This window comes from Sturnira hondurensis, unplaced genomic scaffold (assembly GCF_014824575.4).
Source record: "Sturnira hondurensis isolate 20B ecotype Veracruz unplaced genomic scaffold, ASM1482457v3 Scaffold0023357, whole genome shotgun sequence".
Classification (NCBI taxonomy): Eukaryota; Metazoa; Chordata; class Mammalia; order Chiroptera; family Phyllostomidae; genus Sturnira; species Sturnira hondurensis.
The window spans coordinates 803,566-947,744 of NW_028095988.1; the positions used below are offsets into that span (position 1 = coordinate 803,566).

Here is a 144,179-nt window from a genome sequence, read left to right on the forward strand (position 1 = left end):
CTGATTCTGCGTAAGAGCTGCCACCATGAGCCTTCTGCAAAAGAGATCGGATCATGTGACCTGCTGCTTCTCTTTATATAACACCCAAACTTGTTAATATTCCCTAAATGTTGGGCCTCTTCTCTGCAATCCTCCCCCATCCCCACTGCCTCTAACACTCTGTTCTCTAGACCTATCAGAACTCCATGGGCTCTGCTTCCTTTGACTTTAAAACCTCTATCTAGTTAACACCAACTCATTTTTTTCTGTATCCCAGTATAGGAACATCTCCTCCAGGAAGCCTTTCCTGATTTACCCAGGCTGAATTTGAAGCCCCTGTCTCTGTGTGCCCAAGTTCACTGTGAATACCCCAGTTTCATACCTAACACCTTCTCTTTTACTGCAGTGGCCCAAAGCTGTCTTCTCCACTAGATGGCAGTATAATTGAGGGGCTAAGGATAGAGGTCGAGGCCAAAACTCTCTAGGCTAAAATCCCAGCTCTGCCATGTCCTGGCTGAGGGAGTTTTGGAACTTGACCTAGTCCCTCCGTGATTGGCTTTCCCCATACTGTAAAATTATGGTGGTTGTGATGATAACGATGTTAACAAGAACAGCTGTTCGAGGATTCAGTGAGTGATGTGCTGCAGTCCTCAATGACAGTGTGAGTGCTGTCTCTGTGTTTGGTGATTCAGTCAGTCCTCAGACTAGTTACTCCAGGACAGCAGACCCTGGATTGATCTGATCCACTGCTATGTCTCCAGCCCCTGCCCAACGTCCTGGTCATGAGTGTGACCCGAATGAGCCTTTGGTCTAAGAGAATGTTGATGCATATAGAAAAGAAAGTGCACATTTGAGCCATGCTTTGGAGGCGGATTGCTGGGGGCTCCATGCTGACTGAGTCTGGGTGGTACGGGAGGAGGAAGAACGTGGCCAAAGCAAACCTTGTGACTTTTCCTCCCAAACCTTCTGCTGTTTCAGTTCACCCTCCATCGTGCACCCTCATTGTTCACTGACACCTCCGTCCATGCAAGGACTCCAACTAGCATAAGAGTCATTGTTCATTCCTCTCTTCACTCTTTCTTCCCCTCCCCTTCTCCACTGAGTCCTTCCAAATTCTGTCTGTGCTATTTGTGCCCTAGGCCCCGTGCCCTCCCTCCTTTCTGCACCCACTTCTGCCATAGTTGTTCCCATTGTGATCGCTGTGTAACAAGTGACCCCAGAGCATAGTGGCACAAAACAACTATTTCACCAGGCTCACAAATTATGGGGCTCGGGAATTTGGAGAGGACACATGGGGGGGGATGACTACAGAAGCCACTGTCTCCAGTGCCTCAGCTGGGGAGACTCAAAGGCAGGGATGACTCCATGGAGGCCTCTTCACCCACCGTCTGGCACCAGGGCTGGGCTGGCTCCAGTGCTGAACTCGACTGGGACTGTGGACTGGACATTTACGGGTGGCTTCTAAATACGCTGGGACTTTCTCATGGCATGGCATTTTCCAGATTCTTCTGTGGTGGCTGAGGGCTCAAACAGGAGTGCTCCAGCTGAGTCAGAGGTTGCATTGCTTCTTATGACACCACCATGCAAGTCTTGCGGCATCACTTTGGCCACAGAAACCTTTGGAAGCCCTCAGAAACCTTTGAAGCCCTCAGAAACCTTTCCAGATTCACGCAGGGAGAGCACAGACGACCCTCCTCTCATTGGGAGCTGTGTCAAATACTTCCGTACCTATGTTTTAAAACCACCACCCAAACCAAAACCACCCATGTTTCATATGTGGAGTGTTGGGTCGTCTGCTCTCTGGTCTGCTTGGCTCCATTTTGTCCAGCAGCACACCACGTTGTCTCTCCTATAATTCTGTCTTCTTACCTCCATTTGCCCCTGGGATACCTGAAATTATTTGTTTGTTTACTTTTGGTCTGTCTCCCTCACAAGCTCTAAGAGAGAAAGACCCTCGTCTTTCTTGTTCCTTGTTATACTCACGGTTTCCCACCATGGCGCCTGGCTCAGGCATTTGCGGATTGTGAATGAAGGCTTGACCAGTAATTTTCAAGGAATGGGTGTGCGGTTTGAAAAAGCAATTCTAGAGGACGGGCCGGCCTGGCCTAGGTGGGTAGAGATGGGGTACGGGAGTGAGGCACTGGCACTCATTAGCTGGAGACTTTGGGAAAACGCCCTCGCGCCCCTGAGCCTCGACTCCTTCAGCTGAAACTTGAGTCCCACAGGCTCATTGAACTGGGGGCTGTATCGCAGGATCGGTTGAGCACCTTCGGTCAGCCAGGACGCGGTTCCGGCGAGTGAGGCCAAGCTGCACTGCCTGTTATGCCCGCCAGGTGTCGCCCCGACAGTGCGCTGAGCAGCCGGCTGAACCCTGCGCTCTCAGGTGGTTCCATCGCCCCACTTCTCGATTCAGTGCGCGGCATCCAGGCCTCAACCCCACTCCGACTGTGGGCCGGGAGCGGGATTCTAAAGGAGGCTTCTCGACCTGGGCACCCGCCTGCTGTCCCAATAGAATAGACAGGGGTAGGGGTGGAATATGCTGAGCCGGTTATCCTCGCTCCGCCAAAAGCCCTAAGGAAGGGGGTGCCCTGCCCCGAAGCGGGCCTCGAAAGCTCGGGGGAAGGCGGAACCCGGGTGCGACCTAACACCGCACAGCCTGCTCCACGCTCTTACCTCGGCGAGGAGGACAGGCAGACGGGCCAGGGCGGAGGGTTTCCAGCCGAGGTCGGATCCCCCTTCCCCGCACACACCCAGTCCGAGCACAGTCCCTGGGCGCCCACTCGCCCCGCACCTTGGGAGTTAGAGACCTCTGGGGAGCCAGTGGACTCCCACCTCCCCCCACCCGGCTCAGCGTCCCGGAGCCGGGAGAGGGCGCCGCGGGAGCGCGAGGGGCAAGCCGCGAGCGCGCGCCGGGAGCAAGCTGCAGGGTCCCTCGGGCACGGGGGCGCGGGGCGGGCGCTCCGGGAAGGCGGGCCGGGGAGGGACAGGAGAAAAGAGGGAGGGAGAGGCAGGGGCGTGTGGGTGCTGAACCCTCGCACTCCCCGCGCCTCGCACTTTCGCACCGGCAGCTCGCGCCCAGCCAGCCCGGCGTCGCTCCGCGAGGCGTTCGCTCCTCCCACTCTCCTCGGGCTCCGCGGATCCCGCGCTCCCCGCGAGGCTCGGAGCTGAGTCTGCGGACGAGCGCACGGACTGACGGCCCCGGGGACGCCTCGGCCCGCGCCTCCCGGGCGGGCTATGTTGATTGTCCTACCGGGGTTGGCTGGCGGGATCAGCACAGCTCGGCCCGCGGCCCCGGCGGCCGGCGGGGACTATGAACCGGAAAGCACGGCGCTGCCTGGGCCACCTCTTTCTCAGCCTGGGTATGGTCTACCTCCGGATCGGGTAAGGGCCGCTCGCAGCCCCTGCACGCGTGTCCCGGCAAAGTTGGCGTGGCCCGGGGAAAGACTGTGCAGCCAGAGAGCCACCGTCGGCCACCTATTCCCGTGGCTCTCAGAGAGGCCGGGTGGGCACGGTGCGGGAGCGAGGGGCGCACAAAGGTCCCTCGCAGGCGGGCGCCCCAGGGGTACGCGTAGCCCAGGAGACACAAGCAGGGAGACAGGCCGTCCTGAGGACATCTGAGTCTGGAAGCCCCCAGAAGCTGAGACAGCCGGTAGGGACGCCCCAGCTTGGGAGTCTCAGAAGAGGGCTAACCGCTGCAAAGGGCTAGCCAGTTCCCACGGGCCAGCAGGTCCAGCAGGAATACGGAGCCCAGGTCCAGGACCACAACCGCCCCCGGGAGCTCAGCCCCCGAAAGGCCCGCGGCACAGCCTCTCCTAGAGACGGGGCAGTCCCTGGTGGCAGGCGGGGCCGGTCCGTGCCACGGGGAACAGGTACCCAGAGGGAGGGATGTTCGCTGGCAAAAAACACAAACCCTGCTCAGAACCCCGGCACTACACGATTTCCAAAGACCCTCAGACTCCCGGAGCCCCTTCTAGGCCAAGGGGACAACGCCTACCAGCTGAAACAAACACACACAAAGGTAGAACGAGAGCTACCCGGACAGACCGAGGGAGACGAGCTCGCAGAGCCAGCGCCCCGAAGAGGCCGGACACGCGGCCCCCTAAAACTGGGCGCCGGAGTCTGTCCCCGCGAGGTTGGAGTAGCCCTCGCCGCTTCGCCGCTGCGTTTCTCCGGACCTGGGGCCTCAGGGCAGCGCCCTGGTTGGAAGGTTGGGGGCGTCTCGGGACAGATCTCGGAGCCGCATTTGCATGGCTGGTCGCCCTTTGTACGTAGGAGATTAAGCGTGTGAAAGCCGGGTGGCGTGAGGGGGGCTTCAGGGATTGATAGGGGTCCTGGCGCTAATGGGCCGCCTGGGCAGGTCGCACCCAACCCGCTCCCCCACCCCCGGGAGGGAACCTGCCCGCGTTCCGCTGGGGGAGGGGGCAGGCTAGGGGGGGCGTTCGGCAGATCCTTTGTGTTTGGTCGCTATCTCCTCCCCTCCGCCCACCCCGCGGCTCAGGAGCGGGGATTTCTCAAGTTGAGCCGCAGTGGAAACCGGCAGGTGCGCGAGAGCGACCGAGGCGGCCCGCCAGCCGCAGCCGCGGGCGGAGAGGCGGTGGGGCCCGCGCGCTGCCTGCCTGCCGGTGCGTTTTAAGTGTTATCGATTCGCCCGCGGCGGAGTGGCTTCTCTTTCCCCCTCTACTTTAATCTTCATCTTGGCTGCTGCACCCGCCGCCACGCGCGCACCCAGCATCCAGGAAGCCGGGCCGGCGGATTCGCGCTGGCCGCTCGCGGCTTTATCTCCTTTTTTAATTAGAAACGGGGCGGAGGGACAAGGGAGGGAAGAGAGAAAGGGAAAAACAACAGAAAATAACCTCCCTTGGCTGCACCGCCCGCCCGACCTCCCGCCGGCGCCGAGACCTCGTTGACTCCTGGGGGGGCCCGGCTGTCCCGGAAGGAGGGACCCGGGGAAGGAGCCGACCTGCGGCCCAGCAGCCGCCCTTTGGGGCGGAGAGAGGTCTAGGCGGGGAGAAGGAGTTGCAGGGTGACTCGGAACCAGGCTCTGCTGCTCCGTGGGCCTCAGGTTATCCATCTGTAAAATGGGCATGAGGGGTAAAGTCCCTAACAGGCCTTCTAGTTCCCCATTTGTGACTGGTTCCTTCCTGCTCAGGCCTGATGGCAGGGCATCTGTGGTTTTCTTATTTGATCTGGAGAGTTTATGTGACTGAAGCACTAGCCCCTTGTGACAGCCAGATCCAATAATAATAATAATAACTTTAACAACAAGATCTTCTAAGCACTTTCCGTGTTTTAACACGTTTAATTTGTACAACAGTCCTATGAGGTAAAATAATGATCAGGCCCAATAATGATCAGTATTCTCGCTGTAGCCATGGAAGTACAGAGAGGGGATGTGATTTGCCCAATATCACACAGCTAGTAGGTGAAGGAAAGGTAGATGGCACCCTAGCTTTGACCTTTTGGTCAATTTAGCTGCTACATTATTGTTCCTCTGAATTTTTGACCCTAATATAGCATTACACTTCCCTGCTGGTGTAGGGCTCTCCTTGTGATCAGCTAGGTGTTCAAAGATTCTTTCTGACTTGTGGACAGAAGATGCACAATCTTTCTATAGAAAGATTAATCTTTCTATACCATCTCTTCCTCAAACATTTCAAACATTCTGGCTCTGTGTTAGACTCTGTTTTAATGGCTGAGACGAATGGCCAGTAGCCCTCACTGGGCTCCTGTTTCAAATCCATCACCTGCTAGCCTCCATGTCTCAGGCTCTGTAAGCCTCTGTTTTCAGATATGTGAAATGCGTAGGGTGAGTCCTGCCCAGCAGGGCTGTTTAGAAAGTCCACATGGGCCAGTGTTTGTGTCAGCACCCACCATATTGCCTTGACACGTATTAGGGAGGCTGCAGAAGTTTATGCGTTGATGTGTCCAATGCATATTTGGGCAGCAGGTGGTCACCCGAAGTGACATTTTTTGAAGCTCCACAGTCCATTCATTCAGTAGCCATTTAGTGAACTGGCAGACAGCCTTCCTGCCTTCAGAGGCCTCATAGTCTAATGAGAAAGACAATAAATAAATGAATAGGAAAATTAAAAACAAATCTATTAAGACATTTCAGAAGACCAGACCGTGAGTAGCAAGAGTATTAAGTAAACAAAACAGAGGTTGTGATGGAAAATTAGGAGGGGTGGGGAGGGGAGACAGGTTCCCTTAGCTGGGTTGGTCAGGGTGGTGACTCTTGAGGTCCCATAAATGATGACGAGAAGCCAAGCATGTGCAGCTCAGGGGGTGAGAGCTTCTAGGGAGAGGTACCAGGAACGACAAAGGGCCTAAGACGGGTAGAAGGCTGGCATGAGGCAGGAGCAAGGGAAAGAGGACAGGAGTGGTCAGTTGTGCACCTGGAAAGGCATGGGACCTCAGGTGCTGTGGGTAGAGGGTAGCTATGCTTTAAGAAATCTCAGCTCCAGAACAGCTTTCCACTCCTGAGCTTCAGGATGGAGAGCCCAGTGGGTGGTCATGGCCCTCATTAAGTGGAAGCTCTTATCATTTATAGCCATACTGAGGCATCTGGGGTTAAATCTTCTCTTTCAAAGTAGTCTTGGGGATTGTACAAAAGGAAGCTACAGATGAGTAACCCATGTTTATATAAAGGAAGGGCTACCTGCATCATCACGGTTATTATTGGAGCCTGTTTGGGGTTATCTTGATATTAGGAAATGGCCCCACCCTCAGGCTCATAACCACGAGTCACACTGATTTCTATCTTCCCCCTGTACCTTTGCCATTTCTCCCCTCAGCTCTACCCTATCTATCAGTCCATCAGCCCATCAGTCCACAGCAAGTTTGGTCAGCTCTGTCTGCAGCCACCCCGTCACTACCACCAATGCCATGCCACTACCACCACCTCTTGCCTGTTATCCCATAGTCCTATGGGGCTGGAGAGATGGGATCCTGTCAGTATTATGCCTGCAGACCTTCGGTGCTTCCTGAGCATGTGAGAAAACTTCAGCCCTGGGCCATCTCTTGTTTCCAGTGTGTCTTCCTTCCCAAGCTCTGGTTTGCACCAGCTTCTAGGGGTCCTTCCTGTTACTTGTCAACAGTTCCCCTCCCACGACTTGGCATTTTCTGTTCCCTTTGCCCAGAATGCTCTTCCCTAGACCTTCCAACGGCTGGCCAATCAGATCTGCTTCACTGTTACTTCCTCAGGGAGGTCTCTCTCCTTGACCACCCCAGCTCCAGTGGTCCCTGTCCCTTCCCTCCCAAATCCACTCCTAATTGCCATCACAGCGTCTTTACTGACTGTTTTCATAGTGTGCGTCACGGTCTGAAGTGACCTGTTGGATTCCTTTATGATGTGAGTAACCAGAGTGAGGCATTCGGGGTAAGATCTGCAGCTCTACAGCTCCTTGAGGACAGGGCCTTTGCCTGTCTCCCAGCATAGGGCCTGACACCTGGTAGGCGTTTAATATGTATTTGTTCAGTGAATGACTCTCACCAGAATACTCATAAGCTTCTTTTAGGTCAGTTGTGTTCAGAAAGGGAGAGAGATACATGTACTTCATTGGCTTGTGGGGAGAAAATACTTAGAGCTTCTATTGACAATTTATCTTTAAATATATTTTGGTAATAAAAAGATACATACAGAGATTATATAAGCCATGTATGAACAGTTTTTTTTAAATGAACATCTGTGTACCCACCACCCTTTTAGAGGCAACTGCTACGTTAAACTCTATCTTGAGTTGGCCAAAAAGTTCGTTCAGTTTTGCTGTACGATGGCTCTAGTAGTGTTTGGTTGTCTTTAACTTCATTCAAAATTGTTTTGTTAGATTGTATTATGACAACTGTCACATCAGCATACATTTTTAAAAATTTGTCAAAATGAGTGAATTTTGTGCAGACACTTTAATACTGAAGATGGAAGAAAATACACAATATTTTCAGCATACTATGCTTTATTATTTCAAGAAAGGTAAAAGTGCAACTAAAATGCACAGAAAGATTCGCGTATGGAGAAGGTGCCGGCTCTGATTGAATGTGTCAAAAGTGGTTTGCAATGTTTTGTGCTGGAGACTTCTCAGATGACGCTCTACAGTCAGGCAGACCCGTTGAGGTTGATAGCGATCAAATCGAGACATTAATTGAGGACAATCAATGTTAAACCACATGGGAGACGGCCGACATACTCAGAATATCCAAATCAGTAAAGTTATTTGTGAAAATGAAAAGTGTGTCTTTTATTTCATGGAAAAAAACCATATGGACATTTTGGCCAACCCGGTCGTTTCCCTTTGTAGTTTTCCACATAGAGATGATTCCTAAACAGTATTAAGATTCATTTTGCATGATTTTAAACTTCATCTCAATTGAATCCTACCATAACTACAAAGGGAACTTGCTTGGTTCGCTCAACATTTATGTTTGACGTACATCACCTTATTATTTGGTATCGAAAGGGAAATCACGCCTCACTAATACTGTATATATACACTGCACAGATACCAGTGTGAGATCACAAATGAATAAACATGGTATCAATAAATCTGGGAGACTCCTGCTGGAAGCTGCAGGGTGAGGTGACCAGGGCCAGTACCCAGGGAGGACCTGTAGGCCATGCTCCCACCCTGCGGGCCTAATGCTCCCTTTCTCTGTTCCAGTGGCTTCTCCTCGGTGGTAGCTCTGGGCGCCAGCATCATCTGTAACAAGATCCCAGGCCTGGCTCCCAGACAGCGGGCAATCTGCCAGAGTAGGCCGGACGCCATCATCGTCATAGGAGAAGGCTCACAAATGGGCCTCGACGAGTGTCAGTTTCAGTTCCGCAATGGCCGCTGGAACTGCTCGGCGCTGGGGGAGCGCACCGTCTTTGGGAAGGAGCTCAAAGTGGGTAAGTGCTCCCCAGACACTGCAAACAGGGTCTTCTTACAGGCTGAGCGGGAACCAGAATACTCTCTCCAGAGCTCTCAGGGACTCCCTTAGTGCCCCATGCTGGGACGACCCCAATATGGGATCCTCAAGGTGCTACAACTGGAATTCAGATCTGATGAAGGCCAGTCCCTGGTTTGAATCTAGACCATGTCAGCGGTGTATGGCCCAAATGCTAACTGGCTGAGATAGCACTTATGTTGTTTTTTTAATTGAAGCCCAAGATTTAAAATTGGCTGTTTTACCTAAAAATACAAATTTCTGGCTTATTTTGAAAAATAAGTTTACACATGTATCACCATAGTTATAATGGGGTAGAGTTGAGAACACAACTTCCTTTAGGCCCATTCACTGCCACAGTCCCCACCACTCCCTATATTCATCTTATAGCCAGCCTTATAAGACTTGCCTGGCCACGGTGGGCATTTCTATTTGCAACCCTTGTTTTATAGAACAAGGGTTGCTTGGACATGCACACATAGGCATGCACAAAGTGTCAGGACACACATTTGGGTTTCCAAAACAATTGTGAGAAAAATCTAGTGGAAAGGATTTGGCCACCAGGAGGCCCTGATCAGTGAGGGGAAGGCTGTGTTATGTGTCTTGCTTATGTGTGCCTGGACTGGCAGGCCAGGACCTCTGAAGGCTTGCTTTGAACTGTGGAGTCTCCTGGAAGTCCACTCAACCTTGGGTTTCTTTGGAATGGAGTGGTTCACCTGGCCTGCTCAACTGCTCACTGGGCATTCTTGGGTCCTGTCTCTCCATCAGCCCCAACATCAACAAGTCCCTTGGTTCCTGAAACAGTTCACACAAAACCCAGCCACTGTTCTGCGTCCTCATTTCTTCCCTCTTGGATCACACAGGTGGTGTATGTGTCTGGGCTGCCAGGCCTCCACCCCCACCCCCATCATGCTGCTGCTCTCTGATCCTCCTGCAGACCCTTCTGCGGGCAGGGTCATCCTTTGTAAATGGAAATCAGATCATCTCATTTCCCTGCTTATAACCCTAGAATCAGAATGGAATCCCAACTGCTGACCTCTGCTCCTGTCTGCCCCCATCTTCTCCCTCCCCGCTGCCCACCCAGCCTCATCCTGTTTCCCAAACACATCACACTGGGTCCTGCTTTGGGAATACAGATGCAGGAGTTCCTTCTGCCTCAGATCTTTTCCCACAACCCCATACTCCTGAGCCTCATCCTCTGTGGACATGGCTCCATTTCAGCAAACTGATCTCACAGAACCTCCCCTAGACCCCTGCACGAAGTCCCCTATAGCCATGAAGCCCTATCTCATCATCCAAGCACTTGGCATTGCCTTCATCTTTTCCTCAGCTGTTGGGAATGCTGGCTCAGTGGGTATCGGGACCCCCTGTTACCAGTGAATGTTTTCTTCCCTTTTCTTCTTGCAAGGAAGAACGACATAATCTCAGTCCTGCCGAGGGTCTCAGTTTGTCATCACCTTCTGTGGCTGCCTCTTACTCACACCTGATGGGACTGCAGGACAGGATCCCAGGTTCAGGATGAGGTTGGCAGGGATGTGGCGGCCTCTTGCTGCAGGCCCTCTTCACACACCCCCCCTTTTCAACATCTTTGCGAGATAGGATGTTGCCTTGCACCGCTTGCCCTGTTCCCCTTCTCCCCAGTGCCAGGGCTCACCTTTCAGGGGGAGAACCAAGGCTCAGAGAAAGGAGGGGCTGCCCCAGAGCGTGGCATCAGCACTGAGACTCCGGTTCAGGTTGCTGAAATCCCCACCTCGTGTTCCTTCCGTTGTCATCACCTGTGGCTTTTCCACTTTCACTTGCTCATACTCCTTTATGATAGCGCCACCTGGGCCTGGAAGAGAATAGGAGCCAGGGCCAGGAGGCCTGTGGCCAATCTGGGCAGTTTGAGTTTCTAGGTGGTGGGAGCAATTGGAAATTTTTGAGCATGGTGTGACTGCCACAAGTAACTCACGTTATATAAAATAGCCACTCTCCAATGATTTTTGGCCCCTAAAATGACAACATCATATGCTTCAGTCCAATGGGAATTCTGAATTGAAGGGTGGGTGCAGAATTCATTCATTCATTGTGATCCATTGATTCACTCATGCATTCACCCGCTGCGGCTGGAAGCTTTTCTTCTACCTGTCTGGTCAGGGAAGGCCTCTGCATTCATGAGGTAGGTGAACCTCAGGCATGTTGAGGAGATGAGCCTGCCAGGCTGAAGGAATGGCATGTGCCAAGGCTCTGAGGCAGACACATGTTTGAGGAACAGCAAGGAGGCTGGAGTAGCTGGAGTACGGCAAAAAGGGGGAGAAAGAAAGGCTCAAAGGTCAGAGGAGCCGGGAGCTGGACAACACTACGTCTGTTGGGCATAGGCAAGATTCTGGATTTCCCTCCATTGAATGGAGAGCAAGACAGTGACAGGGGCTGACTTCAGACTTAGCAGCACTGCTCTGGGCCCTGGAAATGGAATGAACCCTGGAGGGACAAAGGTGGGAGTTGGGAGTCTGGCCCAGTTTTCCAGGCAGGAGGTGACTGGAGGCTGTGGAGCCAGTGAATGATAGCAGTGGAGATTGGCTTTGGAAGGGAGCTGCCAGGATGGAGGGATACTGGCAACCTAACACTTAGGAAGGAGTTGTCCTTCTAAGGTGGTGGTAGTGGGAGCAGAGGAGATGAGATCAGGATTGGACACCTTCCTGCAAGTCTGAGCACTCACTTTCCTTCTGAGCCTTGGTTTCCTCATGTATAAACAGCTATCCTGCCTGAGGAGACCATGAACAAGTCTCAAATTTAGGCTTTCTGGGCTCTTCATCAGCATTCTTGCCCCCATGGGGTTGCCTCTTTCTGGGAATGAGCAGTCAACAAGCGCTGTCTTGTGGGGTGAGAGATCGGGAGCGTAGTGTTTGACTTTGGGAGCACTGGACATCAAATTACCACTCCAAGCAGCAGGACACATCTGCCATTGAAGAAACTTCCCAGAGTCTCCAACCCATGTTTTGCTTACATATCATTGGCTAGAATGTAGTCACATGATCATACCTCACTGCAAAGGAAGGTGGGAAATAGTCTTTCATTCAGAACAGCTGCGACCAGCTAAGAATCCGTGACTGAGGAGAAAGGGGAACATTGACACTGGGGTGGGAAGCCAGTCCCCGACAGGTTTTCCATCCCATGCTGAGACCTAAGGGCTCTTCTTCCACCACTCCCTCCACTTCCACTCCGGTCTCGAACTCTGCTTGTGTTTCATGGCTGTGTTTTGCCTTCTGAGTGTTCCAGATTTTACTGCATAGATCTGAGGATGGCCATGCACAAGGCCCTCTTGGATGCTAGAAACTGAAACCCAATGTAGGCCACCTCAGAAGAAAAGGGGAATTCATGTTTTTGCATAAGAAGTAACTGGAAAGTCAGGGATGGTGCTGACTTTCAGAATGTCTTGGACCAAAGGTAGTATTGGCTTCTACCAACCCCAGAGCCACCTCTTTGAACAGAGAGATGGCTTTTCATTGCTAGCACCGCAACTTTCAAGTTCAAGTCCTGCAGAAAGCCCTCAACCTTTCTCTGACAGCACCTGCAGGATTCCTATGGTTTACTCTGATTGGATCAGATAACAGGGCTTGATTTTTGGTTGTGTGTCCATCAATAACAATCACAATGGCCAAGCGCAACAATGCTTTTGTTGGCCAGGCATGGAAGCCCCACCCAGAACATTTCTCACGGGAGTGGTATTGCTCATGAGTCTATTAGTCAGCTCAGGCTGCCTGGAGAAAGGACCACAGGCTGGACAGTTTAAACATGGAGATTTATTTTGTCCCAGTTCTGGAGGCTGGAAGTCCAACATCAAGGTGCTGGCAGGTTTGGTTTCTTCTGAGGCCTCTCTCCTTGGCTTGCAGATGGCGACCTTCTTACTGTGTCTTCACAAAGTATGTTCTCTATGTGCATGCCCTTGATGTCTCTGTGTCCTAATCTCTTCTTATAAGGACACTAGTCAGACTGGATTTGGGTAACCCTAATGGTCTCATTTTAACTTAATCACCTCTTTAAATGTCATGCTTCTTGATACAGTCACATTCTGAAATACTGGGGGTTATGAATTTGGGGGAGGGGGATACAACTTGATCCAAAACAATGAGTAACCACAGAGCAGCATTGGTCTGTGCTTTAAGGGAAGGACATAAGGGGTATAGTGGTGCTCAGAGGAGAGACTCCAAGGTGCGAGGTGTGGGCTGGACAGTGGCCTTGACCTGGGTCTCTAAGGGTGTGAAGAGTTTCATTGGTTAGTGAATGGGACCCCAGGCTGAGGGAACGGTGGTCTCAATATATGGACATTTGATTGCTAAGGGGATGGTGAACAGGGAGGGGTCTGCAGCCTCAGGAGGCAAGGTGCTGCTAGCCTCAGGGGAGATGACAGGCTGTCTATTCAAGGGTCTTAAGATGACAGGGATAATTTGGGTGTTTGTGTGGCCTCCATCAACTTTATCAACTGCTACCCAGTGTAGCCCTTGGGGATTTAAGAAGACATTCACCTATGTCCAGGCTTTTAAAAAAATAATACAATCACCCCCCTACCTCCACCTTCAATCTGTACCACCCAACACAGCAGCTAGAATAAGGGCAGGCAATTTACATCCATTTCTGTGAACATCCCTCAGGCACTCCCTGCCTCTCCCTCCCAAGCCATACTTTCTCTGTCCTGAATCTTGGGTTTTCTGTTCCTTGCTTGCTTGTGTCTGATTTAACCTATTGATATTTTCCCCAGAAGTCAGTTAGTTGGTTTTATGTGTAGGGGGTTGGCCAAAAGGTTTGTTTTGGTTTATTTTTCCATAAGATAGCTCTAGTAGTGCTTACTTGTCTTTAAATTCATTCAAAATCATTTTGTTATATTGTATTGTGACAGCTATCATATCATTTAAAAAAGCTTATAAAAGTTGGTGAATTCTTGTGTAGTCATTTTCATTATGAAGACGGAAGAAAATTTTAAGCGTATTATGCTTTATTATTTCGAGAAAGGAAAAAATGCAACTGAAATGCAAAAAAGATTTGTGCAGTGTGTGGAGAAGGTGCAGTGGTTGACCGAATGTGCCAGAAGTGGCTTGCAAATTTCTATATTGGAGATTTGTTGCTGGATGACGCTTCACGGTCTGTTGGGCAGACCAGCTGACGTTGACAGTGATCCAACTGAGACATTAATTGAGAACAATCAACATACACCACATGAGAAATAGCTGCTATACTCAGAATATTCCAATTAATAAATTTATTGGTGAAAATGAAAAATGGGTCTCTTATTTTACAGAAAAAACCATACGAATGTTTTTTACCAACCCAATATTTAATTTTATAAAGAAAAGTGTCACACTATATGCAATCTTTTGGAATTTTTCACTCATTTATCTTCCTGGTAGCTGCTGTTGATTCTATTGTTTTTTTTTTACCCTCACCCAAAGACATGCTTATTGACTTCAGAGAGAGGGAAAAGGAGAGAGGTACTTTAAAGAAAAAGGGAAAGAAACATCAATATGAGAGAACATCGATCAGTTGCCTCTTGTACGTACCCCAACTGCAGCCAAAGCTAAGAATGTGCCCTGACTGAGAACTGAACCCGGTTTGCAGGACAATGTTCTAACCAACCGAGCCACACCACTCTGGGCTGTTGATTCACTTTAGCTGTGGTACATAGACCCCAGCGTGCACCCATGCTCTGGGTTGTGGGGCATGTGGGCTGTGTTAAATATTTGCTGTCACTAAAAGTGCTACCACAGGTCTCCTGGCATCCATGTGCATGCGTTTCTCTTGGGAACATACAAAGGAATAGAATTGCTGGTCACGGGGTAAGAATATCAACCTGATTTCCACAGTGATTGTGTCAAGTACCACTCCCCATGGGCAAACAGTGTTGATCTATAGCCTCTCCAACATCTGGGATCATCCAGACTTCATTTTTGCCTAAGGAATGGGGGTCAGATGCTTTCTCACTATCATCTTGGTTTGCACCCCACTGAGAAGGGATACTGTTGAAATCTCTTCCTATATTTACCAGCTGTGTGTGTTTACTCTTCTGGAAGTTGCCTATTCATGCTTTTTGCCCATTTTTCCTTGGAGTTGTGTGTTCTCCCCTCAGTTTGGGCCATCATGATTATATCATGGTACAAGTAGCAGAGTATGAACTAGCTCAGCAACACCTCAGGGAGGCTGGGTTAAAAGGGGCTTCAATCTCTTGCCTTTTACATTTTCACTGAGGACAAGTAGGGGCCTGTAGCTGACATAGCCCTTCCCCTACATGTGATTTTCATATGCCACCTCATCTGCTCTCATCCATTCCAGAAAGGGTGCCTTCATCTCAGGCTTGGAGCAAGGTGGAGACTGACTAAAGGCACAGGACTATTTTGTGGCAGGACTGAGACTGATAGTGGTTCACTGTTCCTGAGAGATTCTTCTGTTGGTGTGCATCTGCCAGATTTGAGATTGCTGAGTGTGCCATGACCCTGAGAGCCTTGTCTTGTGGCTGGATTGTGGGACTGCCAAACGAGTACCAGGATCCAAGTCACACAGCCAGGTCGCCATCCCTGCCCCACCACTCCCTTGCTGGTGCCTCTGAGCAAGTACATCACCTTTCTCATCTCGGTCTGGCCATCTGCAGAACAGGAGAGTCATGTGGGCCACCTTGCCAAGTGGCACAAGTGTTATACAGGATGTAAGGCCCTGGCATCTGCTGGGTTAGGGCCATCAGAGGATATCCCTTGGTCCCTCCCATGAGGCCTGCACGTCCATCTCAGATGAAGATGAGCATGAGGAACTGGGGATGCCTTTCTAGATTTAATTTTTGTTGCAACAGAATGGGAAGATGTAGAATGAAATGGGGAGAAGCTATTGGTTCAATTGCTAATCTAAGTTCACTGTCTTGATCCTACCAGCCTGTCCACTCTCACCACCTCCACAACCACCTCCTGGTTCAGACCTCCATCTTTAGAAAGTTGTTGCCCAGACAACTCCATCAGCCTCCTAATATACTCTCGCCTCCTCCGTCCACATGGCCATTCAGTGTGGCATCTTTCCCACATTGCTCTGATCATGACACCCCTGTGTAAAACCCTCCCGTGGTTTCTTATTGCTCTGGGAATAAAATACTGACAAGCCCCCCCGGCCCTTTACCCTTACAGACTTCTGTGACTTTCATGCCAACCCTATCTCCACCCCAGTCCTGCTGGCCTTCTTCTGAACCTTAAGCATGTGAAACTGCTTTCAACCTCAGGGCCTTTGCCCTGGCTGTTTCCTCTGCCTGGGTACCCTTCTGTTCTTCCATTCTGGGATCACATGTCACCCACCCCAAGAGAAGCTTCATGACTCTCCTGTGGAGGGGAGATGCCCATCCCTATCCATCCTTTACTTCCCTATTTCTTCCTATCACTTCACTACTTTAGGGTATAATCTTGATCTATTCATTCATTCTGCAGTGCTTTGTGGAATGATTCAGCCCTGAAGCCACCTGCTTGGTTCTTTTCCCAGCCAAAGACCTTGACCAAATGGCCATGATAACAGTGCCTATCTCCTAGGTGTGAGAGGAGGAGATTACTTATTCCCTGTGAGGCACTCAGAACTGTGCCTGGCACACTGCACATGCACCGTAAAACATAGTTCTTATCATCTGTCTCTTGGGCAGAAGGTATGTCTTTGAGGGAGCAAAACCCTCTGATACAGTGCCTGCCACCTAGGGCATATTCACCACAGGCTCAGTGGGTGTGGGGACAGACCCTTACCCTAGTTCCTTCTGGAGTATAAGGAGGAGCAGAAGAATGGCAGGGAGAAGCTACTGAGTGATGGTAGGGAGCCTGCCCACCCAGCATTATGCAGGTCTCCACTCAAATGTTGCTTCCTCCAGAAGGCCTTCCTTGACCATCTGGCCTGAGAACACCCCTACCCCCACGCCAGCAGCTCCCCCAGTGTGCTGCTTTTACAGTACTTACCTCTTTCAGGGTGACTTTTCTTACTTTGTAATAATGCATCCAGCATCAGTCTTCATACCCGACATGGGGAAGTTCATGGAGCCAGGGACTGTCAGTCATATTCTCCTGGCACACAGTAGGTGCTCAGGAAACACATGAGGAAGTCCACGACTGCCAGGCAGTGCAGCTCCTCTCTGCCCAACGTGTTAACAGTTGTTCTGAGCCCTGGGTGGCACTTCACACACAGGTAACACACTGTTCACTCTGTTCTCTCTGTTGTGTGATTGAAGACTTCATTCTTGACCCAAATACAAGATTGAACATTCAATCCTGCACATTTTTATGTTCATCCACTTTAGCCCAGCGTTGTGTTAGCTCAACCTTCCATTCTAGATTGCCTTCCAGTGGGATAAAAATGTTGACTAAGTTGAGGCCTAGGGAAGACCCCTCCCGGTGGCATGACTCAAGAGACTCTGTTCTCAGGATCTGTTCGGCAGAACACTAGTCTCCACTCCCTCAACCCCCACCAGCTTCTCTGGGAAAATAGAGGGGAGGGCTCCTGGAATGATAAATTTGTGAACTCAGAGCACTGCACTTCCTGCTAAGAGCCAGAGTTTCCACCAGCAAATTAAAGGTTCTGAAAAGGCCTGCAGACAAGAGCAGCTTCCCCTGGAGGGTCCACTCCTCTCTGACCTTGGACTCAGTGACACTGGTGGAGCTGCTCTTCAGAGGCACCCGCATCAGGAAGCACTGTGCTGGAGACCTTCACAGGGTGACCATGCTTATCGTGTGGGTTTTGCACTAATCAGAATCCACCAGCGTATATTCACTCACCCTCAAGCCCGACATCTTTCCCCAAGTCTACAACAGAGGCGCCTGCTGGCTTCTGGCATTGCTGTGGATGACGAAATGTAATTCTAGTCAGCATTACCCTTGAAAGTCCTTTCAATACGCCACAACATTCAGAATACCTGGTTTTGTATACAAGTATAGTAAAACATTCATGTGGTTGTATAAGGTTTGTGCAGTGATGTAGAGAATGAAGAGCACACATCCAAAATATACATATAGTATTTTTTTTTTTAGTTTTTTAGATTCTACATATAGTGAGATCATATGGTATTTGTCTTTCTCTGACTTATCTCACTTAACATGATGTCCTCAAAGTCCACCTATGTTGCCAAATGGCAAGATTTCATTCTTTTTTTTATGGCTGAATAACATCCCATTGTTTACACGCACCACCTCTTCTTTATCTGTTCCTTCAACTTCGGTTGTTTCCATGTCTTGGCTGGTGTGAATAATGCGACCGGCAACATGGGAGTGTAGACTTCTCTTCAAGACAGTGATTTCATTGTCTCCAGATATATGCCCAGAGCGGGAGCTTTTGGACATAGGGTGATTCTACTTTTAATTTTTTGAGAAACCTCCATACTCTTTTCCATAGCGGGTGCACCAATTTATATTCCCACACATACAGTATTTTAATTTATCTTTCCCTACGTGCATTTTCCTGAATTTGTATAAATTAATGTTCGTGGGATCACACACCATGTCCCCCTCCCCTGTGTGCCCACCCATTTATTTATTTATCTGTCTGTCCCACAGATATTAACTAGAGTCTTCTGAGTGGTAAACAGCGGATGAATCCCCCGGGGCCGACGGACTAGTGGGGCAGACCACCCAGTCAGGGCTGCGGTATGCTCTGGGATCTGGTAGAAGAGAAGAGGGCGCTGGGTGGATGAGCAGGTGGACTGGAGCATGGAAGGCTGCCTGCAGGGCTCAACTGGAAGGGGCTGGCCCACAACCCAGGAGAGGAAGTGGGCGACCTGGGACGAGCTGCCAAGGAAAGTTCCTAGGTGTGACTCAGCCAGGAGCCAGGGGTCCAGAGTCACTGGGCCCCTGCACTGCAGGGTGTGGTGTCGGAAAGGCAGAAGGAGGCTGGTGATAGAGGAGGGGACAGTCAAGCTGTAGGGTTTTATGTTCAAGACTCGGGGGTTGCCCGAGAGGTGAAATGTTGGAAGAGTTTCTCTCCTCTATCTCAGGCAAGGACAGGAAGTGGGAAGATAATAAAATTCTTAGCGCATATAGAGATTTGCTCTATCTCTGGCATTATTGTCAACAAAGAAATGGTGATTTCCTGATGTGTGCTCCTGGGGACAGCTGCGTTCTTTCCCAAATACTCATGACCTCCTGTTTGGTGCTTCCCTGTCAGAATTTTTCCAGGGATGGGCACAGATGACCCAGGATTCAGCTCTGGGGGCCCCCCTCCTCTACAGACTGGGTAACTGTGGTACATTTCTGGGTTTCTTCTGCTGTCACGTTTGTCACCATTTCTCCTCTGGAGCAGTCACTTCAGCAGTTCCCCTCTCTCTGCCTTGGGTGGGTGGCTGGCCTAGGATCCGTAGTCTGGGAATCTACATGCCGTGCATGAATCTGTCTTTTTACCTCTCTGGGGCTCTGAAAGTGGATGGAGTACACGTCTGGTGAGCTAAGGACTGCTCAGAGGGATGGATTGGAAGACCTTTCCCGTGAGAGAGACAGAAGCGAGGGACAAGGCCAGCCCCACAGTCTTTCTGCCACTAACAATGTGCTATCCTGCCTGAGCAAAGACCTTTCCTTTTCCTATTCTTGTCTCGCACACTGCCAACAAAGGACATTTTCTCTCATTTGCATTTTTGCAAGCCTGATACTATCCTGGGTTTTATTTTTGTCCTGATGCTATTTTTGAGATAAGTCCAGTTTTCATGTGGTGGACAGACAGATAGACAGACACACACACATAGACACTTTTACATCCACAGACATTCATTCATTCAACTCTTGAGGCTTTGCAGATAAATAATCCAGGTAACCACAGCCTAGTGGGAAGAGACTGATCATTTAACTCAACACAAAATAAGAATGGCTAATGTGCTGGGCCACGAGCAGAGGGAGGGAACTCAGGAAGGTCTCTTAGAAAAGGGACACTGGATCTTCATCTTGATGGGTATGGCTAACCAATAATGCACCTAATAAGAGCTACTGCTGACCTGGCTGGTGTAGCTCAGTGGATTCAGCACAGGCCTGCAAACCAAAGGGTCACTGGTTCGATTCCCAGTCAGGGCACATGCCTGGGTTGCAGGCCAGTAGGGGAGGCATGAGAGGCAACCACAAATTGATGTTTCTCTCCCTTTCTTTCTCCCTCCCTTCCCTTCTCTCTAAAAATAAATAAATAAAATCTTTTTTAAAAAAGAGCTACTGCTTATTAATCCTGTATCAGGTATTGTATGGGCATGTCTTATGCCTTGGTTTATTTACTCCCTTTAGGAGGCAGATATTATTCCCATTTTACAAATGAGGAAACTGAGGCCTTGAGAAGTCATTTAATTTACTCAAGATGCAGCCACTGGAAAGTGGAGCCAGGATGTGAACCCAGGTCTATCAGCCTACGGGGCTCTGCTTTGAAACCACTGGGCTAAATTTTTGCTTTCAAGTAGATGGGAGAGGAAGGGCATTTCTAGGCTGAAGGAACAAAATGTGCAAAGGCACGGAGGCAGGAAGAAGCAGGTGTTGATCCTTGATGGGAGGTCAGCAGAGCTCTCTGCCTTGCCTGGTGGGAAGAGAGACCCTTGGATGGGTCCCAGGTAGGAGGGAAGGTTAAAGAGTGGGGGCCCGCATGTGCCCCTCCCCTAGGTCCCATCTCTGGTGGCCTGTTGCCTTAACCAGGCTCAGTCCAAACACATATTCCCTGCACCCCCAATTTTCCTGATTGTTCTTTGAGAGGCTCTCTAGTTCCTTTAGATGGAGACAGCCAGATGTGGCATTCTGAGCCCAGGAGGGCTGTGAGTTGTCCTGCCACTGGGTTGGCAAAAGCAACCTTTTTCCATCTGTATATTTTCCAAATGATCATATATTTCAGCTTGTGTCACTGCAGATTGCTCACTCTCTGACCCATTGGCTTTAAATAGAAAAAGAAAAAAAATACAATGCACTTTGTGGTTTCCAGTAAGATACCGTAAATACACCCAGATAATATTCCGGTGCAAACCACTTACAGTGGCTGCACAGGGTGGTGCAGTGGAATCTTTCGGGCAGGCCTGGACATCAGTTTATTTCCTCTGTACCCGCCAGGATTGTTATGGAGCTGGAATGTGTGGAGGGCGTCAGTTGGGTTCCTCATTTTCATCTCGGAGATAATGTGGATCTAGAGGCCTGCGCTTTTTACACAGGAGTTTTGTTAAATCTTCAGGGCAATCTGGAAGTGCCCCTTCGGTGGTTCCCATTTCAAAGACGGGGAAGCTAAGACTCAAGCGAGGCAGAATCCTTGCTCAGGGGCATCCAGATTAATAAGGAGCAGAGAGGAGGGACTGACAAGTTCCATTTTATCGGAGTTATGAGCTGAAGCCGCCTGAGTTTCTGGGTGGAAATTTTACTCGGAGATAGGGGTGAGTTGAGAGTTAAGAAGGATGTGGTGGAGATGAGGGTGGGGGTTCCAATGCCCCTGGTCTCACTGAGTCACTGGAGACTTTGGGCAAGTCTCCTGACCTCCTTGAACCTGTTGTCCCAGGAGGAATCATGGGCCTTGTGTCTGTGGCTCTGGGAGTCTACTCTCTGACTCTAGGGACACGGGGGCTTCTCCCAAGGGCAGGATGGTAGGAGCCATCAGGACCTGCCACTGCCTTCTCTATAGCTTCAGCTACCCCCACAGCCCCTAGCTCACGTGCTCCCATCACAGGCTACACCACATCAGTGGCCATCGTCAAACAGTTTGCCCTGAGCCCAGAGCCCTCTCTCCCTGCACAGAGAGCCTTATCGCTGGCTCCTCTGTGGTCAGAAGTTACCACACCAGATACCCACTACTCAGACACTGTCCTATTCTGCATTCTTCAGAGCCCTCAGCTGCTGCTGAGTGATTTGATCTCTCTGTCTGGCCCCCATGAAGTCAAGGCATGTCTAAATCCCTCCAAAGGTGGGGGCTGGCTTTGCTGCAGGTTCTTCCTCTGCTCATGGGCATGAGGTAAGAGGTGGATGATCAGGGCAGAGGAGGCGTGGGTCTGCTCCTAGAGGGCATGTGATCAGTGATGGCCAAGTGCAGTGTCTGCTGCTCACTGGCCCCCTGGGGTAGATCCAGGGAAGAGTCGGGGCTGGGGTCGGTAAGACTGGAGTGGATATCATGTTCTTGAGGGAGAGAGTAGCTCAAAGGCTGAAGTTGGGCTGACCAAGTTAGAGTCCTTGCAGGTTACATCACCTCTCTGGGCCTCAATTTCTGCATCTGTGAAATGTAGACAATAATGGCCCATACCTCATAGCTCTGCTGCAGGTTGAAGTGAGTTGATCTACACTGAATGCTTAGAACAGAGTCTGGTAAATAGTAAACAATTTTATGACTTTGCTATGCTTATTATGAACTGCGTGCCATTGGGTGTATTGTCTCACTGCGTTTCTGCAACAATAAAACCTATGTCTTTGAACCGTCCTTGCAGATTTATTGTAAAAGACAAATGAGATAGCATTCAGGAAATCACCCAACTTAGGGGGGAGGGGCATGCACAGGCTGAGGGATTGGTCCTTCTCCAAACACTGAGCATGGTCAGGGTCTGGGGGAGTCTTCTGGATTTGTTAGAGACTGTGTGTGACCTCTTATCTGCATCTCAACTCTTCCTGGGCAAGCCACCTCTCTGAGCCTCAGTTTCCCCACTAATGAAATAAGGAGCTGTTAGTCATCTTGCAGGGGGATGCAGTGAAGAAGGTGTAGATGACTGGAGGTCAATGTGGCTTCACACCCTGAGAGTCTGAGATTTTAAGATTCTGGGATCTATTGCTGCCTTTTTTCACTACCATCAAACCCTGTTCCTGGCTTAGCAAGCTTAGCTCATCAGAGTTGATGGGGTCTTCAAAATTATTAATTGATAAGTCTTAACTACTAGTGACTAAGTGGCATCTCTTGACAAAAATAAAGGCGTTTTAATAAGAGTCAGTACCTTAAGCCAAAGGAATGGTAAGCAGCAAGGAGCCAGGAAGGGAGGTAGGCTAGGATTGAGGAAAGACGCTGTCAACTTGGGCCTAGAATCCCAATTCTGGCTGGTTTCTAGGTGGGTGGCCTCAGTGAAACACATTTCTTCTCAGAGCCTCAGTTTCCTCACCTATAAAATTGTGGAGACATGGTGTCTCTCCAAAGGGGCTGTTGCATGGTACCATACAGAGAGCCAAGTGTGTGATTCTGGCACACAGAGCTGTTCAACAAATGTTACTTTCTTTCCGCCCTTCTTTTTGGGGGGTGGGGATCCCCCCAAAACCAAACCCCAAGCCTCTGGCACACTCTGTGCTGACACCCCGGGGGCGGCCGTGCTAGATGGGCTGGAGCTCGTCACTACCCTGTGCCCTTGCAGAGCTGCTCTGAGCTTCAGTCGGGTTGCTCTCTTCGGGAACTCGTGAGCATGCTCTCCAAAGCACCTACACGGAAGGACTAAACAAAGGTCATATGATTCCGGTCAGTGTTTGGAGCTTTCTTTCATTTGTTCATTTATTCATTTGACAAATATTTACTGTATGCACAACAGGGAACATGACAAAGTGCTTGCCTTCAAGGAAATTCTATTCTAGAGGGGCAATGGAGGTGGCAGGTATGGTGGGAGAAACAGACAGCAAACAAATAAGTCTAAAATAGAAGGAAGGTTATGGAGAAGCCTCTCTCTGTACCTTCTAAGAGTGCTTGTAATTCATCAAATGTGTGTTCTATGTCTCTGAAATGTGCCATTGGTACTTTAATAGGGATTGTGTTGGATCTATAAATTGCTTTGGGTACTATGGACATTTTGATGATGTTAGTTCTTCCAATCCATGAACACGGTATATGTTTCCATTTGTTTGTGTTCTTCCTTGATTTCTTTCTTCAGTGTTGCGTACTTTTCTGGGTACAGGCCTTTTACCTCCTTGGTAAGGTTTATTCCTAGGTACTTTATTTTTCTTGTTGCCATAGCAAATGGGATTTTTTCCCTTGATTTCTGAATCTGATCTTTCTTTCTTGGAGAGAAAGATGTCTTTGATTTCTGAATATTGACTTTGAACCCTGCTGTTTTACCAAATTCAGTTATTAGGTTGAGTAATTTTTTGGTGGAGTCTATAGGATTTTCTCTGTATACTGTGATATCATCTGCAAACAGTGACAGTTTTAGTTCCTCCTTTCCAATCTGGATGCCTTTTATATCTCTTTTCTGTCTTATCGCTGTGGTTAGGACTTCCAATACTGTGTTGAGTAGAAGTGCTGAAAGCAGACATCCTTGTCTTGTTCCTGATCTTAGTGGAAAAGCTTTTAGTTTTTGCCTATTGAATGTGATGTTGGCTATAGGTGTCTCATATATGGCCTTTATCATGTTGAGGAATGATCCCTCTATTCCAACTTTGCTGAGTGTTTTAATCATAAATGGGTGCTGTACCTTACCAAATGCTTTTTCCGAATCTATTAATAGATATGATCATGTGGTTTTTGTCTTTCCTTTTCTTCATGTGATGTATTACATTTACTGATTTGGAAATGTTGTGCCATCCTTGCATCCCTGGGATGAATCCCACTTGGTCATGGTGTATGATCTTTTTAATGTGCATACTCCACTCTTGGTCTGATTAAGGGACCCATTCTCCTTTCTTGGAGTCATTTAATCCCTGGGGACAGTTTTTGTGTCTGTGTGGGTGTTAGAGGCAAAGTCTGCAGCTCAGCTCTACAGCCCACCGGTTGGGCGACCAAAGCAAGACAGACCCTTCTCTTGGCCTCAGTTTCCTCAACTGTAATTGAAGATAAATGATGATTTCTAGTTTTTACCTCACAGCTCTCTTAGAAGGAATTGTTACTGCTGTCATCAGTAGACATTGCAATAAATGTGGCCACTTTCTCATGCCAGGCTCTGTGCTAAATGCTTTACCTTGGTTAATTTTATTCTAGCCCTAAATAAGTGGGTGGCTAGTCTTTCTATTTTACAGTGGAGAAACTGGAACACAGAGAGGGTAGCAACTTGGCCAAAGTCACACAGATAGGAAGTAATGGAACAGAGAGACCCCAGCACCCATCCTGCTCTTTTTATATTTTCCATCTGACTATTCTTTTTTTCTGATATCCTTGGGGGTCGAATCTCACTGCTCACTGTCCTCTCTGGTACATTTTTACCTGTCTATTTGACACTCTGTAGCAGCCCAGTACCCTTATCTTTGTTCTCCTTCAGGGAATCACTGGCCTGGGACCAGTCTTCCCTCTTGGCTTGGGAGCCCTTGGGACATGCAGGGGAATAAATTTAAGCCTTAAATCTGCACAGAGGCAGGGATGAAGTTACAGATCCCAGGAGATTCTGGTTGCCCACACTCACTCTCTCACCTCCTCTTCTGGCCAAGTCAGCCTCATCTGCTTGTTGCCCAACTTTGTTGGGGTGGGGAGCGTATTTTTGCAGTCTACTCTCTCCCTCTCCCTCTCCCTCTCCCTGGATGTCTGTCCACTAAGTGCTCTTTTCCAATGTCCTGCTTGGTGGGTCTTGAGGCCTAGTCTCCTGACCTCATGACCTTAAATTTCAAAGCTCTCTCCTTTGCAAAGCCCAGCAATGGGAGCTCCTGGACACTCTGTTTCTGTCTGGTTAGCTCTGTCTTTACCTCATGGCCCCAGCAGGTTCCCTTGCCTTCCTGTGAGACCGGATAAGCATCGGTAGGTCTCGTGCCCCATTTCTTAAATTGGCACAACAAGCATATTTTCAGGTGTCCAGCCTGCTGAACTGTCAGACCTGTGTGCATGTCCACCCAGTGGCTTACCCCTCCAACGTGGCTCTGTTCCAGCCCTCTGTCAGGCGTGTATCACACACATATAGTTTGTAATACCAATATGGGAATGTGTGCAGAGTCAGGACACTGGTAGGTGTATGGTGGGGCTGGCATTTGAGCCCCTATTTTAACAGGGGTGCTGTGGCTAGGTGGCATGGAAGGTGGAGCAAAGTGGTCCTGGCACAGTGAAACCATCCAGTCCACAAGTGAACAGGCTTACGTGTCTGCAAGGTGGGGTGCAGGGGGATAGGGTGTGGCAAGGGGCATGCAGGTTGTTTGTGTCTTAGCAGCCCAGGTGAGGGAGGCCATGAAGTAGATGATGGGTGGGTGGGAAAGGGGTGTGTCTGAGTGTGGGTCAGAGTAACTTGAGGCTCAAAGCCACTTGGAGGTTGCCTTATGCACCTCCTCCCCCACTACTTAAGACACCTTCATCCCAAAATCTTTAAACACTTCTCCCCACCCATCATACCTGGTCAGTGCTGCTTCATTCACTTGCTCTGGGCTAAGGAGCCTTTTCAAACAGGCTGCCTGCCCTCAGTCTTATCCACCCTGGCTCTCAGAGCCAACTTGCTCACTGCTCATTGGGGTTCACATTGCACATAGGGCTTCTTGCAGACTGCCTTGGTTCATCTTCATTCTGTACAGCAGATGCTGCTGTGAACCCATTTTGCATGTATAGAGACACAGGCCCAAAGAGGCAGAGAGTGTGGGTGGCAGCAGTCCTGCATCCTGGCTAACTCAGGGCTCTTCTCCCACCCCCCCTCTTCTTCAGCACCCTCAAGCAGGGTCACGTTCAAATAGCTGGGAAGACCTGTGAGACAGCGAGTTCTCAGCATCTCCTCAGACTCCTTACTAAACCTTCCTGTTGATGTACCTGCCCTTTTCCACCCTGATTGTGAGCAGTCCTCTCCCCCCTCCCCCAGCCCCTGACTTCTGGGTTCGATCAAGGCCTGAGGATGCAGATGTGAAGGAGCCACATCCCAGCCTTCTCCAGAGATGCTCCCAGTCTAATGAGGAAGGATGGATGGACCTCTAAGTGGCAGGTGGCACGCCGCAGTAGTAATAGGGCTGGCAGAGAATACGAGCTGCTGTGTCAGGCATGTGCCAGGAGCCAGGCACAGAACTGGGAGGGGTAAAATATCTTTAACTTCTCGTTTTTATTTTTTGAATATTTAACAAGAAAAGCATTCAACCAAATTTTATGAGTTAGGATGGAATCATTTACAATAAAATAATCAACTTAAAATGTCAGTTCTTTCATGTAGGGTCAAGAAGACCAATAGTTTCCATTTATTTTTATTTTTTTTTAATTTTATTTATCCTATTACAGTTGTCCTACAGTTGTCCCACTTTCCCCCCATTGTCCTCCTCCACCCAGAGTCAATTTCCATCCATTGTCCATATCCATGGGTCCTTCATATATGTTCTTTGACTAATCCTTCATCTTCTTCTTTTTTTAAGATTTTATTTGTTTATTTTTTAGAGAAGGGAAGAGAGGGAGGAAGAGAAGTAGAGAAACATCAATGTGTGGTTGCCTCTCGCACGCCCCCTACTGTGGACTTGGCTGAAACCTAGGCATGTGCCCTTGACTGGGAATGGACGTGGTGACCCTTTGATTTCCAGGCAGGCACTCAACCAGTGAGCCGCACCAGCCAGGGCCCTGCATCTTCTTTCAGTCAGCCCCCACCTCCTTCCTGTTCTCTTACTGCTGTCAGACTGTTCCATGATTCTGTGCCTCTAGATCTATTTTGCTCATTAGATTCCACTTATAAGTGAGGTCACATGGTATTAATCCTTCACCAACTGACTTATTGTACGTAGTATAATAGTCTCCAAGTCCATCCATGCTGTTGCAAAAGGTAGGAATTCCTTCTTTTTTATTGCTGTGTAGTATTCCATCGTGCAAATATGCCACAGTTGTTTTTACCCACTCATCTACTGATGGGCACTTAAGCTAATTCCAAATCTTGGATATTGCAAATAGTACTGCTATGCACATTGGGAACCATAAATTCTTTTGAACTGGCGTTTGGGGATTCTTAGAGTATACTCCCAGCAGTGGAATTTCTGGGTTAAAAGGCAGTTCCATTTTTAGTTTTCTGAGGAAATTCCATGCTGTTTTCCACAGTGGCTGCACCAGTCTGCATCCCCACCAACAGGGCACTAGGGTTCCCTTTTCTCCAAAACCTCTCCAACCCTTGTCGTTTATTGATTTATTAATGATAGCCATTTTGTTAAGTGTGAGGTGATATCTCATTGTTGTTTTAATTTGCATCTCTCTGATGCCTAGTGATTTTGAGCATTTTTTCCTATGTCTCTGGGCCCTCTGTATGTCCTCCTTGGAGAAGTGCCTATTCAGGTCCTTTGGCCATTTTTTAATTAGATTTTTTGTTTTCCTGATGTTGGGTTGTGTATGTTCTTTATGTATTTGGGAATTTATTTTGGAGAATTAACACTTGTCTGATGTATTGTTGGCAAATATGTTCTCCCAGATTGTCGGTTCCCTTTTCATTTTAATGATGGTCCCTTTAGCTGTGCAGAAACTTTTAATTTGATGTAGTCCCATTTTTAATTTTTCCCTTTATTTTCCCTGCTCTAAGATGTGCATCAGCAAAAATATTGCTATACAAGATACCTGAAATTTTACTGCCTATGTTTTTCCATAGGATTTTTATGGTATCATGACTTATATGTAAGCCTTTTATCCGTTTTGAGTTGATTCAAGTGTATGGTGTAAGTTGGTGGTCTAGTTTCATTTTTTTGCATGTACCAGTCCAGTCCTCCCAACACTATTGAAGAGACTCCTTTGTATGCTCTTGTCTCCTTCATCAAATATTAATTGGCCATAAAGACATGGGTTTATTTCCGGGCTTTCTATCCTGTTCCATTGATCTATATGTTTGTTCTTGTGCCAGGACCAGACTGTTTTGATTACAGTGGCCTTGTAGTATAGTTTGATATCAGGTATTGTGATCCCTCCAACTTTGTTCTTCTTTCTCAAGATTGCCCAGGCTATTTGATGTCTTCTTTGGTTTCATACAAATTTGGGGGATATTTGTTCTAGACCTGTGGAATATGCCATTGGTATTTTAATAGGAATTGTACTGAATCTATAGGTTGCTTTGAGTAGTATAGATATTTTAATGAAGTTAATTCTTCCAATCCATGAACATGGGATATGCTTCCACTTATGCGTATCTTTCTCAATTTCTTTCTTCAGTGTTCTATAATTTTCTCAGTATAGGTCTTCTACTTCCTTGGTTAAATATATTCCTATGTACTTTATTATTATTTTTTGTTGCAATAGTAAATGAGACTGTTTTCTTAGTTTCTCTTTCTGATAGTTTATTATTGATATATAAAAATACAGTTTTGAATATTGATTTTTTATCTTACTACTTTGCTGAATTCATTTATTAGGTCAAGTAGTTTTTTTTGTGTGGAGCCTATAGGGTTTTCTATATACAATACCATGTTGTCTGGGAATAATGACTATTTTACTTCCTTCTTTCCAATTCGAATGCCTTTTATTTCTTCTTCTTGTCTGATTGCTATGGCTAGGACTTTCAGTGCTATGTTGAATAAGAGTGGTGAAAAGGGACACCACTGTCTTTTTTCTGATCTTAAGGGAAACACTTATTTTTTTGCCCATTGAGTATAATGTTGGCTGTAGTTTTTTCATATATGGCCTTTATTGTGTTGAGGTATGCTCCCTCTGTTCCCACTTTGCTGAGTGTTTTTTTAAAAATCATAAACAGGTGCTGGATTTTATCAAATGCTTTTTCTACATCTATTGATATGATCATGTGATTTTTGTCTGTCATTTTATGTGATGTATCACATTTATTGATTTGCAAATATTGTACTATCTTTGCATTTGTGGAATAAATCCCACTTGATTATGGTATATGACCTTTTTAAGGTATCGTTGGGTCCAGTTTGCTAATATTTTATTGAGGATTTTAGCATCTATGTTCATCAAAGATATCAGCCTGTAATTTTCTTTCTTTGTTGTGTCTTTACCTGGTTTCAAGAGTTTCCATTTAAGGCCCTGGCTGGTGTAGCTCAGTGGATTGCGCGCGGGCCTGCGAACCAGAGGATCGCGGTTCGATTCCCAGTCGGGGCACATGCCTGGGTTGTAGTCCAGTTCCCTGCTGGCCAACTCCCAGCAGGGGACACGCAAAAGGCAACCATACATTGATGTTTCTCTCCCTCTCTCCTTCCCCTCTAAAGATAAATAAATAAATAAAAGGAAAGAGTTTCCATTTAAAGAGAGAATTACAAAATTGATATTTTAGCCTAGATTTGATGGCATGGAAATACAAAAGTCATACAAGTCTCACTGAGACCTTTTCTTCCCTCCAGTGTGTAAGTTATACAATTGCTCCTTCATTCAGTACTCAGACTTTATAGAAATCACCAGTTCTACTTTGAAATATACCTACAACTTTCCTGATGACAAGAACTCTCTTAAAACCATTCTTATAGGACAAACTCTTACTGTTCTCTGTCATCTCCATGAAAAGTACTGTTGTAGAGTTTCCATTATACATCTGAGCACTGCACAGTGAGGGCTCATCACGGGCTGAAAGACCAAAGACTGAGGCTTCTGAGATTTAAGTCCCAGTCTCTGGCTCAAAGACTGTATGCAGTCTGCAGGTGGGGAAGTAATACTGCCTTGCAGTTTGTTGCCAGGTGTTGTGAACGTTGTGGCATGTAGTTTGTGCCGCTAATCTGAGTGTGGTGTGGAGTGGATGAGGATCCACAGAGAGGCCTTCGTGTGCCCTGCCCCGGAGCCTAGCAATGAGCCCACTGTCTTTCTCCTTTCCTGCCCTGTCAGCTCCCTAAGGGCATGCAGTGAGTGTGTGCAGGACATGGGCGCTCAGGCATTATCCAAGATGGAGCTTTCCTGGAGGTGAGGAATGGGTACCTGGTCGATCATTGTGGAGGCTTTGCAGTGAGCTCAGCCACCCTCTTATGGAGGCCTGTCTTCTCTCAGGATGCCCTGGACCTGACCCCAGTCTCTCCACTCTTCTCCTGCAGGGAGCCGGGAGGCTGCCTTCACATACGCCATCATAGCTGCCGGTGTGGCCCACGCCATCACAGCTGCCTGCACGCAGGGCAACCTGAGTGACTGTGGCTGTGACAAGGAGAAGCAAGGCCAGTACCACCGGGACGAGGGCTGGAAGTGGGGTGGCTGCTCTGCCGACATCCGCTACGGCATCGGTTTCGCCAAGGTCTTTGTGGATGCCCGGGAGATCAAGCAGAATGCCAGGACTCTCATGAACTTACACAATAACGAGGCAGGCCGCAAGGTAGGCAGCCAGGGAGGGGCGCTGGCAGCTCCAGCAGAGATGCTTCGAAACAGTTTATTCCTAAGGTTGGTGTCGGGTCTCCGTTAATGAGCCACAGAGCTTTGCCCTCAGCTCGGTTCTGTCGTCAGTTTGCTGCTAGTCAGGATCAGGGTATGGCATGACGCTTGTCAGTTGGAAGAGAGGTTGAATAACCGAGTCTGTTAAAGCAAATTGGATGTTACTCGGCAAGCCGGAAGTGGGGATGCATGTGAACTCTTACCTTTGGGTCCACCAGTCGGCTGCACAAGACCCTGACTGTGGGGAGGGGTTGAGATCAGTTCAGTAGGAGTCATCCCTGTGGAGCAGGGGCTGCTAACCTGGCATTGATTACCTCAGCCAAAACCTGGAGCTCAAAATAAAGGAGGTGACCATACCCTTCTTACTGCCTCCTCAGATCCTTGGAGATCTGAGCTCTTGGATTCTGAGCTCAGATTGGAGGAGAGCTAGGGGTGTTCTAGGATATTTGTAGTGGGTGTGACTGGGATAGAAAGGGGGCTGAGTGATGAATGGGAATCCGACTGTCCTAAGGCAAGGGAGCAGATGGGTTTGTAGGCCCCCAGCACAGAGTGAGGGCCCATAGGGTGAGGGGGATCCCAGAGAGGCAGGTCCAGCCAGTGTGGGGACAAGCCACAGCCATGAGATACAGTGAGTTACCAAGAAAGAAGTGAGCTCTTTATCCCAGGAAGTGTTTGGGCAGAGGCAGCTTTGCCAGGCATCTCAGAGTACCTAAGTCCATGCTTCCAAACTCCAGGAGTGCCCTGAGCTGCGGCCTGAGGTTGAGTGTGGGCTCTTAGCTGCCTTTGAAGGCTGAGGTGCTCAGAACCCATTCTGGAATCCCCAGGCCCAGAGGTGGGTTTGGTGAGGAAAAGCTCAGATGTCAGGGGAGAGCTCTGTAGAGAAGTGTCTGTGAGCCAGGTCAGACAGAGAGGGAGGGCTTATTACTGTCTGGGTACGGGGCAGTCAACTGTAGTGACAGGACTTGTTCTGACACCACTGGGGACCACAAATACAGGTGCCCAGCGGGGCTGAGCAGGAGCAAGAGTGACAAAGGCCTAGGAAACCATGCAGAAAGCTATGTTGAACCAAGGCACGCAGACAACCCACTTGACTGCAGCCATTGTTGCTGTGCAAGAATGCCAACCCCCTGTAGCCAAACATTCTGATTTTAGACTCAGGTGTTTCTGTACAATCACTTCATTTTTTAAAAAGTGTTGGTATTTCAAACTGATGGTCACCAGTAGAAAAGGCAAAAAAAAAAAAAATTCCAGAGGCTCAAACATATAAATCTACTGGCAAAGTGTGGGCTGTGAGCTCCGCCACTTGGGTGACAGATGTATTACGTGGTACAGATCTTGTCTGGTTAGAGCACGTCTGTGGGCCAAACAGCCTTCTAGCTCTGGATATTTCAGATCACTTAATTCTCAAGGCCTCTCAAAGAACAAGAGTATCATTATCCCCATTTTACAGGCAAAGAAACTGAGACACCGAGTGGTTAAGTAATGTGCTGAGGGTCCCCACAGCTAATAAGCAATGCTGGGATCAGAACCAAGCACGTCTGGTTCTCAAGCTGGCTTTCTTTGCTCACCACATGCTGTTGTGGCGTGGTGGGCAGAGGTCTGCCTGTGGGCTGGCACTGGCTGCCTGGGTGCAGATCTCAGCTTGGTCACTCATTCCTACCCTGGAAGGAAGTAGAGCTGGCAAGAGTGTCCTCAGGGCTGAGGTGAGGACTTAAGGAGACAAGGCAGGAAGGCACTTACCTCAGGGGTGGCACACGATTAGTTCGCATCACAGGGTGGCTATAATTCCGAGTGCTGAGAATGTGTCATGCAGGAAGGAGCCTGTCTGGTAAGTGGTATTGGGGAGTAGCCTGTATACCTTGGAGGGGAGCAAGGTCCCCAAACTCCAGCTGAATGGGAAGGAGTAAGCCGGCCCTTCCTCCAGTCCTCAGGTAGCCCACCTCCCACCTATTCTCTAGCCTCTGGCTGCGTTCTGTGTGTATGAGCCTCCCGGGAGTGCACGGTGAGTCAATACCTGCAGAACCACTCGTCTGGCTTGCCTCAGGGTGATGACTTGGGGTAAATTGCTGGGCCCTCCCTAGCCCTGCCTATTGAGTCCTGTGGCTGGGAGCTCCTGCCCACAGTCAGCAGGCCCTCCTCCCTTCGGGCTGTTCAGCTATTCATTTCCTCCAGGTTTCTGTAGTCAGATCACTCCTTAGGGTCACAGGCTCCCTCCTGCCCTTGAAGCTCTCAGTCCCTGGGGACAGAAAAACAGCAAGACAAGTGGCTTCTCTCTTTCAGCCTCAGTTTTCTCATCTGTGGCTACCTGGCAGGGCCACTGTGAGAATTAAAGAAGAGAATTCCTAGCCCCGGGTGAGAAAGATTCAGGTGTACATCAAGCAGGGTGGGGTTTCACAAGCCACGCAGCCCCAGGGGTGTGATGGCTGTGGCTGCCGTTCAAGGCAGCGCTAGGGTGGTGCAGATGCTGGAAGCTGTCAGATGTCGTAAGACCAACCTCAGGGGCTTCCTGCCAGAGGGGTACCCCCAAAGACAAGTGAGGTTTAGTTGGGCAGGGAAGAGAGGCGAATGCAGCCCAGGTTCGTGCGGAGAGGTAGGGTCCAAAATCCCAGAGATGGGGGCTTGGGGCAAGTTCAGGGGCCCAAACTGGCTGGTCTGTGGGTCCCCGATAAGGTAACAGCAGCTGTAGAGCCTGCAAGGTCACCTGCCAGGGCGACCACGGCAAGGGAGAGCCGTGGTCCACACATGCCCCACCCCACCCCCAAGATCTTCCTGTGGCTGCTCTTCAGGTTGCAGCTCAGATGCCCCCTCCTCAGACAAGCTTCCTTTTCCATCTTTCCTAGCATTTTCTTGGATGTCATCTTGTTCCTGGGCTTGCCACCTTCCTGCCCCACCCCACCACAGATCGTAAGCCTGAAGGGCACAGGGGACCGCACGTGTCTCATTCACAGCTGCACCCCCAAGGCTGGCATGCAGAGTTGCTCTGTATATGTAAAGAGTGAATGGTTTTGTACCTTACGGTCACTGGGGAACCACTGATGGTTCAGGAACAGGGAAGGCATAGAGAGGCCCTGGGTGGGGGAGGGGGTGAAGACTGAGTGCGGGCCAGGCTCTCCCGGCCTGGGGAAACCAGCTGAGTGCCTCACCCTGACCTGCCCAACTCCATTCTGGTTTGTGCGGATGCTTGTGGGTGGCTTCCTAGACAGCAGTTCAACCAGAGCCAAGAGCTGGAATCTGGGACTCCCCGACATGCAGAAGACAAGGCCTGGCCGGCTGTACTGCTGGCCTTTTTGTGGTGTGGGGTCCCCACTGGCCCTCAGACACCCAGGGTAGTGGCCATACTGCTCAGCCAGATCACAGCAGGAAGGTGGTCTCCCAGCCTGGCCCTCTCTGCTACAGAGCACCCTGAAGACCCAGACGCCTATCCAAGTGGCCAGGAGCAAGGAAAGCCACTTAGCCTGGGGTATATAAGGCTTAGAGTGTATCAGTTCAGAGTCCCATCTCTACTTGGAGCCTCAGTCTCCCCATCTGTCAAATGAGGACTATAGCCCTCAGTTTGCTCTGGATCCCAGGTGCTGGTCAGGGCAAGGTGAGGGCATACACAGAAGCCCCCCCTGGGCTCATGCTGTGTGCCATTTATTTGAAGGCATGGGCCACCACCCCAGAACGTCCCCCACAGTAGGCTTCCATGGGCCCCACGCACTCCCACAGTAGAGGTGGGGAACCGGCAGGAGAAAAGAGGCCAGCCCGCAGCCACTCCTAGCTGAGCGTCTTGGAAAGGATCACAGATGTGTTTATCACTGGCTCCCTCACTCCGGCTGTGCGGAGACAAGACTCAACCTGACCACAGGCTCTGGGGCTTGTTGGCAGCTGGTGTGAGAAAAGGAGGAGGCAGGAGGAGTCGGGTGGGGGGCGGCGGTGCCGCATGTGTGCGGAGGGACAGAGGTGGTGGCAGGCCCAGTGGGGGGAAACCTGAAGCAGCCCACCAACTTGTCTCCCAGATGGGGGAGAATAAATGCTGTGGGCACATCCTGCCATCACAGGTCTCCAGTTTCCTCGGGCAGAACCAGGTGCCGGTCTGTGGAAGCAGGCCACAGGGCTGGGGAGGTGGGACACCTCTGTGGGCCCACCAGCCTTTCCTCCCCTCATTGTCTCATGTGATTGTGAGGTCCGTGGGGTCAAATCAGAATGACTAGGTGAGAAGATAGAAATTATAGTCTTTCCCTATTGAAAGTTTAGGGCCATAATGTTTTTGGATTGAGATCACAGAGATCACAGACTGTTCAGGTTGGGAAAGTGGAATATTAGGTTCACATTCCCACATGTGGGATTTGGAATCCTAGGGTCTTTGGTAGGGAGGGAGAGAGACCTCAGAAGTGTCGAGTCAAAAACATTGGATGGTAGAATCACTGTGGCTTTGAATGACTTCTTTCCAGGCTTTTTGGCAGTGGGGAGATGAGCAAACCATGATTCTTGCCCTCAGGGTACTCATCTAGTGAAAGAGTCAGATAAGAGGAGCAAAAATTATGATTCAGGCTCACACCACAGGGGAAATGCCACACAGAAGGCTCAGAAGAGCCTAGAGGACAGAGTGCTTTCCTCGAGGAGAAGTCCAGAGACATCCAGGGGAAGAAGAAGGGCCCACTAGAAGGGCTTTGAGGGATGAATAGGAGTCCTCCAGGTGGGCAAGAGAGGTGGAAAAGAAAAGGGCAGTTCAGGCAGAGGTGACATGAAGTCCTAAAAACACATGGTTGGCCAGTGGGTTGGGGGTGCTCCATGTGTCATAGTCCCATTTGACAGATGGGGAAACTGAGGCCCCAAGTAGGGATGGAACTCAGAACTGATATACCCTAAGCCTTAGTATTCCCAGACTAGGTGGCTGTTCTTGCTCCTGACCACTTGGGTATGTGTCTGCGCCCTCAGGTTGCCCTGTAGCAGAAGGTGAGGGTCTGACCTCCCCAGAGCTAGACTAAGAGACCACCTTCCTGCTGTGATCTGGCTGAGCAGTGTGGTCATTGCCCAGGGTGCCCTGGCTGCCCTGTGGGGACTGTGTGCTGTGGAAACCTTGCTGTGCACTGAGAGTAAAGTGAGCGGGGAGCTCCGAGGGCCTCAGGGGAGGGAAGGGCCCTTAGCAATCCCTTCCTGGGAGTGTGGAGACTGTGCTCAAGAGAGGCAGCCCTGGGGATGGGGGCCCAGCTGGGATAGGGCTGGCCCCTGCTGGAATGTGCTGCCTGCTCCCAGGGAGGTGAGCTCAGGGGGATGGAATTCCACCTGAGTGAGAAGTCACCTCCCAGTCCCTGCCCAGCCCCTTGCTCATAGAGGGTGCCGGTCTTGTCCTTTCCTGCCCTGCCCTGTCTGGTCTGGGTGCTGCTGGGAGCTGGATTCCCACCTTGCCTTGGCCGCAGGCAGGCCTGTGAGTCAGGGGACACCAGGGACCTGGCCAGGTTGCCGGGGCGGGGCCCTGATAAGGCTTGCTCAGCTATGTTTCTTTCCGATGTCCTGAGGGCCACTTGCATATTTGATCAGATAGAGTGGTCAGAGGTGGTACCTTGAGGGCCTGGGGAGCCAGGCTCTGCCTGACCTGAAGCTGGCTGACCAGGCCAGGCTGTGAAGAGGCCTCTTCAGGCCACCATAATCTCTATTTCTGCCCCAGATCCAGGAACAGTTGTGTGTTTTCAACTTCCCAGTTGGAAAGGCCTCTAGCCGGAACGGAAGGGACTTGCACCAGGGGCAGCTTGGGACAAATCTCACCCTTCCATGGCCTTGAACATGGTAGGACCTTACGGGGTCTCAGAAGGGTCTTCCAGGTCTGACATGTGTGTTGGGGGAAGACACAGGGTACTTAGAACACACAGATGCCAACCTTGTCTGTAGCCACACACTCCTAGAGTCCACCAAACTTTTTCCTGCCTCAGGGCCTTTGCACATCCCATTTTCTCTGTAAAGCATGTTCTTCCCACAAATCTTTGCATAACAAATGCCCTTCCTGACTTTCTTCCCCTATGTCCGTATCATCTCTCTCTGTATATACCTTGCTTCCTTTTCTATGTGACCCTTACCACATTATGAAATTATCTTATTTAACATAGCTTTTTATAATTTTATTGCCTGTTTTCCCACTACAATGTCAGCACCGTAAGGGATGTCATGCATCTACCCCTGCACTTAGAACAGTGCCTTGCACGTAGTAAGTCTTCAAGAAATATTTGTTGAGTGCGTGAGTGAGATGACAAATGTCTGCTCTAACCTTGGGGAATTCCCCAGGAATACCGTTGCCAGATTAAAAAACAAACAGAAGCAGCAGTCCCAGTTAAATCAAAGTGCTAAACTCTTTTCCAGAGTGGCTGTGCCATTTACTTTCCCATCAGCAATGTATGAATTCTCCGGTGTCCCCACATCCTCACCAGTGTTCAGTATTGTCCCTGTTTTCCTTTCTGCCATTTTGATAGGTATGTGTGGTATCTCACTGTGGTTCCAAGTAGCATCTCCCTGAGGGCTAACGATGCCAAACATCTTCCATGTGCTTATCTGCCATCTGTGTATGTATGTCTGTTAGCCTCTTGTGCCCGTTTTCTAATTAGGCTGTTTGTGTTGTTACTGTTGAGTTTGGAGATTTCTTTCTGCGTTCCGGTTGGTAGTCCTTTGTCAGACATATGGTTTGCAAATTTCCCCCCAGTCTAGGGCTTGTCTTTTTGTCCTCTTCAAGGGGTTTTTGCAGAACAAGTCCTTAACTTTGATAAGGTCCAGTTTATCAACTTTTCCTTTTATGGATAGTGGTTTTGGTGTTGTCTAAGAACTCTTTGCTCAGCCCTAGGTCCCAAAGATTTTCTCCTACACCTTTTTCTAAAAGGTTTGTAGTTTTACATTTTGTATTTAAGCTTGTTATCTGTTTTTTAAAATTAATTAACTATAAAATCAATGATGGTTTATAGCTTTGAAATTTTTATTTATTGAAATATACACAAGATAAATCTTTTTTAAACAATTTAAATTTTATTTTTATTTAGAGAGAGAAGAAGGGAAGGAGAGAAACATCAATGTATGGTTGCCTCTTGTGTGCCCCCAAGTGGGGACTTGGCCTGCAACCCAGGCATGTGCCCTGACTGGGAATCAAACTAGCAAAACCTTGGTTTGCAGCCTGCGCTCAATCCACTGAGCTACTCCAGACAGGGCTACACAAGATAAATCTTAACATCCTGTCCCTGGCCAGACTGTTCAGTTGGTTGGAGCATCACTCTGTCAGCTAGAAGGATGTGGGTTCAATTCTTGGTCAGGGCACATACCTGGGTGCACATTCCCGGTTCGCGGCACATATGGGAGGCAACTGATTGATGTTTCTTTCTCACAGTGATGTTTCTCTCTCTCTCTCCCTTTTTCTCTCTCTAAAATCAATAAACGTATCCTCCGGTGAGGACTGAAAAAAAATCATAGCATTCTAATATTTCAGTGGCATTACATACACTCACATCACGCAGCCATCACCGCCATCCGTCTCCAGAGCTCTTTCCATCTTCCCCGAACTGAGACTCTGTCCCCACCAAACACTAACCCCCCGTTCCTCACTCCTGCCCCTGGCAACTACCCTTCTAGTTTTTGTCTCTATGACTTAGACTACTGTAAGGACCTCCTGGGAGTTGACTCCTACAATATTTGTCCTTTTGTGACTGCCTTATTTCACTTCACATGATGTTCTCAAGGTTGCTTTTTGAGATAACTTTTGTAAAAGGTATGCATTTGAGGGGTTTTTTTTGTGTGTTTTTTTTTCTTTGTCTGTGTGCTTAGTCTGGCAACTCTCTGCTGCCCCTACAGCCCTGCGGAGGAGAGCAGCCTCCGGACAGTGCCAAGGGGAACTATAGAATCATTTTAGAACCAGAGACTCTGCCTTCCTGGAGCCCACTGAGTGGATGAGAGGCAGACACCAGACTCGGAGGGCCCTTGGCAAGGCCACGTGCACCTAGAGAGTAGAGCATCAGGATTCACACCCAGGGCCCAGCTTCTATCTTGGCCTCTTTCCTGCTCCCTGTGGCTGTAGTGCCAGTGTGGGGCCTGAGTAGGATTGGACCCCTGGGATAAGCAGAGCGGGGTGTGTGTGATTAGAGGAAAAATCCAGGACAGGTCCAGAACAGAAGCTGCTGAGGAGGGATCAGGGGAACCAGCCTAGGCCCAGATGGGAGACACCCACGGCCCTTGCCCGTGTGACTCAGTTGCTTGGAATGTCATCCTGTAACCTGAAGGTCCCTGTTTGATTCCCTGTTGGGGCACATGCCTGGGTTGCAGGCTTGATTCCCCACTGGGGTGTGTGCAGGAGGCAGCCGATCAGTGTTTCTCACATGAATGTTTTTTTTCTCTCTTTCTTTCTCTTTTCCCCCTCTCTCAAATGAGAATAAAATAAACCTAAAAAAAAAGACACCCACGAGACCTAAGGTTTTATCAGTTTTCTCTGATGACACAGCAAGGGCAGGGTCCAGCCCAGCTGATCTTTGATGCCACAGTAATAGCCGTGGACGGTGCCTGGGAAGGAAGGTACCAGGTAGGAAGGCCATGTGGTGAGGAACAGAGATAGGGCAGGAGCAGCACCTCCCAAGGAGAAGAGGAAAGAGAAGCATCACGCAGCATCTTGCAGCCTAGTCCTCAGTGTCTCACTTTGCTTTGGATGGCTGCCAAGACTACTTCCCTCCCCACTGCCACACGGGATGGATGTGGGCAGCCTGGGGCAGGCGCAGAGGAGGCTCAGCCTGGAATGTGGTAGCTTCAGTCCCTGGAGGGCAAGAGCGGGGAAGCAGACAGGACCAGGACCCAAGGAACAGAGGTGTGTTGGGAAGATGTAAGTTTCAGGTCCAGTGAGAAAGAACTTGCTGCCAGAAAGTGAGATCAGCTAGAAGCTGCTAGGCATGCGTTTGCTTGGAGAATGAAGACATGACTCTAATAGTAGCATTTGAAATGCATGTACTAATTTAATCCCCACAACAGTCCTACATGGCTGGTATTCTCTGTTGTTCTCTCCTTTTATGAATGAAAAAATGAGGAGACAGAGAGGTTAAGCAACTCACCCAAGGGCCACACAGCTGACAGGTGCTGCCCTGGGATTTGAACCTACGCAGTCAGCTCCAGACTCAGTTCTTAACCACTGAAATGGTTTACCAGCTCCAGCAATTCTTGGGCTTGGATGTGTTTGTCTCCACCCATAGCGCTGCCATACTATGATTCTAAGGTGTTATCCTAAGATTCTGAGATCCCCTGTTTTGGAAAACTTGGATATTGCAGTCCCCAGCCTCCATAAGGCCATGATATCTGGCAAATTGGGGATTGTGGATTACTCAGGCACTGTGAGTTCTCTCCTGCTCTGGTCACTGTGGCTCTGGGAGAGTCCTCAGGCACTGCCCTCAGCCTGGGAGAGGACACTTCTGGGCCAGGAGGGAACTTGTCTGTGTGAAGAGGAGGGTTCTCCCAACAGGGAGGGGCCTGGGCTGTTACGCAGGGGGAGTCTAGTGTGAGACTGGGTGAGGAATTTCCCTGATTGGGGCGTGCCTAGGAGTGTCCACACCTGTGTAGAGACCTAGGCCACCTCCTATTTTAGTGGAGTTTCTGGGCTTGCTCAGCCTGGTGAGGGCAGCCTAGGGAGCCACATCCTCGCCCTTTGCAAAATCCTCTTTGTCCTGCCAGGCAGCGGTGAGTTACCTCACTTTCTTCCAGAGCTCAGCCTGAAGCCCGGCATTCAGTAGGCGCTCTCAGTGAAGTAGGGTGCTTATAGCTGTCCAATATAGTCGCAACAGGCCACATGTGGCTATTCAAATTTAAATTAAAAACACATAAATAAAATTAAGCATTCAGGTCATCAGTCCCTGATCTGAGGGGCTCGTGGCTAGCGTGTTAAACAGTCCCATTGTCTTGGGTGGGTTTGTTGGACAGCACCTATCAGCTTTCAGCGCAGTAGATGCAGATACTGGCGTTATTATTGCATTAAGGGGACATGGGGAGGACTCCGTAGTAGTTGCAGCAAATCCTTTCAACTCCTTGACCCCCTGGCCTGCCCAAGGTGGGGGTCCCAAATAGTGACCATCTGATTTCTGTTGGAAGGCGTTCCCTGTGTGGCTGCTGGCGCTGTAGCCAGAGGCTCATTTGAAACCAACCTGAGGTGGGGAGGGGCAGTCTGGGGAGCCCTGAGAGGCCAAGTCAAAAGGCAGCCACGGGGACAATTGCTGCCTTTGTCCTCAGGAGGGGGACTGGGACTCCTGGGTGTTATCAAATCTGCTGGGATGGGGTGGGGTGGTGGGAGAGCCAAGTGGTGATGGGGAAGGCAGGGGAGGGGATCAGCAGGAACGGTCCTGGAGGGAGGGGCATGGCCTGGTGCTGTGGCCAGGAAGTGGGCAGGAGTCGGCTGCTGTCATCTCCCCTAATCCGAACACTTGCCTGTCCTGTGAGGAGAAATCCAGGTGCTGTTATGTCCTGGAAAAGGAGTCCTTACCTGACAAAGGGGCTTTAAATTGTCCCCTTGCAGTGTGCATTTGAGCTGGCACATAATAGTCATTGCTCAGGACTGGTGAGCACCTGCTCTGTGCCCACACTTCTTCTATCTGAGTGAATCCATCCCATCTCGGGTCCTTGTGAACTGGTTTGCAGATGAGCAGCTGAGGTCTGGACAGTGACTGAAGCAGAGTCCCAGACTCCTGAGCAGTCACAGCTGCATCAGAATAAGGGCACACCTGATTTTAGGGCCTCCCCAGGACACTGGGGGGTAGGGACAAACCCTGGCCAGTGGGGTGTGGGCAGTGTGCGAGCTGCACTCAGCCGCTCCCTGTGCCCCTCTCCGGGCCCAAGACAACATGTGCTCTCCATAAACGATCTGCCGGAAGGCCCTGTTGTCATCTCTCCCATTCTACGGGTGAGGAGAATAGAGGCACAGGGCAGTTAAGTAGTGTGCTGAGGCTGCCCAGGTAGAAGGCATTGAGCCAGGATGCCCTCCCAGCCATCCTGCCTCTGTAGCCCACCCTCTACGTGGCCTCATTTAACCCTCAAGAGTGTGTGTGTCTGTCTGTGTGTGTGCACATATATGGGGTGGGTGGGCCTGGAAGGATTGGTAGTATTTTAAAATTTTTTTAGAAGATTGTATTTATTTAATTTTAGACAGAGGGGAAGGGAGGGAGAAAGAGAGGGAGAGAAACATCACTCTGCCGTTGCCTCTCGTGTCCACAACCCGGGACCTGGCCTGCAACCCAAGCCTGTACCCTTGACTGGAAATCGAACTGGCGTCACTTTGGTTCACAGGCCAGCACTCAGTCCACTGAGCTACACCAGCCAGGGTGGATTGTTAGTATTTTGAAACAATAATAGCTCTGACAACAACATTTGTAGAACACTTTGTAATTTGCCAAACCTCTCTTTTATACTTTGATGGCCAAGCTTCACACTCTCCTCCAAGTGAATGGAATAATTGGTCCATTTTGCAAGAGAGGCACCCGATGCTCTGGGTGGGTGCCGCTCAGTCTGCCGGGAGCGTGGCTCTGCAGGGAGTTGTTCTCCCCTGGCCTTGAGAGCCTTGGGTGGGGAGGCAGTTTGGAGAGCTCCTAGGCACATTGTGCTCTTGACTCATGAAAGGGTGTTCAGCTTTGGTTCCATGCTGGGGGATGGGGATGCCATGGCTGGGGAAAGAGTTGCAGTGCAAAACCCAACTTCGCAAGTTGTTTGCTGCATGATGTTGGTTAGTCTTCTTACTTCAATCCTCAGTTTCCTCCTTGGGAAGAAGGCAGTGATAATGTGTGCTTCTCAGAGCCGTTGTGCAGATTGAATGACGTCATACCCATAAAGTGCTGGGTCCCATGCTGTCTTGCATGATGTGTGCTCAGAAAATAGTAGCTACTACTGTGAATATTGTTATTGGAAGTAATAGTAATTTTAAGGCCACATTAGGTTCTCAGCCCTGTATTCTGTGCCTACCGGTCTTTCTGCATCTTAGATTCCATTTTTGTCATGTACCAGCTGCATCACCTGCTGGAAGGACTTGGGGAAAAGGAGATATCTGAGAGGCCATTGACATGTTCATCTTCCTGAATAGAGAGGGTCGCAAGGAGACTAAGCCATTGTGACCCCACATTGGTCCTCCCCTCTATGAGACAGGTGAGGTCCATCTGGGTTTCTCGGTTGTGTCTGAGCAGCCCCCCCAGAAAGGGCCCTGCCTTTGTCTTTCTCAGCTCCTTGTCATCAGTACCCAACTATATGCCCCATTTTGGGACTGCAAAGTTTTCTGTGAAGTCTAGTCTTTAGCCTAGAACTCCCACCCAAACTTAAGTGTGGTATATCCAGCTGCCAGCCTTCCCCCTCCTGTGGTCTCCATCCTCAGTCCTGACCTGTTTCTCATGGATGTGCTCCTGCCTTCTTCTCCCTGCCAAGTTCAGGAAATAGTGGCACTGTCTAGATCAAATACCTTAGCTTTCTTCTTGACCCCTTCTCCCACACCCCACATCCAACATGTTGGTTCTCCCTATAGCATCTATCCAGAATCTCCTCCTTCTAACAACCTGCCTTCCCGACCACATGGTCCAAGCCATGATCATCTTCTGCCTGGAGGAGTGCAGCCTTCTAACTCGTCTCCCTGCTTTCACACTGGCAAACATAAGTTAAATCATCTCTCCTCTATCCGTAATCTCACAAATGCTCCCAGCTTACTGGGAGTAGAACTGAAGTCTTCACAGTGTACCAGGCCCTTCACGACTTACGACCTTCTGACCTTGTTTTCTTCTACTTCCCCTTTGCTTATTCTGTTCCACTGGCGCTGTTCCTCCAACACACTGGGTTCATCCCTGCCTCAGGGCCTTTTTACTTGCAGCTCCCTTTGCACGGAGCATTCGCCCTCCAGACATTCACCTTCCCACCTCCTCAAGTCTTTGTTCACCTATTATTTTCTTAAGGAGAACTTTCTTACCCACCCTATTTGAAATTGCGCTCCTGTCTGCTCCATCACGTCCTGTCCCCTACCATGTCTTTTTTCCTACACAGCACTAATGACCACCTGACTAATATTGCTAGTTGGCCAAATGATCCACTGTGACTGGGAGAGTTAAAGTATTGGCTGTAGAAGGCTTCCTGGGGGAACACTGCAGGCTCAGTCAGAAGTTTTCTTCTTGCCTTCAAAACTCTAGAGTCTGTGCTGTCTATATTTGTTCCTGTGGACCAGCCTTAAATGGGGGTTTTGTTTTTAAACAGCTATCTAGCCCTTGTCTTACTCCCTACATTGCTCTAAGTACTCCTTGCATATTAAGTCATGAAAACCCCAGTTAGTTAAGTACTATTATCATTGCCCTTTTGCAAATGAGGACACTGAAGCACAGGAAGGTTCACTGACTCCCCCAAGGTTACACAAGTGGAGAGCAAGGATCTGAAGCTGGGCTCTAGAGCCTATACTCTTGCTGCATATAGTTCCTCTATTTGGGCGTTTATTCACTCATTCATTACATATTTTTTAAAATTTTATTTATTTATTTATTTATCTTTAGAAGGAAAGGGAAGGAGAGAAGGTGAGAAATATCAGTGTATGGTTGCCTCTCGTGTATCCCCTGCTTGGAACTGGCCTGCAACCTAGTCATGTGCCCTAACTGGGAATTGACCCTTGATCCTTCGGTTCACAGGCCTGTGCTCAATCCACTGAGCTACACCAGCCAGGGCTCATTCATTAAATATTTATAGCATGTCTCCTTTGTGTCAGGTGCAGGATTCTAGAGTCCCAAAAATGACTAAAACATGGTCCCTGCCATCAGGAAGCTCACAGTCTAGCAAGAAATGCAGACAAAGTAAATGAGGGGAAAGCAAAAAATAAATTTATTCAGAAAACATTCACTGACACCTATTAAGTGTCGGTCCTGTTTTGGGGGCACTGGAAGTCAGACAGAAATAAGACAATTTCTGCTTTTGAGGTGTTTATATTGTAATAAGAGGGAAAGGGTGAATTACTGCAGGTATGCATGATGGCATAAACTGGATCTGGTGAAGGGAAGTGTGGGGGACTGTGGGGCCCCAGGATAGGAGGTCTAACCACTCGGGGGTTGGTTTAGGTGGGTGGATGGTCAATGGACGGACAGACAGAGGGATGGATGGATAGATATTTGGAAGGATAACTGGTTGAATGGATGGGTGAAAAGCTGAGCTCACTGCTGGATGCTTTCCCAGTGAGCTCGCCAGATCAGCTGAGAAAGAAAGGATGGAAATCCCTGCATTCATTCGTTCAACAATATTTATTAAGCACCTATTTATGTGTCTGGGATTGTTTGAGGCTCTGGGATTAGATATTACATGCCTTTAGGGAGCTGACATTCCAGAGGGAAAGCAGAGGACAAACAAATAATCAATTATATCTACTGTCAGAGAGTCATACATGCTGTGGTGAAAAAGGAAGCAGGGTGAGTGAGCAGAGATGACAGGAGCCGGGGAATTTATATTAGGTCGGTTGGAGAGGCCTCTCAGGAAAGGTGAGTTCCGAACAGGAAGCGAGGCAGTGAGCCATCTGGGGAATCGCGTTTGAGAGAGCAGGAATAACAACTACACGCGTCTGGGGCAAAGTGACTCAATGCGCAGAGGGAGAAGGGAGATGAGGTAACAGACGGGTGTGTTTGGGACTGGGGACTCCGCGGCAGTGGAGATGGGCAGTTCACCTCCCCTCCTGGGGGGACTGTGGGTCTGCTTGTGTCCTGGGAAGCCAAAGGTGAACTCTGAAGTTGGGTTGATTTAGGTTGGGGAAGGCGCCACCCTTCTTGTTCCCCAGTTACGGTTTCCCGCCTTGCTCCCTCCCGGCGTGTTCACAGTTAGACTGTCAGCATTTTAATTACAGCTCCCAGCGATCAGTGGTTTACAGCTCAACCATAAAACAGGCCTTGGGCAACATGTGGCCCCTCTGAGTGATTTACTTCTCGCCATTTCCATATTTAGTGCCATCGAATGCCTGTGGGCCAAGTTTTCAGAGAGAAAAAAGAAGGAGGAATTTAGAGGGAGTTGGTTGAGTTTTTTTTTTTTTTAACACATAGATCTATGTTTCACTTGTTTCCTGAGATGATTTCCCAGCCTTTAAAAAGTTACAGTATGCCAACCAATGTCGTGTTCCATATTGTTTATTTCCAAGAGAGCCTGGTCCTTTGCTACGTTGCCCTTTTCTCTTGAGAGTATCTGTGTGCTTCCCAGCAAGAGAAAGCAGGGTTTAAAAACATTGTGCACCCAGTTTGTGACTGCGGGACCAAGGCGTGGTTGCATAATTTTCTCGTACTCCGGGCTGGACTTCGGGTTTTCCCTCCTGAAGCAGGGGTCCCCAGACCTCCAGCCAAGTCATCTGCAGAGTGTCTCCAATGTGAATGTGCACACACACACCTGGGAGTGTGGGGAAATTCAACGTCGGATTCTGTGGGTCTAGGGTGGGACCTGAGAATCCACGTTTCCAGCGAGCTCCCAGGTGATGACGCCCTGGGACTGTGCTTTGAGCACTGAGAATTTTTTTTTTTTTTTTTAGAATATGAGCACCGAGAATTTTGACTAGCACTCTCAGATAGAAATGAATATGAGCCACACTTGTAAATTTAAATTTTTCTAGTAGCCGCATCAAAAAGGTGAAAAGGGTGACATCAAGTGTAGTAATATATTTTAATGAATCTGATATGTTCCAAATATTGTCATTTCAATATGGACTCAATATGAAATTGCTAATATATTTTATATTCTTTTTTTTCCATAATAAGTCTTTGAAATCTGGAAATTTGCTTTATACTTGCAGCACATCTCAGTTCAGATGAGCCACAGTTCCAGCTGCCCTGTGGCTGGTGGCTCCTGTTTCAGACGGTGCATATCTCATTCTGGCTTGAGTGCCTCTGGCGATGGGAACCTCACTTCCTTCTGGGAAGTCCTTTCTGTCCCTGGAGGCTCTCAGTTGGGAGTTGTCAGGGCCAGTTTCACTCCCTGCATCTCCAAGCTGGTGGGCATCCTCTGCAGAGACTAGTCTTGCAAAGGTTCGGACGCTTCAACCCCTTGAAGTCCTCTCCTCTAGCCCTGTCCTGTGAGGCAGGCACCTTACATATAGCAAATCCGAGACAACTTACGTTGTTGCTGTTCTGAAGCCCCAGTTTTCTTGTTGGAGACCCAGGCTCAGAGAGGTGGAGTGGTGTTCCTGTGGTTCCCCAGAGCTGGGACTCCAAGTCAAGGAGTTAAACCTCTTCTCCCTTTGTTTTGAGAGGCTCCGGTTCCTTCAGCATGACCTGGTTTTGGAGGACCCCCCCAGACCCATTCATGCTCATTCAGATACACAGGACCAGCCCACATGGTACAGATACAGCTTCAGAGATGGCCAGGAGGGTGAGCCTCAGAAGCCACACAGCTCTTGGTGGTCAGATTGGGACAAGAATGCAAGTCACCCTGTGCCCTGGGTCTGAGCTCCTACGGCAGCTCCTTATAGTTTCAGAGCAGTAAGAAATGGATTAGCTATTCCTCAGCCCTGCCCACCCTCTCCAGTCCCAGGAGAGGTCCCACCCCATCCCTACTGGAAACTGCCCTGGATAGAGATAACCAAGGGTGTTTTTCCCAGTCACCTGGCTGGAAAAATCCTGACTCCACCATGGTCAGAAAGGCTATCTCAGGGGAGGGGTGCCTGCATCCACGTCCTCTGGGCTGGCTGTGGGGTAGCCTGGAACTTTAGGCCAGCCCACCCTCCCAGACACCAGCTCCTGCACCAGACACCCACACAAAGGGAGTTCCTGCTCTGGGATGGGGGCTTCGGTGGGCTTCGGTGGCCCCTGATTGCCAAGGCAGGGCCCTGCTGAGGTCTGGGCGGTTCATCTAGGGGTGGCCACGGCATAGAGGGTGTTCAGGGAACAGGACCTGGCTCTTGGGTCCTTCCTCCATGCTCTAGAACATTTGCCCCTTCTGTCCCTGACCCTTTCCCAAAGCCCCTCCTTGGGGGCTTCAGTCTTGATCATGTATGGACTAAGTCAGGGCCTCTTCTACAACACCTCACTGTGAAGGAAATGGCCGTCTAGCCTCCTGAGCCGAGGTGAATTCACTTATTCATCCATTCACTCACTCACTCATTCATTCATTCAGCAAATAATTGTCGGACATCTTCTGTGAGGCAAGATGCCTCTTGAACAAAACAGTTGAGAGCAATGCATTTCTGGAGTTGACATCTAGGCAGGGAGGGGAGAGGCAAGCAAGTGATCTTCAAGTGCCCTCAGGGCTTGAGAACGTGAACCTGGGCTATATGAGAGGGGTGACTTGAGGGAGAGTGGGTGGGGCACCATGGAGAAGCTGGCTGGTGAGGATTGCTTCCAGGAGCAGAGCTGGAGCTGAGGAACTGGCGGAAAAAGCAGACAGCTGTAGAGGCCCCGAGGCCGACGTGGGCTTGCTGTGGCTCACAAAGACCTGACATCAGGTGTTCACAGAGGGGATTCAGAGTTGGGCAACTATCACCACAACTAATTTTAGAACTTTTTCATCACCCTCAAAGGAAATTACATACCTATTAGACGTTACTCCCCACTCCCCAGACCCGAGGAACCGGTAACCCGCTTTCTGTTTCGGTGGATTTGCCAATTCTGGATATTTATATACATGGACCCTTTGTGATAACATAGGATCCTTTGTGACTGGCTTCTGTCACTTCGCATAATGTTTTCAAGGTTCATCTGTGTAGTAGCATGTGTCAGTACTTCATCCTTTGTATGACCGAGTACTATTCCATTGTAAAAATACGCCACACTTCGTTTATCCATTCACCAGTTGATGGGCATTTGGGTTGTTTCACCTTTTAGCTCTTGTGAATAGTGCCGCTGTGGACGTCCATGGATAGGTTTTGTGTGGAGGTACAGGTACACGTTTCTTGTCTGACTGTTCCACCATCTCTGTGGGGAGGTACCACATGTACTTAAAGTCTACCATTTTCAGGGTTGTTCCTGTTAGAGTCCAGGCTCTGAGTCAGGAGACAAGGAGGATCAGGACAGACGTAGGCACTGGCCTGCTGGGAGCATGGTCCAGTCCTGCCTTGGGTTCTCTGGCTCTGCATTGCCATGGGGCTGCCCAGGGCTCTGCAGGTCAGCAGGTGCTATGGACACTTGGCTTTGTCCTCATCAGCTTAAGGCTGATACACCACCAAAGTGGGTTCACAGGGGCCTTCCCCTGGAAAAAGACCAAGCAATTGTCTGGCTTCTCTGTGCTTCCTTGTTCTTAATCTGCAGTTCTTCTGGCCGAGCCTCCCTGTTAGTGACTCTTGCACCAGCTCAAGCCTCTGGTCTGTCCTCCATGTGGCTGTATGAGGGGACCTCTCAAATGCCAAACAGTCCTTTGTCCCATCAAGGGGCCTGGCCAGCCCTCCTCCAGTCTGACCCACTGTCCTCCTTAAGTTTCTTGACTGCGCCTTGGTCTCCGCTCCCTTTTGCTCTGGCCTTTGTTCATGCCGTTCCCTCTGTCCAGCCTGCTCTTTCCTTCTTTTTGTGAATGTCCTCAACTCAGGGAGTCATTTTCTCACCTCATTTCAGTGGTTGCATTGCTACCGCTCTCAGTTATTCACTCAGCAAGTGTTTACTGAGCAGCAGCTCTGTTCCAGACACCAGTGTGGGTGCTGGGACATGGCAGGGAGCAGACAGACCAAGCCCCTGCTCTCGGGCAGTTTACATTCTAGTGGGAGAGAAGAGAAACCAGACAAGGAAAACGTGTACTGTGCCAGATACTTATCCCTGCGAGGGAGCAAAAGGAACTAGGGCAGGGTCAAAAAAAGTGTCCTTGGAAAGGTGAGGTATGAGCAAAAGCCCAAAGATAGGTGGGAGGGGGCCATGTCAAGAGCAGGGAAGAGTGTTCCATGCGGAGGAACTGCCATTGCTAAGGCCCTGAGACAGAGGCATGCCTGGTGTGTTGGAGGAACAGCAAGGGGTGCATTGTGAGTGGAGTAGAGGGGACAGGCACAGGAGGTGAGGTCAAAGCAGTAGCAGGGCATATATTGGGGTAGATGGAGAAAGGACAGTATCGTGAGCCCTACATACCCAAATCCCAGTTCCAACAACCCCAGCATTTGCCCTACAAACATAAACATCATCTTAGTTGCTACTTTGGAACATTTTAGGGCAAATCCCAGTCATGATGTTATTTCACCCATGGATATCTAATCAATAAGGATTTTAAAAAACCATAACAATAATACTGTTATTACTGAGAACAACACATACAGTTCCTCGATGCCATATAATACCTCAGCTCAGATTCCTCCGTGGAAAACACTTTCCAGCTGGGTTGTGGAAGGGGAGCCACCATGACCACTGGAGAGGCAAGTGTGCACTGTTGGTAGAGGTTGGCATCTGCCTCATGCCCATGTGACAATTGGATGCACAGGATGCACAGCCGACTTCCCTTCTGGAGCGTAAGCGTCCAGAGAGCAGGAAGCTTGCCCTTTTCTGCCCCACTTGGCCATCAACCTCAGGGCCTAGCCGAGGACAGGGGTTAAATGAACATATGGTAAAGATAAATTAGTGAGTGAATGATGAAAGATGAATGAATGAGCCAGTGAGTGAATGAATGAACGACAAGGCCAATTCACTGATGCTCCAGACGCTGGGAGGAGCATGTGGATCCAATCACTACACCTCCCCTCTGCCAGCTTCCCTGCCCCCTGTGCTATGGTTGGAGTCAGCTGACTGCCTCACTCTAGGCCACAGTGCATATTCCCCACCCAAACCCTGCCTCCAGGCCGGACCCCATCAGAGGCAGCCCCTGCCCCTTGGTCAGCCCAGCTCCCTCCAGGTAAGTCAGTTCATGAGAGAGAAACAGCTGGCATGTGTCTGGGAGAAACTGGTCGGAGTCAGGAGGCTGCACCACGAGCAGCCATCGCCTGTCTTGGAGCTCATCTGCTCCACATGTAAAATGGGATTTCTACTTTGTGCCCACAACAGGCATCGAAAGGGGCTGTGTTAGTCCCTTCACAGTAAGTGAGCAAAGCTGAGGCCTGGCCAGAGCCCTGGTGAGCAAGCACAGGGATGGAGCCCATCTGCTGGCCTGCACGGTCTGGGTTCCCCTCAAGTATGAGCATGTATGTATGACTTTATGTGAACTTGCATGTGGGGATGTGTATGTGTGTGCATATGTGAGCACAGGAGGGGTGAAGGATTGTGTAAGCCCATGTTGTGCAGGAGTGAATGGTGTGCATGGTGTGTATCAGGGTGTATGTGAGGATCTACATGTATGTGAGCATGTGGGGCTTAAGGGGCCATGTGGGGTTTGTGTATGAACATGTGGGTTGTGTGTGTGACTGAGGAAGGGAGCAGGTGAATGTAAGCACTCATTGCTGGGGATCATGCATGTGGGGAGGACATGTGTGTGTGTAGAGCACAAGGGGATGTGTTTGGGTATGTGTATGACCATGTGCAGGGATGGACAGGTGTATAGGGTGAAGTGGGGACCTAGAAAGACAGGTCTGGAAACGAGGGATTGTTTTTCCGTAACACCCACTTCATGGAGGCCTTGAAAGCCAGGCAGCAATCTCTGTCTGGGCATTCACCCCAGGGCAGTAGGGGGCCACAGATGGTGTTTGGACAGTCATAACCTGGCCAACACTGAACTTCAGCAGGTCTCTATCAGGACCAGGAAGATTTCCTGAGTGGTTTGATTGACACTGCTCTTCCCGAGGCCTGGGCAAGACCCTGCACCTCCCTTGCAGTCAAGGCCAACCCAGCTGCACTCGAGTGGCCGTGTTCTGTGGAATGCAGCCTTCCCCACCCCCTCACTGCACCCAAGGCAGACAGGAATATGCTCTTGAAGTCAGTGCATCCAATATTACTTAAAGAATGTAACCAAGAAGAAAATATTCCAAATGTTTACCAAGAAAAAGCTCTCTTTTCTCCCCTTTCATCTGAGTTGCCCAGAGGAATACAGCTGCGGCTGAATGAAATGCAGCTTTCTGCTCATGATGGATTGACACGCAGGAGGAGCGGCAGGAGGAGGAGGAACAGGAGTCGCAGGAGAAGAAGGAGGAGAAGCAGAGGGAGGAGGAGGAGTGGGGGGAGGCCCAGGGGGAGGAGGAGCAGGAGAGGCAGTGCAGTGTCTAGGCCTGTAGTCTACAGCTTCCCTCCTGGGGGGCTCACACCTACAGATTCCTGGGGGCGGGCCCCGGGAAGGGCTCTAGGGAGATGCACCTGTAGGGAAATGAGGGAGAGAAGTTGGGCTGTGGTGAAGCAGCGGTAGGGGTGTTAGCTGGTTCCCACCAGAAGCCCAGTTCTAGGGGTAGAATTGCCCTTTAGAGTTGTCCCAGTTGAGGCAGGGAGACCAGGCCTTTGTAGCCAGCAGCAACCAGTCATTGGCTAGGACTGTCCTGAGGAGACGAATCCTACGACGAGAGGATCTTTTAGGAGAAACTTGGCTGCAAGCACCAGCAACCAACACTCCAGGCAACTGGATGGTGAGTGCTTGGTCCTGGAGGACCTGAGTGGGCATCACAGTGTCCACTGCGCAAACCTGCTCTATGAACCACGGCCTGAGCGGGCAAAGTTCTCCCAGCCCTCCACGTTTCGTGTATTCAGCTGCATCACACAGCTCTACAGCTGGACTACCTAGTTTAATACCAGTTCCAACACATCCTAACTGTGACTCCTTGGTGCCTCGTTTTCCCCATCTGTAAAATAGGAATAATAATAAGTTTCTGTGCAAATTCAACGAGTTGCTTTTTGCTAAGCACTTAAAACAGCAGCTGATGTCAAGTCAGGGGCTTTCACTGGGGTTGGGTCTGGTTCCTGCCCTCATGGTGGAAGGGATAGGTGTGCAAATAGGAAGTTACAGCACAGAGCAGCTTGGGCATGAAGTTCGCATGCAGCTCTATTCTCAGAAATTGTCTCTACTCTTATGTAAGACCAGCACAAAAATTTCACATCGTGCCATAAATAATTTAATAACCCGAACGACCCAGCCGCGTTTCCTAAGAGCCTTCTTTGGTCCACCACTGTGCCTTCAGCCCCGATGCCGCCACCGCTGGGTGTGTTTCGCTGAATGAGGAGACGCCATCAAAGCTCACGAGGGTGTCTCGTTGAGGGGCTAACCAACCCAGGGCCCCAGCCGGGGTCTGGTAGATGGCCCAGTCGGGAGCAGCAGAACAGTTTAATGAAGGGGTTACTTACAGGAGTGTGGGCTGTGTTAAGGGAATCTTCTAAGGGGTCTTGCGACACCAGGGCTGGCAACAGTGTGGAGGTCTCACTGCCTGGAGGACTGAGGGGCGGTGAAGGGAGCAGTGTAGCTGAAGAGAGCCACTAGGCTCCTTGGTTACAGTTTGGGGAAACCAGTAAGAGCCGCCGCAGGGCCCCACACAGAGGGACTCAGGAATAAATGTCCTAGTCTCTCTCTCTTCCTGCCCTGCCTTTTGTGGTATTTCAGCAGTCCGGACCTCACTGGAGGCCGGAGGGCAGGGAGCCCACGCACGTGGCGTGCACAGATGGCCTTTGGGGGCAGAGAAGGGTCCCCCAGGGACCTCTCGGCACACCCAGGCTCTCATGGGGCCCTGCCATGACTCCAGAAGGGCCGCTTAGGGTGATGCCCACAAAGTGCCTAGAACAGGGTGTGGCCCATGTGTGGCACAGGTGTGCTAAGGGGGATGAGGATTCAACTGGATCCGTGCAGGTGGTTTGGGTCCAGGTGCTGCTTGGAGATGAGGAACATGGATAACTGAGGCATGGAAACCTGGGAGAAGAAACCAGCCAGGATTGGTGACAGTCCTCCTGCCTCAAGGACCCTTGAATCTGACCCAGGCAGGGCCTTCTGTGGAAACATCAGCCTAGGAAGAGGAAGACTGCATGCACAGCAGACCTGTTACTGCTTTCTGTGCCTCTCCCTGGCTGGTGCCCAGCTTTCCCAGGTGACTCATCTGACTCAGGGTTTGTTCAGAGAAGGTTCACGAACCAGGTGTCCTGCCGGGGCAAGGGTGGCTAGCATCTGATAGTAGGGAATGCACCAGTGGCAACATGCATGGGAGGAGATGCTTCAGGGACCTGGAATACCTGGATGGTGTGTGAGGAGAAGGTGATGGTGATCCTGGGGCCTTTTGAAAGATGCCCTGGGCTTCCAGGCCAGAAGGCAGCAGCATAGGCAAGCTTCAGGACCTGGGCTGGGGTGTTTGTAACAGGGTAGGTTTCTGCAATGAGTCCGCCCGGATGTGGGAGAAGGTGGGAGGGAGGATGAAAGGTCAGGCCTTCTTTAGCAGGGTTCATTTGGCACTCACAATGACCTCCGGGAGAAAAGGACACGTCTGCAAGTCTGCAGCTACTGTGCCACCCTGAAACCGATTCCTCCCTGGGGGACATGTGGGAGAATGCAGCGGACTTCAACCTGCTCCTCTCCTGACCCTCGCCCTCCTTATCCCTCTGTGTCCCTATTTTCTCTTGAAGATCCCCTCTAGCCTTTTCACTGTGCAGTGGGGGAAACTGAGGCCCAGAGAAAGAGAGGGACTTGCCTGCAGCCACACAGCCATTTGGAGGCAGAGCCAGGACCTCCAGCTGATTGTCGTTCTACCTCACAACCCTGCTCCCCTCCCCCTGCCTTTCCAGACTGTCCCAGCTCACACCCACTTTCACTGAAGGAAACGAGGGAAATTCACACCAGTTGGGGGCCCGCAAGGTGACACAATGCACCAAGCCTTGGTAGCTCTTCTCATTTAATCCCACTGTTCCCTCAGAGGAAAGACTTGCTCCTACTTTCAACAATGAACGGATCACTGAAGGTACATTTGCTTCCAAGTAGCAGAACGCCCTACAAATGTGGCCTCAATGACAGGAGTCTGCAAGTCTGGGTGTACTTTCTTTCAGAGGCTTAACAATCACTTTGAGGGCCCAGGCTGTTTCCATTCTCCAAGTCCGCCATTGTCACCTTTTCTGCTTCTGAGTCTCTTGCCTTTTGATCACAAGGTGGCTGCCTAAGCTCCAGGAATCATGGTCTGACACCACAGCACCCAAAGATGAGAAATGAGAAGTCTCTCTCTCTCAGGTCTCTCTTTTTGTCATGTGGTGCATAATGTTTTCAGCCTCCATGGTCAGAGGTAAGTAGGCTGTGATGAGAAAAGAGAGATCCAAGCAAGAGTGAGCCCTGCTCCCTTTGGCCATTTCTGCCATCACCACATGGGGCAGCCGCAGGTAGGATTTGAACCATGTTCTTGGGTTACTTGGCCCTGACGCTGGCCATTTTATCTTCTGCTTCTGGCTGTTTTTTTGCACAGTGTGCTGCCATGTAAAGAATGATTCTGGTTGCCTGAGCCACTGCTCATCACCTGGGGTGAAAATGGTCCCAAACTGACCCCTTCCTGCAAAGGAGCCTCAGACTCCAGCCCTTGAGGACCACCCCCACCCAAGGCCCTTTCGAGCAAACCAGTTCTCTGCTCACCAGATCTGCTCCATGCTTTGACAAAACCCACAAACTAAGTAAGGGTTGGCTATTGGCTGTACAAAAGGCATCTCCTCTATACAGATGAAAGGAGCTCTGTACTAGTTAGGGTATTTTAAGCTATAAAGAAAGAAACCCAACTTAAACTGGCTTAAAAACAAAGGGGATTCATTAGCTTAAGGAATTGGATGATCTTGGGTAATGAATTGAGGTCCAGTTTGATCCGTGGTGCAAACGACACTCCCAGAAACAATCGCACTCTCTCTCTCTTTTCCAGCTCTGCTTTCTTGGTTAACTCCATTCTCAGCCCCACGTAGTTACAAGATGCTGGTCCACAGCTCTGGCCCCCGCATCCTCTCCTGTTCCTATCTGGAGGGAAATAACCAACAGTTCTTGCCTGTGGTTTCACGTGAATCCCCAGGGCTCACTCGACTTGGCCTGTACTGGCCTGAGTCGCCAGCCTGCCCTAAGCAATGCGCGGTGGGTTCTTGGAGCATGACTGGTGGGAGCCGGAGTGATGACTCGGGGAGCTGGGCACAATGAGCGGTGGGATCTCGGAGTGATAACAAGTGGGAACTGGGAGCGATGACAGGTGGGGCTCCTTTCTTGCAGTGGCTGGGGAAAGCCTCACTGAGGAGTTGGTGTTTGCAGAGGCTGGAGGCCACGGCTGGGTGGTTGTAAAACAGGACACAAAGAGCAGGAGAGATTATGCTGGAGAAGTCCTGCTGGTGTTGGGCAGGGCAGGGACTGGCCAGCTCTGAGGAGAGGTGGCATCTGTGGAGGCCCCTGAAGAGTTGGACTGAGCCAGGCTACGTGGGGATGAACAGAACCACGTTCTAACGGGGGGGGCGGGGCATGGCAGGAGTGACAGGACCCCACAAGGTGGGGAAATTCTCCTGCACTGTGTCAGGACTTCAGGTTCTTCCCTGGGGTGGGGGTGGGGGGAGGCAGTGAACAGGAGCAGTGGAATTCAGTGCTAGGAAACAGCTTCTGGTTCTTATAAATGTGATGCCCTTCGCACTACCAGGGGTGGGTAGTCTGGTCACAAGAGCACCATGGGCATGGACCATGGGGGGCACCGTCTCACCTCTCTCTCCTCAGAACCCCCTCCTCCTCTAGGACGTTCACTCCCTAGATCCTCTGGACAACCTTAAGGGTCTCGGACAGCCGGGAGGCCATTTTTGGTAGTATCTGTTTGGTATTACGAATCAAGGAATTTTCCGGAGCCAAGTTTCTCCCAAGGCCCTTCCCAGGCCTAAGAACCCCACCCTAGTAATTCCAGGCTCTGGGCAGCACCCAGTACATTGTTGGCACTTCATGGGGGGCCTGTCAGAAAGAGATTGATTTTCTCTCTCCAGTGGAGTGGAAAGATTCTTCCTGTTGCTCCAGACAGATTTGGGGCTGGGCTGGGGGGACAGACAAGCAGACTGAGAACAGCCACCCCCACCCATTGCAGGAATCTCCATTGTGGACCCCAGCTGCTGCTCCCATACACTCCCAGGGCAAGGAGCTCATTACCTCTGCAGCTCCCTCCACCTCTGGTCAGCTTGGTGGGGACGGCTGGCCTCCCCCTAAGCTGGTATCCGCTGCCCTGTGATCCCCTCCCATCCTGCCCCCCAACTAGGGTCCCAGTTTTGCCCTCTGGATGCATATAGTCCTTCCCGCTCACCCTGCCCTGAGAGAGGCCTGAAGAGTGTGGGGGACAATAATCAGGGCAGAAACTGCCTTCTCTGGACTAAGCAGCTGCAGCTTCTTCAGTATGGGTCTTCAGCCCCCTTCTCTACTTACGTTCTATCTGTTTCTGTCCATCTGCTGGGGTGTAGCTCATTTCTGAAAATCACAGCAAGACCATCTCCTCCCTTATTGTGGGCAATAGACCTCAGTTAATATGGCCTCGGTTGGCTTTTTAGCAGCCTCTTAGTTCATATTGCGCTTGTAGTCATCTAAAGCTGTAAATTGTTCTCAGTGTCTCTCATCTTGTGTTTTTGCAATCCGTTTTTTAAAACAAAAACCTATAGGAGTTTGCCCCACTTCTGGCTCATTTCCAGCACATGTTTTAATCTGTCAAAGTGACTGAATTCCTACTGAGCACCTGAGCTGACTGGAGCCAGATTTTGGTGGCACCAAAATAGCCTTCTGCTCCCCAGATGTCCTTCTTCCTGACTACTCACTCTCTGAAATGTCCTCATTGTGCCCTCGACACACACTCTTTCCCGTGCCTAGTCCCCCTTCCCGTTCCTTGTCTTAGTGCATGGCCTCTGCACACATCAAAGCCTGTGAGTCAACCCCGGGCCCCCACAATCCTCCACCAGTCACACCCCACCAAGTCTTACCGATTTCACTCCCTCTCTCCCTTCCGCTGCCGCAACCTTTGTTAGAACCACCATTGTGTCTCTGGCCTCCGTGATGAGGATACCTTCCCACCAGATTTCCATCCTGCCACCCTGACCTTTTCTAACCTAATGGCCTCTCCATTTGGAATGATCTTTAAAGTTGTCAGTTGGACCCCATCACTCCCCTGTGCGAAAGCCCCTCCTTGGCACCTTCGGAACTAAGGGTGGTCCCCATGCTTCCTGCCCTCTGAGTGCCTCCCAGCTCCATCTCCCTCGTACTCTGCCAGCCACGCCTACCTTGTCCTGCTAAGTCTGGCTGACTAGCTTATCCTTCTGTTATCTGGCTGCCTGGGGAAGGCTCCGTGGAGCTGCACATGAGAGCAGCCCCTCTGTTCTGTTCCTTCACAGGGCTCACCAGTCTATAATCAGGTTTTGGGGTGATCAATTCCAGGGCTGCTCTGGCTTGGGTCTGCAAGCTCCAAGGAGGCAGAGACAGCATTTGCTTGCATCAGAGCAGGGATGATGCCAGATATCACACAGTAGGTGTTCAATGAGAGAGCCAGTGAGCAAATGTTTCACAACAGGAAAAACTCACACTAGGTGTTTCTTTCACTTTGCACCTAGTCAGCACCTTTTCCATGCCAGGAGAGTCTCTGCCAGAGGCTGAGGTGATGGATGTGCATGTACTGGCCCTGGTCTCTGAGGGGTGTCCCAGGTGGGCTTCTCCAGAAGCACAGGCTAAGATGGGGTGCCAGGTTCAAGCTGTTTATTAGGGGTCGGTGCAGAGAAAGGGAAAGAGCAGGACTGGACAGAGGTGGAGCTGGGATGCTGGGCATGCAGTGCTTCAGTGGGACCGCTGAAGGAAGTACTGCCCATAAGAGTGGCCAGACCTTGAGACCTGTGCCTATCTCTGTCAGCCGCAGAGAAAGGCTGCAGTTCTCTGCAGCTGGGACAGACCTTGAAAGACTGGACAACTGGACAATATGTGCCAATTCCACTCCTGGTCCCATGGTCTGCTGGAGCTGGCTTCCATGGGCTTGCAAGGCCAGTGTTACGTATTCGGGGATTTGTGAGTGTATTGCTAAACCTTTGGTTGCTTAAAATCAGGGCTGGTTTTTTTTGAGAGTCAGATTACAAGCACACCATTACCTGTAGCTATGAAACAAGATCTCCCTTGAAGGAGGATCTGGGTGGCATATCTCCATGTCTACCACAAATTGCTGTTGGCCTGATGGGGAGAGGCTGACAGGTAGACAGTCATCACAGGGCCAAGGTGACGACTACTCAACAGTCCAGGACAGCTATGGAAACCATGAGGGAGTCACTGACGGCTCTGGCAATCAGGGAAGGCTTTGTGGAAGAGGTGACTTTTTTTCTGACATGGCAGAATATTCAAAAGGTACAAAAAGCAATCCCATGAAAAGACTCCCATCCATCTGACCATCCAGCCCATGCCAGCGGCCCACCCCAGAGGCAGCCACTATTACCAACTTCCCCCGTATTCTCCCAGAGATGTATTCTGTGGTCTTATGAACACACACGCACAGGTCTTTTCTTTCTCGCACAAATGAGCTCATGGTCTGCATACGTTTCTACACCTTGCTTTTTTCTCTCAGCCATGTATTTGCAGATCAGAGTTTATTAGTGAGTACAGAGTTGCCTTGTTCTAACAGCTGCAGGATGTTCCAGTTTATAGATACACCGTTATTTACGTAACTAGTCTCCACTGGTGGATCTTTAGATTCTTTTGGCTTTTTGATGTTCCAGATACCGCCTCTCCAAGGTTCTTTGCCATTTTGCACATGCACAAACCTCCCCAGAGGATACATATTCAGTAGTGCAACTGTAGGGTCTAGCATCTGTAATGGCAGTAAATACTGGCCTTCTAGGTAAGGAATAGCAGGTGCAGAGCTGAGAGGTGGGCATGGAGGAAAGGGCATGGGACTGGAAATCAAGAAGACAGGGCTCATTCCGGGCCCTGCCATGGAGGGGCAGTGTGTGGCGCCTGGGGTTGTGGTCAGGATAATGGTCACATTCAGACTGGGAAGATAAAGGGAGTTTTCAAAGAGAGGGCTGTCCAACCACTTATGAGTGGGTGGGTAAATTGTGAGATGGCCACACAATGGAATATTATTCAGCCGTGAAAAAGAATTAAGTTCGGGCACATGCTATACCGTGGATGAACCTTGAAAACATTATGCTGAATTCAGGGAACTAGGCATACAAAAGGCCACGTATCATTTGATTCCATTTATAGGAAATCTCTGGAGTAGGTAAATAAATAAAGACAAAAGGTAAGATTAGTGGTCACCTGGGACTGAGAGGAAGGGAGAAATGGGGAAGTGACTATTATTGGGTATGGAGGTTTTTTTTTTAGAGGATTGAAAATGTTCTAAAATTAGTGGTGATGGTTACTCAACTTTGAATATACTAAAAACCATTGAATTGTATACTTGAACTGAGTGAATTGTATGGTATGTTAATTATACTGCAAGAAAACCATTTTTTAAAAAGAGAGATTGCTGATAAAACAAAGGACAAGGTTAAAGGAACCAAAAAGGATGGTGCCGCACCCTGGGGCACTCCACAGTAAGGAACCGTGACTTCTTAGGCCTCAGGTGCCAAGAAGCTGGACTGCTTAGACTCCTGGGGGACTGTACTCAGAGGACTTCCAAGCAGGACCTGTGACCTCTGAGAGGGAGCGCAGCCATCCTGTGGGGCCAGCAGGGATGAGCAGGAGTAACTGGGGGACTTTCCTCCTGCCCTCTTAGTTCCCTCCAGAACCTTCCACTGGCTAGACCCATCTGGAAGTGACACAGCTGTAATCAAACCATCCCACAACCCTGATGCTCTGGGCCCAGTCAATCACCTGGAATGGTCTGGGTCTTAGAGCAAGCAAGCTCATTGGTGCAGGCCTGCAGTCTGGCCTCCTGGGGTGTGGAGTGGGAGGGGGAAGTGTGGGGAGTAGCCTGGGGAGACATGTGGAGGAGATCCTTCGTACTCTCCACTGAGGCCTCTTCCTTTCTCCTAGTCTCTGTTTGCTCATTGTGAAATGGGATGACCATGCCCATCCCTCAGGAGATACAGGAGAATCTCATTCTGCTAGAGCTCTGAAAACAGTTTGTGCAGGTTAAAGAACAGCATGGATCCAAGGCTAAGATTCTTAGAGAGAGACAGAAGCGGCCTTGGAACGCATCTAGTTCAAACACTTAGGTTCAAATGGGGAGCCGACGCCGAGGGCAAGCACCCGGCCAGCAGCACCGGCGGCAGCAGCGTCTCAGCTCCCTGTGTGCGGCTTCTCCACTGGGGCCTTGTTTCTAGTAGCCTTGATTTTTCAGAGTGGTTTCAGGTTCACAACAAAACTGAGCAGAAGTCTCCATGGCCCCCCGCCCCCCCATACATCCCATCTCCCTCATGTGAGAGGCATATTTGTTACAACCAATGGGAAATCTTTTTAAAAGCATGCGTCCTGCTCCACTGGCTTCCCTGTCCACTCACCATAAAATCTCACCTTTTAGCCTAAGGAGGCAGGACAACTAATGTCATGTGGTGGCTTAGGTAGGATCCTGGAACAGAAAAAGGACATTAGGTATAAACCAGGGAAAGCTGAGTAAAGTATGGACTTCAGTTAACAATAACATATTGATATTAACTTATTAATTATAACATTTACTGTACTGATTGGTGAAAGATATTAGTATTAGGGGAACTAGATGCAGGGTATATGGAAACTTCTTCACAGTTTTTCTGTAAACACAAACTGTTTTTAAAAAATAAAGTTCATTTTGCCCTGGCTGGTGTCGCTCAGTGGGTTGAGCGCGGGCCTGCGAACCAGATGATCGAGGTTCGATTCCCAGTCAGGGCACATGCCTGGGTTGCAGGCCAGTTCCCGGTAGGGGACACACCAGAGGCAACCATACATTGATATTTCTCTCCCTCTCTCCTTCCCTTCCCCTCTAAAAGATAAATAAATAAAATCTTTAAAAAATAAAAATAAAGTTCATTTTTAAAAAACTGAATAAGAAAAAGCACCCCACCTCCTCAGGGCAGTCCGTGGAGTCTGTGGGAGGGGACTTCCACCTGTGCCCCCTCATCACCTTCCCCGTGGCCGTGGTCACTGTGCTGTGGCCGCAGGCCTCCGCCCTGCTCTGCGGAAGCCTCCGGCCTTGCCCTGTTGTTTCTTACGTGGAAATGAAATGAAAGAATGAGTCTGTCCTGCCACTAGCTGGCCTCCTCTTGGGTTCTTCCCTCTGCTTGAGTATCAGCTCAGAGAAGTTGTCCTCATCACCAAGGTCACATAGCCTCCCTCACCTCCTTTTTCACTCTCTGGCCCTTATTCCTGTTCCATTTTCTTCTTCTTACTTATTTTATTATTTGAACGAGTTACTTGCTCTCCTCTACCCCACAGAATGTGCTTTTTATAAGGGCTCAGTCCACCCCTCTTTTGTTTGCATAGTCCCTGATACTCACATGATGCCAGCACATAGTATGTGCTCAGTTTGTGCCCTCCGTTCCTGTGAAGGTCAGTCCCCAAGCCTGCACTAACTGACCAGCCGTGACAGGTGAACATGAGTAGGGCCTGTGGCTGGAGCTGGAGGTGAGATGAGAACACAGCATCCTCCTCATGTCATCTGAGGCCCCGGTGGTTCTGAGACCCGAGACCACCATTGAAGAGAGAGGCAAAGAAGAACTACATGTGCTCCGAGCCTGCTGAGACCAGACACCTGGACCTCATGGATCTGTTTGCTCATTTCTTTGCCTTTTGCACTGAGGCTTTTTGCAACCCAGTATGGTACATTGGTAGATCCTGGGTAGTCTTATGTCACTGGTCTTTACGCGGGGGCGCAGAAGTGCAGCGAGGGACGTACAATATTGACAAGGATCCATACCAGCAGTTCCAAGCCCCTTCTTCCTCCACCCAGTTACTCCCCAAGGTCCTCTGGACTTCCCGTCCAACCAGCAATGCAGGTTGCTGCTCAGGGTGATTGTTTGGGGCTGGGCATACCAGTTGTGGAATAGTTTGAGCATCTGTTGGTGAATTTACCTTTGGGCATTTCCTAAGAGAACCTGCTGCACACTGAGGACTGGGAAGGTGCATGGAGTCCCGTCATTTAGATCCTGCAAATCCTTCAATTGCCTGACACTGATTCACAATCCAGACCCTTCAAGCCTAAAGGGATCCTGGAAGTTTCCTTGGGCAGCTCAGAAGCTGGTAGCCAGCCTGGCCTCAGTGGGTAGGAACAGAGTGTGTAAAGGGTGTGGCTTTGTCCCAGACACATGTCCTCTGCTGTTGTCCCTGCCTCAGGGGAAGGGCTGCTGCCTTTCTGTAATTTCCATCTGGGTCACTAGTCCTGGCCAGGAGGGCTGGGATTGCACCCAGCTTAATTCAGACATAATGCAATAATCACTGGGGCTCTCAAAGTGCAGAGTTTGCAGGGTTAACAGGCTGGTGTTAACCGTGTGATTAGGGGCCCACACCAATACCCCACGGCCTCAGGCAGCCACAGAGGAAGAAGGAGACAATGTGCAGGAGGCAGCACGCTGAGGTGGCAGATGCGCCCAGGCCCACGAGGAACCTGGTCTCCAGCACTGGCACTCAAGGCCCAGGGTCCACCCCAGCAAAGCCATTTGGTGTCACACACTTGCAAATACAGCCCAGTAGGTTCTTACTAACACATTTCAATGACTTTTGAAAAACAACTTCATTGAGATATAATTCATACATCATACATACAGTACACTCATTTAAAGCATGCAGTTCAACACTTTAAAAAATATTTTCAGATATGTGCAACCATCACCTCAATTCATTTTAGAATATTTTCATTACCTCGGAAAGAAACCTGTACCCTTTGGCAGTCGCTCCCTACTCCCCCAACCTCTCAGCCCACTAACCTACCTTATGTCTCTACAGATTTGCCTACTCTAGACAGCCACTGTGCAATTATATAATTTGTAACCTTTTCCGACTGGCTTCTGCCCCTGAGCTTCACGCTTTCAAGGTCCATTTAGGAGTAGCGTGTCTCAGCACTTCACTCCTTTTTATGGCTGAGGAAGATTGCATTTGTGGCCACGTTGTGATTTCGATTGGCATTTCCCTAACGATCAGAGATGTTGCACATCTTTTCACGTGCTTATTGCGCGTTGTACCTATTGCATTTTTATAAACTGCATGGCATAGCTTACACACACACAAAAAGGCTTTGCAAAGACCATCTGTGTTTATTTGAGAGAATAGTTATAAAGCACCCACATCGAGGAACAGAGTAGTGCCAGGACTCTGGGAGTCCCTCTCACCAACTGCCCCTGGCTCTGGACCCTAGGGACAAGAACTGTCCTGGTACTTGTGTTCCTCGTCGCTCCACTTCCCATACATCCCCTCTGTGCGTGCCCTGAAGAATCCCGTTTTGCCCACTTCTGAACTTGATACAGATGAAACAGTTCTATGGAAACCTTTCGATGGCTCCTTTTCCTCCCTGCTGCGTTTCTGTGGCTGTTGGCTGACACCGCCCTACAGTGTGCTGTTGAGTACACACGCCTCAGTTCAGTCATTCTGCCATGATGGACGGGCACCCAGAGGGTGCCCAGTTTGGCATCGTCGTGGACACCGCAGCTGTGAGCACCCTGGGGCCTACTTCCTGTGCACGCATGTGCAGGTTTCGCTAGGCCACACAAGTTGCACGTTTTCTGTGCATCTTCGTCCCTGGGCACACCGCCGTGCCTGCTTTCCAGGCAGCAGTGTGTGCAGGTCCCAGGGGCTCCGCGTCCTCACCAGCACTGAGCAGCAGAGGACTTCGTCTGGCATCCTCAGCATTTCTGGGTCAAAGTCCTTGATGGCACCGAGATCTCAGTCAGCCAGCCGTGGTGCCTCAGAAACACCACCTAACCCCGCCCCCAGCAGGTATCGCACCTCTGAGCCTCCCTCCTTCCACATGCTTTTTAGGCTAAGGCGGAAAGGAGGGCTGGACATCCGGGAACTCTGTCCTCACTGATGACCAAAAGGGACGTCTGTGTTATTGGGGTGGCTACTCATCAGTACCAGCTCTAAGTGCGTGGAGGTCGCATGAGAGTGTTGACACCTAGTATGTGCTCCATCACACTAGGTGTCCTGCTAGTTCAGCTCCTAGTCAGTCAGAATTTCAACATTTGCGATGTTCGCAGCATTGCCGGCTTCTTTGATTGCAAGTACTGTGGTTGAAACACTTATATGCCTGCCTTCCTGTTGATTATACTGACCAAGCACTGATCAGCTCCTCCTGGAAGCAGAGCAATTAGGGCTGGTCAGACCATCAGTAAAGGCCTATTCTTGGTGACAAACCTCTGTGTCCCTAGCATCCACACAGGCGCAGCACAGATAGCAGCACTGATGACTACTTTTTGAATGTCTGTTTCTGTTCCAGCACTCTGCCTTTGTCAGAGATGGTAAAATTGCCTTCACCCCACATTTCAGTGAAGGCAGCTGAGCCCCAGAGATGGGGTGTGTCAACCCCAAGGCACACAGCTGGCAAGCAGGCCCAAGCACTGGGGTTGCCCCTCAGCGGTGGGCCTCGGATGCCGTGCCCACCAATGTGCCCTCTCTAGGAGTTAGCTCAGCCTCAGCTTTTCTCTGGAAGTGGGACCGTGCTCACCTGAAGGAGTTAAATAAGTTGGCATATATAAACGCATGTGCCTGGTGTGTGTACAGGTGATTAATAACTGTTCAGTTATTTACGAATTTATTCACTGATTCTTTCACTGTGCAACAGGCAAAAGTAATTTGATCACCTGGAGGAAGGACTATGAAAATGCTCATATACTGTGACACAGAAACTATGCTCACTCACACCTCCCCATCCAGTGCCTGGTACACAGTAGGAGCTTAATAAATGTCTATTAGGATGAAATAGGCTGAAGATGATGAGGAAGGAAGAGAAGCTTCAGTTCCAAATACACTTGCTTCCACATTATAAATAGTTAAAAAGAAAGAAAGAAGGAAAAGAAAAAAAGAAAGGAGTGGGGGAAGGAAAGAAAAGTTAAAAAAAAACAACACCAAAAACAATGTAAATACCCTGTACTATGGGGGTGGTGGTGGTAAATGCTGCCTTCTTTCATCACCAGGATATTCCAAAGCTGAGGTTAGCAAAACACAGCCCACGGACCATGTCTGGCCCTGTATATGTAAATGAAGATTAAATGGAAACCAGCCATTTAGTTTTGCCTGTCCTTGAACTTCACAGTATGTTCTCTTTAGTGTCCAACTTTTTTCACTTAACGTTACATCTTAGAGATCTGTTCTTCTTGTATTAGTAGTTCATTCTTTTTCACTGCTATCTAGTAATTCATCATATGATTACAATTAATCACTATTTATTATTATCCCCATTCTGTATATGGAGACACTACAGCACAGAGGGCTCAAGTAAGTTGCCCAAGGACACACAGCAGATTTGTGTTAAATCTGGAATTTGAGCCCAGAGTCCAGAATCTGTGCTGCAACCACCCCTTCCCACATACAATGCTGCCTCTTGTGAGATGATGATGGAAGCCCAAGGGTCTCAGGAACTCAGAAGAAGGGACCCAGCATCCAACCTGGTAGCCAGGGGAATATGCCAGGGAGCTTAAATCAGAGCCATGGTCTCCATACTTATATGTCCACAGGGCCTGGCAGGTATCATAAGTGATCAAAGCAGTTGACCATAGTTTAGGGCCAGGGATGTAAGAGGGAGCAGTGAGGACTATGGCAAATTGAAGGCTACCAACCAAGAAGACACCTGCTGCTATAGCTCCAAGTGTTGTTGCCATACAACACTACTGGCAGAGATTGTGGCGAGCCCGCACATAGCAGGGCAACCGGGCTGGCATTTGTGGCCAGATTCTATTGCCAGGAAGTCAGCACCCAACTGCACCAGTTTTTAAATAATTTAACTATCACTCCAGAGTTGCCAGATGCATCTTCTGTCTGAAAAAAAAAAAAAAGGAAACCATGGGAGTCTACTTTTAAGTCCCCTGGTTCCAAAATTATTTTAAACCTGTGCAGACCAAAGAGAACTTAGGTGTGCTCTGAACTGGCCTGAACAATCTAAGGACCACACAGGACCTGGGAGGCAATGAAGGCAGGTTAGTTCCAGGTGGAAGGCACAGCACAAGGGCTGGAGATGAGAGGAATTTGAATCCAGGCCTGAGTTTCCTGCACCAAAAAGAAAAACAAAGACCAAACCCAGCTAGTTGGGGGAGGGGTGGGCCGGCCTGGATCGCGCACGCAGTGACGTGCACTGTGTTCTTCCCTCCCCACCTCTGCAGATCCTGGAGGAGAACATGAAGCTGGAGTGTAAGTGCCACGGCGTGTCAGGCTCCTGCACCACCAAGACGTGCTGGACCACACTGCCACAGTTCCGCGAGCTGGGCTACGTGCTCAAGGACAAGTACAATGAGGCTGTACATGTGGAGCCTGTGCGTGCCAGCCGCAACAAGCGGCCCACCTTCCTGAAGATCAAGAAGCCACTGTCATACCGCAAGCCCATGGACACGGACCTGGTGTACATCGAGAAGTCACCCAACTACTGCGAGGAGGACCCCGTGACAGGCAGCATGGGCACACAGGGCCGTGCCTGCAACAAGACAGCCCCCCAGGCCAGCGGCTGTGACCTCATGTGCTGTGGCCGTGGCTACAACACCCACCAGTACGCCCGCGTGTGGCAGTGTAACTGCAAATTCCACTGGTGCTGCTACGTCAAGTGCAACACCTGCAGTGAGCGCACCGAGGTGTACACGTGCAAGTGAGCCCAAGACCGCACTGCACGTGCCCTCAAGTCAGGTCCCTCGTGGGGAAGACCAGTCTCCAAGCTGCACTCACCCTGGCAGGTCACTTCCCAGACTTCCATGGGGAACTGCCAGAATGCCGAGCTTGTCTTTTCTGCTGCAGAGGCACCTGCAGGGTTTCCTGCAGGGCCTGTGGGAAAGGGCTCTCCAGAGCCCTTCCGGGTCCTCGTCCACACCCAGTGCTGCTCCCACCCCTCGGGCCTGCCCGGGGCCTTCCTGAGCTGCAGCAGAGCCTTCCACAGCAGGAACCCTGGATCTTTGGGCCTCATCATATTTAACAATTTATTCTGATTTTAAAAGTAATATTAATTTATTTAATTAAAAAAGTCCTTCCACTCATTGGGATCCGTTTTCTGCAAAATGGGCTCTTTGCTTTCTTTGCAGGAAAATTTTGTCGCTAGGACAAGAAGCCAGGTACAACTGTACAAAATTATTCTTTATGCAGGCATTTCTACTAGTTGATTCCACGAATATTCCTGCACTAGATGTTTAAGAACAGAGATGTCCATGTTCTTGATGTGTCTAGATACACATACACTTTTTTTTTTTTTTTTTTTTTTGCTGTTTGCTGCTACTTATCCAGAAATTTAAGCTGGTCCAGATTTGGAGACATTTTTCAGAAAACATTTCCTATCCTCTAGTTCTCCCCAACTCAGACTTCACCCTTAGAAAAACCGAGTTCGGAATATATAGAAAGAGGAGAGATAATAACTCCCAGCAGTTTCCATCTTTCAGAAAGTGAGCCTCTGGATAAGAGAGAATATTTTGTAAGAGACTATTTTTATATGAATATTTTATTTATATTGAGCCTGACTATATCATTCCAAGGCCTGTGCTTCTTCTTAGTCTTGCTTTGGGGTCAGGAGGGCAAGGCCTGGGCATGGGGTCAGGCCCCATGAGGACACTCGCAGGGCTGGGTTTCTGAGTTCTGTTGGCCAAACGGGCAAAAGCAGCCAGTGGGGGCCAGTTCTGTGGTGTCATCCATGTTGCCTGGGAAAGGAACTAGATCCTCAATTCTGCCGGTTGAGCTCAGGCCTTTAGAGCAACGTCACTGAGTGGTGGCCTCATGATGAGCCATGTGGTAGGTAGGTCTGTGTGTCCTCAGCATTGCGTAGGCATCGCAGGGACTCAGTCATTGCCACTCGGCAGAACCCAGCTCGGGGAGCCTATTCCCCCCAGATAGGCCCTGCCACTGCTGTGTGTCTCAGGGGGAGGGGGAGGTGCAGACCTCAGTTCCGGGGCAGAAAAGCCTGAGGGAGGAGTCCCCTGAGCAGCTGGGCTTTCTGGATGTCACAGGCCCAGGGCAGACTATCAGACAGAGGGGTGGACGATGCCTCTCTGCTCTGGGTCCACCTTCATCCAGGGCCTCTGAACCTGGAAAGCTTTCCTCAAGGAAGCTGTGTGTGTTCTGCGTCCATTGTGTTTGTGTGACTTGAGGGAATCTTGGGGTGGTTGCGTGACTTTGTGCTTTCTAGTACCTCTGGGGTGCTGATGTGTGTACATCGTGTGTGCTCCCGTGTGTGCCCAACTATCTCTGACTCTCTCCATCTGTGTGCCTGAAAAATTCGGGTGGTGTGTGCCTGTGCGTGTGTGCCTATACATCTCTGCTTGTTTGGGAGGGCTTGTGGTGTTGAGTCAGACTACAGAGACCTTTGGCCATTGTGTGGAGCCACCAAGAGGTGGCACGTCTGAACTTGATGCCCACAGACACTGGTTAAACTCAGGAACCTCTGAGACCACAGCCCCATTGCCCCTTGCCCTGGGAGTCCCCCATGTCTAGGCCGTATTGGACACTCTAGTGTCAGCACTGGGCCTGGATCACAGCGTGGACAAATAAAATGGCTGGACAGTTGGTTGATTTCTTCCCTTGGACCATGTTTTTCTTCTTTGGTGTCAGGATGGATAAGCATGTGAAGGAGTGAGTGGATGGATGAATGGATGGATGGAAGGAAGGATAATGGGTGGATGGGTGGACAGATAGATAGGTGGATAATGGCTGGGTGGGTGGATTGATGGATAGATGAATGGGTCAGTGGTGGGTGGGTCAGTGGGTAAGGGAGGAAGAAATGCAGAAGTTTCTTGAAGCGCCCCCATGTCACAATTTATCTCTGCCTTGAAAAACCTGCAGTGTCTCCCATGAACAAAGAGGTTTCTCGAGCCTTCGGTCCCTTTGCTGTTGGCTGGCCTCCTGGCACCCGAGAATGAGGGAGGTTCTGATCAGCCTCTCCAGACGATCATTTCATGTTAACCGCATAAACATGGTGTCAGAAGTCATCCCTATGGGTTGTCTTGCTATTCAGATGAGGAGTGGGCCTGGCAGGAGGGCAGCTGGACTCGTGAGGAGAATGGCTGGGTCAGCTACCGGCCCATCACTTGGCTCCTCACAAAGTGTTAGTTTCCAACCTGGGAGCTTGCCCTCCCTCTGAGGTACCCAGCTCAGCTCTGAGCCTGCTTTTCCAACCTTAGAAGTGGGATAAAAATACCTACCTTACAGGGCTGTTGTGATTGTATGACACTTTATGAGTTTCAAAGTGATGGATGGATACTGAATGTTATTATTATTATTATTATTATTATTATTAGTCATTACTATTATTACTATTCTCTCCACAATGATAAGATTCATCAAACACAGCTTCTGATAATAAATATTTTACTCTGTGTCAGGCAAAGGTATTTTGCCCCCTTTGCTTTATTTCTAAAGTGCCTTTTCAATAGCACTGACATTAAAAAGGCAAAAATTTTACGAGGAAGAACAATTAGAAAGGATGGGACTAGAGTGTTAAAAGCTCAGGGTCCTGGTGCGTAACAGCTGGGAAGTGTACGTCCAAATAGGCTCCACATAGGCCCATCTCGGCTGCTTGGGAATGTGGGCCTCTTCACAGCCAGACTTTCCTCTGGCTGTGAGGAGACAAGGACTGTGATTTTTCAAGAAGGGCCGAACATCCAGTTCTTTAAAGTAAGATCTCCTATTTTGTTTTCTTTTGATATGTTAACAAACACCACGAGGACGGAGCAAATCACGACTGCCGGCTGAGCTCGGCATCTGTACCACCAGGGTTCGGCCTCTGACTTGGACCAAATCTCTCGTTTCAGAGATGAAGAAACTGAGGCCCGGATAGGGACCAGGGGCTTTATGCAAGGCCACGTGGCAAGCCTCGCAGAGGGAAGGACAAGGACAGGACTTGTGCCTCCTAGACAGGCCAACACAGTGCACCCCTGAGGCAACAAAATAACGTGGAGGGGCGGGTGGGAAGCGTGAGGTTCCTACTTGTTCCAATGTACATACAGGGTGGGGCAAGAGGCAGTTTACGGTCAGTTTGAGTATGCAAAGCAGAGTTTATTCCTGTATTGTTATTAATTAGTATATTACTTTCTTTATGAACAGCTGTAAATCTACTTTTCCTCCCCCTGTGTGTGTTTTCACTTGTGTGTGCACATGCACTCGCACCCCTTTGGACTTAAGTTCAGAGCTAGCTCAAGGCTCTGTGGGGTGATGGGCCTATGCCCTGAACCACTCCATGGGGGTGCCCTGGCAGCCAGCCAGGGGAACCCCAAACCTTTCATTCTCCCACCCACATCCCTTCAATCAAGGGAATACCTTAGCTAGACCCAGGTTAGGAGAGTCTTGGGTTGACACATTTCTCTACTTGAGGTGGAGCTGTCCCCTGTAACCTTCAAGGCAAGTGTGTGGCATGTTTCCTGAGACCCTAGGAGGGCTCCCATTCCCACTTGCGTATGGGAGCCAGGCTCAGGGAAGAGCAGTGACTTTTTCAAGACTCTATCACCGGGAAGTGAGGAAACAAGAGCTATAGTCTGGGCTGTCTCCCATCAGCCCCTGGCACTTGGTTCTGAGCCTTCTGCCCTTGAACAGAAGCTTAAGGAAGATAAAAAGGACTCCATGTGAACCACATAGGGCACCCAAGTCTGATGCAGATTGTCATTGTCAGCTTTTCCCACCTTACCGAATGCACCCCACAAGTCACAAGATCTCGCACTTGTTCCCTGGGGGCATCGCACAACCAGTCCACCTTCCTCACTGACTCTGGCCACCGTTGTCTCTCACCTAGGAGAACGCCACCACCTCCTCCCAGGTCTCCCTGCTTCTTCTACCCATGCCCCATTAAACCAGCCTTCCGAGCTCTGGCTAGGCCAGTCCACTCCCTGCCTATACCCAGATGTGGCTCCCCATTTTCCTGCAGACAAAGAGCAAGTTCGTGAGTCCCTCACAACCTGGCCTTTGCCATGCTGGCAGCCTTGCTTCTGTCTCCGCTGCACAACAGTAACAACGCTGCCATTTGTGAAGTTGTTGCTCTGTGCCAGGCAAGGTCCTAGAAATTTTTGTGGGCTTCTCTCTTATCTTCACACCACCCTCTACAACTTGTACCTTTGCTGTGTTCTCTGCCAGGAGCTGTCACTTTCCCTCCCTCCACCTGACAGACTCCTGTTCCTCTGAGGAGCCCTTCTCTGCTGTTGCAGGAAAGATGGGATCTGGAACCACCACGTGCAGGTGGAGCCCTGTTATTATTCTCATCCCGAGCTCCTGAAACTGGAACCACACCCTCCTTCACAGCACTCCAGAGCCACCTTCCAGCCGAAGGCTGGGAGATGAAGGAATTCACCCACACAAATCACTGGCTGGACTCTATGACCAGAGCTCTTAGCCTTCTTGGGGTAGTGTATCAGTTAGCTACTGCTGAGTAACAAACCAGTTGCTTCAAACAACTATATCATTGTTCCTAAGTCTATGGATGAGTTGGCCAGTTATTCAGATCTCAACTGGGTTCCTTCATGATCTGCTGCGGGTCAGCAGGTAACCCTGCCAATCTTGGCAAAATCTGTCATGTATTTTGGGTTCTGCTGGGCTGGTCTAGAATGGCTTTGACTAGGACAAATGGGTCATCTGTCACACGATCTCATCCTCCAATAGGCTACTCCAAGCTTGTTCACACCAGACAGGAAGAGTTCCAAATGTAAGAGAAGAAGCTGCCAGGCTTCTCGATGTCCAGGCTCAGCATTGGCACCAGGTTAGTTCTGCTACATTCTATTGGCCAAAGCAAGCCATGGGGCCAGCCCAGATTCAAGGTGTTAGGAAAGAGACTCCTTCTCAACATAGCAATGGGCATGGGAGAGGGGAGGGACTTAGCCACAGGACCAGCGCGAAGACATTCCCATCTGCTGCCCTGAGCAGGTCAGAGTGTCAGCACTGATCATGTGGCAGGGACACAGCCGCTCTGAGCCTCCGCTTCTCCACCTGCCAGTCGCCTTGTTCTGGAGTCAATCTTGGGTCTTGTCTTCCTCTACCCAGTCCATCAGAAAATCCCAATGAGTGTACTTCAAAATATACCTAAATCTCACCAGTCTGTCTGCATAGCCACCAGCCATCTGTGTGTCTGAACTGGGTCAAAGTCTCACCACACTCAGGTCCTCTATGTAGGCCCCACCGCTAGACCACATTACCTGTCTCCATTGTGGTTGGGAGTGGCCATGTGTGTGGGCTCTGCACCGTGGAGTAGGGACGACGTGCTGTACTTCCAAGCCCATCGACGCCTCCTATGCTCTTTCCCTTCCGCTGGGGTGTGGGCAGTAAAGTACAGAGAAACAGTCCCAAGACCCCTGAGTACCTGAAGGAGAGCCACCGGACAATCAGGAACACACATGAGTGAGAAATCTGCCTATTGAGAAAAGCCACTGAGATTTCATCAGTTTTCAGCAGGTAAGAACTTATCTGATTTCAACAGATAAGTTCATCGGTTAGAGCATAGAGCCCCTCTCTGACTAGACCCCAGCCACAGTGGCTTTCCTTCTGTCCTTCCAACATGCTGGATTTCACCCTGCCTCCGGATCAAACTTCGCATGTCTTGTTCTCTCTGATTTTCTTGCACAGCTGGATTTTCCTGGTCACAAAGACTTGACCCCAGCGCCAGCACTTCAGTTTACACCTCCAACCACCCAGGCTTCCAGCACCTTTCATCCACTGTTTTTATTTTCCTTTTTTTGTGGCATTTACCACTATCTAAAATGATATTTCTCATTTATTAAAGGTTGTACAGTACAGTGGTTAAGAGCACCAACCCCAGAGCCAGATGCCCTGTGTTCAAACCTGGGTCTGTATTTTCTGGCTGTGTAGTTTAAGATAAGTAGCTAAACGTCTCTGTACCTGTATTTTACCATTTGTAAATGGGGCAGCAAAAAAAAAAATCATCCGAGTGATTAAATGAGCTAACCCATGTAAATTGTAAAATTCAGTGCTTGGTACATGGTAAGGGCCATGGACGTGTGAGGTTCAGATATTACTGTTCGTTAAGTTCCATGAGTGCAGGACTTTGGCTGCCTTTGTTGACACTGGGTCCCTCGTGTGCAGCACACAGTCAGGGTTAGCAAACGTTTGTTGAATAAAAATGAATAAAGAGCTGGAGACTGTTTCCAGACTCACCAGGCCCCTCCTGGGGGGCACTGGGCTCAAGGGGCCCTCTGAATCCAAGAGCTGGGAGACAAGAGGCACGAGGTTGGGTGGGGGGTGTGGAGGCAGATCAAATCCCCTTGACATGGTCACAGGCACATCTGCTCCATTGACAAGGTGGCTGCTGGTTGCCACAACAACACTCCTGGCCCCAGAAGAATGTGCTGGAGACAATGGCCACCCCCAGCTTAGCCCCCAGGATGGCAAGCTGCCTCTGACCCAGAGAAAGTGTCACACCATTGCTCATGCATGCACACACAAGCCCGTGGTTGCACATGGACACTGAGCAAGAAACCCTGCGGGGCCTGCACACACCCAAAACGTTACCTACAGCCAGGGGTGGGACCCTCACAGAGGAGGGATAGACATACACGTCTGCCATGGCCAGAGCTACAGAGAAACCCTCCCAAGAAACCCCAAGAGGTACAAACAAACCACTGCAAGGGGTCCAGGGTCACACTCACAAGGTGCCACCCACCCAGAGGCTGGCCACAGAATGGGCAGCTTGTCTTACATGGGAGGCCATGGCTTGACCTTCACTATTCATCTGTGATCCTGGCACTTGCAGGCCCCCAGTGTGTGTGTGGGGGGGGTGGGGGTGGCATGGGAATGGTGGGAGTCATGAGTGTTTGTCATGGGGGAGTCATAGTTTGGAGGAAGACCCGGTGCCGTCTCTCTCAAGAAGGAGGCCACAGCCAGACAGGAGATCGTTGAGTATGAAGAGAGACAACCTCTGAGGCCCAAGAGAACACCTTCGGAGGCTCCAGTCCTGCCTCACACAGAACAACGTGCTCTCAGAGAAGTACCTTCTCTCAGCCCAAAATTCTGGGCTTCAGTCACAGCCCTGCCCCCTCCTACTGTGGAGAGATGGGACAAGGCCTTCCACCCTCTGAGCCCCAGCACTCTCACTGCAAAGTGCATGGGTGAGTTTGAGTGGGGCTCCCTAGTGCTGTCAAAGCAGACAGCAACTGTGAACACCTACGGTTGACTAGACAGCACCCTGTACCACCTCAAAACTGTAAGCTTGGGCTCAGTCCCCACTGCCATTGGGTTCTGGGTGGGTGCCAGGGGCTATGGGGAATCTTTACTTAAAACTCACTTCGGACAGGGTTTCTGAAAGCACGGTCCTCAGATCTCTCTCAGGGGTTCAGGAGATCAGTAGGTCAAAGCTACTTTTATAGGAACACCAAGATATTTGCCTTCTTCCCACTCATTCTCTCACAGGGGTGCTGTGCAGTTTCCAGAGGCTATGTGACGAGTGATACCATAGCGACCGCACACAGTGGCAGATGTGAGACATTAAAGCAATTAGAGAAAATGTAAAGCAAGGCCTCTCTTCTCACTTTTGTTTTATGTTATTGGTTTTAAAACAAGAAGATGTTTTTCATTAAATATGTTACTTATGTAGGCATGGTGGATTCATTATCATTTTAAATAAACGAACACATAAGCATTTTTTCTCAGCTTTCATTTCTATTACTGTAAATGTTGGTAGGTGCACAGATATACAACAGCTCTGGGTCTGCAATCATCTGTTAAAATGTTAGGGGCTCCCAAGACCCCACGGTTTGGGGGCTGCTGCCCGAGACGCTCTGGAGCAGTTGACTAGAGTTCCATTGCCCGCCCAAAGTTGGCAAATGGTAAAAATAGGGGCATGTGCTGCGTCCTTGCTGCACACCAGGCCCTGTTCTCAGGGGCTTCAGGAAGGTCGTCTCATGGAATCCCTACACCAGCCTACGAAAAAGGCCCTGTTGAGACAGAGAAGGAAACCTAGGTTGAGTTTCCAGGAACCTGATGAGGTTGTGGGGCCAGAAAGTGGAGGAGTCAGGACGGAAACCCAGGTGGTCTGACCTGAGAGGGGGCCCTCCCCAAACCCCACCGCCTCTGCCAGACAAAATACAAAATGCATACTGAAATCTGAGTTTCAGATAAGCAGCAGCAACAACAATAACAAAAAATGTGGTACAAGTACCTAGCAAACAATGCATGGGTATTCTGTTCTAAGAATAGCTTGTTTATCTGAAATTCAAATTCACCTAGCATCCTAATGCTACCTCCCCACGCCCTATTGCCAGTCAGCCCCACTTTGAGACACTGCCCCAGAGCTGCTGCAGTCTACTTACCCAGTCCCCACCCCTTGCCTTCTCCCAAAGCAGCCAGCCTTTCTTCCTTTTGCCTCTGCGCCCCACCCTGGGTCACAGGGAAGGGGTGCGTTCTCTGTAGAACGCACCTTGCTCTGACGCTCCCTGTCCTACAGCAACGTGTGGCTGGAGAGTTGTCACTCGCCAACAGGATCTTGAACATCTGCAGGTCCTGGGGCTATCCACCATCACAGGGGATACAGACATTTCGTTGTACAGACAAGGAAACTAGGGGTTGGCTCCCAGGGCCGGTCATTTAGCCCTTTATTAGGCACCAGGCCACTGCACTCTGGAATGTCTGGCCCTCCTCTCTACCGAACATCTGTCTTCTTCTGCCCAGAGCAGCCTCCAGCCCACCTGCTGGCCAGCGTACCTGGATTGGGGCAGACAGGCGACTTATAGCAGACACTATAGTTCTTGCCACGGGGAGGCAGCCAGGGCCACACATGTATCAGACGTGGTGGTGTTAAAACTGTGAGCACGAGGTGACTCTCTTCACCTAATGTAGAATTACTTCCTTGAGTAAGATCTTTTCTCCACCAACCTGGTCCCTTTCTTGGCTCTTTCATTGTTTTTCCTTTGACCTCTGAGAGGACGATCAGTTAAAGTGGTTGAGCACAAACTATAGGCAAAGAAGGCACTGGGTTGTCATGAACCCCAGGGAATGGCCGTCAGCAGAGAACTGAAGACCGGAGTTCGGCCAGGGCAACAGAGTTGTCAAGAGTGTAGTGTTTGGGTTCAGACACTGTGAGTTGTGTGATCCTGGTCAGGTTGCTTGAACTCTCTGGGCCTCGGCTTCCTCATCTATTACTGAGTGTGTACCAGGCCCTTGGCTAAGCACTTTCACATATCCTTAAATGCAGTCCTTACAATATAATATAGATACTGTTGTCAGCACTGGTATATGGCTTTCGTAGGGCTGCTGTGATACAGTACCACAAACTGAGTGGATTAAACAACAGAAATTTATTTCCTCACAGTTCTGGGGGCTAGAGGTCTAAAATCAAGGCATCAGCCCTTCTTCCGAGGGCTGTGAGGGAGACTCTGTCCTGTATCTCCCTCCTTGGTTCATAGATGGCCATCTTTCCCTGAGTCTCCATATTGTCTGCCCTCAATACATGTCTCTGTGTCAAAATTTCTTCTTTTTATAAGGACATTTTAGGGCCCAAGCTAATGACCTCATTTTAACTTGATCACCTCTTTAAAGATCCTATTTTCAAATACGGTCATACTCTGCGGTACCGGAGGCTAGAACTCCAGTGTATGAATTTGGAGGGAGCACGATTTAAGCTACAACACCTGGGTATAAGTGAGGAGACTGAGGCGAAGAATTTCAGTGACTAACCTGAGATCACATGTGCTTTAAAAGCTAGACGCAGGATTCCAGGTTCTCGGGGCCCCATCGCCGACAACCCTTCGACAGTGCAGCCTGGTTAAGACTGAGCCAATGGCCACAACCTGACAGGGCCGTGCTGGGGTGAAAGGGCAGAGCCGTGGAAGCGGGGCATAGAATAATACTGAACACATGTTGGCAGGTAATATGATGGTCTGCCAGGCTGGGTTTAGGTCCTGCCCTGACCTTTCGTTCTGTGTGGACTTGGGAGAAGCTTCATGTCTCTAGGCCTCATCTAGGTGGGAGAGATAACAGTCCTTCCCCAGACCTCTACAGTGAGGGTCTGCTAGGCTTCCTGATGTTCTTCGGGCATATCTGCCAGTGCCAGGAAAGGGCTGTGAGGCCAACCCCTGGCCCTTCCCCTCCGGTGCTGGGCCTCCTCCAGGTCTGAGGTGCTCTGGACCTCCTCACCCCACTTCCAGGTGGCCTCCCTTGGGTTGTGAGTGTCCGACTCAGGGTACACATCAGCCTGGATTTTCGGAGGGAAGAAGAGGGAAAGGAGAAAAAGAGTAGAGTTTAATTCAGGTGAGGAAGGCACGGAATCAGTGGGGATGTCTGCTTCTGGCCAAGTTGGAGCCACACGGACCAGCCATTTAGCCTTCTGCCTGAAACAAACCAACACAACAGACAAAACCGTTGAAGCAGTGCTTCCAAGACACTGGATTTCAGGCCACAAAGGGCAACAGTCCCTGTGACGTAGGAAACAAACCAGATGAGCTCTGTGATTGTCCACCTTGCTGCCTTGAGAGTTTTCAGGCTGAGCCATGGGGAGGGGGACTACACAGGGCCCAGGGAACTCAATGGGGGTCCTGGAGATGGAGGAAACTACGGTTTGCTGGGAAGAGCACCTGAAAAGAGTGAATATTCAGAGAGAGAAGCCTGCAGACCCACAAGGACTCTCTTGAGTACCAAACAATAACCAATGCATGTATGTTAGGATGCTATTTGAGGCCAGGGAAGAAGCATCTGAAAGATCAGAGAGGTCAGCCAGGCAGAAAAGTCTCCCGGGCCCCAGGGCAGTGGGTGGAACACTCAGGAAGGCCTTGCTGCAGTACGGAGGCGGGATTACCTCTGGACTGAACCGTGCTCCAGATCCAAACAGTTTCCCAGTGTCTTTACTGCATTTCTGACGAAGATTCATTTGAACACAAAAATATCCAACCCAAAATTCACCATGTCTGGCTCTTATCGAAGATCACCAGGCATATGAAGAAGCAGGAAAACGCACTTATGATGAAGAAAATAAGTAAAGCAATCCAAACCAACCCACTGTGGGCACCAATGCTAGAATTAGCAGAGATGGGCCTGGAAACAATAACTGTGACTGGATGCCACGGGTACAAAAAGTTAAGTTGAGATATGGAAGCTATAAAAAAGACCTTCTAAGATATAAAATATGAGATTTAAGATAAAGAATATAACGGACAGGGATAACTGTCAATTATGTTAGGTATTGCAGAAGAAAATGTTAAACACGTGAAGACACGGCAAGAGAAATGATCCAACGTGAAACACACAGAGAAAAAATAATTTAAAAAAAATGAAAAGTGCATTTGTGAGCTCTGAGACAACTTTAAGCAGCCCAACACACAAGTAATTGGAGACGTGGAAGGACAAGTAGGAGGAAGGCAGAAAAAAACATTTGAAGAAATAACAGTTGAAAACTTTTCAGATGTTATGAAAAAATCATAAACCCACAAACTCAAGGACTCAACAAATCCCAAGCACAAGAAACATGAATAAAATCACACCAAGGTGCATTTCTCAAAATCAGTAATAAAGAGCCCTGGCTGGTGTGGCTCAGTGGGTTGAGTGCGGGCCTGCGAACCAAAAGGTTGCCAATTTGATTCCCAGTCAGGGCACGTGCCTGGGTTGCAGGCCAAGTTTCTGGTTGGGGGTGTGTGAGAGGCAGCTGATTGATGTTTCTCTCCCTCTCTTTCTCTCCCTCTCCCCCTCTCTCTAAATAACAAAACACACCCCCCCCCCCCGCGACAAAGCAAAACAGTGATAAAGAGAAATTCTTAAAAGAAGCCAGAAGACAGAAAAACATGTTACTTTTACAGACACAAAGGTGGACAGAACTCATCATCAGCGAACAAACAATACAAGAAATGCAGAAGGACAACCTTTGGGAAGAAAGAAAGTTGCTCAGAGGGAAACCCGGGGTTACCTGAAGGTTGAATGAAGACAGTTGGATAAAACGATTCCATGGGAAAATGTAAAACGTGCATGTTCGTGTTATTTAAATATCTTTAAAAATAATTGGCTGTTTAAACAAAAAACACTAAGCATGTGTTGCGGGGGTTATAATCTTGATGAGGAGAATTTGGCACAGTCAGTTTAAGTCACCTGCCTAACAGAGGCAGAAGCAGGTGTGATTCCAGGTCTGGGGAGCTCTGCCTGAAGTTTTAGAGCTTGGTTTTATTTTTGTTGGAAATAAAAATTATATGTATATATATATATATATATATACACACACACACACACATACATACACACACACACAGACATGTAGCTATAAGAATCTATACCTATATGCTGGATATATTTACATGAATATGTCCAGCCTTTAGAGCCTTTTGCCTTTAAGGACATTCATTGTGGTTACACCAGGTGGTGAACGTAGGCATTTTTGTTCTTTTTGCTTATCTGTATTTTGTAATCTTACTTTATTTTTATTTGGTCCAAACACTTTCTATTCCTTGAAGAATAAAGTCCCTGGTTCCACGGGGGGACGGGAACTGTTTTCCGTTCTCACCCATTTATTGAAGGTGGTGCCCACAGGGACCCTTCTCCAGAAGCCCCAGGGCAGGATGAGTCTCCCTTGGAGAGGTGCTGCCCCGTGTGGCCCCAGACGGGGCTCTGCAGCACCAGCCAAGACCCCTCCGTGCAAGCTCTCCCGTTGTCTCTCGATGTCGCCATCTAAATAGTGGTATAGAAAATAATGGCGTCCAAACGACAAATATAGAAACTCTATTATCCGGCTTCCCAGTGTTCCAGGCGGAGCAAGCAGCGCGGTGGCCCCCAACTTAGGCTGCACATCAGTATCGCCCACCAAGCTTCGGAAAGGTAGCGCCTTGGCCCTGCCCGACCACTCTGCTTAAATGGGGTGAGGGGCGGCCTGGGCATGGAGACCTGTCAAAGCTCCCTGCTGTTGTCCCGAGCAACCGAGGCTGGGGACCACAGCCACAGCACTTGGGTGATATCGGTTAACGGTCCCCTCTCCCAGAACTCCCCAAGGTACACGTTATATATTCCCAGGTTACAAGAGACAAAATAAGGCTCAGAGGGACCGACTTCTGACTCGTCCCAGACCATGCGACCAGGCAAGGGCAGACCCAGGTTTGACGCCCAAGCCCCACTCTTGAGCAGCCCACCCCCCCACCAGACACGTCGCCCCCCTTGTGGCCAAGTGTGGACTCGTTGTTTTCTTCTGCATCTCACATTCTTAATTGCAAAAAACAGTCCCTCCTCGAGCTTCTCAGGCACCCGAAGTGGGATCCCCAATGTCACCCTTGGTTTTACCTTTCCTTCCTAGACCCAAATTCCTAGACCCACCAGGTGCTCCTGACTCCCTTTGAAATCTCTCTTCCCCAGTCCACAGTTACTGCCCAGTCAGGTCTCAGTCTTGCCTTTCCCCAGTGTGATGGCCTGGTCTCCTAGCTCTCCAAGCTTCAGACGTCCCTCCAGGCACCCCTGACCCCTGGGGCTCTCTCTCTCCCGCAGCGGATAGTAGCTGCCTCCACCAGACTGGGAGCAATTCACCGACAGAAGCAACATCTGATCCTGCACCAAGATGTCCCACACAGGGCAGGGCACCCTGTGGGCCTTAAACACAAGCTTGGTGGATAGATGAATGAGTCATTGATTAGTTCATTAAGGACCAGGTCTTTCCTTTCTTTTCCATGGGCTCCGAAGTCATCAGTGTTAGAGATCATTTCCTGCTGCTCCGTGTGCCAAGCTCTCAGTACCTGCCCAAACGGAGTGGGCCCTGGCAAACGTTTGTTGATTGAATAATGGAATGGACTCTTGCTGCTCCCTCCATCCAGAATGCTTCCCATCCCCGCCCCCAGACTCCCCTGAAGGGGACCACAGGTTTGCCGCCCTACAGCTGCCTTTTGGGATATGGATTTTAATCTGGTTACTGAGAAACAAAGGACTCAGAAAGAACATTTGACTCTCCCAGCATTCCTGCCTAAGAGGGAAAGACCTACTACAGGAAGGAAACCTGGCCGTGTTTTCCTGAGCTTAATTTGAATTGAGTAAGGTGGGCAGGGGAGTGTCAGACTAGGGCCCCCTCTGCGTCCCCTTGTTCTGAGTCGCCCAGCAAAACTTACCTGCCCTGTATGACCTGCTCTTCCCCAATTACCTGGAAATCACTTATTCTCAGTTTGGAAGTTTAAGATCCCACCCACCCCCAACTTTTCTCCTTTGTTTAAATTGTCATATAGTCCCTGGCTGGGTGGCTTGGGTGGTTAGAGCATCGTTTGGACACATCAGGGTTGTGGGGTCGATTTCCCGTTGGGGTGCACACAAGAAGCAACCAATGAATGCATAAACAAGTGGAACGAGTTGATGTTTGTCTCTTTTTCTCTAAAATCAATAAAGTAAAAAATGTTTAAAGGTGATATATATACCCAATTTTATGTCACTGTCTTTGGAATTTTTATGCTGTGTGACTTCCCCGTGCGCATGCATTAAAATTTTATTTTCTCTTGTTATTCTGACTACTCTGTTCATTTGATTATTAGCCCAGTCAGAAAAACTGAGAAGGTGAAAGGAAAAGCATTATTTATTTTAGCCCCCTCATCCCCATGGCTCATTTTGTTGTCTTCAAATCTTTGCCCAAATGTCACCTTTTCGACTTGACCTGAAAATCCTGCTTAAAATGGGAAACGTGATTTTCCTTCCAGGACCCGTGTCTCCCTTCCTCTGCACTGTTGTTTCCACCTCCTCACTTACGCTGTCATTTACTTCATCATTGTGTTGACTGTTTATTGTCTGTGTTTCCACAATCACCATTACAATAAAAGCTTTTTTGTACACGGAGTTTTTTTTTTTTTTGACTCACTGTCTTGCATTATTTCCCAAATGCCTAGGACAGTCCGGCACATAGTAGCTGTTCAGTAAACCCTTACTGAATAAGGAAATGGCTCTTATTCTGCCAATGACTGCTCTGTGGTCAGAAGTTGACCCCTCGAACTCTCTGAGCTCCAAATTGAAAATAATAGCAACAATAATAATAGTAATAAAGAATATTGGGTGGTATGGCAGTCATTGGCACTGCTTGCAAATAATTTGCCTTTCCATCCTCCAAGCACATAGTAGTGGGGCCATGTTCATGGCCTCTTTGAGGTTGGCCATGTGATTTGCATTGGCCAGTTTGAATGGAAGAGGAAGTGATGAGTCTCACTTCCAGGCAGATACCTTAAGTGCCAATATCAACTCCTCACTCCCTTTTCCCCTCTGCCACAGTGGTTGACAGTGTTCCTGATGGTGGCTGCTTCATCAGCCTGACTCAGTGACAAAGAGCAAAGCCACAGCTGACCCATTTTGGACATGTTGCATGAGTGAGAGATGAACTTTTGTTATATTAAGCCACTAGGATTTAGAGCTTTTGTTACTGCAGCATAACTTAGCCTCTCCTGACTGATGGTCCTGACAAATCAGATTCTGCAGCTCTTGGGTTACCCAGAGGGCTCGCTCCCCTTTGCACTGGGGGATGGAAGATGGGGGAGGTGGGCCTGCAACAATAACAATGACAGTGGCTTATCAGTGTTGTATGCTTAATGACCCTAACTTGTCCCATTGCATGGCCATAACAACCCAAATTAGGCACTGCAGTTTTCCCCTCTGGTGCACAAAGAAATGAGATACTTGCCCAGGAGGCTGTGAGGTGGCAGGGCCAGGGCTTGTTCCTAAGCAGACAGGCTCCTCTGCCTGGACTCTTCACAGTGAGTGTACCACAGGTGTCTCTTGTCCCCACCTCTGTCATTTTTCAGGTTCCAGTTGCCAGCTTGAGGAAGGTGTGCAGCTTGAGGCCTGCCATCTCTGTTATACTTGAGCCCAGGCTGAAGGCAGGGGATGCCAGGTCCAAGTGGCTTTGCTAAGATAGTTATGAGGGACAAGGCCTGTTGGTCATAGAAGGGCTGGAGTCTAATGCACCAGGACACGGACTGGCTGCTGTGAACCCCTCAACATGCCTCACACGTCAGCGTGGGAATTGACCCACACTCCTTTGGGCTCTCCCTCTCTTTCATAGAGAGTACCAAGAACTCCTGGCCTTGAGCAGTAACATTGTTTGGGTCAGAGAGTGATCATCTGGTTTAACAACGGGCAACACAGAGATCCCAAAAGGGCAGGCACTTGATGAAGGCCACACAGCAGGGATGAGACCTCAGTTTGCCTGGATTTAATTTTTGAAAAACCAGTTTTTACGATTAGACACACCCTGTCCAAGAAGCCTTCCCTATTTAAATTTTCTCTATGTAACTGAGGGGTGGGGAGAAGGGAAACAGATATTTGTTGTACCAGGAGCTTGACATAAGGTAGCTCACTAAAGCCTCAGAGGTGGGTCTTATTGTGACCATTTCACAAGTGAGAAGTCTGAAGATACTGAGCAAAGGAGCCATTTGTCTGAAATTACAGGGCTGCTGTGCGACCAACCCGGGACTCAGACCTGGGTTCCTGATGATAGTCAGGGCTTTACCTGAAAGACCACATACCTCGGGCCCTGTGGCCACCATCTCTGCACCTTTTGGGGATGGGGAAGTAAGCAGGGAGCTGAAACCATCCAGCACAGGTGACTTAGAGGGAGGCTGAGTCACATAGACCTCAGTTCCTGACTCTCTGTGACTTGGACCAGGGTTTCTGCCTGCTGAGCTTCCGTCCCCTCAGCAGTACAATAGTGATAATAAGGGGTCCTTTCTGCAACGAAATAATGATGTCAAGCCCACTGCCCAGTGCCCGCAAGGTGCTCAGTACATGTCCACCCCAGCACTCCCCGAGTGACAGGCACCAAGGTGCCTGCAAAGCTTATTGCCCCAGATTGCCCTGCAGCGTATCTTCTTGTGGTCTTGGACTGCATACTGTCTAGGGCCTGTGAGAATGTCTTCCGATAGGTATTCAGGAGCAGAATTGCTGAGTCGCAAGTAGGTGTCACCTGGGAGGTAGTTCTCTAGACAACAAGTTGTTGTTCCCACACAGGGCACCAGGGGTCCTCTATGCTCATGAGCATGCCAGGACTTGGCAATACCCAGCTTTCCAACTTTGGCCAATTTAATGGAGACATAAAGTGATGTGCTGTGTCTCTCTGGTTGCCAATGAGTTTGCCGGTCTCTTTATGTGCTTCTTGTCCTTTTCTGTCTCCTCTTCTCTAAATGGCTTGTTTGCCTCTTTTGGCCTAGTTTCCCACAGGGGCCACCACCTGAGAAACCTTTTCTGAGCTTCCTCTGTGGCCAGCCTCCTTGTTCCCCAGGCACGTCTCCTTAGGAAGCCTGTGTCAGAGGATGCCCTGGACTCCTGCAGTTGCCTGTGCCTCCCCTCTCCCTCCAGAGACAGACCAGACCATGCCGCAGTCTTACCCCTGTTTACTGTTCTGCCTCGTTTCTTCATCTACTGGTTTCCCATCACAACTAGAATAATATTCAAACTCCTCACCATGGCCAGAGATTCCACATGGTCTGGCTCCTGCTGGTGTCTCTCTCTCTTCTGAAGAGCTCTCTTACTCGCTGAGGCCGAGGTTTCCAAGCTGAGTCTGACCTGTCATGCTCACCCCCACCCTGAGGGACTCCACACGGCGGGTGCGTGTTCAGGAGTCACCTCCTCACAGAGGCACCCCTAGATCACCCTGCCGAAAATGTCAGCTTATCACCTACGCTGCCCCTAATGCTGAACCCAGCTTTACCTTTCTTTCTGGTGTGTATCGGAGGTGGCCACTTATTATACATATTTTTGCTTACTGGTGTTTAGAGGTGAGGAAGCTGAGGAGTGCCAAGTCCTCAACAAACACAGAGTATCCCCTGGGCGGGGGCCCAGAGCAGACCCCAGGTGCCTTCCCGAGCACCACCCTGACTGAGTTTCTACGGCAGTTCTTACTCAAGTCCACTTGGATAGTTAGGAGAGTTCACCCAATTCTTTTCCTGAGACCCACTCCCCGTTTCTAAGTCCTGGAGGCTTAATTAGTCCGAGGAAAGATGCTGGTACTAGAGGCAGAGAGGCCCAGAGTATTGCGCTCACTGCCACAGTATCGTTCGGAGCACAGCCACATCCTTCAGGTCCCTGTCCTCCCGCAACTCTGCGATGCTTCCTGGGACGGCTCCTCCTCTGGGAATTGGAAGCAGGTCTGGACGTGCATCCCACTCAGACCCATGAGAGGAGGAAGGCAGTGGGCCCTGCCCTCTGCTCCTTCCCTACAGCCGCCTGTACAGAGGAGCAACAAGGTATCAGGGGCGCAAGACCAGACTTCTGCATGGGAAAGTGTGCCGCAGACCCTTTCCAGGCTACTGAAAGGCAAGAAGTTGTCCGCCATGGCATTAAGCCATGGAAAGGCCTACGTTTTGCTACCAGAGGAATTCCTGACCAGAACTGTAAGACTGGGGCTGTGTTCACCTCCTCAGCGAGAGGCAAGTGCCCGACTCAGTCTCAGCGAAGGAGCCTATAAGCAGGTTAAGTGGACTGGCCTTCCCTCTTATGGGCTCTCTCCAGGCAGATCGTTCCAAGACAAGGAAAGATGTTCTCTTTCTTTATATTCATAAATGTGTGTATTTTTGTATATGTGATGACAAAACTAATACATGCTCTCTAGATTAAAAGTACACAGGAGGCCCAAAGTAGATGAAAGTAGTATGTCTCCTCCGAAAGCCTCCTCTCCAGAGGGAAGCAGGCTTTAGTCTGTGTGAGTACACACATGCACACCTCGCTATGCGCCTGCTTTGCAAGTTGTTTTCTAAACTTCACAACATATGTGAGTGGACCTGCCTTATTCTTTGAAGAGTTGTAGAGTATTTCACAGCAAGGAGGTACCCAAGTCTATTTTATCAGCCTCCTGTTGGTGAACATTGGAAAGGATTCCCTTTGTTTTCCACCACCACATACGACATCATTACAAGGATCCTTGAACATCTACCTGTCTGCACTGGCGTGGGTCTTGCTGTAAGACAGCATCCTAGCAGTGGGGTTTGTGAGTTAGTCATTAGGGGCTGTTATGCTGTGATAGATTCTCCCAGAGAAGGGGGTCGATTCTGCCACAGAGTGACTCTGGATAAAAGCCCCCTGCAGAGAGCTTTGCTTTCCTAGAGGAATCCCAAGGACTTTAAACAACCACCCACCAGTGTGCCACAGAGGGGCTTCCCCCATCAAGTTCTGGGTTGCCCTAGACAACATTTCATTTGTTCCCACTGGCAGATTTTATTGTTGCACAAGCATTTCTGGGGACTGATCCTGGCAGAGATCTGTACAAGTTTCCTCCACAGCTGTGATCTGAAGCTCCTTCTCCTGGTGGCCTGCTGGAGAACCAGAGGGGCCTCCAGCAGAAATCCCAGCATAAGGATGAAACCCGCCCCCCACTTCCCTGGGAAGGCTCTGTGAAGTCCACACAAGAAATGCACAGCCTTGTAGAATCAGTGCTACTGTGTGTCACCAGATGTTTGGAGGCGGGGGTACTAATTTATGCAAGCAAAAGGGAAGGGGTAGGTGGAACAGAAGCTGCTAGGAGGATGGGCAGGATGGGCTGGGGAAGCGCATTGCAGGAGGAACTAAGGGGGGGGCATGGAATTTTAGGGTCTCCTGGTAATGACATGTTGTGAGCCTGAGAATAAGAATCTCTCATTTTACTACAAGATCTTATAATCATGTTAAAATTTCTGTCATCAGTTTCCTGAATTCTACACTGTTTTAAAATGCTGTATTCTCATGATTTTGAGCCTCTGATTCTGTGTTAAAATCCCAGAGGGCCCACGCAAGGCAGTCAGCTTCAGAGTGAGGTTGCTAGAGATCAAATCCAGTTCATACGAATGTTAAGAACTTGGGCACAATGCTTGCCAATTCCATGCCTCAATTTCCTGGCTGGTAAATGGGCATAGAATACTCTTGGTCCACAGTGTTCCTGGGAGGATTCAAGCACAAATGGACCACTAAGAAGGGAGCCAGGCACCCAGTGGGTGGACAGCAAAGGTGAGATACGTTTGTTCTACAATTAGTTTTAATAGCTGAGGTTTCCAGATTTAATTCTGGGAGCTGAGGCTAGAGCTGGTGCCGTCATTCTAAGCTGCCTCTGTGGGTCTGGAAGCATCTACCCCAGGTTTGGGCTGGGCTTGGGTCCATCGGGTGTCTAGTCCCGCGCAGCAGGCAGCTGCTGGGAAGCAAAGCAAACACGCAGAGAGAAGGAAGCTCCCTGGGGCTCCAGAAAAGCAAACAAGGACCGCTTCCTTCAACGGCAAGCTACGGACACCGATGTTTCCCAGGGTTGTTCCTTGAGAGTCCTCCTCAAGCACCCAGCCTGTGTTTGGACAGCTTGAGTGGTGCGGGGGCAGAGAAAGCAGAGGTGCCTCAGGCCCGTCCTGCCTGCTCTCTTTGCAGGGCACGCCATATAGCCTTCCTGGCCCTATGCCCAGCTCTGGCCAAGATGGAGTGCCAGGGCTGGGAATACAATAGCATCAATAATAACCATTAGCATCGACTAAATGCTTACTAGGGGCCAGGCACTGTTCTTAGAGCTGTAAGCAGAATATTTTATTTAACCCTCCAAACAATAATGGTAACAGTGAGCTATTTTACCATAATTTTGCAGATAAAGAAACTTGGGCAGGATTGAGTAATTTTACAGACCAGATAGAATGGCTCTGGGCACCCACCACACTCTCAGTAAACCACATAGTGCCTTTCAAGAGATAATGGTAATGTTTACAACAGGGAACTGTTTCTGAATAATCGGTTTGCATGATCTCTCTCAAGTCCTGTAGTGACCCTGTTAGGTGGGTATCACTATAGACCCTATTTTTCAGCTATGGTAAACTGAGGTATAGAGAAATTGAGCCACTTGCCCAGGATTCTCCAGTCACAAAAGATGGTAGCTGTGATTCAAACCTATCTTGGTCCAGTGCCAAAACCAGTGTTCACTGCTCTGCCAGTGTATTAGCTTCCTCTTGCTGCTGTAACAAATGATCACAAACTCAGTGGCGTACAATAGCACACATGTATTCTCTTCTACTTCTGGAGGTCAGAAATCTTTTTTCCAAAGACGAAGTCAAGGTGTTGGCAGGGATGCTTTCTTCTGGAGCCTTTGAGAGGTGAATCCCTTTCCTAGCCTTTTTCACGTTTCAGGGGACACATTATTTCCTGGCTGCTGGACCCTTCCTCCATCTTCAGAGCACATCCCTCCATTCTCTGCTTCTATCATCACACCGCCCTCCTGCCTTTCTCTCCCAAGACGTTTATAATTACATCAGGCCCCCCTGCATGATCCAGGGTAGTCTCCTCACCTCAACATCCTTAATGTATTCACACATCCATATTCCTTTTTTCCATGTAAGATAACATACGATCAGGCTCCAGGGATTAAGATGTGGACATATGAGGAGAGGGGGGCCTTATCCTGTCTACCACAGTGGGGTTAGGCTATGCCTCGCCTAAGTGGAAGGGAGGAGCTCCTTATTCCTGGATATGTGAGAGCACGTTTTAGGCCCACTCAAAACTCTGGCAGTGGGAGTTACGGTGCTTAACTCAGAACTTGAAGGCCTTGGAACTCATTGTCACGCCATTTCATATGTCTGAACAGAGAAAGAGCAGCATCCCTTACTCCAGTGGGGGTGACCTCTCCTCCCCCAGGTCCCAGCGCGTGGCCTGCACATTTCTCCAGGGGCTCAGCACACCCGGTTTTATGTTCCTGTGACATGCAGCCCAGACTGAGTCCACTGCCTGCTGCAAGCTAGCCGAGGGGTGAGCTCAGATGCCCTCTCTCCAGCTCCAGCACACAGTATGCACCTAATAAATGTGCATGGAGAAAGCAGGCAACAGATGTGGAGTGGCACATTGTGGGTGCTTCACAAGTGTGTATCGAGTTAAGTAGCCCAGCTCTCTGCAGCAGTGCCATCCGAGAGAACTTTCTGTGATGATAAAATGTTGCTGTACGCGAGTGCTCATGCGGCCAGTGCAACCAAGGAGAAATTACATCTTTTAGTTTTCTTTTTAAATGTAAGTATCTACATGTGGCTAGCAGCTACTGTGTTGGAAAGAGAAACTCTAAGGTCTGCCCAGTACCTGGGCTCTCCTACAAACTCAGACCCTGCTTCAGGTCTAGGCCTTCACCTGGGCTGAGTTCTCTCTCAAGGACCAGGATCCTGGCCCAAAGTTGGGCTGTAGACAGCTCTGCCCTCCACTTCCCACCACCCATAGGTGCAGGCAGACTTCGGGGAGCTTGCAGGTTCAGGTCTAGAGCCCCATGGTAGAGAGAATGTTATAAGAAAGCGAGTCACGTGGATTATTTTGGTTTCCCAGTGCATATAAAAGTTATGTTTACACTACGCTATCATCTATGTGAATAGCACTCTGTTTTTTTAAAGTCATACATTAATTTAAAAATATTTTATTGCTAAAATATTCTCACTATCATCTGAGCCTGTTGGATGAATGGCACCAATACACTTGCAGGATGCAGGCTTGCCACAAACGTTTGATTTGTAAAATATATCTGTAAGTACAACAAAGCCAAGCTCAATAAAATAAGGCATGCCTGTGTCATGAAGGTCTCCATCCCAAATTTTGGATCTGAGCTTGGTTCTTCTCACTGTCCTCAGGTAAAAATTCTTCCTGCTGGAAGTCCCACTCTGGTTGCAGCCATGACGGGTGTGCCACCACCCTCGGCAGCACTAACCGAGGGACTACCGTGTGCTGAATGCTATCACTCAGCCCTGGCTACCAGGAGGCAGCACCGGTCGCTATCTTTTACACAAGGAGGAGGTTTGGCGAGGTCCAGCAGCTTCCCCCGTTCATCCAGAAAGGAAGGCAGCACTAAGACACACACCTGGGTGTCCCACGGCAGCTGTGGAGAAACTTCTACAGCAAAGGAGCCCAGCCTCTGGGGACAGGAAAGAGACAGAATCGGGGCTACCTGAGGCAATATTAGCACCCTTCACCCCACCCGCGACTCTCAGTCCGCTTTCTGGCCTTGGAGCTGGTGGCCCACCTCGGTGGCCCACCGAGGACAGGTCAGGGACCCAAGGGGCTTCGCACAGGCAGATGGCTACATCGGCAGGGGCAGGGCAGACTCACGTCGTGCCCGGCCCAGTTTCGTCCAGGGCTGAGGAACAAAGGGCTTTCATGGGGTGTAACCCAGGCCGAGGGGAGAAGAATGGTCAGGTGTGTGAGGAGGCAGGTTCACATGGAGGGAAGGAGCGAGCCCAACGGGCCTGGCCGGCCTGGGAGCCTGGGTTCCGGCCCGCACTCCCAGGGCGGCAGACGGCCGCTGGCAGCAAGTGAAGGCCCCGTTTGTGCTGTATGTCAGTAAAGAGGGCAGGCCTCTTAAGGGGTAAGATTGTGTGGCTTGATAGCATGCCCTGGGCCTCTCCCTGGGGGGCCTGGGCCCCCTGTGAGGACTGTCGACCATTGTTAACTGCACCTCATGTGAAGGAAAACGGGACACAGTCCGTCAGCTGATACCTGTGCGATCCGGCCGCTGGGACCAGCTCCATGGACTGCGGCTCCAGTTACACAGCGTGCTGGGCAGGCGAGGGGGGCATGCCAGCCCTGGGAAGGGCTTGTGGAGCTGCTGGCTCAGCTGAAGGCCCTCGGCATGTCCACAGCAGAAGGAATGGGGTGCCCGGCCTGAAGTAAAAAGGTGAGAAGCATGAGGCCACACGAGTGGTGGTGGTGTTGGGACAGGGGGGCCATGCTGCCTGTGCAGCCACAAAGCCCACACGGGAGAAAGGGGAGAACATGAACACACTGTCCAGGACTGCGTCTATCCAGCTCTCAACAAGGAGGAGGAGGTTGAGGAAAGCCTGAGGAAGTTCCACGTTAAACTGTGTGTGGGGAGTGGACGTGACTCCAATTTGTGGTGTTTGCAAATTTCTGTGGTGACGATGCCAGCCGGTGCCTGCTGCAGCACCACTGCTGACGTTTGACTTCTAACCAGCCACAAGGTCATGGCAGTCACTGCTCTTGCTATTAAGTTGTGCATGTGCTTAGTCCCCCTTGACAGGTCTTACAATAACTACCATCTCCATTTTACAGGTGAGGCACAGAGAAGCTGATGGATGTGCTCAAGGTCACACAGCTGTGGTATGGCAGAACTGAGATTTGAACCCACTCTGTCTGGCTCTGGAGTCCATGTTCTTAACCACTAACCTACCTTATCCCCCTCCCCCATGACATGATTAAATAACAGCCACGTACGGAGCACTAGTGGTGAGCCAGCCATCTGCTAAGTGAATTCTGTCACTTAACCTATTCAACTGCTCTATAAGCTTGTTACTGTTATTGCTCCCAATTTATGGAAACCAAAACTCAACTCCAGGAAGTGACATGCTTGGTGAATCAGGCAGGATTCTGGCAGGAAACAGACGTTATAGTCAAACAGGCAGCTAATAAAGAGGCGAGTTACAGGGGTGTGAGCAGGCTTCAGAGGAACCAGCAAGGAACGGTGAGGCACCTATGGGCTGGCCACAGTGGGGGGCTGCTCTCTCCCAAGGCCTGAGGCACAGAGAGCCATTCCTGAACCTGCTGAGGGCCTGAGGGCAGGTGTAGCTGGAGCAGCAGGCAGCCCGGCAGGAACCACAGGTGTTGGTGGACGGCTGCAGCCACCTGTGGCCAGGGCATTCTGCTTACTTTCTGACCCCCTTTCAGGTCAACAGAAACCAGAGGGCGGGGAGGTGGTGGGTGCAGCCATAGAGTCAGGCCCCGGGGCACACAGAACAGTCCAAGAGTAACTCTGGAGGAGCTGATGGAGAAGAGCCAGCCCACTGTCTCCACGAAGCTGGTGAGTGCCACAGCCCGGGCTCCCGCAGAGAACACACACTTGCCACCAGTGCGGCATCTCACCACGCTGCCCGGGGACCAGGCCCAGAGCTCAGGTCTGGCATTAGCCCCAGAGATGACAGTAAGTCCCAGGGACATATGGTGCCTCTGCCTACTAGACTCTTCTTCATGCCAAATAGGCTGTGAGCCTCATGCTGGATGCTTTGCTGGGCACGGAATGAACCAAAAAAGATGTGGAGGCTGCAGGAAAGTTGTGCTTCCCCATCCACCACACGTTCTCTCACCCAGTCATCCAACTGACCTCGCCAGGGTGCAGAGTGGACAGAGTTCGGACATGCATGTGGCACTTTAAAATCGTTTTACAGATTGAAGATGTCCTTCATGTATATACATATATGTATATGTATATGTGCACATGTATGGATGTGTGCACACACACTAGGCACATGAATATATGTGTTCATGTGTATATATGTGTATGTATGCACACGTGTGTACACATGGAGTCAGACATACACACACCATACTCTGGATATTCTGTATCACTTTACTTACTCTGTCACTGAACAAAATGTACAGGTATCACCTAAGAGCCAGGCCCCTGGATAGAGAAGATGGAAAAAGAACCAGACACAGCCATGGTGTCTGGAGAGCCCTTGAGCCAGGTCACCAAGCAATGATCAGCCATGAGCTATGGGTCAGACCAAGACCCAGCGAGGAGGTTGAGACTTATGGGAAACAATAACCACAAGGTGGCCTGCTATGACCCAGATGTATAGAAAGGGCTGCCAGGTTGAGGACAGTGGGATGAGGAAGGCCAAGGCCAAGGCGAGCAGCCAGAGCCAGGTTGCCAGTGAGCTCCAGGCCCTGGATGGGCTGTGGGTGGATTTGTGCAAGTATGGGCAAGACATAGACATCCCCTCAGTGGGGACAGTTGAAGAGCCACAGATGGAGGCACTCCTTACAGGGGAGTGGGCGGGCCTGGGGAGCCCCAGGGGACAGAGCAGCACTGGGGCTAGCCACAGAGGAATGCCACAGGCCCCAAAGGGCAGGACAGGGACTGGTTCACAGAAAAGATCTGGAACCATGTGCGGGGCCTCACATAGGAGCTGGGACTGTAGGTGGAGGAACACAGGCAGCTCGCTGTGACACTGGCTGGAGGGAGATGGGCGAGCCCGGTCAGAAGCAGGAAGCTGGAGAGCCTGGGCGACGGGGTGCACAGAGGTCAGCCTCTGGAGCTGAGCTGGCAGAGGAGGGCAGGGAATGTGCGTAATGTGTGTATGGGGGGGATGTGGGTGCAGTTCAGGTAAACGAAAAGCAGCCAGCCCAACAGGCAGCAGGCAGAGTGTTTTCAAGCAAGGTCTTGGGAGCCATTTAGATGGGGTCTGGGTGGCAGCTCTACCCTTGGGTAGGCTGTGGCCCTGCTGTTTTCTCCCTGTGGCCTCAGAATCTCTGAACCAAGGTTGCTCACAGACTAGAGTGTCATACAAGTTGCAGTGAGATAGCATATGTGTGGGGCAAGTCATCTCCACATAAACTGTGGACAGAGTAGCAGGTAGAACCTGGATGTTATTAGACCCACCTGGCTTAGGAGGTGACGCTAGAGTTTCAGGGCAATGTGGCTGGTGATAGGCCGGGAGAAGCTTGGTGAGGACCCCTTAGGGCTCACTATGCCCTAAAACCCTGGATGCCTGGAGGCAGCGAGCCATCACTACCAACCTGAACACCGGCCAAGACAAGTTGCCTGGCCTACCCCTCCCACCCCTGAAAGCACTCACCTCTGCCTCCAACTGCAATGTCTGTTGGCTTTACCGAACTGAGAGGGGGACCTGCCCCCAGACCCCCAGCACCGTGCCCTTCACAAGTCATTCCTCTCCCCAAGTCTCCTTTCCCTTCCTGTCGTGAAGGAATACTAACGAGTGCACACCACAGCGTTCTGTTGGGTGTGTCTGTGCTTTGTTCACTGCAGCTTTTACAAATGTTAGTTTGATGCTATTTCCAATAGAAATACAATATGAGTCATGTAGGTCATTTAAAATTTTCTAAAAAGAAAAAGGGAACTGGTGCAATTAATTTTAATGATATCTGTTATGCAACCCAATATATTCCAAATATTATTTCATCATTTGGCACCAGCCACGTTTTAAGGGCTCGGAAGACACACGCGGCTGCTGGCTGCTGCGTCGGATGGCACAGCGGGACAAACGCATGCAAACGTGCGTGAGTGAAGGAGTTTCCTTCAGGCAGAGAAATCAAGAGACTTCCTCTGGTAGGAAGTATTGGCATTGCATATCCAAGGGTGAACTGGATTTGGACATGTGAGAATGGGAAGGGGCACAGAAGGTCATGTCCTTTCTGTTCTACGGGTGGGGAAACCAAGGCCCCCAGAGTTGTGAGCAAGAAGCTTTGGCATGAGCTATAAGGGGAAGGCGCAGTGTTTAAAAGGTGAGTAAGGAATAGGTATGATCCCTAACACTAAGTACAGGCTCCGTGAGAGGAAGGAATGGAAGAAGGACGGAGGGGGAGAGAACGGAACAGTGCTAAGGAGATGGGGTAAGGGGAAAGGGGAGGATGAGGAGGCAAAGAAAGGCACTGAGGAACCCTGAAGGGAAATCTTCAATGGCTTTCAAAGATCTGGCTTCATTCTACTGCTGCTTAAGATGCCCAGCCTGCTGTCACCCTGGTAACAGGAGAAAAGACACAGAGCAATTGGTAATCAGTGGTGATTCCCGCTGCTCCCTGGGAACACTGGTCCCTGCTGGAGGCTACCTCTCTGAGCAGGATGGGCCCTGTGGATCCTGGAGTCTCGCCCCCACCCAGTGCTAGGGTGCCTTCCACGTGAGGCTGTCCACCCACAGCCCACACAGCTCCCTGCGCGCAGAGCTCCCTCCTTACTTGTAAGATGGCCCCGTCCATGCGGAGCCTGCCTCTCTGAGCTTTGGCCCTCTGGGCCCACGGTCTCATCTCCTTCCCCTGTGGAGGGCAGCCTGAAGAGACCCCAGAGAGAGTTCAGCCTGTCCCCAGTCTGTTTAATGAGTGCTGCCTGCAGGTTCCTCCCAGTGTGGGTTGCTTCCTGTCCACCAGCCCCAGGCTCAGGATCCAGGAAGAGTCTGAACAGTGTAAAGTACAGGTGTCATTTCCCTCATTCTAGGACAGACCTTTATTAATGGGACCCGAGCACAAATGGCCTAAGTGTGAGGCCGCCCTCCCTCTCCCCATGTCTGTCTGCAGGTGACCTTATTCATTTCTGTGAAAGATCCACCCCAGTGAGATCAAGCATTCCCCGCCTATGTGTCCTGTGCATTTGAGGGGCTCACAGGCAACTTGACAAGGCCAACATGGAACTCCTGGTTATCCCCCCACGCCTTCCTGCTCATACCGTAAATTTCTGCATCTTTCCTCACCTCTCTTTTTTCTTCACCTTCCACATCTTATCCTTAAGCCTGCTATTTCTGCTTCCTATCTAGATCTTGAATTCATCTATGTCTGTTCCCCTCCTCCACCGCTATCTTGGACCCATGCAGGTGTCTGCAACAGCCTCCTAGCAAGCCCCCAGCTTCTCATACCTCCCACAAGTGTTCCCTACTGAGCAAGCAGGGATGCCATCACCCTGCTTAAAACCAGCCCAGTGCTCCCTTTCCCACTGGGAATAAAGTGGGACTGCTCCCCTTTGCCTCACGGAGTGCCCAGCAGTCACTTCTGCCCTTGCCCCTCACCCCGCACCCCAGCCACACAGGTTGTTTCTGTGCCCCCCAAAGCATTCTCCTGCTGCAAGACCCTGGCACTTGCTGCTCCTTCTGCCTGGGATGCCCTTCTCCCAACTCTGCTGTCCAGTCTCAGCTTAAGTCTCCTTTCTGAGGGCCCCTTTGTGAGCCCCACACCCAAGGCTGTCCCCAACCCCCACTGCCCACCCCCAGGCTTAGTGATTTTCTGCCCGCTGCATAGATTTGATTTTCTCTATCACTGCATTTGTTCCTTTGTCCCTGCCTAGTTGATGAGGTTCCCCACTGGGCTGGGAACTCCTGAGGGCAGGGGCTGGGACTGCTGTGCTCGGCCTATCCCAATACCTGGTGCTCAATACAAAGCAAATGTCCAATAAATGCTCCGAGAATGAGGGCGTGGCTCCCACATCCTCGCTGTGCTTTAGGGCTTGTAAATGTGCCCACGTTCTGCCCAGGCTGTTCACCCACTCTGTGACTCCTGGTGGGTCACTTGCCTCTCCGGGGATCAGTTTCCCCTCGGAAGCTCCCTTCTTAGCCTGGTGATGAAGAACAAAGAGATCCGGGAACCCTGGCCCATGGGCGCTCAGGTGTAGGCACCCAGGCAGGGCCTCTTTGGGACCCCTGGATCATTCTACTGTGCTCACCCCTCCCGCACCACACCCAGGGCCGTTTCCTCCAGACTGTGGCTGGGGTGGCTTCTCCACCTTTCAGGTACCAGAGAGCCCATAATGTTTCCGTGGTCAGGTGCAACTTTGGGTTCTAGGCCAGAGAAGTTTCAGAGGGGAGGGGGACAGTCTTCTTCTCTGGGCTGGCCCAGGGCTTGTCAGTACCCTCAGTGTGAATCTGGGCTCCAGGATGCCTCAGGGTCAAGGCTCAGGCAAGCACATCCTGAGGGGCCAAGGCTCTAACAGTCACACTCACATGGTTTCTGACAGCTCTGTGACCAGGTGCAAAAATCACCTTCCGCACTCTGTGGATGAGGAAATGGAGACTCAGTGAAAAGTGACTTGGCCAAAGTCATACATGTAAAGGTGGGCAGCAATGGAACCAGCATCCTAAAGCAGGCAGACTCAGTCCAAGGTCAGGGAAAGAGCAGACCTGGGAGCCTCAAGGCTGGAGCCGATAGACAGCACTGGGGCATGTGTGAGAAGGGCTCATGGCTCAGGCTGCTGGGCGGGTCCCCAGGCACCTCTGGACCAGAAATAGAAGGCCCTGGGCTCTTGCGTTCACTTATTGTGTGACCTTGGACAAGCCCCTTCCCTCCCCAGTGCCTCAGTGTCCAGTTCTGGAAAATGGAGTCACCAAGCCAATCTGGGAAGGCTGGAAAGTAGCCCAGAGGAGGAGGGGGTGTGGAGGCGGAGCCAGAGGGAGGAGGGAAGGAGGTATGTCACACTTCAGCTGCCCCCCAGTACTGCTCTCATTACTTTAGAAGTCGCCTCTCTAGACTCCATAACTCACTCTGTGGTCCATTAGCACCCGTCCCAACTCTGGCCCTGGAAGTTGTCCAGTCGCAAATGGAGAAAAAATAACCCAAACCCGAAGGAGGCAGGGGTGGTCAGCCAAGCAGGGAGCCTGTGGTTCTCAGGACCGGAGCATCCTTGGATCAATGGGGCCCGGGGAGGGGGATTCGGGCGAGAAAATGAGCTGTGTCCACACCTGCTCTCTTTGCTTTTCTACCCCTGACCTGGAAACTGCCCTTGCAGTTTGCAGATGTTGACCTCCCTATCCTTGATAAAGAGAGCCAGGACTTAGCTGTGACATTTGGTGATTTTACTGCCTGAAGTTGCCCGTGACAGAAAATCAGCCAGGGCTGAGTTTAGGCAGCCCCGGTTGCTGCTCACAGTTCCTCCCGGCTGCCTCTCCCTGAATTTTCACCCTGAATTTTCACCCTGGGCCATGAAGAAGCCTCATAGCCTTAAAGAAATTGGGGCAAGCACAACTCTCCTAGCTAAACTTTTATAAGATTTTGGTGGAAGAGCCGCTCAGCCACTACCTCTCCATGGGTATTTGGGTGAGTCGGCCTTTGTTTCCACATCTGAAAAATGGGTCCGACATGAGGAGGTTTAGCAAAAGAAAGCCACTTGGAGATTCCTCCCTGGCCTAGGAGATATTTATGTAGTTCACCCCCACCTGCCACTGCCCACAGTCCCATCCCCACACTCCAGGGAGACAGTGTACAGAGGCTGCAAGGGCTGGCTCTGCTCGGGAAGAAAAGAGAGGGGCTGCCTGAAGGGAGGAGAAGTCACTCAGCCACAGTCTGGAGGAAATGGCCCGGGGCGGGGGGAGGGGAGCTCCACCAGACAGTTTGGGGGTCCCAAAGGGGCCCTGCCTGGGTGCCTACACCTGAGCGCCCATGGGCCAGGGTTCCCGGATCCCTTTGTTCCTTTTCATCACCAGGCTAAGAATGAAGCTTCCGAGGGGAAACTGATTCCCAGAGAGGCAAGTGGCCCGCCAGGGGCGTCCACCAGGTGTCACAGGGAGGCTGAACAGCCCAGGCAGAATGTGAGCACGTCTGCTGGTCCCTGGGAGAGCTGTGCACCAGCCCCAGGTGCCCCAAGCACATACAGTGAGGCAAGTTGGGATGGAGACGCGCCGAGTGTCCAATACCCACTAGAGTATAAAGGTTTTAGTATGAAATAAGAGATGGAGAATGTCTCATTAATAACATTGTCAATATAGATTGCATGTTTAAATGAAATTTGGAGTAGAGCTACATAACTTATACTATTAAAATTCATGTTACCTGTTGTTTTTTTCTACATTTTTTTAATGAGGCTGCCAGAAAGTTTGAGATTACACATGTGATTTGCTCTCTATTTCTGCTGGTTTGTGCTGCTTCCAGACTTGCATTCACAGTATAGGGCCCGTCTTCCAAACCACAGATACCCCTGGATGCCTGGTCCCTTCACTGTGGAGTCTCCGTAAGCTGGAGGCAGGAATAGCCCCATCCCGAGGTTCCTGTGAGAATTATAGAGAGAATGCCTGCCAAGTGCTTATGGCAAACACTCAGAAATATTTGTGCTTGTGTGGTGACTATTACAGTTGTCACTGCTTTATTACCTGCTGAGATCCAGCACCTGGCCTTGGGTCACATAGCAGGGCAGTGGGACAAGCAGCCTCCCCAAGATGGGGGTCTGGGGGTCCCTGCACCCATACACTGGACATGCAGGCCTTGATGGTAGGAGGTGAACGAAGGTGGAGGGAGGCAGGCAGCTGGGAGACCCTTTGAATTGCTCAGGTCCAAGTGCCGAACACAATGGAATTACTGACCAGGCCAAGGCCAGGTGGCCCAAAGCAGGCCTGGCCTTTCTCTGCTTAACATATTAGGCGGACACCCCCTCCCCTTCCCCAAAAGGGTTCCAGTAGCAACCATAATGCCCCAATTGTTGGGCAATGCCATGATGGAGGGCCCTGTCACATTTTTGTCCCCGTTACTGGGGTTCCCATTCATGGCCACTGTCACCGTGCTCAGAACAAGCTAGGCCTGGCAGCCTCCTTTGCATTAAAATTGGATGAGAAATAAGCCTTGTCCAAAGTTCAGCAAGGCAGAAAATGAGATTAGGCCAAGGAACAGGGCTGAAGGCACCTAATGGGGGCTGACCCTGCAAAGGCCGGTGTCAGCCGCTGCTCAGCCCAGCCTCACACCCATGAAAGCACCTCTCCTGGGCCTCAGTTCCCCTGTTGGGGCAGAAGATTCCTGAGTGAATGAATGCCTTCAAACATGGTTCTATACCTCAGAAGCTCCACACTTACAGTAAAAAAAATCCATATAAAACTGGACAAAGCAGAGTTTCTCTGTTGGTGGTGGTGAGGCATGGGGTAGGGGCAGAGATACACCTATGCATCCCTCTTCTCACCCTCAGGGGTGTCTCCCATTAGCACCACAGAGCCTCCTGTGGTGGGAAGTCACAGAGAGAAGGCTATTTCTAAAGCAGTTTAGAATTAGCACTCGGCAGCTAAGACATGTAAAATTCCAAACGACTGAAAGCAACCCCCAGGTGGGTGCCTGGCCCAGCCATTCAGGGGACCTGACCAAGTCACCGCTAGTAGGTACAAATGCCAAGCTGTGTGGACAAAGATGCTCAAGCAGCCTGGCTTGGGGGTGGCAAGAACGAGAGACCATCAAATGTCTATAAATGGTGGCCAGCTCAAGAAATCATGAGGCATCCGTACCTTGGAACACCAGGCCACACTGAAACAAATGGGGTAGGTCTGAGAGATTGGAAATAGAAGGATGTTCAAGAAATTAGTAAATGGTAAAAAAAAAAAATGTAGACAAGAGCGCTTGTTTAGAGGGGTTCGTTTGCAGAGGAATATACACGGTGTGTGGATACATGCACAGGGAACGTCTGAGTGGAGGACCAGAAACTACGAACTCTGGCTACCTCTGGAAAACTCGAGAGGTTGAGAATGAGATTTTCCTTGTACATAATACGTATTTCAGTATGATTATATCTTTTTCCTCATTAACATGCATTTCTTTTTATTTTTAATTAAGAAAATACCCTAGCACAGATGTCCTCTGGGGATCCTTCCTACTAACTCAATAAGATCATTTCGATCAAAATATAGCAAGTTCTTCTGAGGCCCATGCTCCTGTGGTTATGATGCCAGCCACCCACATGCCACCAGCACTCCCACTCAGAGACAGAGGAAAGCCAATGGCCTCCTGAGCGAGATACCACAAGAGCAGTCAGCACCCAACAGATATTGCTCCGTAAGGGAAATGGAGCCGCAAAGACTAGACAGGCGAGAAACTGAAAGGATGAATGAGTCCCCGCGTAGATTGGTGAGGGAGAATTTCAAGGAGAGGGGGAGAAAGAGGGCAATGTGCCTGGCATGCACGTGTGTGTATCTGAAGGAGCTTGGACTATCCTCTCCTCCTCTCTATCCACAGCTCCCCGGCCCATGGTAGGTACTCATGGCTCACATTTCTTGATTGCTCCTCTATACCAGGCACTATTCTAAGTTCTCGTATTTCTGAACTCATTGCACAAACTCTCTTATGTAGGTAGCAGTCTTTACAATTATCCCCATTTTACAGATGAAGAAAAGAGAACTTTAAGAGGTGAAGAAGCATGCAATTCAGCAAGTTCAGAGGCAGCAGGCTGGGTTGGGGTCCTGCAAAGTTGACACTAGGACCCTCGCTCTTAACCACTACACTCCGCTGCCTCTCGTAGCTGGAGAACATGTTGGCCAAACCCTGCAAGCTGGGCATTGTATACATACGCATAATCTCTCACGTACAGGGAGGCTCAGAGAGATCCCTTTCTTTTCCCAAGGCCCCTCAGCTTGCAAGGGACAGAGTGTAGGTTTCAACCATTGGGTGTCTAGCCCCAGGGACCATGTCTGTCTTACCATGGACACCACCTCTGAAAAGGCGCAGGCAAGTCAGCGCCAACAGGGCCCAGGTGGTAAAGGTGCAAGTACAGATGAAAGGAATTGAGTGGGCCCCGGGGAGAGTTGTAGGGAGCAGCGCGAAGTGCAATTGTAGGAGGGCACGTGCTGTTTCTAAGGCTCTTTAGGTTCCCTATTTCAGAGCACAGGGCAGCCTGGACAAAACATACCAGGGGCCACCAGTTTTCAGCTTCTAATGTGGTCCGCCCCACTTCAGGTACGAAGAAAGCCAACCTAGCCATAGCCCTGACTCTGGGTCCCCCCACCCAGCCCAAGCTGACGAGGAGGCCTACCTTCCTCTTCCACACCCTACCCCCAAACCCTTTCCAGGTCCAGTTTGCTGTGGCCAAAGTCCCTCTTGCTGCAGTTTAAACTAGGGCCTCGGAGGAGGGTCCCTTCATGGGGAGTGGGCGTGTAGGAATTTGTGGCCACTGGCGTTTGCAGCCCTGCTTCATCCTAGTCACCTAGGCCCAGCATTACAGGCCACACGGAGGGTGTCCCCCACTGCCCCGCCCTCGTTGAGCCCCAGTGACCCTGGCTGGAGAGCCCCCTGTTGGCCTGAAGGACATGTACAGTGACTGTGAGCACGGCTGAGGTGATTGCCCTATAATTAGCATACAGTTGCAAGTCGTTACCAAAATTACAATTAAACCCTGGCACCCTATAATTACATGCTTTATAAATTAGGTCCTGAGGTATTAATGTCACATTTCTAAATTCTATCCCTCTCCCAACCGTGAAGCGCTTCCCCTGGCAGTGGGGTCCCAAGGCCAACTTTGGTCGTTCGGAGACCCTGGGCTGACTTCAGCCAGAGGCTCTGCCACCTCGCAGGTGGTGGTGACCAGTGTGGGCCTCCACTGTCATCCACAAGGACGACAGCTCCTTGAGGACAGAGACAGCTTCCCACACATATCAACTCCAAGACCATAGCGTTGTTCATTCCAGAAGTGTTTGTTGAGGACCTTCTATGTGCAAAGCATTCACTAGGTGCTGGGGTTACAGCAGTGAATGTATTAGACAAAAATCCCTCTTCTGACGGAGCCAATAGTCGAATAACAGCAACCACAAAAATGAATAACACATTTGGTGTGTTAGAGCACAATAAAGGTTAAAGAGAGATAATGAGACTGGGAAGGAAGATGGCACATGGTGCATGGAAGAGGCATTGGAATTTTAGAGGTGGTAATCAGAGAAAGTCTCCCTGAGAAAGAAAAGGCCTTTGGAAATGGGCCATGAGCCAGGGACCTGTGGGGAAGAACTTTCCTGGAGCAAGAAGAGCCATGCAAACAGCCTACAGCACGAGTGTGCCAGGTTGGACAGACTGCGGCCAGAACCCAGGGACCAGGAGCTGAGTGATGGAGGTGAGGTAAGAGGTCAGAGGATCCAGACCACGGGGGCTTGCAGGCCAGGGAGAGACTTTGGCAGGCATGTGGACAAAAAATTGGTTGAAGGAATGAATGGATGAACTGGAAGCAAAGTGAGAGGCAGTTTAATTCCATTTGGCTACCCAAAAAGGTGTTTCAAACATTTCTTTTCTTTTTCTTTCACTGTAAACTCTCATTTCCTGAGTGGCCCCTCTGTGCTGTGAGGTCAGCTGAGCGCTGGGTGGAGGTTGTGTCATGCCACGTGGGGAAACTGCTATTAAAGCAAACCACAGTGAGAAAAGCAAGTCTCCAAGGGAACTGGTCTGACCCAGTGTCATTGTTGGAGCCGAAACCCGCACCTCACGGCCTCTGGAAGAAGAAACTTTTGGATGAAGAACATGGACCCAAACTAGTCTGTTGGGGTTCATATGGAAGCTTAGCCACACACTGATGCAGCTAAGGCAGGTGAATAAACCACCCTGTGCCTCAGTTTCCTCACCTATAAGAGGGGGTACAATAGCACCTATCTCAGAGGGTTGTAAGAGCGACTCAACCCAATGCCTAGCACACAGTAAGCAATTAAAAAGTGTGGGTCACCTTTATAATGAGCATTGCCCATCTTTGGCGACGTGACCATGGGTTCATCTGTGTCTTTCAGCCTTAGTTTTCTGATGGGGTGGCTGAGGGACATTCATGAGATACCAGAAGGGAAAGCAGGTGTTGATTTTGGTTATTGCTCTTGTGAGATCATTCCAGCCGGGTCCCCCAAAGATGTCCTCCTGATGCCCTTGAACATCATGGGACTAAAAAGAGGCAAAAGTAAAATTCTCAAGACTTGGAGGTCCTATGTTATGTAAAGTGAAAAGAATTTTAAGACCTACTTGAGAACTAACTGGAATCAACAATGGGATAGTGTTTCCAAAGAAGGAAGTGCCCAGTTCAGGTCATATTTACTGAGATGTCTACCCAGCATAAGGGAGGTGATTACTCAGTTTTGTTCTGTACTATGGAGGCTCTCCCTGGAATGGACTGAGTCCTACCCTAGAAGAGAAGCAGAAACATCCTTGAGTATGTTCAGAAAAGGGGTGGTTATGGGCTCGTAACCCCAGAAATAAAGGGAAGTCATAGGGAGGCAGACTCTAGCTCCTTGTAAGAAAGAGCACCCTCACTGTTAGAGCAACGTAGGGTTTTTTTTCATTGTTTATGTCATTTTATTTATTTTTATTTATTTTTTTAAAGAAATTTTAAAAAAGATTTTATTTATTTATCTTTAGAGGGAAAGGGAAGGAGAGAAATATCAATGTATGGTTGCCTCTTGTGAGTCCCCAGGAACTGGCCTTCAACCCAGGCATGTGCCCTGACTGGGAATCAAACCGTGATCGTGTGGTTCACAGGTCCGCACTCAATCCACTGAGCTACACCAACCAGGGCTATTTTTTTTTTCATTTTTAAAATTTAATTCTTATTCAAGTACAGTTTTCTGTATTATATTCCCAGCCCTGCCCCCGCCAGTGCTCCCCACCTCCCTCCCATTTCTGCCCCCCACCTAATTATTGTCCATGTGTCCATTATACTTATTCATGTGAGTTCCTCCCCTTTTCCTCTATGATTCTCTCCTCTCTCCCCTCTGGTCCCTGTCAGCCTGTTCCGTATTTGAGAGTGTCATTGGTCATATTTTGCTTGCTTGTTTGTTTTGTTGTTTAGATTCCTGTTAAAGGTGAGATCATATGGTATTTGTCTTTACACCAGTCAGAATAGCCATCATAAACAAAGAAACAAACAACAAGTGCTGGAGAGGTTGTGGGGAAAAGGGGACCCTAGTTCACTGTTGGTGGGATTGCAGACTGGTACAACCACTATGGAAAACAGTATGGAATTTTCTAAGAAAACTAAAAATGAGCGTGCCTTTTGACCCAGCAATTCCACTATAAGGAGTATATCCTAAGAACCCTGAAACACCAATCCCAAAGAACCTATGCACCCCGATGTTCATAGCAGCACAATTTACAATAGCCGAGAGTTGGAAGCAACCTAGATGCCCATTGGTCAATGACTGCATCAAAAAGCTATGGTACATTTACACAATGGAATTCTATGCTGCAGAAAGGAAGAAGGAGCTCCTACCTTTTGCAACATCATGGATGGAACTGGAGAGCATTCTGCTGAATGTAGGGTTTTTTAAGAGTTTTATATAGCTGTCACATTTTTTCTTCCCTTTGTCCCTATCTGCCTTGCAGCCCCCTCCCACCAGCATCCCCCACCCCACACAGTTCATGTCCATGGGTTGTATACATAAGTTCTTTGGCTTCTCCATTCTTTATACTATTCTAAACCTTCCCCTGGCTGTTTTGTACCTCCCATTTATACTTTATTCCCTGTACATTTTCCCCCATTCTCCCCTCCCCTTCCCCACTGATAACCTTCCACGTGATCTCCATTTCTGTGATTCTGTTCCTGTTCTAGCTGTTTGCTTAGTTTGTTTTAGGTTCAGTTTTGATAGTCGTAAGTTTATTGTCATTTTACTGTTCATAGTTTTTGATCTTCAATTTCTTAGATAAGTTCCTTTAACATTTCATAGAATAGGGGCTTGGTGATGACGAACTCTTTTAACTTGACCTTACCTGGGAAGCACTTTCTCTGCCCTTCCATTCTAAATGATAGCTTTGCTGGGTAGAGTAAGCTTGGATATAGGTCCCTGTCTTTCATGACTTTGAATACTTCTTTCCAGCTCCTTGTTGCTTGCAAGGTTTCTTTTGAGAAATCAGCTAACAGTCTTGTGGGAACTCCTTGGTAAGTAACTGTGTCTTTTCCTCTTGCTGATTCTAAGATTCTCTCCTTATCTTTAACCTTGGCTAATGTAATTATGACGTGTCTTGGTGTGTGCTTTCTTGGGTCCAACTTGTTTGAGACTCTCTGAGCTTCCTGGACTTCCTGGAAGTCTATTTCCTTTGCCAGATTGGGGAAGTTCTCCTTCATTATTTGTTCAAATAAGTTTTCAATTTCTTGCTCTTCCTCTTTCCCTTCTGGTACCTCTATGCTTCAGATGTTGGGACATTTAAAGTTGTCCTAGAGGTTCCTAAACTTCTCCTCACTTTTTTGAATTCTTGATTCTTCATTCTGTTCTGGTTGAATGTTTATTTCTCCCTTTTGTTCCAAGTCACTGATTTGAGTCCCAGTTTCCCTCCCTTCACTGTTATTTCCTGTATATTTGCCTTTATTTCACTTTGCATAGGCTTCACTTCTTCCTGTATTTTTCATCTTTATTCTATCAATTTCTGTGAGCACCCTGATTACCAGTGTTTTGAACTCTGCATCTGATAAGTTGGCTATCTCCTAGTTGCTCAGTTCTTTTTCTGGAGTTTTGACCCGGTCTTTCACTTTGGCCATATTTCTTTGTCTCTGGGTGCCTGTTATGTTGTAAGGGGCAGAGCCTTAGATATTCACCAGTGTGGGGTGACCCATGTCACTGTGTTGTGGTGCTGTATGTGGGGCAGGGGTCAGAGAGGGAACAATGTCACTTACTTGGCTCTCACCCTGCTTTCAGTCACTTCCCCTGCTACTCACAAGCAAACTGGGCACTTCTGGTGCTGATTCCTGGGTGGGTGGTTTTGTGTACATTCTAGGACCCCATGGGTCTCTCCAATGAACTCACCTGTGAGGCTGGGAGTTTCTTCTGCTGCTGCAACCCCCGCAGGTTTTTAGAGCTAGAGGTTTTGAGGCTTTAGTTCCCCCCACTGGAAGCCTGGGTTGCACAGTCTGTTTCCCTCCCCAGCTGTTCCTACATTCATCTGCATGTGAATGTGGGACTGCCGGCCTGCCAGCTGCCACCTCACCTGCCTGGTCTGCCAGCTGCTGCCTTGCAGCATGTCCTGTCCACCCTGGCTGCCCATCTCTGCCCCTCCTAGCAGTCTGGATGAATGTTTTTTCTTTAACTCCTTGGTTGTTGGGACCTCCATACACTTCGATTTTCTGGTAGTTCTGGTTGTTTTTCGATTTTAAATTGGTTGTTGTCCTTCTTTTGGTTGTACAGGAAGCAAAGTGTGTCTACCTATGCCTCCATCTTAGAGCAATGTAGGATTGAATGGGTTGCTTAAGGTGTGTGTGTCTTGGTTAGGGAGGTGGAAGAGGTGCTACCAGGGGTAGAGGGCAACATGCATGGGGTACAGGGTAGAAAATTTAAGCTTGGGGTTGGGGTTTGGGCTCTTGATCTGTGAGCGCTCACTCTCCATGAGACCCAGTGTATGGAGACAGCACAGCAGACACCTCAGGTTCCTCAGGCTGACCTCACAGGCTTCAATCCTGGCTTCTCTGGGCCTCAGTGTCCACGTTCTAACAGTTCCAGCATTACTGCTGGAGCCCAAATTGTTCCTCACAATTTCTGGAGGCAGGACAGTTTTTGCATGAAGAACATGGACTGAAACCAGCCTGCTGGGGTTCAAATCTCATAAGAGTTGTTATGAAGATTCAATGACTACATGCAAGTAAGTGTTGAGGGTAGTGCCTGGCACAGTTATTTGGGGAGGGGCCCCTGCTGTGGGCTCTGTGTGGGAATCCTGCAGGGGGAGCTTACACAAATTTCATCCCACCCAAGATGTTATGCCACACTGGCATGGTGCTGTCTGCTGGAAACTGGCCTCCCCTCTCCCCCAGGCTGATGAGGGATTCTGCTGGGAGACAGTGAACGGGCTGTGTGTGTCTCGACCACAGCCTGCTACTGCATGCTCAGGCCCCTGTGCTCATGCCCTGGCTCCTTCTCAACCTTATGGTGCATGCCTTCTTCATCCCCAAAAGACAGAGCACCTCTGGTGGGCCCTGCCAGCCTGCCGTGCTCCCACACTCCAGCCCCAGAATTGGCCGGCTTCTTGGATGTCAGACTGGCAGGGCTCAAGAGCAGTTCCCACAGGGCCCAGCTCGCCTCCCCAACTCCAGAGCAGCTGGGTTCAAGCCTGGCAGAAGGGGGGCATCTGCTGGGCTGCTGTCCTGTTCCCTACCCAACCCCTTTCCAGCTGGGCTCGTCTCTGCCACTGGGCTGAGTGGCAGGGCAGCTTGGGACCTCTAAAGCAGGGTCTGTGAGGGCCCTCCTTGGGAGCTGACCACAGAATCACAGTGCAGGCACCTGGACTCAAGGATTCTCTGGGGCACCTCTGGGTCTACCTTTGCCCTGTGGTTACTAGGAAACTTCTGGGACCCAGGAGAGGCAGACCCACTAATGATGACACAGTCCCCTCAGGAATGCAGCCACGAGCCTAAGAACAAACTCAGATGAGGGCTGAGGGGACATTGGAATTGGGGGGGGGGGTTACAAATACAGCTGAGGCCACATGACTGTTGCAGAAATGAAGACTGTAATATTTATGTATATTTTTCTTGCTTAAATATGAATATACTTGTATACATCAATCCATTATTTTCCCCCCTCTGATTTTCACCTTGTCAAGATATAAGGTGCACAAATGGTGGTAACCCTGTCTTTTAGCGTTTAAGTCACCGACATCAAGGGGCACGTGGCTCAGCTAGATGGGATCACGTGCCGAACAAGATGTTTGCACTTTGGGGGAGAGGTTTAGCATGGCTTCAGAGTGTAGTTGCCTCTAGTCACATCACGGTCTCTATTCAGAAGTTAATATGGTCACACTGTCTTAGAATGCCAACTGGACAAAACACAGCTGTGATGGATCGTTCAGCCTGGCATGCCACAAAGTCTGGGAACAGTGTTTCCCGGCATCTCTTTCTTGTCCACTTCAGGAAGGCATTTCCAGTGAGTGGCGTGCCTGTGCCATTGGGAGGTGGGGTGGATGTGGCCCTGGTGTGGCGGGGTCAGGAGTGGTGGCCTGGGCTGACACGGCAGCGTCCACAGACACCAACATGAGCTTGCATTTGATGGTTTACTTTTGGGAACCAGATCCCGTACTTTCTGATTTCTCTGCTTTTCCTAAATGGAAATGTACATGTCACCTGAGGTATAATCAACACTTATGCATGCCTCTGAAGGGACAGGAAAAGTTCAGCATGGGTGGGGACCTCATCTATGGGCAGGGGCTTGATAGAGTGGCAGAGTCCAGGGCCTCACCCAGAAGCTACCAAGTAAGCTAATATTCCTTGGTTCTAAGAAAGCTGTCATGTTAACAAGCTATGGCCCTCCAGGCAAATGGGAAACTAAAGAAACCAGGTTGGAAAGAGTGTGAGCCTGGAAGACTCACACCTTACCTTCTGAAAGTTCTTAGCTACAGAATCTTAGAGAGATTCAGCAGGTGAACAGTTCTGATGGTTCTGCTGATTCTTTGAAAATCAACATTGTGCCATTCCAAAGAGCCGACATAATCTAAAGCAACATTTGTCAAAAGTACACGGGGCCCTGGAGGTCACTGAGATGATTTTGAGTGGTACAAGAAAAAAAAACCCTTTTTATTTTAATAGCTATAGCATATAGAACCTATCACAATTTGGGGGTAGTATTTCTTATGGTTAGATTAAATCAGGTAGTAAGTTATGAAAAGGGACCAATTTAGGCCCTGGCTGGCATAGCTCAATGGATTGAACGGGGGCCTACGAACCAGAGGATCTCAGTTCGATTCCCAGTCAGGGCACGTGCCTGGGTTGCAGGCAGGTTCCCTGAAGGCCAGCTCCCAGCAGGGGATGCACGAAAGGCAACCATACGTTGATGTTTCTCTCCCTCTCTCCTTCCCCTCTAAAGATAAATAAATAAATAAAATCTTTTAAAAAGGGACCAATTTAGATAAAAATATAAATGATAGCAGATGACCATAAGATGATGCCTTGTATACCTCTGATATGATACTTGCAAAAGCCCTTAATGACATTCTTGCCAAAAGTGTATAACCTCATTCTGATCATGAGAAAACACTAGACAGATCCAAATTGAAGGTCACAAAGATCCAAACTCAGGAACAAAGCCTAGTGCAACATGAGCACAGAGCAGGCACTTCGTTCACCTGACGACAACTACTGTGTGTGCTGGGCCCAGCAGTGGGGACAGGCACGCATCCTTCTCATCCTCTTGAGGATGCCCTGCTAACAAACAGACCAGTGAACCTGTGATACAGCCAGTGGGGTGAGAGCTAGAAAGAAACAAAGATCAGGGTGAAGGTGCCGCCCATGTAATTCTAAATTTTCTTGAAGCCACTTTGAAAACGGTATAGAGAATAAAATAAAATTAATACTAATAAGATATTTAATCCAACAGATCCAAATATCATCAAGGCAACATATAATCAACACAAAAAGTTATTAACGAGCTATTTTGTAATACTAGGTCTGAAATCCAGTGCGTATTTGATCGTTACAGCATCTCTCTCTCTTTTCATTGGTTATTTATAAATACATTTTATTTTATCTTTTCCCCCATTACCATTTAGTTCCCTTACACCCCTCTCCCCACACTGTTGTCCATGTCCATGAATTCTTTTTCCTTTTTGCTCAATTCCTTCACCCCCCAACCTCCCTGCCACTAACGGTCATCTGCTGTCCATCTAGGAGTCTGTCTGTTTTGCTTGTTAGTTCAGTTAGTTCATGAGATTCCACATATAAGTGAAATCGTACAGTACTTGTCTTTCTCTGATTGACTTACTTCACTTAGCATAATGTTCTCCAGGTCCATCCACATGTTGCAAAAGGTAACATTTTCTTCATTTTTACTGCCAAGTAGTGTTCCGTTGTGTAAATGTCCCAGAGTTGTTTTTTCCACTCATCTAAAGGTGGACACTTGGGCTGCTTCCATATATTGGTGATTGTAAATAATGTTGCAATGAACATAGGGGTGCTTATGTTCTTTTGAATTAGTGGTTTGTAACCTTCAGGTATATTCCCAGAAGTGGGATTGCTGGTTAAAAAGACAGATCCATTTTTACTTTTTTGAGCTATCTCCATACTGCTTCCCACAGTGGCTGCACCAGTCTGCATTCCCACCAACAGTACAAAAGGGTTCCCCTTTCTCCACATCCTCACCAGCACCTGTTGTTTGTTGAATTATTGATAATAGCTATTCTAGCAGTTGTAAAATGGTATCTCATTGAGGTTTTAATTTGTATTTCTCTGATGATTAGTGACACTGAGCATCTTTTCATATGTCTGTTGGCCATCTATATGTCCTCTTTGGAGAAGTGTCTATTCAGGTCCTTTTCCCATTTTTTAATTGGGTTGTTTGTTTTTTTGGTGTTGAGTTATGTAAGTACTTTAAAAATTTTGGATATTAACCCCTTATCAGATGTATCAGGGAATATGTTCTTCCATTCTGTGGGTTGTCTTTTTATTTTGTTGATGATTTACTTTGTTGTGCAAAAAATGTTTAGATTGATGTAGTCCCATTTGTTTATTTTTTCTTTTGTTTCCCTTACCTGGGGAGTTATACCTGATGAAAAATTTCTATAAGCAATGTCCGAGATTTTGCTGCCTATGTTTTCTTCTAGGATTTTTATGGTTTCTGGTCTAATATTTAAGTCTTTGATCCATTTTGAATTTATTCTTGTGTGTGGTATAAGAAGGTGGTCTAGTTTTATTTTTCTGCATGTATCTGTCCAATTTTCCCAACACCATTTATTTAATATACTATCTGTAGCCCATTGTATATGCTTGCTTCCTCTGTCAGATATTAATTGATTATAAAGGTGTGAGTTTATTTCTGGGCTCTCTGTTCTGTTTCATTGATCTATGTGTCTGTTTTCATGCCAGTATCAGGCTGTGCCGATTACTATGACCTTGTAGTATAGTTTGATAGTAGGTAATGTGATTTCTTCAATTTTGTTCTTCTCTCTCACAATTGCTGTTGTTATGTAGGACCTTTTGTGGTTCCATATACATTTTTCAAATATTTTTTCTAGTTCTATGAAATATGTTATTGGAATCTTGATAGGAATTGTATTTAATCTAAAGATTCCTTCAGGTATTATGGACATTTAATGATGTCAATTATTCCTATCCATCAACATGGTATGTACTTCCACTTATTTGTATCTTCTTCTATTTTCTTTTTCAGTGTCTTTTAATTTTCTGAGTACAGATCTTTTACATCTTTGGTTAGGTTTATTCCTAGGTATTTTATTCTTTTTGAAGTAATCCACAACACATCTCCATTCTGACTTGCCACCTTTCCAAGTGCTCAGGAGCCACATGTGGCTGGTGTTGCTGTATTAGACAGAGCAAGTCTACACAGTGTTGGTCATATATATAAAGGTGGTAAGATCAGCTAAGGCCTCTCAGAGGAAGTGATTTCTGAGCAGGGGCCTGGAGGCAAGAGACTAAGCCAAGCAGTTAAATGAAAGAGAAGCATCTCAGGCTGTAGGATTAGCAAGTGCAAAGGTCCCAAGGTGGGCAGGTGTCTACAGCTGGAGCAGAGTAGACCAAAGATGAGGCCAGAGAAGCACTGGCTCGTTCAGTGCTGTGGTCACTGTTAGGACTTTGATTTTTCCTCTGAGCAAGTGGGAGCCATGCAAGATGCCAGGCAGAAATAAGGGCCTGGCCTGACTAAAGTTCCAATGGGAATACTCTACATCAGTGTGTGAGATCTAGCCCTAGACTGAGGTATGGCCTTGGGCATTATAGCAGCACCTACTACTGTGAAGTTCAGCACTTTGCATGGCACACAGTGTGCATCCCCTAAAACCCAACATTATCCAATGCTCTGTGCGAATCTTCTGAGAACACTTACACCTTCCCAGATGCCAAGGGTCTGTGTTCTTTGCTTCTTGGAGAAAAGTAGGACCTCCTCCCCCATAATCTCCGTCCCTTTGTGTCCTGACTTTGGCCCTCTCTCTCCAAATTCCTGAATTGTTGCAGGTGATGAATGGCCCCTAATTGAGGCTGTCCTCAGGCATCTGACATGGTAGCTTCCACTTCCTCTGCTCAGTGGTGGGCAGGTGGCTGTGCAGGGCTTCCTGACCCTACCAGGAAGCCCCTCTACTCCATCCAGCTCCAGGGTGCTCCTCCCTGACCCCACTGGGACAGCCCAGCCTCTGATGTTCAAGCCTTGGATGGTGGGCCTTCCCCTCCCCAGTCTGTGCCATCTCCCCACCTCTGCACACCCCACTCCCGTCTTCATTCCACACACGCGAGCACCTACTCTGGGCCAGGGTCTACTGTAGGCCATAGGGATACAGGAGTGAACAAGACAGACAGAGGTGTTTGTTCCTGCAGACCTGGCCTTCTGGGTTTCTGCAGTTACTTAGCCACCCACCCCAGCGCTCATTTTGTGGGATGTCCAGAACCCCTGGGCCTTTCTGACCAGATTCCAGTGAAGACCCTTTTTCTTGCCCGCCTCTGCAACCAACTGGGGATGGCAGCTTCTCAGGAGTCCACTGCTTTGGAGGGCATGAGTCATTGTGAATCCCATAAGAAAAATCTAAGCTAGATATGGGAAGACTTCCTTATGCCCTGAGGAATAGACCTTGAAATGAGAAAAGAAAAGATGGGAATTCCCATTGCCTGTGGAAGTTTAAATAAATGCTTTGAAATTATGCATGACTCTGTGTGTGTGTGTGTATGAGAGAGAGAGAGAGCATGAGCTCACTGACCAGACCCCATATACATTAATGGCAGCTATCTCTTGGGGAGGGGTTCAGGATTCAAAGTTCCTCTGTTTGTCTTTTGCTTTTCTGTTTTCCAGACTTTCTAGAATACATACACATCTACCAAACACTCAGGGTTTAAAAAGAAAAATAATGTACTAAAACAATCACAGTATCAAAACCTAGTACTTCTTAGAACCTCCTGGAGTGACTATGTCTAGCTGGCAGGGCCAGGAATTCACCAGCCTGGGGATAGAGGGGGCAACTGTTCTCTCTAGCCTAGGGAGGCCTGGCAACCTGAGAGCCAGGCAATTGGAGGCCAGGAGCTAAGCTTGTGGAAAGGGAGGAAAGGGCTGGGCAGAGAGAACAATGTAGGGGGAAGCATGGGGTTCAGAAAGATCAGGATGGACAAGGAGTGGCTTAGCAGCAGGTGATGGAGGGTGAGAACAAAGGGATCAGGAGACCCAGGACCCTAAATTGGTCCTGTGGGCACTGGGGGGCCACTAATGGTGTTAAGAGAATGCTATGGTTAGAAGGAACAATGAGGCAACTCCCAGATTCCTCTTGCCTTCTCCTTTACGATAGTGGTCTGTTCTTTGTAACATAGCAATCCTCAGTATTCTCTGAAAGGCAGCATGACACTGGTTGAAAGTTGTGACTTTGGAGCCTGACGGCCTGTCACTCTTTACCTATGTGTTGTGTCCTCAGGCTATGACCCCATCTCTCTGTGCTTCAGTTCCTCACCCCAAAACTGAGAATGGCCAACAAATACCAAATTCCTGGGATGGTGTGGTAGAAGGCATTAGATGAGTTAAAATGTGGATTGAAAGCATTTAATGCTTAAAAGCACTAGATGAGTTAAAACATTTAAAACAGGGGATGGAACATGGTAGGTGCTCAATAAATAAATCTCCCACAGTACTTTGAGAGTTACTCAAGGGCAAAGACCTGCTCAAAATCTGTCAGCAGGTAGACACTAACCACAGCTGTCCTGAGGCCCTCAGGAGGTGGCACCCCCAAACACATTCTCCTCTGACCCCCTGTGCCTTGCACAGGATGGGTTCACGGCTGCTGTGAACCAAGGCCTGGGAGCCCCCGGATTCAGCTATTACTCTATTTCATTTAACTTCCTCAGCATACCTGTTGAGGGGGGCATTCTTATCTCCATTTTATAGAAGAAAAACTGAGTCTCAGAGAGGTGAGGGACCTGCTCTAGACCAATCCCACCCACCCCAACCCCCCTCCCATTTTACTAACGGGCCCCCTTTACAGGTCTGGCACTTACTAGGCACTTGTAATACATCTTTCAAGGCAGAAAGAACCCAACTGGAGAGGGCAAGGGCGTGTGTGGGAAGTGGAGTAAAGAGAAGGACTTTGGTTTCCCAGAATTCACTCAGGTTCCAGAGCTCTGGATAATAGACCTGGTTGGGAGGGCCCCTCTGGTCTTTCATCTGGAAACTGAGGCCCCTCCCCCACTCCTTGGTGGGGGGCCCACAATCACTCACCTGGAGCCATAAATGAGCTGGTTCTGAGGCCCACCTGGAGCCTGGCAGGTATGCCAGAACTTGAGAGGGGGAAGCATCCTCAAGAAGGAAGCCTCATCCACTACAGCTGAACCACACCAAACTTTAGAAGCCCCATAAAAGCGCATAGACCTTCCCTCTGCCAAACCTCATCTGCATGCCTGCCCGTCAGCCAGCACCATGCTCCCACCCAGCCTAGCTGAGGATCCATTAACCAGAGAGTAGACCTCTCTGAGCCTCAGTTTCCATGTCAGGAAAGGGCAGGGGGAACATTGCAGGGCATCTCAAGGAGTTGATTCCAGTCAGGGGGTGTGATGCCAAGGATCCACTGTTGTCTGCCCCTGGCCTACCAGGGGCCAGGGATGGCCCTTCCAGTTGTGGGGAGGAAGCTGGCACCCTTGCAGCTGTCAGCTGTTTCTGTGGTTCTGAGCTGGAGTATGCCCTGTAGCAGGCAGGCTGGGTGGTCCCTGGGGAGGTACCTGGGAAACGAAACCCAGACAACAGGCGTAATCTTTATGTGGGGGATAGGCTGGCTCTGTCTGCTCTGTCCTTAAAAAAGTCAGAAGACGCTGGGAACTCTGTTTATTGAGCACCTGTTGTATGCCATTTCCCAAGGGAAGCGTCACTACCCTCATTTTGCTGAAATATGGAGGCTTAGAGGGGGTAGGTCCCAGCCAGAGGTCACCTAGCTCAGAATCCTAAGTCACATCTGAATTCCTGGATCCCAGCATCAACCTGGAAGCAGTGTTTTTGCAGCTGGGGACCTGCCCGGAGTGGACTCCCGTGTACTTTTCCTCAGACCAGGCACAGAAACACCTGGGTTTCAGAAGTTGGATTTTCTAGAAAAACGACTATGGAGTAGGATGGGGATAGACCCTGCCCAGGCAAAGGGGAGAAGTGGGCCTCAAGGTGATAGTCTTGCCCATAAGAGACAAGTGCATGTATTCCCTCTCACTCTCTTTAAATCTTCAAAAGATTTGTGGAACATTAATTTTGCCCAGAGTATCCAGGACAGTCACCCGTTTCACTCTCCAGAGTCCCACTTCAGCCCCCGAGTCCTGAGTCCCAGAGGACAAAGGGGATAACTCAGCTGGCAGAGGCCTGGAGGAGAAACAATGGTGGAACTGGCCCCTGAGAGGCTTCCCACTCCATTTGATTTGGAGAGGGAAGTAGAGATGAAAGGAAGTGGAAAGTGGGAGGCCTGGAAGCAGGAAGGTTTCTACCTGCACCACCCCCAGCACACACACACACACACACACACACACACACACACACACACACATACGTAGCAAGGTCACCTGGTCTACCTTTATGGAGCTTCACCGGCAGATCATTGGAACAGCCAACCGTGTGCCAGCACCATCTCTGCCCTGTGCTCTGAACACAGGGAAGACCAACCTGGCCTCTGCCTTTGGTGTGGCAGCTGAGAAAATCAAAGCATCCATTCACTCATTCATTCCACTCATTCAGCTAACCAACAAAACTTGTTAGCCCCTGGCCTGGGCCCTCCAATCCTTGCATTAGGAACAGAGACCACAAATATACATGAAACCTAGTCACTGGCTTTGTGGAATGCCTAATTTGTGGCAAGACAGACAGTCAGCTAATGGGAATGAGTGGCTGGGCAGAAGAAAGAGAGACTGGAGCAAAGGCTTGGAGAAGTTTCACAGGAAAGGCAACATTCGATCTCTAACTGGGCTTTGAGGGGTGAGTAGGAGTTTACCAGAAATAGGTGAGCATATCAGGCATCCAGGCAAAGAGAACAGCAAGTGCAAAGCATAAAACGGACAGGCTCTGGGTGTCTGGGGAACAGTGAGTAATTATAAATGACTGCAGCAGAGGATGACCACTGAAGATGGGTATAGTTGTCCACAGTAGGACATTCTACTCTCAGGGCCTCAAGCAGTGCTTCCCCAAACTTCACCCCATCCCTCTATGATACGCAAAGAGATGATGGCGTGAGTTGGCTGCTGTGGGAATGAGTAGACACTGCTTGAGGTCACAGGCCAGCAGCCTGGAAGCTCCAGCCACTCGGCTCGCTCTAGCTGCCTGACTTCTGAGGGAAGTCTCAGCACATCTACACCCAGTAAAACACTACTAAGGAAATTTTATCTAAAAACATTGGTGTTTAGCGAACATGAAGTTCCAAGGGAAGGACCCTGAACGTATTCAGCAGTGCACTGAAGTCCCCGAGCACAGTTTTCTAATTTCCCACTCTACCACTATGTGCAAGTCACGGTATCTCCCCTGTGGGAGCCGCTGGAGCAAAAGATAAGGGGAGTTATGGCAGAAGTGACTTCCTCTGTGCATGTCCCATTCTAGGAACACTATTCCCAGGAGCTCCCGGAAGTCTTCCCCTTAAACACTTTCAGCCAATGGAGTTACACGCCCATCCCTGGACAAACCCCAGACAAACGAGAGTGGGACTGCCAAGTCCAATCAGAATTCCTCATCAGAATTAGGCACAAACCTGCCAGAATTAGGAACAAAATCTGGATTCTTTTAAGCCAGGGAGGACAAATGGTAAGCCATAAAATTTAAAATACATACTTAAAACTCCTTCCCTGGTCTCTGTTCCCTGACACGGCTGTGTTTCTCCTATCTGCTCTTAATTCCAACTACTATCTTAGAATTTCGTGTTTTCTTGATTATCTGCCTCCCTACCACAGTGTCAGTTCCATGAGATCAGGAACTTCTGTTTGGGTTTTACGAATCGCCTGGGCCCTGGAGCAGGATCTGGCACGCACTAGCTGTTGAGTGAAGAAATAAATAAACTAGAGGGTTTGATCAGGAAGTGAATGGATAGAGGCAGTAACGATCAGCAGTCCCAGTCACCAGGAAAGTGAATGCCCTGCAGGAGACAGGAGCCATGAAGAGTTTTAGCAGGGCTATATAAGGTTAAAGGTAAGTTTGGGGAAGATTTCCTCTTGGCAGAAGGGATGGATTGGAGGAGCGTGGCTGGAGGCCAGGAGATCAGGGAGGTCTTGGTGCAGTGGTACAGGCCAGAGCAGATAGGAACTGAACCAGGCTAGTGACAAACAGAATGCTTTTTGGATTCTTTTTCATGTCTCAGCTTTTTAGATGTTGACCCCAACCTTTCTTCTACCCAGGATGCTCTCTTCTCCTCAGAACTCCATGTCAAAACCCCTCCCACCCTCAGTGCTGTGTTCAGATACCACCTCCTCGAGGAAGCCCTCTCTGCTTTCTTCAGACAGCACAGGGTTTGTGCTGAGCCTTGATTCTAAGCCCTGGTCTGTGACTCCTTCCACATCATCACAGGGCTTTTGGTGCACACAGCAGGTACAGAAACAATGTTTGTGTGAAAGAATTAAAGGCGAACAGAAGTTCAGGCTTCTGGAAGCCACTGGCTTTCTGAAGGCAAAGGAGCTCACATATAATGCAAGGCCAACTCACAGAAGCTTCTGGAAGCACACCAGCCTAGGGGGCCTGCAGTGAGATTAAGGGTGGGGGTTGAGGCCTGACTAAAGACCATAGAGTAGGGAGGAGAGAGTCCATTGAAGACCCACTATGTGTCACCACACCATCTTACCTAGTATCAAAAAACTCCATTTAATGGAGTGAAAAACTGAGGCGCAGGGAGTGGTTTTTCATGGTCATACAGAGTCAATCCTGGTCTCTGCAGCTGCCAGACTCTTTTCTAAACCAGGGTTTCTCAAAGGGAAAGTTTTCCCCCCTTTTTTAAAATGTATTTTATTGATTATGTTATTACATTTGTCCCATCTCCCCCTCTTTATTCCCCTCTGCCCTGCACAACCCCTCCGACCTGCATTCCCCCGACCCCTTAGTTCATGTCCATGGGTTGTACCTATAAGTTCTTTGGCTTCTCCATTTCCTATACTATTCCTAACCTCCCCCCATCTATTTTATCCCTCCCAAGTATGCTATTTATTCCCTGTACCTTTTCCCCCATTCCTTCCCTCCCTCTCCCCTTTCCTCCTGATAACCCTCCATGTGATCTCCATTTCTGTGATTCTGTTCCTGTTCTAGTTGTTTGCTTAGTTCATTTTTTGTTTAGTTTTAGGTTCTGTTGTTGATAGTTGTGAGTTTGTTGTCATTTTGTTGTTCCTATTTTTTATCTTCTTTTTCTTAGATAAGTCCCTTTAACATTTCATAGAATAAGAGCTTGGTGATGATGAACTCCTTTAACTTGACCTTGTCTGAGAAGCAATTTATCTGCCTTTCCATTCTAAATGAAAGCTTTGCTGGATAGAGCAATCTTGGATGTGGGTCCTTGCCTTTCATGACTTGGAATACTTCTTCCCAGCCCCTTCTTGCCTGCAAGGTTTCTTTTGAGAAATCAGCTGACAGTCTTATGGAAACTCCTTTGTAGGTGATTGTCTCCTTTCCTCTTGCTGCTTTTAAGATTCTCCCCCTTCTCTTTCATCCTTGGGTAACGTAATTATGATGTGCCTTAGTGTGTGCTTCCTTGGTCCAATTTCTTTGGGACTCTCTGAGCTTCCTGGACTTCCTGGAAGTCTATTTCCTTTGCCAGATTGGGGAAGTTCTCCTTCATTATTTGTTCAAATAAGTTTTCAATTTTTTGCTCTTCGTCTTCTCTTTTTGGCACCCCTATGATTCCATTGTTGGAACATTTAAAGTTGTCCTGGAGGTTCCTAAGCCTCTCCTTGTTTTGGGTTTTGTTTTTGTTTTTTTTTTGGATTCCTTTCTTCATTCTGTTCTGGTTGAATGTTTCTTTCTTCCTTCTGGTTCAAACTTTTGATTTGAGTCCCAGTTTCCTTCCCGTTACAGTTGCTTCCCTGTACATTTTCCTTTATTTCCCTTTCACAACCTTCACTTTATCCTCTATTTTGTGACCATACTCAACCAATTCTGTGAGCATCCTGATTACCAGTGTATTGAACTGTGCATCTGATAGGTTGGATATATCTCTTCATTGCTCAGTTGTATTTTTTCTGGAGCTATGATCTGTTTTCCTTTTTTTTTTTTTTTTGTCTTGGTGGGCCTGTTACATAGTAAGGGGCAGAGCTTTAGGTATTCACCAGGGTGAGGCAACCCACTTGGCTGCAGTTGTCGCACTGTATGTGGGGGAGGGGTCTGAGAATTAACAATGCTGCTTGCTCAGCTCTTGGCCAGCTTTCAGTCACCTCCACCCACTACCCACAAGCAAATTGGGCCTTTCTGGTCCTGATTCTCAAGAGGGTGGTTTGTGTACATTCTAAGACCCTGTGGGTCTCTCCAGTGAACTCTCCTGTGAAGCTGGTAGTCTCTCCCACTGCCTCAACCCCCACAGGGTTTTTTTTCAGTCAGTGGTTTTGAGGCTTTATTACCCTGTGCTGGAACCCTGGGTTGTGCAGTCTGTCTTTTCTCCAGTTGTTCCTCCTGGTTTATCTGCAAGTGAATGCAGGACCACCCGCTCCACCAGCCACTGCCTTGTTGTGTGTCCTCTCTGCCCTCACTGCCCATCTCTATCCCTCCTAATGGTCTGTATGAATGTTTCTTCTTTAATTCCTTGGTTGTCAGGCTTCCACAGAGTTTGATTTTCTGCCAGTTCTGGTTCTCAGAGAGAGTTTTATCACCACAGAGACATGTGGACTTTTATGGTGTGTTTATATTCATCCCCATAGTTGGGGAATGGAGTGACTCTCCTTTGACAGACAAGATTCTGGGAGCTGGGACACCTTAATTGCAGACTGTCCTGCCCAGGAAGAATGTCAGCAGCCCTCTTTGTCATTACCAGAGCCTAGAATCTCACTCTATTTTGCACTTAAACACAAAGTAGTTTTATTATTTTTGTAAGGTTGTTTAACACAAATGAACTTGCCAAAGGTTGTTTAACACAAATGAACTTGCCAAAGCTACTGTGTAGCTCAAGGGAAGGCAATGCTTTTTATCTCCCAGGACTTTCTTAAAAGCTTTTCACCCTTTCAGAATGTCCCTGGCAACCTGCAGTCACCATAAAGCAGAACTGTGTCACTCTGCATTTACAGCTGTTAGACTCAGTGTTCACCCAATGCCTGTGTGTAAACACATGGTTTTACCCTCATGCATTCATTATAAATAGGCACAATCATCTGACAACTTTATTGTCTCTTCCGGTGCGGTTCAGCCCAAGAGGGCGAATTATGTCGCCAGTGCTGATTTCTCTCACATTATCTGTGGGATCTACCCTCTCTGCTGTGGCTCTATTCTTGGGAAGGCTGTTCTGTTTGAGTGAAGGAGGGCTAGAGAGGCATCACACTTCACTTTTCCATCTTTAGGTCCCTGGAGCCGAGAGAGATCAAAGACATAGAATTGAGTCTTGTTATTTCTGATTATCCAAACCTCAATCACGTGATCATCCTGGAATGAACCACTGGGTGGGAAGGTGATGCACAAATCAGAATAGGCCAAGGTCATGGACTAAGGTGGCACCCACCAGGACCATGGGAGAGGGTGAATTCACAAACGAAATGAGGTTCTCACCAAAGAAGGGGTATTGTAGAAGCAAGCAAAAGTGTCCACTCTACAGACACAAATTCATTCAACTCACAGACATGCTTCCTGTTATGGAGAAGGCCTATATGATGATAGTGATGGTGGTAATGCTGATGATGATACCTCAAACTCGACATTTATTAACATTTACCAATGCTAGGTACTCTTTTAAGCATTCCTTATGTCATTTACTCCTCTCCACCACAGTTGGGGGTAGGTACTATTGATAACATCTTCATTTTAGAAATGGGCAAATGAAGACATAGGTGTTGTAAATAACTTTTCCAATATTCCAAAGCTACATAAGTAGTTCAAGGTCAACACTCCACCAGATCCTGTGGCCACCCTAAGGAGATGGTGTCTTTACTGGAGCTTATTATGGAGTCAGACACAAATAACTGATACACAGTGACAGAAGAGAAACCACTAACACAGTGTAAGCTGGCAGGGAGAATGGAGGGGAGTTCAGAGAAGGAGAGTCTTCCTAAAGGAGGTGGTATGAGCCCCTGTTTCCTCATGCATAAAACATCAAGGGTAGACTGAGGCTATTAGACAAATTTCCTCAGTGCCAAATGTGGAGCAGGGTCTGGTTTCCAATGTTCCTGCTTCTAACTATAAACCTCAAGTGCCAGGGAGCTCCGTGCTGCCTGAGACAACCCATCCTAACAAAAGGCAGGGCTGGGCTGGGCTGGGCAACATCGGGGCTGAGCCCTCAGGTCTGAATCTTAACTCCTCCGTAAGTTAGCTGTTGGGGGCTGAACAAGTTCTCTCAGGTCTGATCATCTATCATTTACAACCAATGGTTTCCTGTGGTATGAAGCTGTGATCTTTTTAGGGTCTACCTCGGGCAAAGCGGGGAACTTTGGCCTCAAACTACGTGAGTCCTGCCTTCTGTGACTTGAACTCTTGCATCTGCTTTTTTGTGTGTCTTCCTGAATCCTTCTACACCACCACTGTCACCAGCTACAGAACCTCTTGCTCCATTCATCTACTCCCTGGAAAAACATTCCCCTGTGCCAGGCCCTAGGGATACAGAGAGGGATGAGGCAGTACCCCTGCCCTCAGGGGGCTCTCTGAGAAGGACAGCGGCTCACTGTCCCAGTCACCAGGTGGCAGTGGGCTGGCAGCTGTCACTGCCTAGGCTTGTGTGAGCTGGGTCAAGGCTGTTCACTTGTCATCACTCTGTTGAGGCTTGTGCATTGTTGGAATGAAACATGTTGCTTTTAATTGCTACTTAAAATGTCTTCAACAAGATTACATTATGACTTAGCATTCAAGTGAGAAGTTGTATATGGAAAAAGAGAGAATGGAGTTTAAAGGCGACGTTTGTACAAAGCAAACGTCTGTCATAGGAGGAATAACCATATTTTCATGCAAAGCAGTCTTTGAATGCTTTACCAGTTCCAGAAAGAGAAGCCTTCTGCACAGAGATGGAGCTGTCACTTTCTGTTACAGACACAGGAAGGTGGTTGGCTATCACATGCCACATGAGAAAACACCAGCATCAAAGCTCCCAGAATGTGTGCCAGAAATTTGGAAGAGAGCCCCAGAGATAACAGTGGAACACTCTTGTTAGAAGTGCTGCAACCTCAATAGTCTTAATGACACAAAGGGCAATATTATTTGGAAACCCATAGATATCTCCAACCAGATAAAAATTATTCAAAGCAGCCTCTGAAAGTGAACAAATTTAGGACTATTTAAGCAACTTATTTTTCTTATGTTTTTATGCACAGGAATAATAAATGATAAACTCTGGTCTAAAGAGTTCTTTCGATGACAATGAAACAAGAATTCCAAGAGATAAGAAAGCATTATGTTAAAGTTTAACTGTCATGCCCTGGCTGGTGTAGCCCAGTGGATTGAGCGCGGGCCTGTGAAGCAAAGGGTTGCCTGTTCGATTCCCAGTCAGGGCACATGCCTGGGTTGCAGGCCAGGTCCCCAGTAGGGGCCATGTGAGAGGCAACCACACATCGGTGTTTCTCTTCCTCTCTTTATTCCTCCCTTCCCATCTCTTTAAGAATAAGTAAATAAAATCTTTTTAAAAAAAGTTTAACTGCCAGTGTTTTTCTTTTTCAAGTGCACATGAAATAAAGGTTCATCTTATAAGCAGTGACATTTTCAATTCAGTGGAATACACCAGATTTTGAAGTCAGTTTTGCATCCAGTCAAATGTGGCCTGACACTTTCAATGAAACTGTATCATGAAGAGGAATGAACAAGAAAGAAGTTGGGGAGGTTCTACCTCAAAGAACTTCATTTGGTTCAATGTGGCTAAGAAGAGGCCAGGAGCAGTGCAACCAGGGTGGGAAAGATGGAGTGAGAGCAGTACTGTACTGAAATATCACTGGAGATATCTAAACAGTGGCTGGTTGACCCTCATAAAGATGAAGAGGAAGACTCATACCATTTAGAGTCATACAATATGTGCCCATATGTAGAGGCTATGAGACAGGTTTTGGATTCAATTGTCCAAGTTCAATTCTGACTCAGCTCCCTGTTACTATGGCTGAGAACTCAGGCAAGGACATAAGCTCTCTGAGCCTCAGCCTCTGGGTCTATAAAGTGGGCATCATAATGTTTCTAGCTCATAGGGCTGTTGTGAGGAATAAATGGCTTACTGCATTTTAAATACTAGTGATCTCTGACCTGTAGTGAACTTTCAGTGGGTGTAAGCTGGTTTCATCTCAGAAGTATCCCTGTGAAAATTGGTAATTTTCCTTCTAATAAATACCATCAGTCTCAACCATATGCCAAACCCAGCACAGGGCTACAAAGCACTACAAAGCATTACACTTCTAGCCTTAAGCTCACGTGTATAACACTTTGACCAAAGTCACAGAAGCCCTTTCGAGAGAGACTAAGCCAAAAAGAAAAAGAAAAAGTTTCAAAATTTTAATTTAAAGTGACTCTTTAAATTAAATTCTGGAATGCAGTGTGGATGGTGTGTCCTAGAGCTATGCAAGGCAGTGCTCCACCCACTCCTTTCAGGATCAGATTCCAGATTTAAGTGTTCTGGGTCCTGGCTTGAGGAGTGAAGAATGATGTCTCCTCACTCAGAATCACCCATGGCTGTGGTCCATGGCCCCTGAAATCTCTGCACCTAAAGACAGAAATCTTCAACAGCTTTAAGGAAGAGTCTTTTACTAGTTGAGGACAAAAAGAAAACGAATCCCCCAATGCATGGCACCATGAAACTTCCCATCTAACATCACTAACTGCCCTGCTCCCTGCAACTTTAACTGGGAGAAGCTCGGGGCCACTAATATTTCACTTCTTCCTGTCCAGCACTCTGTGGGCTCCATCTCCACCCATGGTGAAGGTCAGACCCTGCACCTATTGAATCGTATCCAGGCCCATGATCAGTAAAAGAATTGATAAAGATGAAGTTTTCAATGGCATGGCCCATGCTACTGCACAGCTTGGATATTTAAAGTTCAGTGATACTCTCAGCAAACAAATGACATTTTACTTACATTGATATCAGCTTTGGCTCTTTCCTTTCTCTCAGTCCTCAGATGCCCAGAATTGGCCTAATTTTAATATTTGACTAATAGGACCTCATAGAACCTATAGAAAAGTTTCTAAACACAATGGGAAATCAATTGAAAGGCAATTGTATTTTATATACCAACAAAAAACATTTCAAAGCATTATTTTTCAAAGATAAATTTGTAAACTCAAGAAAAATTAAAACTACCAAGGGATAAATTCAAAAATACATGAGCAAGACTTATACACAAGAAATTAAAATGGAACCCCAAAGCATTAAGATGACCTAAAGAAATAGATAGATATTTGATAAGAAAATTTAAATATTACAAAGATGCTAATTCAACTCCAAATTTTCTATAGATTCAGTCTAATTCCAATCAAAATTTCAACAGGTTTCTATGGGGACTCTGACAAGATGATTATAACTTTTACATGGTCCACAACATAAAACCCATTAGTACTAACAAATGAGTTAGCAAGATTAATGGAAACAAAAATCAATATACAAAAATAGGTTGTGCTTCTACACACTGGAAATAAGTAATTCAAAGAGGAAGTAAAGAAAACAATTCAATTTGAAATAGCACCAAAAAGAATGAAATACTTATGAATAAGTTTAACAAAATAAGTATAAGTCCCATATACTGAAAAGTACAACTCAATGTTGAAAAAAAAGAAGAATTTAAATAAAAGGAAAATAATCAATGATTATAGATGTTAGTAATGGTAAGATGACAATACTTCCCAATATTTTGGTCTATAGATTCAGTGAATTCTCAATCAAAATTTCCACTGATATTTTTGGAGAAACTTATAAGCTGATCCTAAAATCTATGTGAAAATGAAAGGGACTCTGAATAGCCAAAAAAAATCCTTCAAAATTTTTTTTAAAAGGTTGGAGGATTCATACTTCCTGATTTGAAAACTTACCACAAAGCTACAGTAATGAAAGCAGTGTGATGTCAGCATAAGGGTAGACACACAGACCAATAGAAAAGCACTGAGTCCAGCTATAAACCCACATATCTATGACCAGCTATTTTGACTAAGATGCCAAGACTATTCAATGAATAAATAATAGTCTTTTCAACAAATTGTATTGGGCAATTGGATAATTACAGAAAATCAATAAATTTGGACCCTTACCTTAGGTTATACACAAAAATTAACTCAAAATGGATCAAAGATCTACATGTAAGAGTTGAAACTATAAAGAATTTGGAGGATGACTTTAGATGATGTTTCAGTTTCTTAATGATGGTTAAAGGAGAAGAAGCCAAAGGAAAAATAGATAAATTGGACTTCCATCAAAAGTAAACACGTGTTTCCAAGGATACCATCAAGAAAGTGAAAAGGCAGCAAAAAAAATGAGATACAATATTCGCAGATCATGTACCGGATAAGGGTCTAATAGTCAGAGTGTAAAAGAAACTCTTATAATCAAAAGACAAATAACCAAATTAAAAATGTATAAAGAATTTGAATAGATAGCTCTCCAAATGTGTAGAAATGGTCACACATAAGTGTATGAAAAGATACTCAACATAATTAGTCATAAGGTAAAGTAAATAAAAACCACAACAGCATTTCACTGCGTGTCCACTGGCACAGCTTTAATTTCACAGTGCTGGTAAGAATGTGAAGAAATTGAAAATCTCATACATTTCTAGTGGAAATGCAAAATGTTGCAGCTGTGGTGTAGAACAGTTTATACAGGTCTCACAGAATTAAACAGAAGTTATCACATGACCCAGCAATTCCACTCCTAGGTATATACCCAAGATAAACAAAAACCTATGTCCACACAAAGACTTGTACACAAATACTCACAGCAGCACAATTCACAGTAGCCAAAAGGTGGCCAATTATGTGTTCCCTTGGACACATATTTGCCACATCCCAAATTTCCACAAACTACTAAGCAGATAAACAACATGTGGTCTATCCACACAATGGAATATTATTTAGCCATAAAAACAAATGAAGTACTGACACATGCTACAACATGGATGAACCTTGAAAATACTAAACTAAAGAAGCCAGGCCACTAAACAAAGGCCACATATTGCCTGATTCCATTAATATGAAATGTCCAGCATTGGTAAATCCATAGAGATTAGAAATCCACTAATCCGAACTTGATTAGTGGTTGCCTGCGGGAAGGGACAAGGGAAGTGACCACTAAAAATTCCAGGGTTTATTTGAGAGATGATGGCATTCTGAAAGTAGATAGTGGTAAATAGTAGTGCACAACCCTGAGTATACTAAACAAACCTGAACTGTATGCTTTAAAATGAGCCCTGGCTGGTGTAGCTCAGTGGATTGAGTGCAGACCTTCGAACCAGAGTATCACAGTTCGATTCCCAGTCAGGGCCCATGCCTGGGTTGCGGGCCAGTTCCTAGCAGGGGACACACGAGAGGCAACCATACATTGATATTTCTCTCCCTCTCTCCTTCCCTTCCCCTCTAAAGATAAATAAATAAAGTCTTAAAAAAAACAAAGTAAAATGATAAATTTTATTGTATGGGAATTATATATCAACTTAAAAGAAGAATAAACAGCGTATGAAAAATTATATGAAACCAAAAAAGAGCCAAGACATGCCTAAAGAAGGCTTGCCTTATCAGATACCAGGATGTCTTTAAGACTCCAATTATCAAGACAGGGCTGTCTGGGGTTGCATTAAGACCCAGCGCTAAGTACCATACTCAGTGTGCATATTTTCATTCCATGATTGACCTCTATGATGATACCATTGATGGTATTCCAAAAATGTCTGTGTGCATCTCATTCCAGTGACCCACAGAGTAATAAACTGTCCTGTCAGTGGTACACCTTGCACTGAAGGAAAACAGACAGAAGCTGCAAATAGCTGTTTCTCAAAGTGTTGTCCATGGGCCTCCTGCACTGGAACCACCAGTACTGAGAAAACAGCACCCACTCCACACCTCCTGCTCCAAAAGCATAATGGGTTCACTGTTTGATTCTTTTTCTGGGCAAGGTTTAAGGACAACGACATGAGGTTATGACAATGGATACTGCACTGGTCAAGTTCACCCTACTTACTCCTGAGTTTGAGCTCCTTTGAAGGATATTTGAGAACAAAATAGCTTGCCTTAAGTTCTTTAAGAGGCAGAGTTGAAATGTGCCCTTCAGCATGTTGAAGGCCTAAAGGATTTAGAACCTTTTTTAAATATTGGAAAAGGCAAACTGATTCACAGGTATTGGCAATAGTTAGACAAGACATTTGGCTAAAAGAATGGATTTTGTGGAATCCTGGGTTGATTAGAGAATAATATCACTGTGTTTTAAATAAATACATAGGAATACCTTTTTAAATTCATATTTCCTATTCCAAATTCTCTTGGACAAAATTTTGATGGGCACTGATGATATCACAGACATTTCTTGTATCATCTAATTCTGCCCATTAACCTGGAGAAAGCCTGGACACCAAATCCCTGGTCTATGGTCAATTTTTCAGTCACTTTTAACTGTTGGACTTTGTAAACACACTAATCAGAACAGGATTTCAAAGGCTTTTGCAGTTTTATTCTATTCATATTAATTTTGAAAACACCAGGAAATTTCAGATGAACTGTCAGAATCATTACAAACGCAATGGCTGCTCTGCAGGAGGCATTTTAAAAATCACACAGAGGAACTTCAAGTCACCACTGAGTCAGGGCTTAGAGTGCTCTTATGATGCTAAGTCATACACCCCATTTTTTCAAGTGTTTTATTTGATTATTGACAACTCCCCTCACACCTAATTAATAATTACGTATAACACACTAATGAGAGTCAAAATAATTTTTTTAAAAAAGGTTCACAAGGCAAGACTCATCAGCTGAGAGATGATTGAAAAATCATCTGGGCAATTGAAAAATCATCTGGGATTCTGGACTTCCAATCAAGATGGTGGCATAGATGAACATGGCTCACCTCTTCACACAACCACATCAAAATTATAAGTAAACTATAGAAAAACTATCATTTAGAACCATCAGAAACTGAGCTGAATGGAAATCCTACAACTACACAGTTAAAGAAGAAACCACACTGAGTCTGGTAAAAAGGGGTGGAGATGCAGTATGGGCTGGTCCCACATCCACATGTGGAGGATAAAAATTGGGAGGGACACCTCAGGAGTGAGGGGTCCCAGACCCACACCAGGCCCTTCAGTCCAGGGTTCCAGTGCCAGGAAGATAAGTATCCATAACTTCTTGCTGACAAAGACCAGCAAGGATTGAGACTGTGGATGACAAACTGCTAGAGTCCCAGGCAATTCCTCTTAAAGGGAATCCATAAAGTTATGCATAAAGTTACTAGGACTACCTCTGAGCTTCAGCACTGGGGCAGCAGATCGAAATGCATCAGAGACATACTGGGAGCAACTGAATTGTCTACGTCAGGGTGAGAGCTGGGGGGCAGCTTTCGCCCAGAAAGAAGTACTGGCAGAGGCCATTATTCTTTTTCTGAGCCTTCCCCTCACAGGGCCAGCAGGCAGGTGCCATATCTGAGACTCCATCAAGCTGACTCACACTGACTGGCCCACCCTGGTGATTCCCTGAGGCCTGGCCCCACCCAACTTTCAGACCCACCCAAGCTGTTTTCAGTGGCTTTTTCATATGAATGACTTGTCTTGGCCCATGCTTCAGATTTTTCTAAATTCTCTCAAACCTGTAGCATCTGGCCTCAGGGAACACATACCTCTCACTAAGTTGCCCCAGGCCTGGCACTAGTAGTAGCCAATCTTGGTTAACTGACTGGCCTTACCTGGGCCCCTCCAAACCCAGCACAAGTAGCAGCCATCTGCAGACTGCTTTGTAGCTAATTCTGTGTGACCCTGGAGAGAACACAGGCAGTGGCTGTCCTTGTACATGCCAATAGCAATTAAGGCTCAACTACAAGGACAGGGTGTACACAGCCCACACAGTAGGTGCACCTTGAGAACCTAGCTTAGGTAATAGGGGAGGCTGTGCCACTCAACCCTACAGGACACCTACTACATTAAGCCACTCCTTTAAGCCTGGAAGATGTAGTAGCTCTATCTAATACACAAAAACAAACACAGGGAGGCTGCCAAAATGAGGAGACAAAGAAACATGTCCCCTTTCTCTCCCCAACCCCCCCCCCAAAAAACCACCAGAAAAAGAACTAAACAAAATGGAAAAAGGCAATCTATCAGGTGCAGAGTTCAAAACACTGGTTATAAAGATGCTCAAGAAACTCAGTAAGTACTTCAAGAGTATAAAAAAGATCCAGTCAGAAATAAAGTATACACTAGTTAAGATAAAGAACAATTTACAGGGAATCAACAAAAGAGGGGATAAAGCTGAGAATCAAATCAGTGATTTGGAAATTAAGGAAGCAAAAACAACCAATCAGAACAGCGAGAAGAAAAAGAATCAAAGAGAAAAATGAAGATAGTGTAAGGAGTCCATGGGAAAATTTCAAGTGCACCAACATTCACATCATAAGGGTGCCAGAGGGAGCAGAGAAAGAGCAAGAAACTGGAAATCTATTTGAAAAAATGGTGAAAGAAAAGTTTCCTAACTTGATGAAAGAAATAGACATAGAAGTCCAGGAAGTACAGAGAGTCCCAAACAAGATGGACCCAAACAGGCCCACACCAATACACATCATATTTAAAATACCAAAGATTAAATACAAAGAAAGAATCTTAAAACAGCAAAAGAAAAGTAGTTAGTTACCTACTAGGGTGCTCCCATAACGCTGTAAGCTGATTTCTCAACAGATACTTTTTAGACTGGAAGAGATTGGCAAGAAATATTCAAAATGATGAAATGCAAGGATGTAAAACCAAGATTACCCAGCAGAGCTATCATTCATAATTGAAGGACAGATAAAGAGCTTCCCAGACAAAACAAAGCTAAAAGAGTTCAACATCACCAAACCAGTATTATATGAAATGCTAAAGGATCTTCTTTAAGAACAAGAAACAGATAAAAATATGAACAATAAAATGACAATAAATACATATCTATCAACATTTGAATCTAAAAAATAAACCAGAAGAACAGAAATAGAATCATAGATATGGAGAATGTTTTGCTGGATGCCACATGGAAGGAGGGTTGGGGGATGGATAAAGGGATTAAGAAGTACAAATTGGTTGTTACAGAATAGTCATTAGGATGTAAAGTACAGCATAGGAAATAGAGTAGACAAAGAACATATGTGCAGGACCCATGGACATGGACAACAGTTGGGATTCCCTGAGGAAGTGGGAACAGGGAAGAACCTGGATAGAGAAAAACAAAGGGGAACATTTTAATTTAAAAATTTTAAAAAATATGACTTCCGGCCAAGATGGAGGCATAGGTAGACACACTGTGCCTTCTTGCACAACCAAAAGAAGGCCAACAAAAATTTAGAAACAGACTTCTGCCAAGATGGAGGCATAGGTGGAAACACTGTGCCTTCTCCCACAACCAAGCTTGACTACAACAAAAGTTTTGTAGAACTAGAACACACCCAAAGACCAGAACACGGAATTATACGGAAGTCCAACAGCCACGAACCATTCAACGGGGACGGTAAGAGAGGTGGAACCAGCAGTGGAGCTGGGTCGGGCAGGACAGATCCCCCGACCTAGGCGCTAGCCGCATGGGCAGCCCAAAGCCAGTCGGGGTGCAGGGCAGACTGACCAAGGTCGCACATTCGCGCACAGTGAGACGGACCACGCAGGCCCCAGGGGACGAACCCAGTGGTGGAGGGCCGACAGCGGTGGCACACGAAACGCGTGGGCCGGGTGACAGTGGTGGCTGCGGTTCCGGTGGGCGTCGCGGCAGCGGGCGGGAGAGGGAAGCCATTGTACCTCTTTGACCCCGCCCCCACATACAACGTCACAACCCAGCGACTTTGTTGCCCTGCTCCGGTGAAAACCTAGGGCTCCGATCCTGCTACTTAACAGGCACAAACACCCCAAAAGATGGCACAAGAGGAACTCAAAGTCCCAGAGCCAATAACTCTAAGCGACCGAGAAATTGCCAGCCTCTCAGAAGCACAATTCAAGACACTATTTATCAGGATGCTCACAGAACTGGTAGATTATAGTCACAAATTAGAGGAACATATGAAGGCTAAACTAATTGAAATGAAGGGACATGTCCGGGAAACCAATAGTGATGGAAAGGAAACTGGGACTCAAATCAATGGAATGGACAAGAAGGAAGAACGAAACAAACGACCAGAAAGGAATGAAGAAATGAGAATTCAAAAAAATGAGGAGAGGCTTAGGAACCTTCAGGACATCTTTAAACGTTCCAACATCTGGATTATAGGGGTACCAGAAGGGGGAAAGAAACAGCCACGAGTGGAAAACATATTTGAACAAATAATAAAGGAGAACTTCCCCAGTCTGGCAAAGGAAATAGACTTCCAGGAAATCCAGGAAGCTCAGAGAGTGCCAAAGAAGTTGGACCCAAGAAGGAACACACCAAGGCACATCATAATTACATTATCCAAGATTAAAATGAAGGAGAGAATCCTAGAAGCAGCGAGGGATAAGGGGACAGTCACCTACAAAGGAGTACCCATCAGACTGTCAGCGGATTTCTCAAAAGGGACCTTACAGGCAAGAAGGGGCTGGAAAGAAGTATTCCAAGTCATGAAATCCAAAGACCTACAGCCAAGATTGCTTTATCCAGCAAAACTTTCATTTAGAATAGAAGGACAGATAAAGTGCTTCTCAGATAAGGTCAAGTTCAAGGAGTTCATCATCACCAAGCCCTTATTATATGAAATGCTGAAGGGACTTATATAAGGAAAAGATGATGAATAATATTAACAGTGAAAGGACAGCAAACACACAGTTATTAACAACCACACCTAAAACAAAAGCAAACCAAGAGGACAGCTAGATCAGGAGTGGAACCATAGAAATGAAGAACACATGGAGGGTTAGAAACAGGGGGGTGGGAGGAGGAGAAGGGGGGAGAAGGCACAGAAAATAGCATAGATGGTAGGTAGAAAATAGATGGGGGGGAGGGCAAGAATAGTGGGGGAAATATAGAATCTAAAGAACTTGAGACACGTGGTTATAAACTAAGGGAGGGAGAATGGTGGGGGAGGGAGTGTGCGGGTGGAGGGGAATGAAGGGGGGGAATAGAACAACTGTAATGGTATAATCAATAAAATATATTTTTAAAAATTTAGAAACAAAATAACAACCAGAACTGACAGAAAATTGAACAGTATGGAAGTTGGACAAACAAGGAGATTAAATAGATACATTCAACCAGACCGGAAGGCAGGGCGGACTCGGGTAGCTGGGTAGAGAGGGGTCAAAGTACAAAAAGCAGTGGCACCAGGTACGCAAGGCACTCCAAGTGTGCAGGCGGCAGCTGGCAGACCTCGGGTGTGGGGTGGCAATGTGCAGGCCCAATGAAGCGGTGATTGTGAAGCAAGGCACTGTGCACAAGGTGGCTGGCTGACTGGGAGGTTTCACATTTGCACACAGATAAACCAGGTGAAATTGGGGAATGAGGCACACCGTGCAACCCAGGGCCCCAGCACTGGCAAATAAAGCCTCAAAACACTTATTGAAAACACCTGAGGGGGTTGAGGTGCAGGGAGAGACCCCCAGCCTCATTGGAGAGACCCACAGGGTCCTTGAATGTACGCAAGCCCACCCACCCAGGAACCAGCACCAGAAAGGCCCAGTTTGCCTGGGGGGAGTGGCGGAAGGGGCTGAAATCCAACAGAGAGCAGAGCAAGTGCCATTGGTCCTTCTTGGACTCCACCCCACATACTGCATCACAACCCAGTGACTGGGTTGCCCCACCCTGGTGAACACCTAAGGCTCTACCCCTCATATGTAACAGGCATGCCCAGACCAAAAAAAAAAAAGGCCCACATGGAAGAACAGATCAAATACAGAGCAAATACAACTAAGTGACAAAGAGATAGCTAATCTATAAGATGCACAGTTCAAAGCACTGGTGATCAGGATGCTCACAGAATTGGTTGAGTTTGGTCACAAATTAGACGAATAAATGAAGGCTACACTAAGTGAAATGACGGAAAATGCACAGGGAACCAATAGTGATGGGAAGAAAACTGGGACTCAAATCAATGGAGTGGACCAGAAGGAAGAAAGAAAGAAAGAACCAAACAGAACAGAATGAAGAAACAAGAATTCAAAAAAAAAAATGAGGAGAGGCTTAGGGATCCCCAGGACATCTTTAAACATTCCAATATCCGAATTACAGGGGTACCAGAAGAGAAAGAGGAAGGTCAATAAATGGAAAACGTATTTGAACAAATAATAAAGGAGAACTTCCCCAATCTGGCAAAGGCAATAGATTTCCAGGAAGTCCAGGAAGCTCAGAGAGTCCCAAAGAAGGTGGACCCAAGGAAGCACACACCAAGGCACATCATAATTAGGTTACCCAAAGATGAAAGAGAAGGGGAGAATCTTAAAAGCAGCAAGAGAAAAGGAGACAGTTATCTACAAAGGAGTTCCCATAAGACTGTCAGCTGATTTCTCAGAAGAAACCTTGCAGGCGAGAAGGGGCTGAAAAGAAGTATCCAAAGTCATGAAAAGCAAGGACCTACATCCAAGATAACTCTATCCAGCAAAGCTATCATTTAGAAGGCAAGGGGGGGAGGAGAAAATGGCGGCGGAGTAGGACGGAGCGACTGCAGTTCTCCTACACTTGGGGGAAAATCCTGGCAGATTTACAGAAGAACAGCGCAATCAATTCCCCAACCAACAATTCCCCAGCATTTATGAAAATAAGAGACCAGAGATAGTGACGAACCAGACAGCTAGAGGTCCTTGGGGTCTCAGGGACGCGAGTAAGGACGGTGGGGGCCAGACTGGCGGCAGCCTTTAGCCGGTGCATAAAGACCTCGGAGTCCCGGCTGCTGCAGCGGTTGGAGCCCAAAGGCTTCCTTCCGTCTGTGCCCAGTGACAAGGGTGTCTGCCACGGAGAACTCATCGGGAGCCTGGCAACCCTGAGAAAAGTCAAGGGCAGCGGCAGCGGTGGCGGCGGCGGCAGGACGGCAGCCATTGGCCGGCGCATAAAGACCTTGGAGCCTTGGCTGCCTCAGCGGTCGGGGCCCAGAGGCTTCCCCCTGCGCCCAGCGACAGGGGCGTCTGACACAGAGGACTCATCGGGACCCCAGCACCTGTGAGTAAAGACAAAAGCGGCAGCGGCAGGGCCGGCTGCCCTCGGGAGCCAGGCACCCCAGAGTAAAGTCAAAAGCAGCAGCGGCGGGACCAGCAGCCATTGGCCGGCGCGTAAAGACCTCGGAGCTGCTGCTGCCGCAGCTTCCAGGGCCCAGAGGCTTCTGTCTACGGCCAGCGTCGGGGCGTCTGCCACAGAGGACTCAGCGGGAGCCCAGCAACTGTGAGTAAAGACAAAAGCGGCAGTGGCAGGACCGGCTGCCCTGGGCCAGCCCAAAACGCCTCAGAGCCGCTGCTGCCGCTGTGTTAGGGGTGTAGAGGCTTCCGTCTGTGGCCAGTGCCACGGAGGACTCATAGGGAGCCCAGCACCCAGTGGAGGATTGGGCCGGCTGCGGGGTCCCTGGAAGAGCTGGCTCCCTCCCTCACCATCTAGGAGGGGCTGGGTGGCAGAGACCTGTCTGCCTAGGTGTGCAGGGAGGGTGGCAAGGACAGGGGGCCGTGTTCAGTTGCGATCTCTGTGGTCGCCAGCCCACCAGCCTGCCAGCCCAGGAAATTTGAGAGGAGCATTGTCCTAACCAGTCAGGTTGGGGATTGGGCTGGGCTGAGAGGCACGCTTTCTGGAGAAGTTTTTACTGGAAAGTGGACTGAGGTGTTCTGTGAAGGCAGCTTGACTTGCTTCTCACCCAGCCACAGGACAGTACCAGATCCCGTGGGACCAAGGCAGCCTGTCAGGTGGGCGGGCGCCTGCACCCCAGTCTGGTAGCCTGGCTGGTGGGCGGGTGTGCGCCTGGGCCTACAACCCAGTCCACAGAGGGGTCCCACCGAAACCAGAAAAACCGGATTGGACAGTTTGAAACCAACAAGGAAGGAGTTTTTGTTGTTGGGTTTTTTTTGTTTTTTTGTTTTTGTTTTTTACTTTTATTTTTAAACTTTTTTCAGTAATCGTATATATTTTTTAATTTTATTGTTGCTGTATCTTTCAGTACTCTGTTCCTCTCCTTTCTTTTTTCCTGTTTTAGTCCCTCTTCATTTCACCCCAAACTTATTGCTTTTTCCTCACTTCTCTTGCCCTTTTTTTGTGTGTTTGTTTGTTTGTTTGTTGCTTTCTATAGCACTGTAAATACTTCACAACACATCTCTCCAGTCTTAGCCCACTTTACAGGTTCCTGAATTCTATTACTGTAGTGATTAACTCTACTTGCTCACACGCTACGTCTATTTACTATTCTTTACTCTCACCTTACCTCAAAATCTGACCACCCGCAACCTCACTGCTTTCTAGATACAACTCACAAGCCTTCCCTCCCCAACAAGAGGCTTATCTTTGGTCTATCCTTTCCTAGAGGTGGCAAATTGGGTTGAAGATTACAGTTAACACTATATAGAGCCTAAAGATCTTCTATCTCTTCTCTGCCAGCTGTGACTGTAAATATCATAAAGTACTCTCCTGCTGTCATAAACCATTTTGCCTCCCCCTCCAGCTGATCACACACACACAAAGAAAGGAGTAGGTGGAAGCAGAGAACATCAAGATACCTGCAGGAGACTGTACCACTGAATTTCACAGGAATTCTACCACAGAAGTTCACACCATAAACCTAGGGAGTCAGAACAGATCAATTTAAGAAGCTGAAGCTAACAAGAAGAGTCTCATAAGCAATGGGAAGACAAAGAAACAATGCCCAAATGAAAGAAAAGGTGGAAGTCTCAGAAATAATGTTAGATGAAAGAGAGGCAAGTCAGCTATCAGATATTGAATTCAAAGCACTAGTTATCAGGAAATTCAAAGAGCTCACAATGAGCTACCAGAAACTAGAGGGGAGCTACCATGAGCTCTCCGCAAACTATATCAACATGAAAAAGGAAATAGAAACTATCACCAAAGGACAAGAGGAAATGAAGAATACAATTTCGGAACTGAAGAACACAGTAGAAGGAATGAAAAGCAGGATCGATGAGGCAGAAGATCGGATCAGTGAGTTGGAGGACACAGTAGAAAGAATCTCCCAGAAAGAGCAAGAAAGGGAAAAGAGGCTCAAAAAGAATGAAGATGGACTAAGAGAAATGCAAGATAATATGAAACGTAATAATATCCGAATAATAGGAATACCAGAAGGAGAAGAAGAAGAACAAGGGATAGAAAACCTATTTGAAAGAGTAATGATGGAAAATTTTCCTAATTTGATGAGAGAAAAAGTTACACGAATCCAGGAATCACAGAGAGTCCCATTCAAGAGGAACCCAAAGAGGCCCACTTCAAGACACATCATCATTAAAATGGCAAAATTTCAAGACAAAGAGAGAATCCTAAAGGCAGCAAGGGAGAAAAAGGAAGTAACATACAAGGGAGCCCCAATAAGGTTAGCTACTGACTTCTCAATGGAAACACTCCAAGCAAGAAGAGAATGGCAAGAAATATTTCAAGTAATGAGAACCAGAGGCCTACAACCAAGGCTACTTTACCCAGCAAGGCTCTCAATCAAGATAGAAGGCCAAATAAAGAGCTTCCAAGACAAAAGAAGTCTAAAAGAATATGCCTCCACCAAACCAGCTCTACAAGAAATACTAAAAGGGCTGCTTTAAGGAAAGGAAGGAAAAGAGAGAGACAGAGAGGAACTGTGGTACAAAAATGGCAATGAATAAGTCCCTATCAATAATAACCTTGAATGTAAATGGATTAAATGCTCCAATCAAAAGACATAGAATAGCTGAATGGATAAGAAAGCATGACCCACACATATGCTGCCTACAGGAGACCCACCTCAGGACAAAAGACCATCACAGACTAAAAGTGAAAGGCTGGAAACAAATTTTCCAAGCAAATGGACAAGAAAAAAAAGCCGGGGTAGCAATTCTAATATCAGACAAAATAGACTTCAAAAAAAGGGCCATAAAGAGAGACCCAGAAGGTCACTTCATATTGCTCAAGGGAAGAATCCAGCACGAAGACATTAACATCATAAATATATATGCACCCAACATAGGAGCACCCAAATATATAAGAAAAATCCTAGAAGACTTCAAGAAAGATATTGACAGCAACACAATTATAGTAGGGGATTTTAACACCCCACTGTCAAAAATGGACAGATCTTCCAAACAAAATATCAACAAAGATATAGCAGCATTAAATGAAACTCTAGAAGAAATGGACTTGACTGATATATATAGAGCGCTTCATCCCAAAGAAGCTAAATACACATTCTTTTCAAATGCACATGGAACATTTTCAAAGATAGACCACATGATAGGACACAAAATGAGCCTCAACAAATTCAAGAAAATTGAAATCATACCAAGCATTTTCTCTGACCACAAGGGACTGAAATTAGAAACCAACCCCAAAGGAAAAAACCCAAAACACCCAAAATCATGGAGACTGAATGGTATGCTATTAAACAACGAATGGGTCAAGATTGAAATTAGGGAAGAAATCAAAAAGTTTCTGGAAACAAATGAAAATGAACTCACAACAACCCAAAACTTATGGGACACGGCCAAGGCAGTCCTGAGAGGGAAGTTCATAGCAATACAGGCTTACCTAAAGAAAATAGAAACATTTCAAACAAACAACCTAACCCGACGCCTGCAAGAACTCGAAGAACAACAACAAAGACAGCCCAGAGCAAGTACAAGGAAGGAAATAACCAAGATCAGAGCAGAATTAAATGACATAGAGACCAAAAGCACAATTATAAGGATCAATGAATCCAAGAGTTGGTTTTTTGAAAAGATAAACAAAATAGACAAGCCTTTAAGTAGGCTCATTAAGAAAAGAAGAGAGAGGACACAAATAAACACAATCAGAAATGAAAGAGGAGAGATTACAACTGATACCACAGAAATAGAAGGGATTGTAAGGAATTACTATGAAGAACTGTATGCCAAGAAATTTGAAAACCTAGGTGAAATGGACAAATTTCTAGAAAAATATAATCTTCCAAAACTCAATGAAGAAGAAGTAGAAAGCCTGAACAGACCAATAACAGCAAATGAAATTGAAGCAGTAATCAAAAAACTCCCATCACACAAAAGCCCCGGACCAGATGGTTTCACAGGAGAATTCTACAAAGCGTTTAAGGAAGAGCTAACCCCTATTCTTCACAGACTATTCCAAAAAATCCAAAATGATGGGAAACTCCCAAACTCTTTTTATGAAGCGAGCATTATCCTAATTCCAAAACCAGAGAGAGACACAACAAAGAAAGAAAATTACAGGCCAATATCACTGATGAACATAGATGCTAAAATCCTCAACAAAATATTGGCAAATCGCATCCAACAATACATCAAAAAGATCATACACCATGACCAAGTGGGATTCATCCCAGGGATGCAAGGATGGTTCAATATCCGCAAATCAGTAAATGTAATACACCACATAAACAAAAGCAAGGACAAAAACCACATGGTCATATCAATAGACGCGGAAAAAGCTTTTGATAAGGTACAACACCCATTTATGATAAAGGTACTCAGCAAAGTGGGAATAGAGGGAGCATTCCTCAATATAATAAAGGCCATATATGAAAGACCTACAGCCAACATCATACTGAATGGGCAAAAACTGAAAGCTTTTCCACTAAGATCAGGAACAAGACAAGGTTGTCCACTTTCACCACTTCTATTTAATATAGTATTGGAAGTTCTAGCCACAGCAATCAGACAAGAAAAGGAAATAAAAGGCATCCAAATCGGAAAGGAGGAAACAAAACTGTCACTGTTTGCAGATGACATGATAGTGTACATGGAAAATCCTATAGACTCTACCAAAAAACTGCTGGAACTAATAAATGAATTTGGCAAAACAGCGGGATACAAAGTCAATATCCAGAAATCAAAGGCATTTCTGTATACTAACAATGAATCAGCAGAAGCAGAAATCAAGAAAAAAATCCCATTCGATATAGCAAAAAGAAAAATAAAATATCTGGGAATAAATCTAACCAAGGAGGTTAAAGACCTGTATGCAGAAAATTACACAACACTGAAGACAGAAATCAAGGAAGACACAAACAAATGGAGACGTATACCGTGTTCATGGATTGGAAGAATTAACATCATCAAAATGTCCATACTACCCAAAGCAATTTACAGATTCAATGCAATACCTATTAAAGTACCAATGGCATATTTCACAGACATAGAACAAACACTTCAAAAATTTATATGGAACCATAAAAGACCCCGAATAGCAGCTGCAATGTTAAGAAAGAAGAACAAAGTAGGAGGGATCACAATACCTGATATCAAACTGTATTACAAGGCCACTGTAATCAAAACAGCCTGGTACTGGCATAAAAACAGGCACATAGACCAATGGAACAGAATAGAGAACCCAGAAATAAACCCAAATCTCTACAGTCAATTAATATTCGACAAAGGGGGCAGTATCATAAAATGGGGTAAAGATAGCCTCTTCAACAAATGGTGTTGGGAGAACTGGACAGCTACATGCAAAAAAATGAAACTCGAGCACCAACTTACATCATACACCAAAATAAATTCAAGGTGGATAAAAGACTTAAATATAAGCCATGACACCATTAAAGTCCTAGAGGAGAACATTGGCAGGAAAATCTCAGATATTTCACGCAGCAACATTTTTACTGATATGTCCCCTAGAGCAAGGACTATAAAGGAAAGAATAAACAAATGGGATCTCATCAAAATAAAAAGCTTCTGCGCAGCTAAAGAAAACAGCATTAAAATAAAAAGACAACCAACTGTATGGGAAAACATATTTGCCAATGATACCTCAGACAAAGGTTTAATCTCCAAAATATACAAAGAACTCACACGACTTCACTCTAAGAAGACAACTAACCCAATTAAAAAATGGGGAAAGGACTTGAACAGACACTTCTGCAAGGAGGACATACAGAGGATCCAGAGACACATGAAAAGATGCTCAATATCACTAGCTATCAGAGAGATGCAAATTAAAACTACAATGAGATACCACTTTACACCGGTGAGAATGGCTATCATAAACAAAGCAATAAACAACAAATGTTGGAGAGGGTGTGGGGAAAAGGGGACTCTGGTCCACTGTTGGTGGGATTGCAGACTGGTACAACCATTATGGAAAACAGTATGGAATTTTCTCAGAAAACTAAAATTGGACTTGCCTTTTGACCCAGCAATTCCACTGCTGGGATTGTATCCTAAGAACCCTAAAACACCAATCCCAAAGAACCTATGCACCCCAATGTTCATAGCAGCACAATTTACAATAGCCAAGAGTTGGAAGCAACCTAGGTGCCCGTCAGTAAATGAATGGATCAAAAAACTATGGTACATATACACAATGGAATTTTATGCTGCAGAAAGAAAGAAGGAGCTCCTACCTTTTGCAACAACATGGATGGAACTGGAAAGCATTATGCTGAGTGAAATAAGCCAGGTGTTGAAGGACAAATACCATATGATCTCACCTCTAACAGGAAGCTAAACAACAAAGCAAACAAGCAAGCAAAATATAACCAAAGACACTGAAATAGAGAACAGGCTGACAGTGACCAGAGGGGAGAGGGGAGGGAATTTCAGGGGAAATAAGGGAGGGATTTAGAGGAACCTATATAAAGGATACATGGACAACAACTGAGAAGGGTGGAAATGGGAGGGAGGGGGGAGGATGGGGGGGGTGGGATGGGATGGGAGTAATAGACAGAAAACTGTACTTGAAAAATAATTAAATAAAAAAATTAAAAAAAAAAAAGAAGGCAAGGGCAGGTAAAGTGCTTCTCAGATAAGGTCAAGGTAAAGGAGTTCATCATCACCAAGCCCTTATTCTGTGAAATATTAAAGGGAGTTATCTAAGAAAAAGAAGATAAAAATATGAACAGTAAAATAACAACAAACTCACAGGTATTAACAACTGAACTAAAACAAAAACAAGCTAAGCAAACAACTAGAACAGGAACAGAATCACATAAATGGAGATCACATGGAGGGTTATCAGCAGAGGAGTCGGGGGGACAGAGTAGGGGAAAAGGTACAGAGAATAAGTAGCCTAAATGGTAGGTAGAAGATAGACAGTGGGAGGTAAAGAATAGTACAGGAAATGGAGAAGCCAAAGAACATATATATGATCCATGGGCATGAATTAAAGGTGGGGGGGAATGCGGGTGAGAGGGGTTGTGCAGGGCAGAGGGGAATAAAGGGGGAGGAATGGGACAAGTGTAATAGCATAATCAATAAAATATATTTTTAAAAACTATAAAGCCAGCAACATAGATTATCCAACACAACCATTTTCAAATGAGCCATGCTGTAGAGTCCTGGAGAACTTGTTACACATAGATTTCTGAGTCCCTTCCTCTGTGATCCCAGTTGGACCAGACTGGGGTGGGTAGGTCCAGGGATTCTAATTTCTAATATATATATATATGTGTGTGTGTGTATATATATATTCATGTGCTGCAAAATAATGGTGATGCATTCTGAGAAATTCATTGTTAAGTGATTGCATTATTGTGCAAACCTCACAGAGTGCATGTACATACACCCAGACGATCTAGCCTACTACACAACTAGGTTGTATGTATAGCCTACTGCTCTTAGGCTCCAAGCTTGTACCACAAGGAATAAGCCCTTGCTGTAGCATGTTACTTTACAAAACAACATGAGAGTAAATAAAATACAAGAGAAAATGATGCAATCAAGAGCCACGGTAAGCACAAGATGCATGCAGCTCTGCCAACATAATACAGTATATTGTTTCGCAGCAACATTTTCATAAATAGAAAGCACACACTCTAAAATAACAATAAAAAGTATAGTGTAATGACCATATAACCAGTAACATAGTCTTTTATTATCATTATCAATGTTATGTAGTGTACATAATTGTATGTGCTCTGCTTTCATCCAAGTGGCAACACAGTAGGTTTGTTTACAGCATTATCACCCCAAACACACAAGGAATACGTTGTACTATAACTTTACAATGGCTATGTCATTGTAAATGGCATAGAAATGACTAGGCAATAGAAAATTTTTAGCTCCACTTTACTCTTATGAGACCACTATCTTGTATATGTGGCCTATGGTTGACCAGAATATCAATATGTGGCACATGCATATACAGCTGGAGATATACACACACACGCACATACGTGCATACACACACACACACACACACACCTGATTCTGATGTAGTCCTCCCACAGATTTGGGGGGAAATCATCCTGGAAGCCAGGAATTGAAGCTACCGATTTGGGCAGAGGATGAATGGGTTATAACCCTGACAAGTAATGTCTTTGGCCAGAAGCTGCTCAGGTTTCCAGTTCTAGTTCCTGGAGGCCTGAGACTCCTCCAACAGGCAAAACACATTGTCTCCCATTGAGTCATCCAAGCCTATGGCCCCAGTGCTGCGTGGTTATCCTATTGTACTGACAGGGAGCCCAAGCGGGTCACACACAAGTTAGAGGCAGTGCTCAGACAGCCCCAATTTCTACCCACTCTTGCCACATGCTAACTGCAAAGAGGCATTTCAGCTCCAAATAGTGTCAGTATTGACACAGAGCAGCGGAGATGATGACAAAATTTCTCTCTGAAGTCCTCACTCTTTGACTTTCTGACCCTGGCCACTATTTTTTTCTTATTTCCAGGAAGAAGTTATTTTCCTAATAATAACAGTGAACAAGGCACCAGGCCCTGTCGTAAGCGCTTTACAGAGAGGGTCTCATTTTACTCCTCACCATAGCCCTATGAAGCTGAGCCTATGTCCATCTCCACTTTACTGATGAGAAAAGTGTGGCTCAGAGACATTAAGCAACTTACCCCAGTTACTAAGTGAATTTGCCCAACTAATAAATGAAGAAGACACCAAATGACGCGGTCCCAAAGCCTCTGCTCTGAACACCACTTTCTCCTCACTGACCCACTCATTTCCTCATCCACAGTGGATTGGATTCCAAAACAGGATGTGCAGTCCCAGAGGTTGTGTAAGATCCATTGTGGAAAAGAAGAAAGCAGAAACACATCTCTTTATCTTTATCCGTCTCTTTAATATTTCTATTTTTGTGCACATTTGTGTAGAAATATTTATTCATATATAATTTATAAATTAATAGGTTGCAGAAAATTGGGGTCTATATTAAAA

General features: G+C 48.2%; 1 protein-coding gene across 1 annotated transcript; it reads left to right on the forward strand.

Moving 5' to 3' along the window:
* Nucleotides 1–3,020: 3,020 nt before the first annotated feature.
* On the forward strand, nucleotides 3,021–69,335 carry WNT7A (Wnt family member 7A). Its single transcript, XM_037037607.1, has 4 exons — nucleotides 3,021–3,360; nucleotides 8,634–8,860; nucleotides 30,645–30,916; nucleotides 66,945–69,335. The coding sequence occupies exons 1-4, from the start codon at nucleotides 3,290–3,292 to the stop codon at nucleotides 67,422–67,424; spliced, it is 1,050 nt and encodes a 349-aa protein (XP_036893502.1). The 5' UTR covers nucleotides 3,021–3,289; the 3' UTR covers nucleotides 67,425–69,335.
* The last annotated feature ends 74,844 nt before the right edge of the window (nucleotides 69,336–144,179 follow it).

Coding starts and splice junctions, on each gene's coding strand:
- WNT7A (XM_037037607.1), top strand. CDS start 3,290: ATGAACCGGAAAGCACGGCGCTGCCTGGGCCACCTCTTTCTCAGCCTG. Junction 3,361..8,633: donor ATGGTCTACCTCCGGATCGG/GTAAGGGCCGCT, acceptor TCTCTGTTCCAG/TGGCTTCTCCTCGGTGGTAG. Junction 8,861..30,644: donor TGGGAAGGAGCTCAAAGTGG/GTAAGTGCTCCC, acceptor CTTCTCCTGCAG/GGAGCCGGGAGGCTGCCTTC.